The sequence below is a fragment of the Labrus mixtus genome, chromosome 16, assembly GCF_963584025.1.
Source record: "Labrus mixtus chromosome 16, fLabMix1.1, whole genome shotgun sequence".
NCBI lineage: Eukaryota > Metazoa > Chordata > Actinopteri > Labriformes > Labridae > Labrus > Labrus mixtus.
Genome location: NC_083627.1, coordinates 22,402,497 through 22,546,675, shown reverse-complemented (window position 1 = coordinate 22,546,675; position 144,179 = coordinate 22,402,497). Strand labels below are relative to the sequence as shown.

The window sequence follows — 144,179 nt, the reverse complement described above, 5'->3', positions numbered from 1 at the left end:
CAGACAGGCCGGTTTCTCCATAGAACCTACAAATAACATGCTAGCAACTTATTTCAGCATTTTATCACATATTCTTTGCATTTTGTCTCATGTTCATTGTTGTGCTTAGATTGTGCAAAGACTACATGTCTTTGTACATGTTAATGTAACATCAATAGAAGGATGGTTGGACATGATGGGCCATATTGCAGTTCTCAATCTAACTTTAAAACAGAGCTCATTGAACATATGAAATCCTGTAAATTCAGTGGTGGGCACAGTTAATAAAAAAATTGTGATTCATTAACCGTTAAAGTTGATAACTTCAAAGGCAGTTTATCAGTTAATTTAGGTAATAATCAACTGAAGTTTACACTAACGTTAACGTTAAAGGCTATTATTAAAAAATAATAATAATCATGCAACGTCAGATCCAAGTTCTTAACAGACACGATGACTTTGAAAACTTAAAATAACAAGTGTCTGTATTGAAAATCTACATATCATAGAAACTTTTCTGATACTTCACCACTGTCTTCACTCTAGTGGCACTCTGGAAGTATATTCATGTAGGTCAAGCAACACTTCACAATAACTGATATTTTGTCTCGTTATTCTATAAGCTTCTACGGTGGCTGGGAAGTGCAAAGCAAAATTACAAAGTGTTAAACACTTTTACAAAATGTGAGACAAATTTACATTTTGAAAAACATTTTTACATTTTATGAAACAAAATTACAAAACCAAAAACACTTACCAAGGACAAAACAAATTTACAAGATGTGAAACACTTTTACAATCGCTGAGTCAAATTTACAAGAGGCAGAATCTTGACGGAAAGGGAATGTACCGCGACAAAACAAAACAAACAACATGACCCCTCACTCGATCACTTCCTACCGGGTCACTTCCGACATTTGGTACATTCCGATTTTGTCAAGGTTCTGTCGTTTGTAAATTTGTTTGGGGATTGTAAAAGTGTTTCACATCTTGTAAATTTGTTTTATAAGATGTAAATGTATTTTTTTCTTGGTATAAGTGTTTTGGTTTTGTAATTTTGTTTTCTAAAAATGTAAAAAGGTTTTTCAAAATGTAAATTTGTCTCACATTTGTAATTTTGCTTTGCACTTATCAGCCACCGTAGATTTCTAAACTACAGGGGGCAGTATATATATACTCTTTCTTAGGTTCTCTGCAATCTCTCTTACCATGTAAGAACAGGATTTGGACGCTAACAGAAACCGCAGTAAACTGAAGTAAAAGGTTTTGATAATCTCTTAATCAAATGAACGTCCATGTAAACAATTCATTTTTAAGATTAGCTGTGATAATTAACTACACAGACTACACACCTGTGTCCAGCTCTGTGTTAGTTACATGTTTCCTTTATTCTTTTGTATAAGGTGTTGACCTCCCTGTGGCAAATAGTAGCTACTATTCTTGTAATCTTATGTCAAGTGAACACTAACATGCCCTAAACAAGCTTTTCAAGCTAAGGTGTTTCAAATGCAGTCTTAACCAGCTTGCACTGAACCTTATGGCCTTAATGATTATATTATAAATATGGAAAATGTATGAAAAATAAGATCATAGAGTATATATACTTACATTTTGTAGGAAAGTGACTCATATTTTTGGCAAGTAATAGATGAATGAAAGCCTGATTCTGAAAGAGGCCCAGCTGACTCTTCCTCCATCTTCTGCTGTCATTAGTTTACATTATTAGCGACAAAGAGTGGTTTATATCAACACTGCTAACATGTAATTATTCTCTACTTACACTGCAGAGACAATGACTCAGTGTGAAAGACTTCTGTCCTGTAATGATGCCTGATGCCTTTTCTTCTATGTGTATGCTAGTTACATTAATTTAAGAGGCTCCCATGATCCACACACACACATACACACATACATACTGTACACACACTTAAACTCACAAGCTCTTGTGTTATCCAGCACAGGAAGTGACATCTTTAACTACTGGCCAAAATACAGGAAGTATGACGACTGCTTGTGAAGGACATGAGGGACACATCAGCTCTGTCATCCACCAGCTGCTGATCCCCCACACCCATAAACACACACATCCAAACATAATCACACACGTAGAGGAACTACAACAAATCAAACACAGTGTACTTCAAAATGACATTTCATGAATCATATTTAATTTCTGTCTCCGGGTCAAATACTCCTTAATGGCCAAATGCCATTGTGAGTACTTGATTGTGGGAAATTGTGGGAAAGTGATTGCTCTCTGCATCTGCATGTGAGCAGGGACACACTCGACCTTAAGGCATAAAGGGTTTTGATAGTGTAGCCCAGAACAAATCCCTGAATATATATATATATCTTGCAAGACGTAAGATTTTATGCCTTTGTGGAAAGCATATATTACCTGTACAGTATCAACAAGTTACAGCTTGTTGGACACATTGAGAATTTGATAATCAACATTTCCTACTATTTTATAAAAACAATCCGGCCTGCAGTATGTTTCCTACAAGAAGTTTTGGGTTACAGTTTACACTTTGAGGTGATAGAGCCCAAGGTTTCCTGCTGTTATGTTTTTAACTTCATGTTCACTTCAAGTTTCCACTGGATCCGGTTGCAGGCACACACACACAAAACATCAACACTTGCAGATACCGTTCTCTGTCTTCTTGCATTGCCTCCCACAGAAATACAAAGTCTTCCTTTCCATAGTTCTTATTTGCTAAAAGGCTGCCGGCTCTCTTCTTCTTTTTTTTTTCTGTCTCAATGTCTTTCTCGCTCCTCTCTGTCTCGCTCCCACACTCTGGACACACACAACAAACACTAACCACCACCCTCTTAACTTCTGCACGTTCCTCAGAAGAAGCATGCATCAATAACCACAACAATGCTTGCTCACACACACCACACTCACGCAAACATACACAGAGGAAAAAAAAGAAAGAAACCCACAGTGGCCCAAACAACATGATCCCAAATATTCATGAGTATAAGCTACAAAGCAAATATGTGCGGTCAACACCAACATAAAATCTGGAACCATGCAAGGATGTCACAACTTTGATTTTCATTGAGCCTCATCCTGTCAAGTGTCTTTTGAATTTATATCTTTCTTTGTTTTTTTTAAGAAGTCTCTCATTAAAATCCCTCTGAATGCATACAGCAATGAAGAAGATACAAACGCCTGCAGCGACGGCTCTGAGTTCCTCTGTATCCAACAAAGCCTTTCCTTTGCCTGTGGAACTAAAGACTCTATTTCCATCTGCAGGCATAACAAACAGAGCGTGAAGCGCCCAATACAAACATAAACACGGGAAATATTCCTGAGTCCGCTGCATGTTTTCTCATGGCATGTCCGAAATACCGTGAGGCCTTTGATAAATAACCAAAACAGCAAAGTTACTGCAACCAAAAACATCTCCAGAAAGGAAATCCATACTCTATAGAGGGATACGTAACCAATCTGTTTGTCTTCTTAGGAAATGTGTGAAAGACAAAACAGTTTAACACAACATGATTTCTCCTTTGATAAATCTCTGCATCTGTTGAAAAGAAGGACAAATCAAGTTTGGTTACACCAAAGTGGCTGCCCATTGCTTCCTGTTGAGACTGTGCTCTTGTTTGCTGTTAGCTATGAACAATTTCCTGGTGACAGAGAGCTCCCTCACTCTTTTCCGACATTTTCTCAAGAGCTATTGACACGATGTGGTACAAATGGACAAGATATCTCTTGAGAATGATTGTCCAAAACAAGAAAAGAATCCTCACATCTAATCAATAAGTATACCTTTAGACAATAAAAGTTTTGGATCTACATTGTCTACGTTTATTGTTCACTTTGGTATGGTGGCCCCAGAGAGCTGAACACACTGCATCCAGAGAAAAAAAGTGCAAATAGACAAAATAAGAAACACATGTGCGGCATTTAGACAAAAAAGCTTCAAAGTGAAATAAACATCAAAATATAAAAGAAATGTTTGTCGTCCCACTTCAATGACTTCTTGAGTCACGAATTCTGGCAACAGCGTGTCCCCGCCGTGGTCATCACTTTTTGTGTTTCTTTTGAAACCGTTTCCATTTTTGCCTCCATCAATCAGCGCTTTGGTGTTTTGTTGCACTTTTGCATGGAAAAGAAATCAGCAAAATGGCGTGGAAATCTGTTTAGACGGCGGTATTTGCTAATGGAAAAAACAGAAATTTGACAGCAGCAGGGGCGTCTGTGGCACAGTGGTTAGTTTTCGCGCCCCATGTATGGAGGCTATAGTCTTCTAAGCGGGCGGCCCAGGTTCGAATCCAGCTTGTGGCTCCTTCCCCACATGTCATTCCCCACTCTCTCTCGCCCTGATTTCAGACTCTATCCACTGTTCTATCTCTACAATAAAGGCACAAAAAGCCCCAAAATAAGTCTTTAGAAATTTGACAGCAGTGATTTGATAATTATATCGCACAAGTTAGACGATATTGCTGCATCAACCCTTAAAGTATATACAAGTTGAATTCCAATCAAAAGAGATTTTTCTGGCATTTTTGATTGACAGCTGATTGAAATAAAAGGACGCCACTGGCTCTTCCTGCCCTGCGTCCCATGTGATAGTGTCTGCAGAGATCCCACATTTTGCAAACCTGAGTTCAACTGACAAAGTGAAATGTTATCAGGCAGACATGGGAGTAAGTCACACATGACACAAGTCACAAGCAAGTCTCAAGTCTCAACCTTCATGTCTCAAGTCTCAACCTCCAAAGTGTCAAATCTCAACCTTCATGTCTCAAGTCTCAACCTTCAAATCTCAACCTTCATGTCTCAAGTCTCAACCTTCAAGTCTCAACCTTCATGTCTCAAGTCTCAACCTTCATGTCTCAAGTCTCAACCTTCATGTCTCAAGTCTCAACCTTCAAGTCTCAACCTTCATGTCTCAAGTCTCAACCTTCATGTCTCAAGTCTCAACCTTCAAGTCTCAACCTTCAAGTCTCAACCTTCGTGTCAAAACCTTCAAGTCTCAAGTCTCAACCTCCAAGTGTCAAGTCTCAACCTTCAAGTTCTAAGCAAGTCTCAAATCTCAACCTTCAAGTCTCAAATCTCAACCTTCGAGTCTCAACCTTCAAGTCTCAACCTTCAAGTCTCAAATCTCAACCTTCAAGTCTCAAGTCTCAACCTTCGAGTCACAACCTTCAAGTCTCAAGTCTCAACCTTCAAGTCTCAAGCAAGTCGCAAGTCACTGCGGTCAGAATCAAGCAAGTCAAGTCACAAAATTCCCAGTTTCCACCTGACGTCAGTTAAGACAGCGGTCATCTTTAAGTTGTTTTTATGAATATTATCAGGTGATAACCACAAAGATGATCAGGCTCAGTAAGAGGAGTTTTCAATACAACCTGTTTGTCCATGTGCGTGTATGAAGACACAAACTTGCATGTGTGTTTGCTGGTGTGTGCGCGTGTTGTGCATGTGTAATCCTTTCCAGCCGCTTCGCCCCCCCTTTCCTTTCTCTCTCCGTCACAGGCCTGGGAAGCAGTCGTGGGGGGGATCTCTCACAGGCGCTCAGTGTGTGTGTTTGTGTGTGACAGTGTGTCTCGCAGACAGCTGTGTGGACGGCCGGGAGCAGCCGTTACAGCAGGGACACACACACCCACACCCACAGCCGTCCCATCCCAACATCCTATACCCAGCCCTGTTCCTCCCCCGGTAGTCTCATCACTGCCTCTTCATTAAGGGAGATGTCAGCTGTGTGTGTGTGTGTGTGTGTGTGTGTGTGTGTGTGTGTGTGTGTGTGTGTGTGTGTAAGGTGAAGAGACAGACACAGAAGCCCTGCGCTTAAGACAGCAGAGGTTATTATATCATTATGTGTGACTGTGTGAGTGTGTGTGTGAGTGAGTGTGTCCAGCGTGTATGGGTGTGTGTGTATGTGTGTGTGTGTGTGTGCGTGTGTATGTGTGTGTGTCTGTGTGTGTGTGAGTGAGTGTGTCCAGCGTGTATGGGTGTGTGTGTCTGTGTGTGTGTGAGTGAGTGTGTCCAGCGTGTATGGGTGTGTGTGTGTGTGTGGGGGGGGGTTTGACAACCAGATGGCAAAGCGCTGACCTCTTTACTAGTGTGTGTGTGTGTGTGTGTGTGTGTGTGTGTGTGTGTGTGTGTGTGTGTGTGTGTGTGTGTGTGTGTGTGTGTGTTGGTCAAGACACAGTCACATTACATGGTTGACTAAGTGTTCATGTACCATATACCATACTGAGCATGTCAGCATGTGTCTGTGTGTATTTGTCTTAGATCATGTGTGTGTGTGTGTGTGTGTGTGTGTGTGTGTGTGTGTGTGTGTGTGTGTGTGTGCGTGCGTGTGTGTGTGTGTGTGTGTGTGTGTGTGCAGAGAGCTCAATCCTGTAAAGCAAGGACCACACCACAACAGTATTAGTTAGAACATTTAATGTGAATTGTAAGATATATTGACAGATGTATGTGTATGAGAGGGGTGGAGGTGTGAGATGTCGTCTTTCAGGCCGGTTGATCGGGCAAGCGAGAGACTCAGAGTGGGGGGTTCGGTCTCGGGTATGGATCCACCCGAACTGATTACGGCCCCAGACTGTACCTGAAATGAGAGAGACGAGGGAGGGGTGTGTGCCGAGTTGGATGGGAAGGGATGAGGAAGGAGGGAAGGGATGAGGAAGGAGGGAAGGTGTAAGGAAGGAGGGAAGGGATGAGGAAGGAGGGAAGGGGTGAGGAAGGAGGGAAGGGGTAAGGAAGGAGGGAAGGGGTAAGGAAGGAGGGAAGGGATGAGGATGGAGGGAAGGGGTAAGGAAGGAGGGAAGGGGTGAGGAAGGAGGGAAGGGATGAGGAAGGAGGGAAGGGGTGAGGAAGGAGGGAAGGGATGAGGAAGGAGGGAAGGGGTGAGGAAGGAGGGAAGGGGTGAGGAAGGAGGGAAGGGGTAAGGAAGGAGGGAAGGGGTGAGGAAGGAGGGAAGGGGTAAGGAAGGAGGGAAGGGATGAGGAAGGAGGGAAGGGATAAGGAAGGAGGGAAGGGATGAGGAAGGAGGGTGAATGAATGAGAAGGGTGGGAAAAAGGATCTGAGACAAACGGGGTGTGGTGAGGTGACCAGGTGTTACGTAGGCTGTCAGGTAATTGGAGGTGTGGCTTTAGGCGTGGTCCTGCTCCCGAACCTAAGTTAATACATTAACTCCATGTAAAGATGATTCACAGCTTTCGTAGAAATATCAGTCAGAAAATCTTAAACTAAATATATGCAGTATTCAAAAATAACTAGACAAGAAAGTTAATGCCACTCCATCCTTTTTCTGTACAACACTATGAGCTCACAGCTAGCACCTAGTTAGCAAACAGCTAGTCTACCTTGTATTTCTTTGTGTAGGTGTAATGTTTTTAACTTTGGAAGTACTTGTACTGGTAATGTAGATATTATGTTCAGAACCAGGCTAGTTTTTTCCTAGTTTCCATTCTTAGACCTAATCTAAGATAACTTGTGCTTTGATATTACAGGCGTAGGTTTCTGTTAAATATTGGGACAGAGCAACAAATATGGTGGAAAGAAATTTGTATAGTCCATTCAGCCATCCATTTTCTTAAGCTTATCCGAGGTTGGGCAAGCGCAATAAGTCAACTCAGACTTGCTTCACCCAAGCAACGTTTTCCAGCTCCTCCTGGGGAATTCAGAGGCATTCCCAGGGGAGACGAGATATATAGTCCCTCCAGCGAACTGTGGGTCTACCCATGGGGTCTCCTCCTAGTTGGACGTTCCCGAAAAACCTCCAGAGGGAGAGTCCCTGGTGGCACCCTAATCAGATGCCTGAACCACCTCAACTGGCTCCTTTAGATGTGTAGTAGCAGTGGCTTTACTCTGATCAATGCCAAATGTCTGAGCTCTTCACCCTATCTCTAAAGCTTAACCACCCTACTGAGGAAACTCATTTCGGCCAATTGTACTGGCGATTTCATTCTTCCGGTCACTACCCATCATAGCTCATGACCATAGGGTGAGGGCTTGGAACAATGATAGACCAGTAAATCGAGAGCTTTGCCTTCAGGCTCAGCTCCATCTTCACCACAACGGTCCAGTACAATGCCTGCATTTCTGCCCACACTAAGCCAATCCACTTGTCAATCTGAGGGGCCATCTTACCCTGACTCATGAACAAGACCCCGGGATACTTAAACTCCTTCACTTGGGGCAAGGACTTACTCCCCACTGTTTCCTGTCAGAGAACCATTGCCTCAGACTTACAGGTGCTGACCATCATCCCAATGCCTGTTGTAGGTCCCAGCTTGAGGAAGCAAACAAAACCACATCAATTGCCAAAGGCAGAGTTGAGATTTTGAACCCCCCAAAACTGAAAACCCTCTTGGATGCGGACACAGCTCCCACTTTCTCATACAGGGACTGGATGGCTCGTAGGAACAGCCCCGGGACCCCTTATTGCCCCACAGTACCCCCCACATGATCCCCCGAGGGACACGGTCATAAGCCTTCTCCAAGTCCACAAAACACTTGCAGACTGAATGAGCAACATGCTCCCCCCCCCCCCCCAAGAAGCCCTGCGAGAGTAAAGAGCTGGTCCCATGTTCCACAGCCACATTGTTCCTCCTATCCATGGTTCGAAAATCGGTCAGAGAGTCCTTTCCAGCCCCCTAGAGTAGACTTTCCCTGCGAGTCTGATGCTGATAATTAGAGCACACCCTCCAGTCCCCCTTTTTAAAGATGGGAACCACCACCCCGGTCTGCCACTCCACAGGTCAGTCAGCCAAGACAGCCCTACATTGTCCAGAGCCTTTAGCATCTCAGGACTCATCCACACCTGGTGCCTTGCCACTGAGGAGCTTTCTAACTGCCTATGTGACCTCTGCCAAGGTTAGTGGTAAGGCTACCCCCGGATCTTCAGACTTTGCCTCCCCTTCCGAGGACGTGCTGGTTGGGTTCAGGAGTTCCTCAAAGTATTCCTTCCACCGCCCAACAATGTCCCCAGTCCGTGTTAGCAGTTCTCCACCCCTGCTGATAACAGCCTGGGGCAAACCCTGCTTTCCCTTCCTGGGGCGGCGGACAGTTTGCCAGAACTTCCTTGAGGCCAACCGAAAGTCCTTCTCCATAGCCTCCCGAACTCCCCCCACACCCGGGTTTCTTGCTTCCGCAACCACTGAAGCCACAGCTCACTGAGCCAATTTGTATTGTCTGTCCATAGAATATAGTAAAACTTTAACGATTTATTTGGTGGAAATGTAAAAACAAACACAAAATGAATGAAAAAATTAACTTAATAAAATGTGTGGACTTCATGTGTTCAAACTCACAATTAAAACATGCTAAGGTTAAAAGTAAATCAATGAATCTAAATGTATTAGATTTCAGTTTTCTGACTACAATATTGCTGAGGACCATTCAGTGGTTGGTGGATATTTGTATGTCCCAACTGCTGTTATCCAATTTAAATGCCTTTGCTGCATTCTATCTGTGCCAAATAAGTACTCCCTTAAAGCTTGTCTTACAATGATTGGCTTCAGTATGTCACGTTCACACTGTGATTCAGCTTGATATACTTTTTGAAAGTACGTTTTTCTCAGTATTTTAATACCTTGTAAGTATTATGATTTACTGTATCTTATTTCAAAGCACAGACAGGAAGCTCGATGTAGGAGTCTCAGGGTGCAGGGGACAGAGGGAAGAGCGCGACCTCGCTGTTTGTGTTGGTATGGCCGCAGGAGCCCAATAAAAACAGAGCTGTCACTACTACTCCTGACTGCTAGGCTCTGTGTCAGCCCACAGACCAAATAAACAGCAATCAGCCCTGCACTAACCACTGTGACAAGACACACACACACACACACACCAAAGCCAACACTTGATGAACAAAACCAAACTCAAATCACAGCAGAGGAGCATGCATATAGTGCGCACACACACACCCACACACCCACACACACACAAAAACACACAAACATTCATGCACACAAATGCATACACACGTCACTCACAAGTCCAAAAGCAAACAAGCGGGGAAGTCTGTTTAATTAATGTTTTCAATTCGCCCTCTTAGTGATGTAATGACAACATGAAAGTAATTTTCTCTCAGCCTTGTAAGTGCGTGACTTCCCGCATATGGAATGGATGTGTGTGGGCACAAAGCGCCACCCTGCACACTATATTTTAACTATTTAAAAAAAAAAAATCTTTTTAGCTACATTTCATCAAGCAATCTAGTCCAGTATAGTTGAAGATGTTGTATATGCGTCAATGGCCAATTAATCCTTTGATAAAACAAAGTAAGTTTCAGTACGTCCATCTAATTAATCTAACCTTGATAATAATGGTGGTGGTGTTACCATGGTAGCTTATATTTGTGAGCTAAGGAGTCTATTATTGGTTGGTAGTTGGTAATCAAGAGGAAGTTTTAAATCTCTAATAATTAGGAGTTGTTGTCAAATAGTTTAAACGTATCTTGTTATAATCACTTCTTTGCACATAACTTCAACTCTCTATTTCATAGTAACAAAATATTTAAGATTTTTCATTATTATTGTGCACTCACCATGGGGATATTTTTATTAAAAAGGCAGAATTATTAAGGTAGTTTTTCTTTTACAGCCAAAAATAATAAACAATGCTATTTACTAAGCTTGAGTTGTAAATAATGTACAAAAAGTATTACAGAAAAAAAGTTGTCCACAAATAATCCACTAATTTCCCCCTGCAGATTAATCACAATTGATCAAACCAAGAATCTAAAGGGAGAAAGTTAGTGTTAAATATCCTGTCATGCTGTCCCGCAGACAAAATGTAGCTTGTAACTAGACGAAGGAAAAAGGTTTAAGGGCAGATTTAGTGACTTCATTTCTTAAACTCACATATTCTACTGAGTGTATTGCATTACAATTTGTGACTAATAATTTCTTAAATAATGCAGTATGCAAGTCTTCTCCAGTCGGTCCATTTTATTTGACATCTACTCTTGACACCCTCGTCCTTCACATCATAACACAGAGGATATCCATACATAAAAACATAACTGGCATTACTTCAAAGATATGTTCACTCTGACTGGATTCATGATACTTTTTTCTCTCTCTGTTATTTCAGCAAAACCTCAAGAATTTCTGAGGCGGGTGTTCCGCATTTCCACGTCAGTCCCCGTCTACAGCAGAGGGATCAGACATCACAAGTCCTGACTAATAGATACGATTGTTTCCCTAAAGCCTCTGAGAGGGCGCAGACAGACAGAAAAAAAAGCTCCCAAGATCCCTCGGTGATTGAATAAGCATAAGGAGGAATTGGTTTCGTAGCGGCCACAGAACCAGCCCGCAGATATGACTTAAGTGGTCACATTCAAAACAGTCACAGCAGACAGACAGAGGAGAGGCATGACTGAGAGCCTTAAGAGGAATAACAGATGCTGGAGATGAAAGAGCAGCCAGGCCTTCACAGGAGGGCTCTGTCTCACAGATACCAACACACCCTCAAAAAACAACACCTCTCGTGTCTGTTAAATATTTAACATGAACTTTTATAAACTCATTTTAAAGGCTAAAATACTGTATTTTTTTCACACAGCTAAGAATAAGAATATATATGACAATATTTATGCTTAAGTAGCCCTATTCAGACTGCTGTTTCAATGCGGGATATTAACACCGCTGTGACCTGTGATTTCACCTTTAATCTGGATGTCGCAAAGGCGTAATGGGGGGGTGTGGGGTGCAAATTGATCCCCCCTCTGTAACCATCTTCTGATTTAGTAACAGAGGTGTGACAGGGGTGAGAGTAGATCATTTGAGCCTGCAGGGGAGTGCAGCGCCGTGTGTTAGTGCATGTCTGACTGTGCGTGTATGTGGAGCTCCAGCTGTGCTCTGTTTCCGCAACGCCGGAAAAATGTGAATACATAGACTGGGACAAGAATATCACGCCCTTATGACTTCACAAAGACATAATGATGGCAGAGAAGAAGTTTAAGAATATCTGGTAAAAACAAGCCGAAGATAGCTAGATTAGTTCAGTCCAAAACAGCCATTAAGTATCTATATCAAGAAAAAGTCAGGACAAGTATCTTGTGTTAAACCACAACTAGTGGTTTTAACACTTCTATAGCAGCTACATTTAGATTGAAGACTGAATGACAAAGGTAGAACCAGGCTGGGCCTTTAGTTTTCCCTGTGTCCAGTCTTTATGCTAAGCTATGCTAGCTAGTTTCTGGCCTAAACTACAGTACATACTTTCATTAAAAACATTTAAGTATCCATCATTTGTCTCATTGTTTTTCTCTCTAAAATAACTAACTATTATCTCCTTCTCTGTTAAATGTTTAATAAAGACAGCCATGTGAGGCATTCGGTTATTTCTAAAGTGAAACATGCATGTGTCTCGCTCTCTTTCACAGAAGCGCTACCGAGTAACGTCGTCTGAGCTTGAGCTTTTCCCTCCACTGTCATCCAGTCATCCTCGCTCTAGACAGGCAGGCAGACAGGGCACCCTGGTCACGGCACGGCGGGAATAACCACTGGGATCTACCATTTCCGTTGGTGCGTCTCCCCTGCTGTCGCGGTCGCTCCCCTCCTACACACACTCATACACACACACACACACTCATACACACACACACACACAACCACCACATATAAAAAATAAACACACCACAACTGGTCCCCCCTCTGGAGGGATCAATTTCACGGGATCACACGGCGAGCTCTTGGTTCCCAGGCGCTCCTCACGCGCTCTGCAGACATAGACGGTTCCCTCGAACAACCTGACTCCTGACCCTCCGTCATTACCCGGGTCAGAGGAGCGGCAACCCCTCACTGCAGCAGGAGTTGGGGGGGGTCTCTCTCCCAAGACTGCAAAGACATTGAAAGGAGGCTCATTTCGCTCTCTCTCTTTTTCTTGAGGCCAAATGTCAAACGTTAAAACATGTTTCAACTGTTCGGCCTTGTTATCGAATTAGGGAGTGAGGATTGGTGATTAGAAGTTAGGAAAGTGTGTCTGGTGTGTGTGTGTGTGTGTGTGTGTGTGTGTGTGTGTTTGACAAATGCGTGAAACCAATGTTGTTTTTCGCGTCACATTTGGACATGCCTTCAAGTCAGGCATGGAGATCACAAACGCAGCCATATCAAAGGATCAATTTTGGAGCAATGTGAGCCAAAGCGTGAACTTCTCATGCCACTCGTGACTTCTATCGCATGCCTGCAGGTTTTTCTTCTTGAAACTCTACTGCCACTCTTACTCAGATATATAGTTATATATTTTTTTTTACAACTTTGTGTTTATTGGGCAATGCAAACATAGTTCATTTATCCAAACATAGTACATTTCTTACATCATAATTCTTTTTTTTTATATAATGTTATACAAAACAATAATAGAATGCAGAAGAAGAAAACAAAATGCTCATCATAATATCTTGGTTTGCCCAATTTTTTTTGTAATAGAGAAAAATAAAACAACAAAAAACAAGCAACCCACATGAAAAAAAAAACCCACACACACATCACCAATGACATAACCATGATTTCATTTCAGTTTTGGCAACCACAATAGTGTTTCCATACATCCCCTATTCAGTATATATTTTAATAAATTAAGACATCACCACATTTTCCCTTGCCAACCTGATATTTGAAATGTCAAAACAGTACAAAATTCACAGATTTGAAAACTGTACAAGGCCAATTAGAAAGTGTGACTGGGTCAAACAGAAGGAGAATAATCACCTCGAGCTGAGATGAAAGTTAAAATTCTCCCTTTGTTCTTTAACTCTCTCACTTTCTCCTCACAGTGACCACCCACCAGGAGTTTCACCGACTGTAGACAAGAGTCACACCCAAAACCCCCCCACTCCCCCCCTCACCAGCCGCTCTGCTTCCCACTTTAACCCCGTCGAGTCAGACAGCTGATTATTACTGCATCCTGTAAATAATCACCTCCAGGTATACGCCCGTCTTCTTGATTGGGTTTGACAGAATGCAACAAATGGGGAGGCGAATACTGAGCTCTGCCTTTCCACCCACCTGTTGAATTTAGATCCCACATGTACCAGACTGAGGATTAGAGGCCCGTTCAGAAGATCAGAGAATTGCAGATGAAGGGGTGGTGAGGGTGCTCAGGTCGTCTGAGTTTTCTGTAGCCATGAGAAAAAAAAAGAATTGCAGACATGATCCCTGAAACATATGTCCATCAAGTCTGCTGTCTGGGAAATGCTACAGGTGCCCCAGAGTCCTTGCATCCAGGAGCAAGAGCAGATTTATTACCCAATCTGATCGGCTTGTAGTTACACTAATGTCAATAGCATTGCTTGTATGTTGAAAGTTAACTATTCTATAGAAAAAGTTTTCATGAGTTTGCTGGATAACTGAATTTGTTGTATCCAAAGTTTGCTGAAGGTTATTCTAATTATTCTGCCCAAAATACTCTTAAATTATTACAAACAAATCAACGAGACAAAATGTAAATGTGTTCCCTTACTACATACTAAAACGTGTTAATTATTGGCTTGAGATGCTCATTGCAGCTACCAAAAGGCTGTGGAACTGAAATACCATTCTGGGAATAATAAAGTTTTCTGAGGACGCACTTACACTAGACAAAGTTGTCCAGTACCGTGCTTATCACGATTGTCCCCCCTCCCCTGGCCTGCACTCACACTGCTCCAGGACTAACTGGGCCTTAGCATGGTTACCTCTTGTACTAATACAATACTTGCATGGCTTTACATCATGTTGAATCTTGCTCAGTTTACAAGATTCAGAAATAAAAAGTAAAAGGGACGCGTGGTTGACGTCCGCACATCCGAGAAGGGTTAGGGTTAAAATGAATGGTGCACCAATATGTCTTTTAATAAACAAAGTACCTATTTTATTTGTAGGTATATTTAATGTTTTTTTTTACCTTGTGTCTTACTGTACCAATATTAGTGTACTTTCCATCAGAGAAACATAGACAGATTCAACAACACCAACAATACAGAGTGAATGCAACGACTAAACTTATGACTTAGATCCTTGATTTATGATTTAGGCCTCACAAGAAACATGAAAATTACAATGTGATGTGATGTAACAGTCAAACATCAGCAGACAAAGAAAAAGAAATGGGTTAAAAAAAGAACAGAAAAAAATCCCATTTTCAAAAATGGTGTCAATAAAAATAATAAACTCTTAGAAGCAGTAAAATGATACACATGTAAAGAAATCACTCAGAGCAAAAGGGGAGAAAAAGTGCATCCATTATATTTAAATGATTTTGCATCTTTAAAGCAAACATTTATTTTATGTCTCTCTCACTGTGATTCTGAGTGTGTGACCGAGAGAGGCCTGGGACACTTCCTATGGAGGGACAAGACAAGAGACAAGTGTCAGTGGGTCAACTCTGACACATCCTTCACTTCCTCACTCACTGAGGAACATGTTCTGTGTCAAAGTGAAGGAGTGGACCCCGCTCACAAAACTCACAGGGGAACTGTCAGCGTCTGACGAGGACAAACAATGAGTCCGCATTCAAAACCCAACCCACCTTTAGGACAATACTCACCCCTGCCTCACAAACAGCCCTCCCTCCTCAAGACACACATTCATAAACAATGTCTCTCTCTCTCTCTCTGAGGCACAATGGTCGGGTGTCACACATGTCTGGAGCAGAATTAGCCGTCGCTTCCTCTCCCTGTCAGGGGAAACAAAGATGGCCTTCCTCAGCGCTGCACACAGCTCTATTTATAAACAATAACAAGGCTCGCCCTCTGCAGGGTTTCACCAGAGAGCCACTCGGAGTATTGTCTTCAGGCCAACAAACATCTGTCTGTGGCTAACCTGCAGACGCCGCAGCTCTCAGTGACTCACTGAGGGTCACACCTTCCAAAAACGGTGGAGTTTTACTGAAGCAAATATTTCAAGTCCCCCTCCACTTGTGCTTTAGGTAGGAAGGTTCAACTCAAGCCTGATTTATACGCCTGCATGGAATCCCTGCTGGGATGCTACTCTGTCATGAGCATCACATACTTGTGCGTTGGTGTGTCTACATAGCTCTGTGATTCTCCGCCTAACAAGCGCTAGTTGGCAGTGCCAATTATATGTTAGATGAATCATTCGTTTCTGGCTCTGCTTATTTGTGTACAGGAAACCATGGTGACTGGGACCAAGTTTTATGTTGAAGTTGGAACTGATAAATATTGGACAGCCGTCAATTATACAGCAGACTGACAGTGACACCGGAAATAAGGAAATACAATATACCTAGCGGACCAATCACAGGGCTTGTGGTCAGCCTATAGATTCAGACTTCAGACTGTGGGCATAAGTTTCTAGGTACAGAGCAGTCAGCATAGATTTAACACAGAAATATAAATCAGACTTTACACTGTGCTGGATGATTATATGCTAGAAAGCTGTTTCTCTCAGCTCACCTTAAATCTGAAGGAGCCAGTCGATGAAGTCCGGTGTCCAAAAGTTGAACTTTACAAATTGAAATAGCCTACATTCTTTGATTTGGAGTATTTTCATTGCAACGTTTTTTGATACAGTTGCTGTGGTCAGCATGAACTCATCACATGAACTGTATCAAACTGTTTTGAGGAAGTTTGACGCAGGGTTAGAAATTACAGACTTAAACCAAAAGACACCACACTAGCCTATTCCATTAAATATATGTCAGTCGTCAGCTGAGTTGGTCAGGCTGTGATTCATTAAAACAAAGGAGGAAATGTTCATCAGATTTAACTGATACTTTAAATTCAGATTGTTCTTCACGTGTTGTACGGCTGTTTTTTTCTGATTCTCAAACACAATGCCATGACCAAACATATTCCCTCTGAACAGTTTCCCCACATCCGACTGAGGCGAGCAACATAATCAGCATGCATTCTTTGAAAGAGAATCTCTAAAATGACACAAAAACGTGAAATGTGATTTTGAAGTCATTCCCCATGAAGGAAACACCACCGAGGGTAGTTAAAGTGCCCGACAGTTTAGCGTTACTTTGTTTATTCAAGGAGTAACTGAGAGTTCCTGAACATGATATCAACATCGTTCATCAATGTCACTCTGTCAGCAGTACAGCCGAGCTTCATTTACACTCCCTGAAGTCATGTAGATCCGCAGGAAATCAAATCTAAACAGACTGATGCAGCTAAACACCTGATGACATGTTGAACACTGTGTAAATATATACAGCACATGTAATTACACCTAATGCAAAAACGATGGACTGTGCACGCCAATGAATGGAAGTTATTGGCCAAGTCTGCATTTAGTACTTTAAAGCCTAAGTGTGCAAACTGATCCTCATTTTTCTTTAGGCTGGATTCAATTCATCTTTAAAGGCTTTATATGTGATTTTTTGATCCAGCAGATGTCACCCTTGAGCACCAGCATGAAACCAAAACAACTCACGCTGCATTGTTGTGTTAGCATGCTAATGCTAGTGATCTTTATTATGCTCGTATCTTCACACTGCATGTAAATTTACCTGAAATGAACGTGATCTAGAAACACAGTTAATCAGTGAGTACAGTATGTTATTCTTCTTTTCTCTAGTCCCTCAATTAAACAACTTTTATACACGAGGGGAGGAGTCAGCCGGCCGTCCTGGCGATGTAAACAAACTGAAGATAGGACTCTGAAAACTCTGAAAACATCACAGACAGTGGGACTCGGGTGTTACACCCAGTGTAGACAGTCATGACTCACAGAGTTATTTTCAGAGGATATACTTGATTTCTATTACATTTAAGTGTGAAAAATCAAAATCCTTTAATGTGATGATATGATAAATAGTTAAAAATATACACCAGTGGCCGACTATTGGACAGAAATTCAAAACCCCTTTTGAGTCTGCAGTGCAAGTGGGCAGAAGACGTATTCATTGTCCTGCTAAAACTTCTGCACATTGCTACATTTGACTTCTTAATTATTCCTCTTTTGAAGTCTGCAGTTTCTCTGTCATCCACCTCTCCTCCTAGAAGCTTCTTCAGTTCTGAAAAAGCTTCCAGTTGCCTTTGAATCAAGCTTTTCGAACTCCTAATTTGAGCCGACCCTCGTCCATGTGTATCGATAATTAGCATTTTGCAGCTTCAGAGAGGGTTTAGAGAGAGAAAATGACCTTTGAGTTAAAACTCAAAATGCAAAGAAATAATTGCAATAGAGGGAAGATCAAACAAGAAACATGTTAAAAGGAAAGAACAGAAAAAAAATGTGCAAACAGAAAATAAGACATGAAAAGAAAAGGAGAATTGAATACAAGCGCAGAGGAGAGCAGTGGAGGTGAACCGGCACTGCAAACCCTGATTATTATTTTGTCCCAGCATTCGAGTCAGTTTTGGTGGCCTGATTTGCAGCGGGAGAGAAGAGGCGGAGGAGGGTGGAGGGTTTGATGATGTCGTGTTGCGGACCCTCACCTTCAAAGGGCGGCCCCTGAAAGGCCCTACTAATCACAACATGTGATGAGACCGGTAGAACAAAGACAGCAGTGCAGAAAATAACAGCGTGGGAACTCTGGTTGAACTTGAAATACAACAAGAGAGGGCTCACCCCCTCTCCTCATCCTCCTCCTCCTCCCCATCCCATCCCCTCCTCTCCCTCTCCCCCCTGGTTACACACACACACACACACACACACACACACACACACACACACACACACACACACACACACACACACACACACACACATTCTCAAAGTCGGTATAATGTGGATGCACACCTGTGTTTATTGTAACTAAGGCTTCAGGTTATATGTAACTGAACGTAGATCCAACAAAAAATCCCTTACAAGCATACACACAAACACACACACACACACACACACACACACACTAATAATGAGTTTGCTGAATGAATGGAGTGCATCTGTGTGTCTGTCCTGCTTTAAGCATAGCCTTGTACAACAACAATAAGATGAAAACAGCCCTAAGTGCTTCCTCTCATTCATAAGAAGCAAACAAGGCAGCCTCCTCTCTCTGTGATGACTATAGCACCGTTGGTAGCTTCCCACTGATAAAGATCACCAAATACAATATTACTACGTGTGTGTGTGTGTGTGTGTGTGTGTGTGTGTGTGTGTGTGTGCGTGTGTAGGCCAGCAATGACTTCTCTATAATTCATTGTTTTCTGTTGCTCTTTATTAGAACAACAAATCTAAAACAGTACTTTCCCTCAGAGAGTAATGGTGGTGTGTCTCCTTTATAATGCATTATTGTTTGAATTTCTAATGAAACATGGTTTTATGTTTCCTCACTCAGTGTTCAAGATGCAGTTTCCCCTTGAACTCCAGTCAAGTCTTTTCTTTTGATCTATTTTAGCTTTATCCATAAATGTATGATTTAATCTTGTTGTTTTCACTAAAGGTAGTAGTGTTACATGGTCACATGAAGTCTGCATGATACTTGAATACAAATTGCACTAACTTTGAGATATAGTGCAATGCAATAATGTATTAGAAAATTATGATTAAAGGCTTTCATGTGGAGATTAGATGACATGATTGACTGGTAAGGACTGGTTCTAAAACCAACGTGTGGAAAGCTTAGCTTAGCATACAGACTTATAAAAACAGGTGGAAACAGTTAGCATGCCCTTTCCAACAAAAACAAAAGGGGGGGGGGGGGGGGGGTAACAGCACATGTAAATCTCAGTCAAATCTTAGGACTGGACTATTGCCTGGCTTGCATACTTCCTTGAGTCTGCACTGGCTGTTAGCAACTGAACGGAGGCAAGAAATAAACAATAGCTCACCTGAGACAATAAATAATCATTTTCACAATAGTTTATTTTTCACATTTGAATTAAACATAATGTGTTAATAAGTGAAATGTAGCCTATTGTGTATGGAAAAATGTATGTTAACGTAGCAGGGCTAGCTTCTCTCTAAAGCCGTTTTTACACATGCAACTATCTATAATCTCCTTCGTAAAAATGTGGCTATTTGCGTTCACACATGCAGCTCCTCTGGCAAATATCAGGAGTTTTTTTTACAAGTGTCAATGGCCTTTAAAACAAACAACTGCCTTGTGTAGCTTGATTCTACAATTCTACAATTCACTTAGAGAGTCAGAGAGTAAGTACAACACAAGCAAGGATCTAGAAAAAAGGGAACAATGTCAGTAAGAGCAAACGATCAGCTTTGAGTCTGATTGGACACACAGGTGCTGACAGGAAGTGACCAGAGGCAAAGCACAACATTGAGGGCAGTTCTTGAGAGCTCTAATCAGTATAGAAACCATCTTATAAGTCATCGTTATCAAACAAAAACCATCGTCATTACCATCATCATCATCAATGATATTGAGACCATCATCATTAAGTTAGTAGGTATTCATGAAAGAGCTGGGTCTTTAGCTTTTTCTTACAGGTGCAGAGGGACTCTGCAGATCGAATGGAGTCTGGAAGTTCATTCCCTAAAGCTAGCTTGATAGCTAGTTATAGGAGTTAGGGTTCTTCCAAATTTCTGTAAGAAAGTGAAAACAAGTTGCAGAAATGCCAAACTCTTCCTTTTGAAATGTTGGACTATTTCTTCTATTTACAGGGTTAAGAAAAGTCAAATTCCTTGTGTGAGAATACCTGGCTAATAAAGCTGATTCTGATGGCTGTCATTAGTGTCTGTTAAGTCATGACAAAGCTAGTCTCAATGTATCGCTCTTTACCATTGGCTGTCATGGTAGGCCTATTTGAAATGTGCTTACAATCCGGGGCCCTGCAGGAGACCCTCCACTGAAGAGCTCTGTCTCCACATGCAGTAACAAGAACCCACCATGTATACAAACACACACCAGCAGATCTGTCAAATTATTTGTGGAGTGTGTGGAGTGTGTGTTTGTGTGCGTGTGTGTGTGTGTGTGTGTGTGTGTGTGTGTGTGTGTGTGTGTGTGTGTGTGTGTGTGTGTGTGACCATTATAGGAGCCACCAGTCTTGTGGTGGTGATGATGTGGAAACTCCGCAGGGGAAAAAGAGGAGGACGGCTTTGATTGCATTCTGCTCTTTTGTTTGGTACTTTGAGACAGACCTTGAAGTCCCCACAGCGTCTTTACCGTGCACGAGGTCTCTCAGTGGGGTAAGATTAGACTTTGGTGGCTTCCTCTGGTTGCGGCAGTGCTCCCTGTCTCTCCTCCGGGCTGAGTTAGTATTGGATTACAGGTTCACACGCTCGCTCGCAGACCGCCCGTCGCCCCGACCAATTGCTCCATTCATTCCAGCGCCGGAGACGGCCGCCGGCCTCTGATTGGTTATCAGCGCCGGTTAGGGAACTTTCCCACGGCCAGCGCGTGCTGACAGCCGGCCAGCCACTCCTCATCACCACCGGGACACACACGAGGAGGAGGTGGGAGGGGGGAGGGGGGGAGGGGGGGCAAGTCACGGACCGAAAGTCCATTGGACCGCTGTCAAAGTTTCTCCAAAGATCTTCTATGCATTGAAAGATGACTCACTCCAGCGGCTAGTGCGTAGACTGTAAAAAGAGTGTCACAAACATGATCTTAACTTTGCAGGAAAAGGCCTGACTGGCACATGGGAGGATTGAATTGTCTTTAAAAGGCTAATGAATCAAAAAATTTAGACATAGTTTTTGCCAATAAAATAGGCCTACTTGACATAAGCAATGAAGATGTCTTCAATCTTTGGTTTATGTGCAGGATGTCTACATGGTCTTTTCGGGGTGTCAATTCATCTTAGATGAGCATAAGTAATCTTTGTGTTGTCTTGAAAGATTATGCTATGTTTGAGTTAGAAAGTGTTAATAAAAAAAGAGCCTTATCGGGAAATAATTACAAAGATGTTGATCTGAAAAAGCCAATTTAAATGTCACTATCGATAGAGTGGGTTAATCTCCAAATTTTTCTTGAACTTGGATGAAGAATCAAGCCACTAAGCTTGAGCTCCTCTGAGAAAATGCTCTGAATCTTTTAAACATATCACACATCTGTTAAAAAAAAAATAGACCAGAATCTCAAATTGGAAACAAGCACCATGCTGGTTTGAGAAAAAATGGAAATACAAACATTTTAAATGTAATGACATAGGATCAACATTTCTCTTGAAAAAGGTCACAGAATGTAATAGAAATACATCCAGGACAGCCACAGGGTGGACAAAGTGTTTACTTAAAGCTTTTAAACTTTTGCAAAAAAACAAGTGGAGAAAGTGCAAAGTAAATATGAGCATTCGTAGGATCTATTCATAAAACCTGGACAACTTTTCAAAACATTTATTTCCTGGTAAGAGTAAATGAAAGTGTTTTCAAAGTTAGATAGAAGACTTCTGATCTCTCTGGCAGTCATCCTTCTGTAGTGAGAGGTCTTACCTTTTTGTTTCCTCCCTGAATTTGTCCAAGCGCACTGATGTGTGTTTGGGCCAACTGCACTGTCACTCAAACTCGCTCCCGCTTTGTGATTGGCTGCATTGCCGAGAGTCTCCGCCTCTCCTGGCTGGCTCCACAGTTGAAATGACACCGTGGGAAAGCTGAGCGCTTCAAACAGAGAGACGCTCCGGGCAAACCTGGGCAGACGCACTTCAGACGCAGACACAACAGGTTCTCTGAAGGACTATTGTGGACTCAATCAAAAATGAAACGGAATCACGACTTTAGCTCCTCGGACAGCGAGCTGGATGAGACTATTGAGGTGGAGAAAGAAAGCGCGGATGAGAATGGGTGAGTTATTTTAGCCCTAACGTGATAGCTATGCTTGACTCTTTGTAGATTTAATATAAACGAAACACATGGGAAAGTTCATTTTGATGAAGTCTCACTGTTTCATCTCTTTCAGGAATATCAGCTCTCCCCTGGGTTCAATGTCTCCCACTACATCCACTCAGGTGCAGGCAAGGAAAAGACGTCGAGGAGTAAGTAGCCTACATTAAATGAAAAAAAAAAAAAAAAAAAAACGTGTTTGAGTTTGAGCATGTTGCAAAGTTTGGATGAAACTAATCAAATAATGTTTTTCTTCACTTCAGATAATTGAGAAACGTCGCCGTGACAGGATCAACAACAGCCTCAGCGAGCTCCGCAGGCTCGTTCCCAGCGCTTTCGAAAAACAGGTGAGCAACAGCCCACCATCTCGACTTCATTATCAACTTCTCAGAATCCATTTAAAGCCCCAAAATATGGCACCACTTCTCCTTTTGTATGCAATTATTTTACATCTTAATTGTCTCCTCCTCACTTGAAGGGCTCAGCCAAACTGGAAAAGGCAGAGATTTTGCAGATGACTGTTGACCATCTGAAGATGCTTCACGCTGCTGGAGGCAAAGGTATGTCTGGGATCCATTAGGTGTTTAAGGTGTTGAAGAATCGTGTGGGAAAAAAAAGAAAGAAAAAAATGAAAAGAGGGGGAAATCTGGAGTAGATAACTTTGTGCCTAATTTCCCATTCTGTAATTTAAAAGGATGAATAATGAAAAGGAGAGGCCAGCTAGTCTGGCAGGTTTTAATTAATAATAATAATAATAATAATAATAATAATTATTTCAACAAAGCTTGTTTTCTAGTGTGCAGTTGAGGTGACTCATTTGCTGTCCTCCTGTCCTCTCACCAGGTTATTTTGATGCCCATGCCCTGGCGATGGACTACCGGGGTCTTGGTTTTCGGGAGTGTTTGGCTGAGACGGCTCGCTACCTGAGCATCATCGAAGGCTTAGATGGCACAGACCCTCTGCGGCTCCGCCTGGTCTCCCACCTGAACAACTACGCCAGCCAGAGGGAGGCTCACTCCGGCCTGAGCCACCTAGCGTGGGGCTCCGCGTTCGGGTCCCCTCCCGCCCACCTCACGCACCCCCTCCTCCTGCAGCACCAACAAGGGGCCACTTTGGCAGCTTTACCCCGCAGTGCCACCAGCAGCCCTCAAACTCCTCTGTCAACAACATCCACTTCATCCACCTCCTCCTCCTCTTCTTCTTCTTCATCATCATCGTTGGTTGCAGAGACTCACGTCCCGGGAAGGCGCAGCGGCAGCGCCACCCCCCACTCAGATCAAGGCCCACTCCGGGTTCCCCACACCACTGCTGGTTCGGCCTCTGTCTCACACCCTGCTCTGGTCCCCTCAACCTCCAAGCTCTCCCCTCCTCTCCTGTCCTCCCTCTCGGCGTTCCCCTTCCCCTTCAGCGCCTTCCCCCTCCTCTCCCCTGCTACCGCCATCAGCCCTCCAGCTCCGACCTCCAGCGTTGGGAAACCGTACAGACCGTGGGGGATGGAGATAGGAGCGTTCTGACTAAGGTGAAAACCTTCCACGACTTCTGCATAAAGACTCACTTTACTCCCCGGCTGAGCTGGACTTTTAAACGGACAAGACTTTATATTTTTCTCAGCTAAGAAAGTTCTATTTTTTCTATGATGTTGACATCCCAAATAGCTATAGGATTTTTATTTTCTTGCTAATGTATTGTGTTTTGTATAGACGGAAAAAAAAAAAAGCGAGGAGGGAGACCACGACTAAAAAAAGCAACAATGATTTATTGTGATTGATCTGAGTTCCTGCCCACCCCTCTAGAAGTTTCACCCACTGTTCTCAGCCTATCAGGATCACAGCTTTTCCAGATGGTCAAGCACTCCTCGCCCATCAAGTTCCTGGGTGAAACTTCTCCCCCTCTTTATTGTTTTCCCCTCTAAGTTGAAACAGCCAGTGTTAGTGCCCTGGTTACATACAGAGTTGGAGGGGGGGGGGGGGGGGGGGGGGGGGAGTGAAAGGAGGGCCTGAGGTGGTCGAGAGTCACCCCCTTTTTAAAGCATTTTATGGGCTGGAATAACCGAAACCAGCTGTTTGTTTGACTCAATACTGGGAACAGAAGTTAGCTACCAGCTTGCTTGAAATAAACATAACCATGATTTACACAAAGCCTCATATGGTGCGTTGTTTAAGCTTCATTCCTTAGGTTTCCTCTGTACTGTAAATGTCTTCCTTTACAAATGGGGCTTCATATGTGTTTTTTTTTAACACCAATTTCAAGCAGCCTTCCACATTTCTCATGTAACAGGTGTTTGCATTGTTTTAAATCATCCTGTCTGTAAGTTGTTTTCTTGTACAAGTTTAAAGTAGCAGCGTCAGTAATCATCAAAAAAATAACTTTTATTTTTTTTTAGGCTTCACATCAGTTAAACAAGGCAATAGAGCTCCTTTTAAAAACACTAACTCCTGCTTACCCTCTGATTCTTTGGTTTCTACTGGTAATCCTCACTTTACGTTTGTATATTTGATGGTTGTAAAAAAGCTCAAGCAAGCACATACGAATCAGATTGTTCAGCCTTTTTTTTTTAAAGCTGTTGCTTGTGGTGATGACATCATCCCTGTAATAAAAGAGTTCAGATAAATCACTTGTGGCTTTTATGGCATCTTTTGTACGTGTGCATTTGCATGTCTGTTTGAGCTTGATTGACAGTGTGCATATGGTTAAAAATAATTTTTATTTGCATGTTTGCATCTATATTTATATCTGTGAGTGTGTGTGAGTGTGTGTGTGTGTGTGTGTGTGTGCGTGTGTGTGTGTGTGTGTGTGTGGGTGTGTGTGTGTGTATGTGTGTGTGGGTGCACTGGCAGTATGTGTCAATGCATTGGTATCAGATGAGGCTGCTTGTTTCTCTCAGCGGCCCTCTTGTGTGTGCACAGGAAACCATTAACAAGGAGGGGATATCCTGGACAATAGCAGCCCGGCTGGCCCCATGCACCGCGTGGGAACTAAAGGAGGAGGAAAGAAGGAGTGAGGGATGGTTGGAAGAGGATGAAGAAGGAGAGGAAGAAGGGAGGGATGTGGAGCACAGAGTAGAAAAATGGAGCAGGAGAGGGGGAAGAAAAGAACGGGACAAGGGGGATCAAAAGGAGAGAGAGGGGGACGGGAAAAAAAACGGTGAGAAAGGAAGTGTGCACAGAACACTTTTGTCCCTTTGCCATCGTTTCAGCTCGCACCAGCTGCACCCTCTGTTCTCAACTCCTACACGCCGTCCCCTCTTCTTCTTCTAATCCGAAACACTCCAGCCAAAATATCCCTCTCTCTTTCATCTTTCTCTAAAAACGTACACTCCCCTCTTTCCCTTTTGTCGTCTTGCGTCATTTCTCCTTAACCTTGTTCCTCTAGTACTAAAGCTGAGGAAGGGCCAGGTAGTGATGTAAGCTTCACTGCAGCCAAAAAAATGACAAGGTCAATGAGATTTTAGAGCTGAGACAACTTATCTTTTGTCTCCCCCTGCTGGTCATAAGTGGTACTTCATGTACAGGGATCCTAAAAATATGGACACTTTGGAAGGGCCGAGGAAGGTGTTAGGAGACGTGCTTAGATTTATTTACTGAATTAAAAGTAACCAAAGCAAAAATTTAACAATATTCTGTTAAGTAGAAAGTAGTTAACTTCATAAAATGCACTGTTTCCGCCTTTTATTTATTAAGTAGCCTGTGTTCATGTTTCTAGCCATATAATTATTATATTGATCTTTATACATTTTAAAAACTAAACATTCGTCTACTTTCACATATAGTAATTTAGCATTGTCCTAGTGTTATCTTTGCTTTATATAAATTCAAATCTTAACATTATTGTATTGTCTTTTTTATCCAACTATGTATTAATTTTAATATCTTATTGCTTTTGTGTCATATTTTCTTTTTTCATTTTTATATATATATTTTTTTTAATTCTTATTGGTGTGCGTTAGTCTCTCAATGATTTTATAAACTACTTTTTCGTCAATAACTTTTCTGCACTCTTGTAAAGCACTTTGAATTGCAATTTAATTTGTCTGAAAGGTACTATATAAATAAAGTTTGATTGATTCATTGATCTTGCAACACTGCACGTCTCACACTGCTTTGTGTCGTCTTGACTTCTTGATGGAAGCAACAATTTGGGATGCGGTTTTATTTAATTGAAGCAGAAATGTGAACCAGGATGACGGTTGATATTGAATCTAGATTTTATAGAGCAGGCTTTTTTAGACTTTGCTGATTGTAAAGCCAATGGATACAAGCGGTGATTCTAAGCATTACAAAAATGAAAAAACATAAATTGAAAGATACATTTTTAAACTCAGTCCCTGAAGAGTAATGATGGCATTTTCTCCTGTTTACTTATTTAAAGAGACAGCACAGATTAATTATTCATTGTAAAGATTGTAGCCTAATTAACAAAGAAAACAACATTTAGTTGATTCCCTGATGATACATGCTCTGGTATCTGAAAGAAGTCACACTCAAAAGGCAGTTTCATTCACTGAACCCCAAACCTTTATTAACCACTGCTTGCTCACAAAGATATACGTGGAGAGGGGGAAACACACAGATGGACAGAGGAGAGAGAGAGAAAGAGAGAGAGAGAGAGAGGCAGGTAGGATGACCACTGTCTGTGATGATCTTTTGACAGTTTTTTTACACACTGTAATGGTTTACACTTCACCTGATCAATATCAACATGGCACATACATTCTTTTATCTATCCGCCCTCTCTGAAATACACACACACACACACTCACACACTTCTATGGGCCTTTACCGTGCGTGCGTGTCACCGACAGGCTTCAGCAACCCCTGCTTACAAACTTTTTTGGATACTTTAATACACTCATATACACCTTTACAGATGGAAATACTGTTCTCATGGATCATCGTTGCAGCGATACCTGTTATGGCTTCAATATCTTTCTTGTGCCAACTTTGCAGCGGACGTTTACAGTGGAGTGAAGTGCAATGATTCCAGTCAGTGCTGCTGATGTTGAGCACTACTCTAGCCTTTTATGAAACGGAGCAAGATTGATTTATTTGTTTTTTTTTCTCCCTATTAGATTCACAGTAACAAGTTTGATATTGGGTGAAAGTTTTTATGCATTCCAGCGTTCCTTAATCCTAGTTGTGTTTTTATTACAGTAACATGTGGTTGAGTTGTGATTGGATGCTTGTTTCAGAGGAATATAAGAGGGCACTGGTCGGGGATGTTCTGTGAGCTTTTTTCCAGTGCCAGATGGACAGAATTTAGCAAGCTCCAAACTGAGCTCTGTGCTATGATTGGCTAAACGCCTGCCCATGTGGAGAGCGTGTGAGTGAGTGATTCTACAGTATGTATGTGATGAGATGAAGAGGTTGCAGACGGAGGGGAAGATGGAGGGAAGGATGGGCTCATTAAATGCTATAGTGTTCTCCTCATCTACTTCAGAGGATTGGATGTGCAGTGATGGCCTGCAGTCCCCACAGGAAGCAAACTGTCCCCTTTTCTTCTGCCAATTTTCCTGCACTGGTCCCTCACTAATTGGAACATTGGCAAAAAAAAACGGATGGAAAATCACTCGGACCAAGCAGGGATCTGATTTTTGTTTCCGAAAACCGCAGGGTCAAATGAGTGAGTAGCCACTAGAAGGGATTTTAGGGAACGGAGCCAGGATACAGGGGGCCTTGTGAGGACTCAGCCAATCACAACAAACATCAGCTAGCTGGCAAACTCACAACAAACACCTAGGCCTGAAAAGATCATCAGGCTGAAATGAAGGAACCAATAAAAACATGAAAATGAACAAATAATTACATCCATATATATGCAAGGAGAGGAAACTTATATAGAAAAAAATGGCACACTGCAATCAATACTTTTGCTGCTTGTATCGTACTGTATATAACAAAAAAAGAAGTATTTACAAAAACCAATACCCACTGTCGCTTCTCAATTTGATTTTTCTTTTCTTGTCATTCGAAACGGAGCAAAAACATTCTTTTTTTGGAAGAGTGGGTGGGAGACATTAATTTTTCCTTCCCTTTTTTTTAAAATGATTTTTTTGCTTTTTTTTTTCCCACCCCCAACCTCATTTGAACCTCCCACTGTCTCGGGGTGGCGTCTCAGGCGGTGGTAGTTTCCTAGAATTATGGGGGAGTATGGCAGGGGGGGGGTTTGAGAGGTGGGTATATGCTGGATAAGGTGGGGAGAGAGAGAGGGGTGTTCTTCAGGGTCGGGGAAGTGGCTGTGGGTTGGTGGGTGGGGTTTGGGGGTTGGGATGTTGAACCTGTTGGGGCTTCTCACGCTGTCACTTCTTCTCTCAACTCCTTGTTCTTGCGCACCTCCTGAGCGTGCCTCTCCTGAAAGAAAAACACAAATTGAATTTCTACTCTCAGCGCTTTTCTGACAACATTTCTCTTATTTGACCTTTGCAGTGACAAGCTACTTAATTTTCCGTTCCTGCCTCCAGTCCTCCTCTCTCCCACTCACATTATTCTTTATCTCCCACCCTTCAAGCACAAGATTGTATCTTTGTCAGCCTCCTCTATGCTTTCTTTTTACAGCGGTCAAGCAGGTGTACCAGCCTTTCTTACCCTCTGTTTCTTTCCTAGATGTGCCTAATCTTACTTATCTTCTCCCCTTTTCCCACTCTGCACACAGAGCCAGCTGCACAAGCACAACCTTAGCTTAGACTTGACCTAACAAACATATTAGTGTGAAGTATGTGAAGATCTATACATTTTATTTGAATTAAAAACTGGTTGTATCACACTGTTTAGCTTACCTAGAGTAACTCAAACAAAGCCATCTGAAGAAACTGACAATGCTAAAGTTAGCTTGCTAACTTTCAGACTGAACGAGTTAGCTAAAGGAATACACTCACATATCTATGCATAAACATGATAATAATACTGCTAAATATGTTACCTGTGAAGATGTGCATTTTCATACCTACATTACTGAACATAAAACGTTTCGAGTAGATTAGCATCAGTTAGCAACATCTACGTCTAACTCCTTATGTACAGTAGGTCTATTGTAAAAACATGTAGCATTAATGTTGTAGCTTGTGAGGCATTTGACTTGACCTCTCTGAATATTGTATTCTAGCTACCAGGCTAGGCTTGTAGACATTTTACTGGTACAACAGAAGCACATTAAGTGCTTTATTTACTACATAAGACACTATGCCAAGAAATAAATATATGAATAGTTTAATGGAAATTTGAATAACTAACACTGTGTTGAAGACTTGAGAGAGCATTTAGAACTAACTTTTATTAATTCCACTGTACTGGCAATAAAACAGATAGTGATCTTAATAAAACACAGTTAAATTCCAGATTATTTGAATAACTGTGAGAAGGGTTTTGAGATTTTTGACCTAGGAGTAGACTATCGATGTTTCTAGCTTCTCACCCTCTCCTGCAGGCGGTCCATCATGGCCGCCAGGTAAGCCAGCCGATTCTCCTCGTTCTGCTCCATCTTCATCTGGAGCTTCTCCTCGGCCATGCGGCTGAAGTTGCTGTTCTCCTCCATGGCCTTCAGCAGCACATCGCGCTCATGCTCCCGCTTCTCAGCCAGGGCCTGGAGTACCTGCGCCTCCTGGGACTGCGGGAGGGAGGGTGAGGAGAAACGGGCGGCAGATAGAATGAGCCGGAGGGTAAAGGTCGATAGCGGGACACTGATTTACAGAAAACCAATTATTGATTTTTCTTTAGAATTAAGCAGGAGTCAGAGCAGCTGCAACTAAACAGAATAATACATTAATGATAAGCATGAGATGGCTTCTTATCTTGCCACCTTCATCAGCTTCTGGTATGTAAAACACTTATATTGTTCACATATGTCTGACTTACAGTATTGTTTAAAAAAAAGCCGTCAAACTGTGTTATTGATCATGTGATTGATTCGTTGGTGGGTTAATGGATTTGTCAGCTGCCTTACTGACTTATGAACATTCAAATCAATGAGTTGCAGGAATTAGCCGGTGTCAGAGTAGATTTTTTCCGGCAGTTTTGTGGCTGCAGTAAAGCACAAATGAACCAAACGACCAGCAATTTAATCACATAGATGACAAGGAAATAAGTCATCACAGCATACCAGTGATAGTTTGTTACATTTCTCTGATTTGGTTCAGAAACTGTTTAGTTTTCAGTGTACATAAAGCTATTATTGGCTTTTTATTTGTTGTTTAGACAAAGTCAGACATGGCAGCTGGGTGCAGTGAAATTGATTGGAAGCATCCTTACTCTCCTCCGGTCCTCAGCTGCCTCCAGTTTCTTCTGGATGTCCTCCAGGGAAACGTCCCTCTTTGGGGGGGTGGTGACGCAGTGGGTGACATCAGACACGGGGGAGGACGGCTTTAAGATCACCTCAAAGGCCTGGCCTGAGGCTCGCTTGTTAATGGGCTTGATGTCCAGGTCTGCTTGTGTGCGTGGACATTTACAAGGAACACAGACGGAGAGAGAGAAAAGAAAGAAAATCCCTTTGATGCCTCCGTTTGACTTTTGTAATTAAGTTTGATTAATAAGGAAGAAAATTATTAAATATGTGATTACCTTCGAAGTCACCCATGATGTTTTTACGGGTCTCGGGGTACAGACAAGAGCAGATGAGTGAGAGAACTGAAATCTCCTTCATCTTCTCTTTGTAAGCTGTGAAGGCAAATAAAAGAAAACAAATGTTTGTTACTGTCACGTCTTTATACACACTGATGAAACACACATAGAACATAGAGGACATATTATTAACCTACTAACACACAAACAAAAAGATGAAGCATCATTAACCCACTTCCACCTCCACAGGAGGCCCTTGATGTATGTAACCAGATTTTTTTTGGCCCATGATTATTCATCAGATCCACCAAAAGAGAAAGTCATCAAAGGCAGTGTCTGCAGCTGAAGCATTCTGGGTTTTTCGAGGCATTTCGCAGCCTTTGTTTCCTCAGTGAGGCGAGCAGGATGGATGTGTCCTTGTTTGGCCTAATTTTCCCAAACACCCAAGATGCTGCCTTTCCCCACAGGATTCTCCACACATCATTAGCAATGCATTTCATTTTGGTCTATTATTTATTAACGTCGCCAGACCAACGCCCTATTATTGTCCTAAAGCAAGCTCTGCAGCTAACACCAAAAAAAAAACCCAACACTGATTTATTTTTTGCTTTTGAGGAAATTAGGAAGGTTGAGAAGCCTGGATTTGCGATGGATTTGGGGGATTCTCTGAGTTTTTCTTATCTTTGTTGTTTTGGCTTTTGGAGAGAAAGCTATAAGCCAAAGATTTAGCTTATCAGCAAAATACAGCGATATGACTTTCCTTCCCCTGGTGCATTAATGGCCCATAAAGTAAACAACAGTGATGCAAAGTCGGCATCATATTATACTTGCTGTATCTGGCAACCTGCATTAAGCTCAATATGTAGGAACAAAGTGCTCCAAAGGGCAGACGGGCAAAAAAAGGAAAGAAAAGAAAAAGGAAAGGAAAGAATAACCTATCTTGTCTAACCTTGATTTTTCATTCTTGTGTTTTTTTTGGCACCTGCTACTTGGTAATATGAGCCCAGAGTTCAGCAGTAGTCCCTGCAGGGAGAACGGCAAAAAATATCTGCAACTCACTGCAGGTAGTGAAATACTCTGCTTGTCCTGAAAAGGTGCACTGCCTCATAGAAGAGATTTGCATGCCTACTGTCATAAAAAGGTACTATCCATCACCTATAGCACATGCCTGCGGGGCTCAAATGTGCCACATTGATTCATGATTCGCAGCACGCTACAGTAGCAAAGCCAGAAATGAGATTTAGTTTGGAAAAGCTTCTCCATGGTGGAGTTCAGTGTACAGTATGATTAATCCAAATCCTCCCCCGTACTCATTTTCCCTTCACTCGTCTTTTTCTCTCTCTCTGTGTCTCGCTTTCTGCCCTGCAGACTGGCAGACGCCACGGTAATGTGATCAACTCTCAGATGTAGCTCTCACTACTCTCTGATGGCCTTGTTAACCCTTTCCCTGAGGAGGAAGTGAGAGAGGGTGTGAGCGTCGAAGCGGGTGAAAAAAAAAAGTGGAAGAAGATTAAGGTGGAGTTTGGCAGAGAAGCAGAAAATATTAAGATTTCTCTCAGATGAAAAGAAAAAAGTAGATGGACGAAGATGGAGAAAAAAGATTGCGGCAACTTTCTGAAATTCACAGACAGGAGGGAGGATTTAAAAAAATAAAAAATAAAAATCAGCAAAACGGGACAGCTCCCAGTGGGATTCACAGCCACCATAAACGCCCCCAGGACCGCCTAATGGAAGCCACCGCCTCAGGTGGATGCTGCTTTAGTTTGTAATTAGCCGACCATACCATTTCTACTGACGAGAGGGGAGGGGGGGCCATTTGGGGGCTTGTCATAGTCTCATTAAGTGTGTGTGTACATGTCAAGACCACAGCAGCCATTTTCTCCCACTCACAGCCCCACTTGACAGCTGAAGACTCAAACAGTTAACAATCCAGTGGAGCAGCTAATTTACTTGAAGTGCTTATGGAGCAGATCAGCAGAGATTGTTGTTTAGTGGCTGCCAGGCTCTGGGTGGAGCCTTTTTCTGTGTTCAATAATGGCATCAAACTGATGATTTACAGATTGATTTCTAGTCTAAGGCGACACCTATTCTTATTGCTTCTTGATCTTTTCTACTTATTAGTTAATTGTTAAGATAGAACTTCAGAAATACAGTCTAAACTCCAATATGGTTATTCCCGACCCCTAAGCTCGGACTTCCTGATTAAAAATGACTTTAAGTCGTAGGTCCTGATTGTCAATTTGTAATCGATAGATTGACAAGTTGTTCCAGTTGTTTTCTACTTTGCGTCGTCATATTCCAGAAGAATAAACTTGGTTTTTACTATTTGACCTGTATCAGAGTACGTTCTTTTCCATCCTGGATGATAAGCGTTCCTGTAAATTGAGACTGCGATCTAACGCTGAGCCATGGAGTTTTTCTTTTATATCCCTAATCAAAAATATATGAGATTCTCTGCTGAGCAAAAAAATAAAAATCTTGAAATTGTAGCTGTATTTCTCCTGAGAGGACCAATCTCCTCCTCCTGTAACTGCTGTAGTAATAAGCTCATTCCCAGCGGATCAGCCGCATAAAAAAAAAAAAAAAAAAAAAAGACAAATGATCCTGATTGAATTTCAAAGCAGAAAGAGCCCAGAGACGATTATCAGTTCAAACACTCTGGCTGGAATTCAGATTCTTATATATCAACCTGAGGTGAGACAAATGGAGACAGAGATGTCACCACTTTTGATGATTCCACTACACTCCTTTGCAGGCTGGTTTGAAGACGACAGAGAGAGCTGCTCCTCCGGCCCTGACCACAGACACACAGCCAGCAACCTGCATCCTTCCTCTTTCAATCAATCAGCCAGAGAGCACAGATCATCAATAACGACCTATTCCTCCTCCTCCCCCGCCGCAAGCATCCCCTGCACCTCCTGCACCCCCCCCCCCCCCATCTCTTCTGTTGCTGATGCTTTCTCCCTCTCAAACCCTGTGCTCTCTCTCTCTCTCCATTTTCTCCCACTCTCTCTGCATCTCCTGGGATCATAAATTCGGCGTTAGCACAAAACCACCACACTTCTGTTTCCTACTTTTCTTCCTTTTTTTTGTCTCACTCCCTGTGAACCTATTTTCTCTTCATCTCTGAAAAGGGCCCAACCCCCACTGCAGGCACTGAAACAGAAAATTGAGAAAATGTGCTATGTGAAAAAAAAATCCCAAAGATACTGTAGACGAGGCTGGGAGCAAAGTGCCCCGTGTATCACAATGTTTTCTGCCCTCCTGGGTGCCATAGCAAAGCCGCAGTATTGGCTTGGCATCTGTGTTCAGCACATACTGGCACTTTACGGCATGGCCACCCGGCAACAGCAAAAATTGGCTATTAAAGGAAACATTATGGCACCCAGATGATCGGGGGGCAGGTCCAGTCATTTAATGTAGGAGGGATGAGCCGGTGGCAAATCCCTGAACCACACCCTGAGTCTGTCTGAGGAGATCAGAGTCTAGGGCTGGAACTAAAGATCATCTTTAATCCATACATCTTTTCATTAAAACATTGATCAATCATTTTGAAAATCGAAAATCTTAAAATGACTTGTTTATTAAAGGCAAAAATCCTAACATTTAAGAAGCTGCAATAAGAGATTTTGTTCGACCTAAATTGCTGTCTTTCTACCAAAATAGCATTATTAAGATGCTGTTTTGATACAATTCATGAGTCATCCAAATGTCTCAGCTCAGAACATCGTATTACAAGTGCAGAGTGATAGCATCAAACACAGTGTGGCAGGAGGAAATAGGTTTCTGACAATTTTCTTTTTAAAAGTAAGGGTGTGAAATTCCCGGAGTTTGCTGGTTATAGCACCTGAGGATGCCATCTGCCAAACGAGGACTCGAGCTGTCATTAACTGACGTTATAGTTTTCAAAAGTGACGAACAGATGGCATAGCATCACTGCTGGATTGATGTCACCTCTTCCTTTAAGAGCAGCGGTCATCTGAACCAGGAATGGGAGTGTGCTGCATTGATCGATGGGGATCCGGGGGATAAATCAGGATGAATAATGAGTCGGGGGGAGAGCTGTGAGCTTTACGCACATGATATGAGCTTTTGCAGTGGTAGTGATGCGTATGATAAGTTGAGGAGATACAGCAGCATTTGTCATTCTTGCAAATGGTGGTATGATAATTTCCTAAGAGGCTTGTGTCTCTGTACACAAAGGAATTGATTTTAGGGCGAAGGAGCTGAGTGACCACACCTTATTGGATGAGTCAAGAGTGCATGATAAGGATCAGTAAAAGGGCTCTAAGGTCTAATGCATACAGGAGTGAGTCTTATAATACATACAGGGGGCTATTGTGCTGTTTTATCACCCTTCCACGCAGCAGTAAACTTTTAATGAAGCATATTACTTTGGAATCAAACTCCACATGCGATTTTAAATATTAAGAGCCCACATGAACTCAGTGAACCTGCAGCGTGCTGACTGCTTTCTCCCCCGAGTGTCTGCTCCCGTCCTATTCTGCCTGTCCACAGCTCACATCACCGAGAAGAGAGAAGAAGAGGAGGAGGAGGAAGAGGAGGAGGAGGAGGAAGAGGGGGGAAATAACTATGACAGTCAGGGTTTAGTAGCTGTGTGTCCCTCGGCACAGACACCAGGCACCTTATTGCTGTCTGTCTGCATGGCCCTCCATCAATCAAGAGTGTAGTCGAGCAGAAAACAAACACCGTCTCCCAGACTGGACACACATACATTAGACTTGTCGGTATGTAAACGCACAATCTTAAAAGTGTGTCCACTTTCCTTGATGTTATAAATGTCAAAAGGCTCCATATTGATTTAGTCTGCAGGTCAAATAGACCCAAGACCGCCCAGATAGTGATGAATTGAAATAATCAAATTCCTACAAATATAATCAATATATATCAAGCATGGATATCTGACACCAGGCCTGGCCTCTTCCATGACATGCAATCATATTTTATTTTTCTTCCATATCTCAATCAAATACTGACACATTCTGCTATTTTGGCCCATCATCATCTAAAATGGCCCACATTCACAGTCTGTAACCTCCCTAATAAAATTGGAGTCTGATATTTGATTTTCATCCCCAGTCTTAAATTATTCCTTCGACTGCAAAGCAATTCTGCAAAGGGATGTTTTTTTTCTCCTCCCTTTTCTCTCTCTTTCATTCATGCCTTTTGCGGTCACACCACACAGAATTTGGGGGAGCAAGCTTTACAACAACAGCAACACACAAGGATGGCCCAGTTTTCATAAGGAGATTTGATACAGTTAAATGTTTCACACCCTACCGAGAGAAAGAGCGAGAAAAGAAAAGGAGACAGAGAGAGAGAGAGCGAGAGAGCGAGAGAGAGAGAGAGAGAGAGAGAGAGAGAGAGAGAGAGAGGCTGGCTCGCTTTGAAGGGACCGGAGATGTTGGGTGGGGTCGCTGGCGCTGCATTATGCTGCACGGCTCTGAGTCAGGCAATAAGGGGGCAGGTGCGGCACGCAGACATCGACTAAATGCTGCTGTGTGATGGTAAATAGCCCCACCTGTCTCACCTTCATTCTGCTCAATAAGACAGTTAGATTGATTTTTTTTTTTTTTTAAATGCGTCACAAAAATGGCAAACTGAATCCAAACTGACTCACATTGATCGACACTCATTTTGGATTTAGCACCAGTCATTCTCCACATAAATATCCTGTATTCATTTTAGCAAAGAAAAAAAAAAAAACAAAGATTGAAAAATATGAAAATGCAGTTAAGAAACTTAATTCTTGGAGAAGTGACTTGCAGAGGAGTTTGGCCGCTCCCTCTCACCCATCCTCAGCATCCTTTTGTGCCATGGGTGTCGCCACAGCCTCTCAGCATCCTTCAAACCTGCGAAGGCGTTGGTAAATTCCCTAAAAAACATGTAGCCTAATGGAGGAAAGTGTTCAACTCACCGATAGCGGTCTTAGCCATGTCTGTACGGTGAAGCCGGGGCTGGTGGACCGGAGCAGAGTGCGTCAGTAGCTGGGTGCTGTATCTCGGGGTGAAGGGACTGCTGGTAAGGCACTGAGTCAGCAGAGACAGGGGCTGCCGGTGCGCCTGGTGGTCTGTTTTGAGCAAGTCAGTGGTAAAAAACCCAGGGCAGAGCCGGAAGTAAGAAAACTAGCCTTCAGAATAAAAGTCGTAAACAAATACACGTAGAATCCGGATGACTGATTATTTATGATATACAACTTTAAAATTTAGAAAATGTATAGATTATTTAATTGAATATGAATAAGCAACTGTTTTGATGAATGACTAACAGTTACAGTCTTTTTTTTCATACAGAAAAGCCAAACTCTTGATACAAGCTTCTATTTGTAGTCACAGGCCTTATCAAAATTACATGTTGAGATGGTTCAGGTGTCTGGTTAGGATGCCTCCTTTAAAGGTCTTCTGGGCAGGTCCAGCTGGTGGGAGATCCTGGGGTACACCCAGAATGCGCTTGGAGGTAGGGGGGCGATGATATATCCCTTCAGGCCTGGGAACGCCTCAAATAGCCCAAGAAGGAGCTAGAAAAGCTGCTGGTGATAGAGATGTCGGGAAGAACTTCTTGTCTGCTGCCACTACAAACCAGCTCCGGATAAGTGGGAGAAAGTGGATGTATGGATGGCTGGATGAAATTATACTGTCCTGAGAATTAATCACCTCAAGCTGTAATTAATTATAATGGACTTTTACACAGTGTTTGACCTAACAATTGGGTTAATGAGAAAAATAATAACTAGATTGATTATGATTATCTTAATATGCTCCACAAGGGATTTTTGGACAAAGTTAAACATAGAAACCAACTTACAGTAAAGTTTAATTGTTGTTTTAACCTATTTTTGGCCTATGATATGAATTTCTTTGGCAGTGTTGTTGTATTGTTGAGTTTAGGTATTCATCAAATAACTGATCTTGGGGAAACAATGGTTTGGCTTACAGTAACATTCACTTTTCTATAAGTAGAATCTTTTGAGTTTATCTTATTCAATATTTTTTATTTAAAAAAAAAAAAAAAAAGAGCTGTGTTGGAATCACTGGACTTGAGCACCTCTACCTCCTTGCAGATTTTTTTTGCCACCTAACAAACTGTATCATCCCCCACAAACACACCCACACATTGCGTGAACCTGCACCACATTTATTTTGAAATGCAAGACAGGAAGTCTCAACATGCAATCTGATTGGCTTGACGGTGGGTCAGTAATAAGCGTTTATGTGCCTCCTACAGCATATTGGCTACCTCTCCTAACCAAAGCCCTGACAAATCAAATGTCCCCTCGTCAGGGAGAGTTCAGGCCCCTCAGCAGTGTGGGTGTTTCCCTCTTTGTTTCTGTGCTGATTAGTCTCTGTCCATGGTGCTGAGAGCTGGGGCATGACACTTGAAATTATAACATTAAGATTTGAGATACTTTTTTCTTCTTCAAATGTTCGTTAAATATAGGATTGAGGTAGAGTTCTCATTTTTAAGCCGAACCATGACTGTTGATGCCATTTTTTGGAAAAAACAAACAAACAAATAAAGAAGGATTTCAAACTGTAGCCAAGGCTGCATGTTGCTCGATAGTGAGTTAGTGAAAACCAATGCATAAAACATATAAATATAAATCATTTAACAGTCAATCTGCCCTATCATACCAGTCATTGCCTCTTTGTAGCTGCAGGAAATACTATTCTGTCAAGTCAATCCTTCAGAGTATGCATGGAGTAGCCTACAACAATCACGAGGTGGTAGCAGAGCTCAGGTTATGCGCTTGACTGCATTGACGGTTTACTGCGGACCATTTACAACATTTAGCCTTGTAACACTGAATCAGTCTTTATTTAGCAGGTCGATCAAGCTGCATTCAAAACATGCAGCGTGTTAGAACTGCATTTCTTAACCGATTAATCTACATATAATTCCCTAACCTACTCTAAACAGTAAGTAGGATATGACCACAGCTCAAAGTCATTCACCATGTTCCTTATCATAAAGCTTCTGTTTGTAGAGCTCAGATAAAGCAGAAACGTTGCTGCTGGTTATTTAAATCAATGGATAGCCTACGTCAAATTGCAGTGTGATCCTATAAATGGTCACTGATTAACCAGAACAAGTTTTAGTTTAGCCTAATGCTGAAGATATTGGCCTGCTTACAAAGGTAGGCTATATTATTTTGAGGTTGTTAGTGTTGCACCCATGAAAAAAACAGGACTCTGTCTTCCTTTTGGCAACTTTATTCTTCCCGGTGCTGTATTTTTTTATGATTATCTTTCTTAAGAAGCATCGGGCCCTCACAACAAAAACAGCATACATGCAACATTCATCTCTTGACCACGACCCCAACTATTTACGTCACCTCTGCACGCAGGCCGATGACGTCATATATCAAACCCTAAAATTAAGAGTTAATAGCAACTTTTTTAATTTCTGTGTAAACTGACATGACATTACAGTACGTGTATGTTTTTTTTAATTAACAAATTAAACAAATGTGAAATAATATTATATACAGTACTATCTAACTTATAGTGTAGTGTGCTTTCTTCTGTCAAATTGAATTGCATACACATATTTCTAGGTCGCAACACCAGGGTAAAGTAGAAATATAGATAATAAAGCCTTAAATGTAAAAAATATAAAATTAAAAAATAAAAAAAAAGCCTACGTCTGCTGAGTGATAGTAGCAACACTTCGATCACTGCTATCGTTACTATGAGGGACAAAAAAATGACTAAAGTATAAATAAATAAATAAATGTTGGGAGAAATGCATACAATAATAAACAACAATTAATGTAGAAATAAATAAATAATTAAATAAATGCATCAATAAATATATAAATAAATACATAAAGAAATATATTCATATATTTCTTTATGTATTTCTGTTAAATAAATACAGGTGTTTTTTGGCGGTTACTCGGTGGGTCAGTGGGAGGGGTCGGGACCCTCATGTGTCGGTTGAGGATGAGGATGAGGAGGAGGAGGAGGAGGAGGAGGAGGAGGAGCCGAAAAGCTAGTTTTAGTGCAGATGTCTAGATACCGCATGTAAATTAGCCAAAGTTGGTGTTCCAAACCCGACACAGGCACATGTCAGGCTGCTTCCCACACTGGAGGAAACATTCAAGGAAAGGTAACTATTGTCTGTGGGGTTTTTTTACACTGTGCACTTCATGAACTATGAAATGATTTAACGATGTACATCTGACGTTAACCGGTATTTGTTTTATCAATAGCATCATATATGTTTGTGACTGAGCTAGCTTTGTTAGCATCCCTGCGGAAGTCAGAAAGATACAGGCTGTATCCGAATGACCAAGTACCTACTCAATCTGTCAGTAGGCAGTACCTACTATCCGTGCTGCATACTGTTAGTACCTACTATTCAGTATGCAGATATTTGTTCTTACTTCATCTGATTCATTCAGTCTGGAAGTGACGTCATTTACGTTACCCGAACCGCATTCACCCGTTTTTTTGTTGTTGTTTTTTTGTTTAGCTTTATTCCCGGAAGTTAGTATCCATACTGAAATGTTCTGTATGCTGAGGTGGACCCAAAAAATGCATACTGAATGACCACGAAAGTTCAGTATACTGAAACTCCCTACTGAATAGTACTGCCTACTGAACTGTGAATATTCGGAAAGGGTAACAGTTTAAATAGACGCCAGCTGGTGTCGGCTACTTAATTAAAGTGTTGTGAAACGCGCTTTGATTGGTCCTTCTCTTTCCTCCTTGATAACATGAGCTATCAATATATCCGGCGCTAATCATGAACAGCGAGCAGCATGTTTGAATAACAGAAAGAGGATGCTTTGGTTACCATGAATCAAACTGTGGGTTGTTTAACCATGATAGTGAAGTTGAGAATTGAAGTTACACCCATTTAGCGAACGTAGAGACATATTTTAGTCGGTGTCCACGTCTTCATCCTGACTGCAGCATGTGAAGTTTTAAAAGTAGAAACTTTGCGCATACATTTGTCAGGACGCTGTTTCTTCAGTGGAAAAAATATTAATCACTTAATAACTTAACAGCAGTAGCTTAACTGGACGTCTATGTTCCCACATGTGCAGAAAATGTAGTTGCGAGTAGTCTCGCAGTGTTTTTTTTTTTTTTTTTTAGCTCAGTGCTGAACAGAGGAATTTTATTGCAGCAGCCATGTTGGCTCAAACTGACAGAGCAGATGTTAAATCTCATTGGAGTAGTAGTAGGACGCACGGTGACTGTCCTTCATAGGCAAGGCAAGTTTATTTATGTCGCACATTTCAACAACAAGGCAATTCAAATTGCTTCACACAAGACATCAAAAGCATCATGACTGAGGAAAGAAAAGAAACATTAAAATATAACATTTAAAAATCACTGAAATTATTCATAGACGCATTATGTTTTTCTAAGAAATATTGGACCATGTGCTGATTTTTGTTCTGTGTCCATAATACAAGTGAACTGTCATAAGATAATGTAATGAAAAAGACATTGCCAGATACAGATAGCATTGTTTCCCCCACATGGTTGGCAGTAATGAGCACATTGTGTTACACACAAATGATGATGCTGTTAATAGTTCAGCTCTTCGACTTAATGGCATGTGTTGTGCAATATCTGGCTCCTTGTGTGTTTGATTGCATGTCCTCTGTTCAGACTACTGCGCCTTATTTGTACAGCTGTTTCCAAGAAAGACAAGTTTTGTTAGTTGTGGCTAAATTTGGATCCATTGGCTACAGGATGAATGAGGCCCTTAAGAACTGAATCATCAAGGTAGATGAGTTCAGGATGGTTTGCTCTAAATTTTAAATGAAATAGAGCGTCAGTCAAGACAGCTTTGTAAGGCAAATGTTGCCTTAGTTGACATGTGTATTTTGAATGGATAAATTGAGCTGACTTATTGGCAGCTCAATTGATTGGACTCATATTGGTTGGACTAAATATTCCTTTTTCCATTTCCCATCTGCACAGCTGTCCCAAGAGTCAGCCTCTAGTTGGACACTTTAATGATAACCTCAATTATTTAAATTTAAATTGCACCTTTAACGTTTGCACTGACTGTTATTTAATGTGTGTTTTTTGATCATTTTATTCTTTTTAAACATTGCTAAAAAAAAGATTAATCTAGGGGTATTCTTAAATCTTTTTTTGGGGTTAATATATATGTATGGGAGCGGGGGGGGGGGGGGGGGTGTCGTCTTTGTGGTTAATTTGTAACAAATGTTTCATGTCATGTACGTCTTTGTAACCTGCTACTGGCTGCTTTGAATTTCCTTCGGGATCAATAAAGTATCTATTTATTTATCTATCTATCTATTGTGAATGTTTATATATTGAATATTTTAAAATATTGTATCCATCATACATGCTCTGTGTTGAAAGTTCTCATGCCAGCAGTCACATCTGTGTATGGGAACCAGAGAAGGGTTATAAAGCGCTCAAATGAACTTCTGCTCAGACACAAAATGGAGACTTGAAAACACTGCTGCAGGCTTTTTGAAAAAGGTCACATTGCATATTCACGGTTGCATGCGTTACTGGCACCTTTATACATCTGAAAAGGAGTTCATTTAATCCATTCAGTAACTCAATCAGTCATTCAGTTTCTTTTTAAGCGTTTACTAGGCTTTCCAGCTTCTAAAAAGAAGCCTAATTGCTGACATTGTGCTTGCTCTGACTCGGGTTTCACTTCACTTCACTGCGGTTGTTTTTAAAAATACTTTTTGATCAGTAACTTTATTACTTCTTAACTTTTCTAAAACAGCAGGTCCTGTTGACAACTATTATCTGTCAATCATTTTTAGCAAAGTGTCATTTGCTCAGGGATATCCTTTAAACGTTTAATGTAAGCTTCTGTTTTGAAGCAGTGGATACGAGTTGAAGTTTTTTTTTTCTGGTGTAATTATGTTATATGATCTGTGCAAAGACTATTCACTCGTCAGTAACCTATTCAGGGTTTTGAGGCTGAATCCAAGTGATTTCCATAATGTTACAACTAGTCAGAAGAAATCCTGAAATGTGTGAAGCCCTTCTGTGACACTGTATTTACTTGTTTTTCTGACAGATTATCCCAGTGAAGGATTAATCCTCGGATTCCACAATGGCGGTTTGAGACCTACAAACTCTTAGCCTCCTGGTGACACGCCCACCTCCTTCTCTCTTGTCCTGGTTTCCCCCAAACTGCTTCTCATTCATCCAGTATTTATCCCTTTTTCCTTGTTTTGGTGCCTGGTGCTGCCTGGAATCAGTCTGTCCTCATTATCGTTCCACATCACTCCCCTGATACCTCCTCTCTGCGCCCGGGCTGAGAGTAAATCCCTCAGAATGGTGGCCGAGGCAGACTCGGTGTCTCAGGGCAGCGGTGTGCGGCTGAAGCAGGAGATTTCCCTCCTCCATGGCGTCTGTCTCATCGTAGGAAACATGATAGGCTCTGGCATCTTCGTCTCACCTAAGGTAAAATTGTCTTCTCTGTTCAGCCAGTTGTATTTGTTTCCTGGATTGAACTGTATTTTCTTGTTAAATGATAGAGTTCACTCAACTGTAAAAGAAATGTTGAAGTGTTCATTTTTTCAATCTTTTGTTATCCTGCAGGGAGTTCTAATGTACACGGGCTCATTCGGCCTATCCCTTGTAGTGTGGGCCATTGGAGGGATATTTTCTGTGTTTGGAGCATTATGCTATGCTGAGCTGGGCACCACCATCCGTAAATCTGGAGCGTCCTACGCCTACATCCTTGAGGCCTTTGGAGGATTCTTAGCTTTTATTAGGTATGTGTGATTTAATTTTTGTGTCAGCTGGCACAGTTTCTCGACAGTTTATTCAAACATTTTTCAAGTGATATTGATGCTAGCAAGTACATTTCGTTATACAATGTGTATATAAAATCAGGAAAAAAGGAGAATTTATTTGAGCACACTGTTGTCCTTTCACTTGTTTAACTGGTCTTTGACAGTTATTATTATTATTAAGGCTCTTTATATTGTTTAGATTAACTCTGTGCATATGTCTCTTTCATGGTAACATTAAAGGTCACATATTATGATAAATACACTTTAACAGGTTTTTTTAACACTAATATGTGTCCCTAGCCCAGGGGTGGGCAAACTTTTTGACTCGCGGGCCACAATGGGTTCTAAAATTTGACAGAGGGGCCGGGCCAGGAACAGATGGATGGAGTGTTTGTGTGAACTAATATAAATGACATGTAAAAGCCATTACATGAAAGGATTTGGCCTTTAACAGGTAGCAAAGCATGAATATGCAAGGCTCATTGTACAAATTGATTTCCAAATGCATTCATTTAATTCCACTCATTCATGTGTGAAAATATGTCCACAGCAAATGCAAAGTCACAAAGCCAGTTCTTGTCGCTTAGCTCAGGAAATTCGTCGGATTTCCCCATTAACTCCAAAAATGCGCTGATCTCCTCTTTCAGCTCCCACACTCGTTGAAACACTTTGCCCAAACTTAACCAGCGGACACGAGAGTGGTACAATAAGTCCTGAGTCAGTTTCCTCCAGGAACATAATAAACTGACGATGCTGAAGTCCCCTTGCTCATATAAAGTTAACAAGTTTTACAACTGGATTCACGACATGATTAAGCTGCAATACAGACTTACACAGAGATTCCTGATGGATGATGCAATGAAGGAAAATAACATCCAGGTCAGGGTTTTCCTCTTTCACTTTATCCTGGATTCTTTTCAGCAGACCAACATGTTTTCCAGTTAAATTTGGCGATCCATCCGTTGTGACATTGACAAGTTTACTCCAAGGTAGCTTCATTCTCTCGATGACAGCAGACACCTGGTTATACAAGTCCTCTCCTCGTGTTTTTCCTTTCAGGGACTCCATGGTCAAAAACTCCTCCGTTATCTCAAAACTGTCATTAATCCCTCGGATAAAAGTGAGGAGCTGAGCAGTGTCTTTTACGTCATTACTTTCATCCAGCGCTAGTGAATATAACTTAAAGGACTCAGCCTTTTTGTTTAATTCGCTGGCTATATCTTCGTCAATCAGTTCCACACGGCGAGTCACAGTCCTGTGTGATAAACTGATTTTTTCAATCTGGCCTTGACTCTCCGGACACAAGAGACCTGCTGTCTCTACCATGCATTCTTTTAAAAACTCGCCTTCGGAGAAAGGCTTGCTAGCCTTTGCTAATTTGAATGCCAGCAAAAAAACTTGCCTTGGTAGTTGACTCTTGAATCGCAGTTTGTTGGTGAAAAAAATGTTGCTGAGTCTGTAAATTATCCTTCAACCTCTGAGTTGTAGCCACCCGTTCTTGCGTGGACTGCTTGCTAGCGTAGTTAGCATGCTTCGTTGCAGTGACGGCTGATATTGTACTCTTTGAAAACTGCGACAGTTTCTTGGCATATCAGGCATACAGCCTTTGATCGGACTTCAGTGAAAAAATATTTAGTTGTCCACTCCGTATTAAACACTCGGCATTCACTGTCCACTTTTCTTTTCTTTGGTCTGCTCATTTTTACAGAAGGGCTCATACGGGTTCATAGGGCAAAGTGAAGAAGGGAATAATACACCACACTCTGAAGTGCGCCATCTATTGGGGAAACGCGGGCATTACAGGGGAAAACCAACAAGGTTTAATTATAATGAAATTGTATTTAATAATAATATAATTTGGACAAGTTCGGCGGGCCGGATTAAATGGCCCGCGGGCCGTAGTTTGCCCATGCCTGCCCTAGCCTGTCAACAAACCCCCCAGTTACGAGAAAAGTCCATCCTCCGTCTTTTTCATGCTCTATTTTTCTGCGAAAGTGTGCTCAAACAGACCATTTGGAGATCTTCCCTTTGTGACATCACAAAGGGACGTAACCCCATCCCCAGGTGGTTAGACACCAAGCCACCCAAGCCCTTCCAGAGTGGCTCGGTCGAACACAGCTCACTTTCATTTAAAGCTACAGACACAGAAACCTGACAGAGCCTGTTCTGAGCAGAGCTGAAATAGAAGAGTTTATAGACTTCCTAAAATACAGGACCAGAATGGATTTTAGTAAGAAGCTTCACAGACAGGCTTTGGGGACCTCTGAGATTTATCAGTTAAAAAAAGATCATTATTTGTGACCTTTAATAGTTGGTGTGTGTTACCACAATCACAACATTCAATGACTAGAGATCATTATATTCAGAACTGAAATTAAAAAGGAAGTCTTTGATGAGCCATTGATATTTGTGAAATTATCATAAAAATGATGATAATCCTACCTTCTTATAATTAACATTTAAGGTGAACTGGTAGATCGATGGGTAACTGGAATGGGATTTTTTACAGCCTGTTCAGCCCAGACTGGTGTTCTGCTGGTCTTAATAAATGTAGGCAATTTTGTGCTGATCTCAGACTCACACACACACAAGCTGTTTCAAACACTGACGAACAGCCACACACACAACAACAAGCTAACATGTCTGAAGTGTAGACATTAGATACAGAGTAAAAAATAAGGTAAAGTACCTCTCTGCCCAGGGCTGATCCAGGAGTCTGCGCTCCCTATATGTGCGCACTCCAGCTGCCTGTCTGTCTCTTTCAATCTGAGTCGTGGGTTGGTGGAGTGCAGCATGTTAAAATATTATTTATCACTTTGCAAAAAATATTATTGATGAATATTGATAATTAACGGATATAAAAACGACAACAACTTTTTGCGACCACAAATACTGTTTACAGAGGCAGAGAGAAACGGACCAGTAAGAGATCAGTTCTTCAGGAACCAGGGAGCTGAAGAGAGTGAATAAACAGTTGGCAGTCAGTGTTTTATTAGGAGCATCAAATTAATTTTTATTAAAGAAAAGTTCCAAAAATCTTTTTTGTTGCTGTCAATTATAGATCGTTAAAGAAAGTAAATAAGTATTGGCTGAAAATCGGTATCTGTGCAAGTCTGTGCATCTCTAATCAACGTGATAATTTTCCTGTAGACTGTGGACGTCGTTGTTGATAGTGGAGCCAGCCTGTCAGGCGGTGATAGCTCTGACCTTCTCCAACTACCTGGTCCAGCCTTTCTACCCCACCTGCTCCGCCCCCTATATCGCTGTCCGCCTCATTGCTGCCGCCATCATATGTAAGACTCTCCCTATACTAAACACACTTTCATGCCCTTCTTCACCTTCTGTGTGTGTGTTTACATTAGTGGTGAAGGGGCATGGACGACTAAGGTGTGTGTGTGTGTGTGTGTGTGTGTGTGTGTGTTTTCTATTCAGTATGTACCCATCGTCAGAGACATGGTGGAGCTGTACTTGCAGGAAGGTTTAACCAGAGCGTTCAAAATACTGATCTTTAACTGTACATTAAATTAACAGTTTTGTTACAAGTCACTTAGCAGACGCTTTTTATCCAAAGCGATGTACATCAGAGAGTAAGTACAACACTAATCCATTCATACACCACCGAAGCCACGGGAGCAATGCGGGGTTAAGTGTCTTGACCAAGGACACATCGGACATGTTGCTCAGCTGGGGAAACAGACATTACACATACATTACTGTGTATGAAACCTGGAGTTTCAATAATACTTTTTTTTTGCTTTATTCAAAGTGTCAGCTGCTCTGCGGTTGACCTGAAACTAGTTTAAACTAGTCTGAAATGGCATGCAGCTTTGTGAACCACTTGGGTTCCTAGAGAAATGAACAACTTAAATATTTAGTTAGTAATTTCAGACCTGTTTATGTACTGAAAATGTCTGACTGTGTCGTATTTGTGCTGTATGTTCAGTACAGTCGGTATTGAAGACATGATCAAATGAAATCAATCACAGTAAATTTGTTCAGCTCTTATACACACTGGGGAGCCAACATGCTTTTGTCTCTCTGAAAAGCTGCACTGTGGTATTTTATCTAATTTGAAGTTTCTCGGCTGTTTGTCCACGTTGACCTTCAAATCTTCTCCTGTTAAGTCAACAGCAGACTGTTTGAGGAAGTGTGCCGAGGGAGTTCACACAATAGCTGAAAGGGAAAGCCATAAACGACTATATCCACGTCTACTTAGACAGACAGTGTTTAAAAAGTCAGTGAAGTTTATTGTTGGCAGCACTCCTGGTGCACTTCTATGCATGCATTCTCATTTTAAAGATTAAACATGTTTCTTTGTGGCATTGTGATAAAGATAAAAAATAAACTTTATTGAACCCCCATGGGGGAAATTATTTTGTCACAACAGCTCAAGAAACAGGAATATAATTATCAAAAATAACAAGAAGTTAAAAATCAAACATATGTACATCAGTTAAATAAAGGGAGAAAAAATACAATCATAGAATAATACAAGGTATGTACACCTCCACTTGTGGAAAGAGTTATTATTATTAAAAACACACAGTGTGAAGCATTGTTGATATGAGACACATGATCGTTCTAAACACAGAGTCCGCCTGCTGGTTCCAGGGGTTAAAATCCCTCTAAGTGTGCTTAAAGCCTCAGATATATGACACCACTGATCAGCAGAGTTTGTCCTCTTTCCACATGTAAACACTTTCCATGTTTATAAATAAATGAACCCCTGCTCCCATCCCGCCTCTATTTTTTCACTCTATCAAAAGGTCAGTGTAACTTTTATTTATCATATCCTGTTTTCATTTAGTTCATGACAGAAAAAAGAGTTATCTCTCACTCTGTAATCCCTGCTCAGCCTCTCCTTTCTGTGTTCATCATTCAGTGGAAATGCATTACATTTAACACTGGCTGACTCCTTACTCTCTCCATCAGGTCTGCTGACCTGTGTGAACTGTATGAAGGTCAAATGGGGGGCCATTCTTCAGGTCATCTCCACGTTTGCCAAAGTGCTGGCTCTAATCGTCATCATTATTACTGGTCTTATTAAGCTGGGACAAGGTAGGACATGCAGAAAAATGTTTTGTCAACTATACTAGTCCAACACTTTACATAGCTGAGAATTGATGTGATTACATGCTTTTATGATTATCTGGTATATCTGTTGTTAAACAAGACATGGTCTTATGAGGGCATACTCGTTTTGTAAAGATTAAAAAAGATGCAAATTCAGTGTCCTCCAAATTGAATATTCAAAGAAATATTTAGCCCAGGATGTTAAAAGCAAGGACAGCCCTTGTTCCTGTACTGTGTTCATGTGGGTTCTATGTTTGTGCAGGTTTTGACCAGAACTTTGAGGACTCCTTCAAAGGGTCCAAGCTGAACCCTGGTGACATGGCCCTGGCTCTTTACTCAGCTCTGTATTCCTACTCCGGCTGGGACACACTCAACTTCATCACTGAGGAGATCAAAAACCCAGAGAGGTTACAAAGTTTCTTCATTTTCATTCCAGATTCTCTCTTTACTCAATAAAAGTAACCTCACTGCTGTGAAACCGGTAACACTGGAGTTTCAGTAAGTCAGAGATTTAAACTTTGCATCTTCTTTGTCATCTCACCAAGTATGAATGGTATGCAACACAGCTACACATTAACTGTGGAAGTATGTACTGCCCAAGCTTTTATTACAAAATGTTTCATCAGCTCTTAATAAGAAAGACACCCGATATCTTTACTGATTAAAAAAATGAAGACCACTTTTCTACTTTCCTTTTAGGAACCTGCCCTTGTCCATCGCTATCTCCATGCCCATTGTCACAGTGATTTACATCTTGACTAACGTGGCTTACTACGTCGTCATGGATGCAGACAAAGTGCTGACCAGTGACGCCGTCGCTGTGGTGAGTTTTTTTAAAGAAGCTAAATATGTAGCAGTGTGACTTTGTGCATACTTTTGTTCAACTCTTATCAGTGCATCACAGGAGCAGCTGGGTTTGATCTCTCCTATCTCCTGCTGTCTTCTCTTTCAGCCCCATGCACAAAGCGTCTGCTTCATTACTTGCTTTGTTATCTGTGACTGTAGGGGTCCAGATGATGACAGGAACATCATTTAGCTAAAGAGGTTAGCGTCCCACACAGGAACATAGGGAAGCTGATGATGTGATTAGTGCGTTAGCGGAGGGAGAATTGTACTCAGGCATGTTGACAGTGGTATCAGTGTGTTCATTCAGACAGTTCACTAATCCTACAAGCCATGGGGCTGTGTTGTCTTGAATACATGATGAGAGAAGAAGTAATTAGTTTGCATGACTGGGTTGAGATTGTAATCTCATTATACTTGTCACTCCAGCACCGCAAAGGTTAAAATAGCTTAACTTAAATTAAAACAGGGCTGTAACAAATGTGTTATTTATTATTTAGATGAATCTCCTGCTTATTGGTTGTTTGATCTTTAAAATGAGTCTCCAGAAATCCAAGACGCCGCCCTAGAATAAATGAAAATCAGAGAATCTCACTTTTCTTTTTCTTCTTTATTTTACAGGTACGGTGCATGTCAATAAACATTTCTGTAAATACGCCAGAGTTAGCCAAAAGTCCTCTCTCTGTGCTTTAAAATTAAGAGTCATTGATCTTACCGTTGAACTTGTGTGAGAATTAAGCATTTTGTTGAATCTCTCCTCAGACTTTTGCAGACGAAGCGCTGGGCTGGGCTCGATGGCTGATCCCTCTGTCTGTGGCCATTTCTTGTTATGGAGGTCTAAACTCCTCTATCATCGCTGCCTCCAGGTCCGTATATACAAGAACGTCTGAAGCTGCGCCACATTTTAATTTTTTTTAATTCCAGGAAAACAATGTGCTAACATGGCAATGTCTAAAAAAAAAAAAAAAGTAAAATGTTCCTTTCTCTCCTGCAGGTTATTTTTTGTTGGTTCAAGAGAAGGGCACTTACCAAATGTCCTGTGCATGATCCACATAAAGCGTTTCACCCCGATTCCTGCTCTGCTTTTCAATGTAAGTATGCTTAACTTTTACTGTTCTGAAAAAAAGAACCAGAGTGTTTATTCCGTCTTACTGATGTTTCTTTGTGTGTGTTTTGTGTTCTGTTTTTCAGGGTGGTATGTCTCTGATCTACCTGTCTGTGCCTGACGTTTTCCAGTTGATCAACTACTTCAGTTTTAACTACTGGTTGTTCATCGGCTTGTCGATAGCCAGCCTGATCTACCTTCGCATTACAGCTCCAAATATGCACAGACCTGTAAAGGTAAAGACTAATGCAGCTTAAACATGCATGATGAGCAGGGACAATAGGGACTCTGCCTTCAGGACAAACGTTAGTACCGTATCTCTGGGTGTTATGAAACAAGCAGAGACATGAAATCAAGTGTCAAGAGTGATATATATCAATGTTATGTATGACGTTTCTGTGGGAAATTGGGACTGCTTGAAAGTTCTCTATCAAACTCAAACCAGCTACAGTTTGTAAGAAACTTAAACCAGACCCAATTATGCATTTAATTTCTAACTACTTTTATGATAGCTGTATTTTCAACTTTTTTCTGTCAACTGCAAGTCTTCACTTCTTACTTTTTATTAAGCAGTTTATGTTTTTTAGGCTGTGACAAATCCAAGATGACCCAAATCGCTTCTTTGCTATACAGACGGCTAACAAAGGAAAGGCATTGTGGTTTTGAGTGATTTTAATCACCTGGCCTTACCTAACACTCTTCATACAGTAGTTGTCAAAACTTTCTGTTAGCTTGTCTGACCCTAAAAAAAAGTAGAAATAAATATGTACTTTATGCTTGCACTAACTATTCTGAATATTTTCAGAAAGTATATTTTGCCTTTTAGCTGCAAAGGCTCAAGTCACTTGTAAACCAATAATACAGTGTGTCCTTTTCCCATGTCCTCACCCCGTCAGAGGGCCAAAGGGCCTTATTATGAAAAACCTCAAGCCCCGGGGATTTCTCGTCATGAAACTGACTGTCTGCCTCAGCTCCAATTCAATGCTTGTGCTGGAAAGAAAATAATTTGAACACTAAATGAAAGAAACTACGTTGATCATAGCTGATTTTTTTCCACTTGACAACTCAGGTCGGATAGATACTGTGCTGTCCATTCACTATTGCGTGTATGACTTTTTCTCTTCAGTCCCTGTCTTGTTGACCTGACTCCTCTCAGTGATGTCTTTACTTATGAGTTCTGATTTTGTTAAAAGTTCTTGATGTTGATTTAATTCTCCTACCATTAAAGTGAGTACATGCTCTGCAAACTGGCCGAGCAACTCAAGGGCTATTAGAGTCCAAATCTAATCATCAGGGTCATGGTTTAACTTAATTCAATACTATTGTATTTCTTGATGCAATTGTTTTACATTTGATTCTAAAAAAAAAAATGTCCCTTTTTCTCCTCCTCCCACCTGTCCCCTGCAGCTCTCTCTGTTCTTCCCCATCGTTTACTGCTTGTGCAGCATCTTTCTGGTAGTGGTTCCCCTCTACAGTGACACCATCAACTCTCTGGTAGGCATTGCTGTGGCGCTGTCTGGTGTGCCAGTCTACTTCATTTGCATCCACCTGCCAGCCAGCTCCAGACCAGCCTTCCTCGGTCGAATGCTCGGTAAGTGGGGGGCAACCCACTTTTTACTCAATTATATAATTATTTAAGCCATTATACCATAGCTACTGTAAAATCATCTTTTTATATTTAAAGGTTCACATTCAACAACTCGGCATTGTAAAACAAGGACACTACATTTCACCTTCTTGGCAGTCCTCATTTTGTAGTTTTAAAAATACTTTATTTATTTATTCTGGGAAACAGTTTGTGCAACAACTTGATTTCCTGTTACCTTAAGCTCACTTTGGCATCCAGTTATGTCTGCAAGCATTTCTCAGGACCCAATAACATAGCGTCCAAGTCCTGTGACATACAGTAAGCTCTAAATGAATGTGTTTGTGGGATGTTATTAAGAGTAACTCCTGAAAGTAGCTTACTAGTCTTATCCTTCTACCATAATGTGCATAAAAAAAACACCTTTTTAGTGTAAAGCTTAAGAGTGTTGAGATTATGGTTTCAAAGTTCAGTGTGCTTAATGCCCACTTTATTCCTTCATTGTATTTACTCAGGGCTAGACTGTTTGTCCTAGACTAACACCAGTATCTGTTAAAATCAACCACCATTGTTCTTCTGTCACTGCAGATAATCTGTCTCTTAACACCCAAAAACTGTGCATGTGTTGTGTGGCCTCGCCTGATACCGACCTGGACAACATAGACCCAGAAAAGACTGAATGAGGTAACAAAAAGCACACGTTTGAAGAGTGTTATGCAGGAGAGTGAAGAGTGAACACTTAAGGAATCCGTGTGATGCAAACAATCAGGATTTACATATGTGAAGCTTGATGGAGTTAACGAGGACATAAAGGAGAGCTAAGCTCAACACTTCTACTCCTACTCATCTCCTACGTGAGCCATATTTTTAAAGGAGAAAGAATGACACATGATCACCGTCCTACAAACCGCACTGTACAGACAATATCAGTGTGGCATGTGCACACTCACATGCTATTGCACACTGCAGTGTTGGCTGTGCGATTCCCTCCTTTCCATGTCCAAATAAACTACAACTCACTCACACCAATAAGCTGCCATAAAGCCTTAAGGTAGCGCTGCAGTTAAACAACAGCCTGATCCAGGAGGAATGGACTCTGCAAAATGCCTGCAGGATTAAGGCACAAGCAGAAAGTTATTCCAGAAAATCAAAAGTGGAGTTACACGTGTTCATTGTATGCCTCACATGTGTTGTGTCATGTTTCTCATGTCAAGCTCTTGAACTTGAACCAGTTTCATCATCTTATTAGAACATTACATAAGAATATCTTAAGAAGTAAAAGAAAAAGTAATTTTTAATCTCATTACCTGTGATCTCTTAAATACAAAAGTGACCCAATTAGATGGTTCCTGACTTCAAGGTCCCTAGACTGTCAGATTTAAAATTTAAAAAGTCCAGTTTTTTGGGGGCGGTGTTTGTGGTCCTCATAAATGTTATCCAGTTGGAAATAATCCTGAATTTAGATTTTAAGCATTGACTATACAGGCATCCTTCGATGTTCTTTAACTTGCAAACAGACCTCTGTAACCTTCATATGGCAAATTTCAATCACAATTTCAGTTTGCCACATAAATACCTTGTGAGCTCTAATCAGATTTGTCACTGAACTCAAGGACAAAGCAGACAATTGTTGATGGTCTCTTATTATAATATAGTGTAGGAGGATGGCACTATTTTCAATGAGTTTGAATGAGCTCATAAGAATGCATCCGTTGACTTTGAATGTTTTTTTTTTTTTTAATGATTTTTCAGGTGGTAGTTCTCATAGGAATATGATCAGAACATTTGTCACCATGTTCCATGCTGCTGTAGTTAAGGTAATCCATAAGAAATATTTAATAAGGACCGTGAATGCATAATCAGGGCATTTTTTTGGTTTCTGGTGCCTCCTAGTGGAAGCTAAAAGGTACAAGTTTTACTTTAAGGGTGCATCAGCAACTTGTGTTTTTTGACGCTGTATAGTTTCACTTTGTGACCTTGTTCTTCTTTTAGCCAGGTGGATTGTGACTGAGTATAAACACATAAGTCAAATACAAGTACCTCTAAACTGTGCTGATGTACAGTACTTGATTGATTGCACATAGTTGCTTTCCGCAACTGGTGGTTGTGTACACACTTGCATGATGTTCCAACTCTTAACACATTTCTAATGCAGCCTAAGTGTTATGGAAAAGGTTTTACAAGTTTTAATTCAAATGTGTTTGTTTTCCTGATAAAAACAAACGTATGTGCCGACTCCTCTGGGTCTTGATTTTCTTCTGAATGGGTTCTTTATAGATCCAAACCTCAGGATCCACACTGCTAATGTGCTCACTTGATGATATTTATTATCTCTCTTTCTTTTTTTTTTGCACAAACATGTCACAAGACTTTGACTCAGTAATGGGATATTGAATATAATGTTGCCTTTTGAATATATCGCACACTGACCGTTTATTCACATATAACCAAAGGTCTTTAACAGGCTGTTACATTGTTCTGCTCAGAGTGCAGAGAGCTCTTAGTAAAGTGTCTCTGCTTTCTAGTGAGAGCATTCTAGGTGTAGTTTGTTGAACCACAGGTAGAACCAGTCAAACTTCTGTGTTTGTATTGTAATGTGCTCTTTCTCAGCTGTATGTGCCTTCTGTGAGTGTGGTCCACCAAACAACTTGTCTATTTTTATATTGTAACAAGATGTTTTGTGTACAGTGTCTAAAGCCAAATAGAATTTACATAAAGCTGTAGGGTTTGCCAGATGTTATTCAGGTCTTTTTGAAAGTCTTTAGATCATCACTAAACCAACGGAGCAGCTTCATGTTTTGTAGTTCAGGTCAGTCTAAAACGTTTAGGTCTTACATAGACCATGTTTTGTGTCATCCCGAAGTACAACACCAGCCAACGGTATATTTGTTTAATGTTGGTTGCTCTGGATTGTGTCACTGTAACCACAATATGTCTGAAGTAAACTATGAATATATTCAATGTATTTTTCACATATGAAGTTATTATATATTCTGGAAACTTGAATGTTGCAGTATAACGAGCATAGGGTACCAAATGTGTTTTTTTCTGTTCCTGTTTTGTGTATTTGTAGAATTTTGTTAACTGTTTTGGACAAACAAAAGTTGCAAAAACTGTTGGTTTTTTTTCAAGTGCGTTTTATTTCAATAAAGTAAATAATAAAATGTGCGTTTCTGTGAATTCAATTTAATTTTTTTATGTAGCTACTGGCTTCTTTTGTTATTTTCAAGAATAACTGAGAATTTTATTCTTTATCAGAATAAATATGTTATTTTAAATAGTCAACCAGCCCTCTTAGAAAATGTTGAAAGTTCTCTTTTGACAGTAACTACTGCTGAGCTTTGACATTTGATAACGTGTAGAGAAGGTGAAAATACTTGTTGAATGTTGTTGAAAACAATTGTAGATAAGTACCTCCCAGAGACCAGAATTCCTATCCCAAAGGTGTTTTGCACTCAAATTCTGTATAACAATAAAATGAAAAGAAAATTTCTCACTTATCTGTAACTTTCCTGATCAGTCATGTTAAAAAAAGAAAACCATGGTGGCAGTGATTTTAAACCTTACATAGCTTTAATAAGTGAAATATTCCCTCAAAGTGGGATGACTGTTCTTGAAAAACTTTACTTTTTAAAATAAATTAAAACTTTGTGTCTGCTTGCTTCTTCACTTTATAATACATTTGTGTACACTGATTCTGTATGTTACACACACGGATACACACAAATATTACCAAGTGAGGACTATCATTTTACACACATGGATACACGCAAATATTACCAAGTGAGGACTTTCATTTTACACCAACCAAGTGAGGACCATGTTTAATTGTAGAGTGATTGTACAAGTATACGTATAACAATTGATTTGACTTATTGTGCTTATAAGTGCTTCTTTACCTTGTTATGAACACTTGCTCAATCTGTTTGCTGCAAACACACACAAATACAATCACACTTATATAACCAACCAAGTGAGGAGCGTTTTATTGGGATGTGCATCAAATCACAAATTACAATCCTGTAACTGTAGATGTATGAGTTTATAGTAAACAAAAAATTGCTTCAATAACGAGTGCTTTTGAAAACTTTTGATACATTTAATATTTTTTCTGAGCAATAAAACAATTTAATCTAGTTAAAAAAATTAACAAGTCATATTCAAGACTCAGTGGGTCCTCATCTTGGCTTCATAAAAAAAGTCGCTAGAGGGGACTTCTACAGTGACCCTTGTTGGATTGTTGGTCCACTGTTGGGAATTATGTAATGATGCCATGGTGTACTGTTGGAAACACAAAGTAGCATAACCTTTGAGTAGGAAAGACTGAGAACGCAGAACCCTAATGTGAGTTGGGCCGACAGAGATACTGGAATGATTAGCTGTGAATCTAGGGAGGGGCTGGTGTTTAACACCAACATAAAGGACCAAAAATGTGTTCTTAACCAGTGCACAGACACACTGCCCATGCCTTTGTCCCTCTGACTAACCGCCTTCCTTCCATCCTCCTCAGGTGACTGGCCTCCATCCATCTTGCGTTCTGGGGGGATTGTTGCAGAGGCATCACATTTCAGCCGGTTGTGCACTTTTTGCTTCATTTGCTGCCCTGCTGATAGGTGCTCATTCTTGGAGGGAGGCCTGACTAACTCCCTAACCAGGACTTCAGGAGTTGGGTTCCACTGACTCATGCATAAAAGATACAGCAGTGGAGGGGAGATGTAGCCGAGCACGATAACAGCTACAGTAACAGCTCTTTTGCTGCAGAGTGCAGGACAGGCTTCAGACACAGTAAGATATTAACCCTAAACAGCCTGTGCTGCTAAGGTGGATCTTGATGCTCCAGAGGGGGTATCTGTCCTGGGGATGGACAAAAGCACCAGGGTGCTGCTCTTTGATGGGTGAGTGGCCCTCGCACAGTGGCACCAGCTTGTCATCATGGAGCTGCCACGACGCCTGAACTGGATAAGAAACCGACCCTGGAGGCCTCATGTCTGCCGCAGGGAGTTCAACCGTAAGTGTTTCTCTTTTCATTTCTGTTGATAGCTAAAAAAAAAAAAATGCATTGAAATAATCTGAAGCCCTGCAGTTCTGCTCAACATTTATTTGGCTTTTCTCTTTCTGCTCTGATATTCTGCACTTTCTTGTGGACGTTTTGTTTCCACATTTCATATTCTAAGTGCTGCTGTGAACCTGAGAAGCCCCTAGTGAAGTCATTTCTGTCACGTCAGGCCAAATGTTGTTACTGACTCTTTACACTGTGTGCTGCTGCTGCTGCTGCTGCTGCTCTGAGAGAATCTGTATGTGCTTCCTCATGTGGATCGTAGACACTGTTATCTATTGTTTTTAATGGTTTAAAATGTAGCCTATTTAAATACAGCCAGTTATCCAGGTTTTGTGAATTACTAATGTGACTCAGATAGTGGATTACACCAAGCAGGAACAACATCCCCCAGAGTGGACTAGGTGTCACTTAAGATTGATGTTTAGCCTAATAACCAACCGTCACTGTGAATATACATATATGTATATATATATTATTTAATTTAAATGATCAATCTACACACACTTATTTATGTAAATACTGTAATTGACATCTTAATTGACCCATCTGTCACATAACTGCATTTTACTTATCATGTTACTTCAGCATCTTTTGCACTATTCACCACTGCACTGTTTCATATTTAGTCATGTAAATATTAGTCTTTTCTTATTATGTTTATTGTTGATATTTAATGTTGTACCTGTTCATAAGAGAGCACAGTTCACTGAAGTTAAATTCCTTGTGTGTGTAAGCATACCTGGACAATAAATCTGATTCTGATAATGTAAGCAATGTCTCAATTTGAAGTAAAATTATACACCAGGCTGAACATGACATTCACTCTTTCTAATATCTTCTGTCAGCATTAATCATGAAAACTGGACCAATAAACCTTGTTTTTTCATCACAACACATCACACCCCATTTGTGGAAGTGTTTCCATGTGAAATCCTTAATTAAAAAATAATCTGATATCCCCGCTAGAGTAGAATAGAATTACTTTATTGATCCCAAACTGGGAAATTGTGGCGTTACAACAGCAGGTTGTCCAAACACACAATATTAGCAAAAACACAATATTAGCAAATTTAAACACAATATAATATTAAATACAAAGTAAATAAGCACTAAAAATATCAAAACTAAGAATGGGAATATATACAACCAGGATTTAATTTAGCAATTAATTAAGAAAAGATTAAATACAACATACTCTGCTGGAGGTACATGTAAATGTCCAAATGTAAATATTTTACTGATGGATGATAATTTCCTTACTCTTACATGTTAAAGAAGCTTTTATTGTGAAATCCTCGTGGTACATCCACACAGACGTTGGTCAGTTGACTCTGAGGTGATCAATGAATGTTTTATTGCTTCTGTGCTGATTTTGTCGGATCAGATTGTAGGCAGAAGGGATTACAGCACTCAGGTAGCTGTGCCTAGTGGGTCTAGTGTTTTGTAATTTGGATCTGGTGTTGCTTACCAACAGCACACTTTCTTTGCTTTTTTTAAGTGGATACTTACACACAGGAAGAATGTGTGTGTTAAGTGCGTACTACCGTTGTGCGTTAGGAGAATGGATCGATTGAAACTAAGTGCTCACTGGCTGCTGTCGTCTTAATGTTGCTGAGTTTAAAGGCTCTTGTTGCTAAAGCTTCTACCTTGAACCAAATGCAGTTCTGTCCACATCCTGTCAGCCTATTTTATATTTTATGAGAATGTTTGAGGTTAAGATGCTGAGGAGGAAACGAGTGAAAGCAAAATGTTTTCTTAGCATACTGAAGCATTTCAGATCCTCTGTGGGGAAGAAAATGTTTTTTTTTGTTTTCATAAAGCATTAAAACCTTTGACATTGACAAAGACATTGTTTCAGTCTGTTGGGGATGGGGAGCACATGCTGCCTTTGAACAATTAAGTGGTAATGACTGGGACAAGACTTAAAATGCTGACGCTTTTAAGAGAGCATGATCTGCGTAACAATGCTTTTGATTGATTGTGTAATAGAGGCTGTAAAAGCCGTTAAACTTTCACAGGTAGTGGAAGGGGGTACTACTTTCCTAAATGGAAAACATTGTAAATGGATCAGAAATTATGTTAAAATTCCATTGAAATGAAATGTGATAAACACAGATGTGTCTTCACTGCTGCTAATTGCTGTGCTCATGATGGATTAACGATAGGTCTTTGTAATACAGCATTGAGTAAGGTCCTTTCCCCTACTCTTTTGTAATATTAAATAACAGAGTGAGGGCTTTTACCTGCTTTTAGAAAGTAATAGATATATAAAGATGATTGACTCATTTATTGATTCGCTTCAGTCTGTACTATAAATATTCATAACATTTCCTTCCTGTTTTCAGTCAAATTTTTAAAACATATTCCTGCAAACATGTTAGGCTTTCCCCTTTGTAATGTCTAGTGGAAAGAAAAACAGAACTAAAAACTACAGGCAAGCAAAATCCTTCCCCCACATTAAGGGAGCGTTTCCCTTTTAACTTCTTTAATTTTGACGGCACTTCTTAACAAAACTCTAAATGCTTTGAAGCTGAAACAGGAAGTTTTAAAGAAGCCACAGAGGAAAGTTGTCCTTTTTAATGGTACCCAGAAAACCCCTTCATGGAACCCTAACCTGTTTACTGGGAGCAATAATGTTCCTCAAAATGTTTTTGGGCTGGTATTTACCAGCTTTCATAAAAAACCTTTTAGCTGTGCTTGTGCAAAAAGAAAAACACCCTGACCTACTCAGGGGTGATGTTAATGTTTCATTTTTAGTTTCTACTGTTATCCCCCCTGTCTCACCTGCAGGTTTGATAACGTAAAACACCTTTTACCTTTGAGTTTGATTAAACCTGAGTGAGTCTGTTTTTATTTTCCACACAGGACATATAACTCTTCACAGTTTATGGCAATCCTCTGTGGATGTGCGGTGTTTTCTCTCTCCCATGTTTCTGAAGCCATGGATATTAAATTAGTCTGTTAACTTGTTCATGTGTTATCAGTGTAGTTACTCTCAAATGTTCCAGTTTTCACTTTAGTCACTTGCATCAGTATAGAAATGGTCTTGATGGGTATCAAAAACCAGTGTCCAAATATATCTTTCTGTGATGTTCCCCTTTATTGTAGAACAATAGACAGAAAATGATTGTATAAATCCAGATTGTAATTTGCTGTTCTCTTGACGCGTTAGTGTTTGTGTTCCTGTGTTGTGTGTTGTGGTAAGTACTGTGGTATGTTTTCCCTCCACATGCCCTTTGCCCAACTAACTTTCTATTCAACTGTGGCCTATATACAGCTTCCCCGATTGCCTGCCCAATAACCACACAATAGCCTCCCGCCACCTCCACAATCTACTCCACCAAGTGACTAAATCAATAAACACAAAAACTTTTTAGACATTAGAAACCTAACACAAACAAAATTGGCTCATACAAACAATTTAGTTTGACTTTGGAAGCATTAGTAACTATAGCAACAACTCACATTCAAGTTCCTCATATAAAGTCACAGATGTTCCTCAGTTTGTCCACCCACATGTATTTTATCATCACCTACTGCGCTATTTGTACTTTGGTTATTGTTTCTCTGGATAATGATATACACTGTCTCTCAGTGTTTACAGCATGAAATGTAAGTATCAGGTCATACTCTATTTTGTTTATGGACTAGTAGTTAAAACATATTGTGTGTGTTTTTTTTGAAAGCAAGACATTTTATCAGAATCCTTTTTTTATTGCCAAGTACATTGACACATACAAAGAATTTGTCTGGGTGTATTGGTGCAAAAACAGTTAACAAAGGAAATAAGGCAAAATAGCAAGAACTTAAATAGAATAAAATAGAAGAAGTATTTACAAATATTTATAATAAATATTTTTTATACGAGTATATTTAAGAGTATAAAAAGTGTACAAAAGGTGCAGACAATGTGTAGGTAGTTTACCTGTGTACATTAGTTCTGATATCTTGCCATGCACTTTTTGCAACAATGTTTTTTAGTGACAAAAACCAAAGGGTCGCTCAGCAGTGGTTAAAAAATGAAACATTCAATGACAATGTGTCTTAAATATATGTAATATATGATCTATTATCTTGAATATACAGTATACATATATATATATATATATATATATATATATATATATATATGTATAGATTGACATTCATTGAGTGAATTTGTTGTTATTCATTTTTTAATTCCTGTCTCTTAAAATTTAGTCAATGTCACTTAGACATTGATGATTCTCATGAAACATTTTTGTTGCCACGATTCACCACTAGGGGGCCTCCTGAGTTTAATAATGTAATGACAGATGTCTGAATGCACCACAAACATACAGGGCACATAGATACTGGATGTTCCTCCACTTAGCTCTGAGGGAAGTGAACCAACACCCAAAAATTGCACTTCTGCTCTGATCCACAATTTTGTAGTACATGTGCGAAACATGATGAAAAGTGCTCTCTTCCTTTGCTTAAGATTGCAATGTATTGTCCCCGTTTTTTGGCACCAGCTGAGGACAAATTGCTACTCCAAAGGATCATCAGTCTGAATTCATGAATAATGCAGAGGCTGAAAAGAGAGACACTTGCTTTCTTGTTAAATGATGAACAAAAACACACGTACAAGCAGAGCTATCTCTAGTTAATTATCTGGCATTATGTTGTTTTTACCTTTAAATGAGACGAAGACATAAAGGATGTGAATGAAGTCTAACACTTTACCTAACTGTTTTATTCTGTTTATGACCTGCCTGACTGTGCCACATTTTTCTTCTCCTTTATTCTGTTGATGTCACCCCTTTCTTTCCTGCACCTCTGTGCCCTTCACCTCTGCCCTCCATGCATTTGCTTTATTGCTTTCTTTCTTCCTCATCTATCCTCTCCCGTCCCCTCACTTATCGTCCTTGTGCCCCCCGCGACCTCCCTCTCTCCAAGCCATCCCAATTTCACTCCCCCACCCCCCCCCTCTCCAGATCTTTATTATCCCCCTACCTCTCCTCGTCTCTCCTCTCTGTTCTCTGCAGCCAGATTTGTAATGGTGCTCTCTTTCTGCAAATCTTCCCACTCCATAGCAACGCGCCTCCTCACTACTCTGCTGCCACTGATGCAGGAGGCGGCGTTTGGGATGTGAAACTACATCAGAGGAGATTACATATTGCCTCGGCTCATTCTCCACTTGTCAGCTGTAGCTTGAAATGATTTCTCTCTGTATTGTCTCATGGCTCACTCACACCTTCTTTTTTTTCTCTCCCATCTCTTAAAACCCTTTACAAACATCTTTCTTCTTTCTCTCCGGCTTTTCTTTTCGGTTTGTCTGTCCATCTCTTATCCTGAAAAGTATTCAATTCACAAGCTCTCACTGTACATGTGAGTGTGAAGTCATGTTGCCTCTTTCTCTGTAATTTAACACAATAAAGTCAACAAGCAGGGCTGCTGCGTGGGCTGCTTGTGCACACAGATAGAAAGACTAATGGAAAAGATGAGGAGAGAGTGAGAGACAGGGGGAGGAGAGAATACGATAAAACACAGCCCTATATTCCCAGAGAAGAAGAGCACGTGTTGTTGTTAGTGTGTGTCAGTTCAAACAGTCACTGAAGCTGATGCATATGTGATATTATACTGCAGTCAAATGTACAAGGAGGGCCCTGCGTTAGCTCAGTTGGTGATGTAGGTACCCCGTGCTCATAGGCTACAGTCGACATCACACTGGGAGCAAGATTGACCCCTCGGTGTTGACGCCATTTAGTGCATCTCTCACTCTCCCCCCATTTCCTGTCTCTCTATATCAAATAAGGGCAAACATCCACAAACAAACTAAAACATTAACCGGAAACTTTAACTGGCTCACCGTTCAAAAACATTATTTTCTGACATAGTTTTGGTTTAAATGAAAGTTATTTGAATTGAATCCAGATTCATTTGCACAGGTTGTGATATACCCATGTACGATTTTTTTTTCTCCAATTTATGGCAAATGGCAAAAACATAAAGGAATCCAAATGGCTACATAAAACCAATCAAGCTATGTGAAAAACCACATTTGTCTCTGCATGTTTTTTGCCTCTTGGCTGTACTGAAAACATGCTAAATATGCAACACTGATGTAGTTGACATGGCATCTTTCTCAGCCCACTTTTGCCTGTTTACACATAAAAAAACCTTTTTCACATACACAGTGATGTTCTTCATTGCAAATATAGAAATGTCAGATCTTCTTTAAGGTGCTCAGCATGTGCACAATTTTTTAAATACACAAGGGAAAAAAACATAATTCTCTAAATTTACCATTGATGTTTTGGAAATCAGTTGCTCAAGCAAGCTAAGGCGGTGTTGGGACAAACTGACACAGACTTCTTGTTGATTTAAATGGAGCCGTTCCAATGTCAGAGAAGCAGATAAACCGCAAAAAAGCCTCACCATCCAGCCTCCAGGGTGGTGCACTGTAGCCAAGCCTGACAGCCGAACTCTCTGGATGATAGAAAGAGCAAATAGGATGTTGTTGTTTCTGTCACAATCCAGACGTAATTAAAGAAAAGTTCAGGACTCAAGAGGGACAACGCTTTAAAGAAAACCCACATTTATGATGAAAACACAGCCAATGCAAGGACCCTAAGATACGCTCTTATCGACGCATGTAAGCATCTACAATAAGCAGAAGAGGTTTTTACTGTCCTTCAGCAGCAGGACAAAGTACTTGGACTGGACAAATCTCCTCTTTGTTTTCTTGTTATCTGTTGTCTCTGTCTACTTTTCTTTTCAATGTGTGTCTATATTTTTGGCAGGTCTTCAAAAATGCTGCAATCAAACTCCAAACATACTGCAATGACACAAAACAGCACCCCATGTCTACTTAGTTGAATAGGATAAGGCTGACTGATCACACTTTATGCAAGTTTCAGGGTCTCAAGGCCAAGGCTGAGAGATTTGGCATCCTCTGAGTATATGGCAAAAGTAGCTCATGAGCTCATGGTTCCCATGTCTCTGGGTTTGCACTGGGTTGCCAGTTTGTTCTTTGTGCTTCTCAGTAGAACTCCTGGGTTTTTCATGGTGGTCAGGATGTGGCTTTATTGAGTGTCCATTCCCCCACAGAAGGATGCCAGACCAGCATCATTGTGTGAGTGTGTGTTCTTGCGTGCAAGAGAGCGAGATGCTGGCCTTGGTTTAAGTCATGCTGGCATCTCAGATGAGAAGAAACATTCAGATGCTGATGAACCGGAAAGAAGGTCTCGATGTGACCCGCTAATGCTGTGGCAGAGTGTCAGCAAACACACAGCAAATGTCATCAGTGGCTCAGGAGGAGTTGTCTAAAATCTGACAAAACATCCCTGATGATTTCTTGTGATGCCATGATTTAAGTCACAACTTCTCTTGGGTATCCTCATTCTTGTCCAACGTTGGCCAATTCTGGCTCCCAAAATGATATTAAGGCAACATAAAAAAGGATTTTTTTTTCTCCACAAACCGATATGGGGATGATATAACAGCTATGTTAAATTCTGACTAGTGATGGGTACGAGCACTTGTAGAAATGATTTGAGTAACATTTCAGAACTTGTGCACCCATGTTGTTGTAAGCTACAGCAATTCAACTTAATTAGCATATATGTGTGACCGAGCTTTCTTGGTTGCTCTTACTGAATTAGAAAGAAAATAATTAACGTTACATAGAGGTGTAACTTCTTCAACTTCATCAACTTTAGCTTTATCCAACATACACACATGTATAGTGTGCCAGATTACAGAAACAACAACTGCTTTACGGCAGCTATGTAGTAACTCTCTCGGGCAGTATCCCAATCTTTTTTTCCCCATTTTGGCAAATTTTAATATTTTTAAGCCCCCGCACCCAGCCCATCATACACATGGAGACATAAATATACAACGATACACACTAATCACACTGTCAGTCACGACCTTTGCTAACCCTACCCTACCCTAACTTGTGAAAATAGGGCAAGCAGCTTTTACAGAGGAATCAATTAAAAGTTATGCTGCAACATGAAACTTCCACATTTTTAACATGTAACAACAGTCACTCTGAAGATAGACAACTCCCCTAAAAATAAATGTTTTGTGCTACAGATCTTTTCAGGTCCGAGACTTCCTGAATCAGTTTTCAGTGTCCAGCTATGATCTGTATTTTGTGTTTATTGAGGCAACTGCAGAAAAACTTCTCATGCAGGTAGGATGTGGCAAAAGGAAGGAGTTTTGTTTGTTGTACAGGTAAAACCGAGGGCAAGATATGACATGTTATATTTCCTTGTCTTTGTTTTTGTAGATTCATTGTTAGCTTTTCTTTTACCTGCTTACCATGCTTTGCTGGCAGTGCAACACGCTGTGCATTGTTTTTATTAGGCTTGCTAAAGGGACACACATTACTTGAAAAAGGTCTTTACAATAAAACAAAGGGTGACGATAAAGTGCAGAGCAATATAAATTGCGTTAAATTTGCACATCATAGAAATACTTGTTCCATGTTTAATGATATTAACCACATGAGGTTAAAGCAGAATGAGAAACAAGTGGAGTAAGACAACAGGCAGTCTCACTTCACATCATTTGCTAGCCCTGTTAGCACAGGTCTTTGTGATGATACCAGAGCGAGAAGATGAGCCTTATGTCCAGGTGAAGGCTTCCGCGAGCTGATTGCGTTTGTCGAGCCGGAGTACTAGCCACCATGACGGCGAACAACAGCTACGGGAGTGAAAGAGATGTATGAGGAAAGCATAGAGAATTGTTCAGAACAGCAAAGTGTCACCATCACTTGTCGTTTCATTCAGAACTGGGATTTTAAAAACTGCTGTCCTACACACACACACACAGTACTGATGAGCCACACATGGCAGAAAATCTGTGGCTGACTTTCCTTTTTTTTTTTTTTAACGGTGAAAAATAAATAATCACCATGTATTTGAGTAATCGTTTAAAAGGTAATGCGGGTACTCTGTAAAGGCCTATCCCTACTTTTGATAGTCAGTCTAGGGTTTTAAAATATTCAGAATGACTCACAGCCTGAGTGTAAAACAAGGTAATCATCAGCATATAACATGTACAATCATTTGTTGATTTATGTTCATATATATATATATATATATATATATATATATATATATATATATATATAGATAAACATCTCACAAAAAGTAAAGAAATTTGTGTTTGGTAGATTATTTCTTTGTTGTAACAATTCTTCTTGGCAATAAATCCTATACCGCTGGAAAGCTTGTTTAATTCACTTTTAAATTGTGCCACATTTGTAAGAAACATGCATTTGTGGGATAAGCAGCAGAGCTGAGTATGTGGGTTGTGCCCATGAAAAACTTGCCAATCTTCTCTGCCAGTGCCAAACAACTTATTCTGCTGTTGCTATTGGCACAACACAAATTTCCTTACTTTTTGTGCGATGTTTATAAATATATATATATATATGTATACATCATTATTTTAGGTAAGGATTTTTTGTTAAACATTAAATAAATTCACTATTTGAAGTTGGCCAAAACTGTTTGAGGAACAAACTGCTAATTGGCAAAAATGTTGATGTATGTAGGTCAGATATAGTTGGTTTAACGAGTGCATCATGCTCATACTCCAGGGAGAAGGACAGATGTGTAGTCACGGCAGATGTCATCACTCTGGAGGGACTTGATACAAAGCCAGGCAGAGCGACAAACACACTTACTTACTTGCTCACACACATGGAGAGTTTCTTTTTTTCTTTTTTTTGTATGCCCTCATGCGTGATGATGAACTGTCACCACAGTTTTCCAACCCAGCGCCCACTGCCCCTGTTTCTCTGACCACCGGGGCAGGAAGGCTACATGTGTAACACTTTCTCTGACCAGTTCTGTCATTCTCCGACCCTAAACTACTCCCACACCCACTTCCTAACTGTGACACTCTTTATAGCTGCACATGTGCACTCTGTTGTACTGCAATAGGCACTTGATGTTATTTTACACACTATTGCCCAACCATTCCTTCCTTGTCCACACCCTGTTTCTCAGAAGCTGTGTTGTGATATTCTCTCTTCCTGTTCGCTTGGTAGAATTTTTAATAAATCTACAAAAGCATCCGAGCTCTTCCTGAACGCTGTACTTTATAAATCCCTGTTTGTGGTCGATTGCAGGTGTGTGTGAACGCCTGTCAAGCACAGAATTATGCAATATACACACCATCGGTTTCACAGCTGAAACAATATAAGCAAGGGTCATAACTGTGGGTTAATTCTGCCCATAAGATGACATTGCATCAGCTTCTTTCTAGTTTTGAAAGTTAACTTCCCGTTTCTGCGCTAGCAGGTGTGGAAGTAATGTATTCAGGATGTGCTGGGCGAGCGTGGGAGAGGAAATTGTGGTTTTTCAGAGCTCTTGCCCCACCCTGTGCCACCCTCCTCATCTTGCTTTGGATCTCCCTACCAGAAAGATGTCTCTCTGTCAAAAAATTTGAATATATTATACAATTCACAATGAACAGCTTGGGGGCAGTTTGAAGATATTAACTATCGGAGATCTGCTCGACAATAGCAACATGGTTTGACAGCTGCAGCATGTAAATGAGGGTACTTTCATTATCTGCAACTTCTATAGATAAGCACATTTTCAATTTAGCATTTCCTCTTATTGACCTTTAGCTAAGCCCTGTCCCCAGTGGTTTCTGTTGCCACACCTGTTTTTTTGTTAATGAAGCACACACACTTGGATAATGATGGCAGATTCACCTCTGTCTCTGCCTGACTTAAAGGCTTTTTATGCGATTTTTCACACTTAAATATAATAGAAATCAAGTATATCCTCTGAAAATAACTCTGTGAGTCATGACTGTCTACAATGGGTGTAACACCCGAGTCCCACTGTCTGTGATGTTTTCAGAGTCCTATCTTCAGTTTGTTTACATCGCCAGGACGGCCGGCTGACTCCTCCCCTCACGTATAAAAGTTGTTTAATTGAGGGACTAGAGAAAAGAAGAATAACATACTGTACTCACTGCTTAACTGTGTTTCTAGATCACGCTCATTTCAGGTAAATTTACATGCAGTGTGAAGATACGAGCATAATAAAGATCGCTAGCATTAGCATGCTAACACAACAATGCAGCGCGAGTTGTTTTGGTTTCATGCTGGTGCTCAAGGGCGACATCTGCTGGATCAAAAAATCACATAAAGCCTTTAAAGATGTGTCAAGCTGTCAGGTTTAAAATCAATATCAATAGCAAAGGGATGACTTCTCATCTGCTTCTGAACAACAATACAATACTTTATTGTCCCCCAGCGGGAAATTTGTTGTCACAGCTTTGCACAGTTGGTATACAAGTACAACACTTCCTTTGAGGCTATAGGATGACTCTTATCTCAAGGTAAACATTATTAAAGCCCCCATAGGTAGCACAGAGAACACTTGATATAAACTTGTTGTTATCTTTTAGCTCACCCTCCAGATTGTCTGATGAACAACCGCTAAAACTTGATGTTGAAGGTCAGAGACAAATGGATGGATAAAACTGTGGTCTGCTGCTTCATTTGCTTGAGTGCATCGACAGCATATTATCTTTTCCCTCCAGGTGTACCCGACAGCAGCATCAGGGCAAAAACATTGGCACTGCCGTCTCTGTGGTGCCAGTCTGCACAGCTGGCGTTGCAAGCGGCTGTATTGCTGCCATTGTCTGATGCCCTCTGTGCACTCTGGGAAGGAGACAGAAAGGCAAAGAGTAAATGAGTGAGAGAAAGGGATCCGATTGTGGAAGACAAAATACAATAGGGACAGGGAGAGACGGGGAGAGGGCATAAAAATAGAAATTGGTGACAGCTCAAAGGGAGTTCTGGGCTTCACACTGACAAGAAGGCGTCCACCGGGATTTCATATAATGTACCGCCGAGTCAGGACATACAACCATATAAAGATGAAGCGATACCGATATTCTTACAGTAGGTATATCTACAAGTTCTTCTCACCACTTAACTTTTTTGCATTTTCATTCACATAACTCATCTCCCCTTGCGCCCTGATGCAAACTAAAACCAAACAGAATATTCAAACAATTAAAGGCCGTGTGTTCGTCCGGGTGGTGATTGGATGCCGCTGAAAAAAACTGACAAGTTTAGTCTAAAAATAATTTGAAATTCGGGAACTCATTTGCAAGTTCATTCATTGTGATGCCCTCATGTTTGCACGGACTAATTTTCTGCTTAAATAACTCCAGGTATTCATGAGGTGTTTTAATCAGAGGTTCACTTTGATTGCTGCATGTTTTATGCAGCGGTGTTCAGTTTCAATCGTCTTATTTTTTGCCTGTTGTTTGGAATTATTCTGTTTTCAGCTGTTTTTTATTCATGCTTTGATTTAACGCTGACTGTTCTGTGCTGTAACTTGTTGTTTGAGCCGCAGTCATGATCCACTCTCTGATCTCCAGTTTGAAGAAAAGCTGGCAAGAAAAGAGACCTAGAAAAAAAGACGTGTGCGCCCGTGTGTGTCTACATTTCATGATTCTATGCAAGCTGGGCTGTAGGACGGTTCATTATGGTTGTGTCCTCCACTACTACCATGAAGCTGTAGTGCATCACACATTAACTCACACACACACACACACACACACACACACACACACACACACACACACACACACACACACACACACACACACACACACACACACACACACACACACACACACACACACACATGTGCACCTCAAATGAGTCAGAGAGTTCCATGGCAAATTGGATTTACCATGCAATGCCCTCATTATTGTTACCAGGGTAACCAGGCGCCCCTTCACAATCATCCCATTTTGTCATCCTTCTATGAGGGAGAAAAGAGCCCGGGTGGAGGGAACAGAGAAAGAAAAAAAACGAGGGAAAGAAGAGAGAAGATGTCTCTTTTTAAACATCTTCCTCTCTGGCATTAGTCTGAATTATCTAAGTTAAGTTGAACTCAACACTCCTGTAAAAAATTACATTACTAATGGCTCTTTCACATCTGACCCCATGTCTCTCTGCCGTGGTTTGAGAGATGAAGTCAGGCTGGTATAAAAACTTTTCTCCCATCTGTCTCTGTCCTAAACCTGTCAACCTACTCTTGTCATTCTGTTGCAACACACATTTGCTTAAGTTCCCTGTACACGGAAATCCAGTTTCCTAAGGCTTTGTGAAATTGTTTTTTGTTAAGCAACAGTTTCCTGTTGAGTGATCGGTGCATTTTCCACGCTTCATTCAAACTATCTCATTGTTTCATTTGAGTTCATTTATTTTTTTAAATATGTCTTCATTATCTGCAGTCCTTTATAAAATATGGGTGCAACATTTTGTTATGGTCAGCAAGTATTATCCCATGGTTTAAAATGCCTTCATGAAATTGTATGTTGTGATGCAGTTGATAGTGAAATCTTTCGATACACCTGATACTCAAAGTTTTTCAGAGCATTTTTTTTTTCAACTTCTCTTTTTTCTTTTTTTCAAATACAGATAAATTAAAAAAAAAAAAAACAATCTGAGACATGATTATTCATACCTCAAACCAACACAAAAATCTAAATAAATAAATAAAAACATAAGATATAAAAAACATAAGTAAAAAACAAGTATAATACCAAAATAATAAGATAAAAAGATTTAAATAGTAATAATAATACAACTTGGAGGATGTCTAGTGCTCTGGATTTTACTAAATTATCATTTTTTCATGGTGTTGTTTTTGTTTTAGTAGTCTATAAATGGCTGCCATATTGAGTAAAACATATTTATCTTTCCTCTCAGGGTAAATTTTATTTTTTCTAACTGCAAATGCTTCATTACATCATTCATTAAAGCTTGATAAACTGGAGGTTTTTTTTGTTTCCAGTTCAGCAGAATTCTTCTTGCTAACAGTGTTACAAAGCATATCACATTCTTCTGGTTGTTTGATAAAGAGAGCTCCATAGCAGCTGACCCAACCCCAAACATTGCAAGAACTGGGTCTGGACTGATGTAAGATGTTTCTGGAAAATCTCAGACAAACTCTGGAATATCTTGATCCAGTAGTTGGCGATGCTTGGACAAGTCCAGAACATATGTGCCAGTGAGGCCGGTACCTGTCCACAACGATCACAGAGCAGGGAACATTTTCAAAAGTTTCAACTTTGATAGATGAAGCCTGTGTAAAATTTTGAATTGTATCAGTCCATGAGTTTTTCAGAACATTTTTGTCTGATATCAAAGTTCTGTGCAAGAGGCTGCATACATGTAAATTAGCCTGCAACATACATGCTAATGAGTCGCTGCTTCCATGCTAATAACCGATATTTTAGTCCAAAGTAACATGCGGCGCACTGATGCATATTGTCAAGGCCGGAGCAGTGAGTGTGTAGGAGGCTGAAGCCGCCTATTCAGCCTCCTAGGACACTCATCATCTGGCTCGATTCAGACGCCAAAGAGCTCCATTGTTTGACCCCATTCAAACAACGCCATTGTACCAGGCGGGTCCGATTGTGCTCTCTCTTTGCAGTGCAGGAGTAACAACTGTGTGTTGTCTGCTGGGTGTTTTTTGGCATTGTGTGTGTGAGTATTACTATACAGACGTGTGTGTGTATCTGTGTGTGTGTGTGTGTGTGTGTGTGTGTGTGTGTGTGTGTGTGTGTGTGTGTGTGTGTGTGTGTGTGTGTGTGTGGTATTGTGTCTTTGCATCCCTGCAGCATGCGTTTGCATTTCCCGGAGCAGGGGGTTTTCTCTGCTGGTGACAACAATGTATCCAGTCATTGAAATGCAGAAGGGCAAATGCAGCCCAAACATGACCCTGTTTCCCTGCCTGTGAAGACAAATGTTTAGAAGCTGCTACTGAGGGAAAGAGAGACAAAAGTGAAGTTGTTTAAATTTGTTTGAAAGCTCGGATTTGGATCTTTCAATACCTGCATGCATCATTTTTTTTTTTTTTTAATTGAACTCTCTTTGTTTAATGTCTGTTTTGGTGCATTAATCATGATACAGTCACCAGAACCTGTGATGGTTGTACAGTGAACAGATGGCAGTGGGATGAATCTGCATAAGATAGTGGGCTTTGCTTTGCATTTGTCAGTGTTTTGTCTTTGTTCCTGTTGCAGACGACAAGTGATTCAAGTTTCTAGGATCAGAGCACCAAGTCCAAATGTCCCTGCCGTCTGCTGAGAAACAAAATTACGGGCAGAGAACATAATATTTGGACAGTTTAAATAAATAATCACTTAACACACCGACACAGAAGTTGTTATGGCACCTTGCTGAATAGAAGATTATTCTCCAGCTTTGGTGGAAATATAAATATGATTTTATTTACAGTTCTGGTTTGTTCTGATTTAAAGTTGTTGTTTTTTTTATCACTTTCTGTAATGTCTTGCTGCTGTTGAACATTCATATACTTGCATTATACCCTGAACATCCTTTATTTTCCATACTGTCAACAGTGAGTTTCAACATGCAGCCTGCCCAATACTCACTGAGTGAAACACAGGCTAAAAGGCTGTGTCTGTGTGAACATGTGTTTTGCATTAGGCTCGCATCTATCAAATACTGAACTTTTTGTAAGGTGTAACGGTCCAAAAACTATTCAGTCACAGCTAAAAAGAGTCAGGAAAGTATACAATGTAATACAGTAGGAAATCAAACAAGCTACTTCTGGGGCATTTTTACATTTTAAAAAGCTACAATAGAAAAGAATAGTTGATTGAATAGTCTGCAGTTAGTTTACTTTCTTGTGGTTTGTTTTTAAAGGATAATTTGCAGGAGTGTCTGGGCTGAGGTCAGAGTCCCAGTCAATGCTTCCCGTTTTAGCCTCTGTCACAGTTTTGGTTCCTGGTTCAGACTAGCGGATAGCAAACAACAGTGTTCACCACATACTACCATATAACTATTGTCTAATTCCCACAACATCTGCCTCAGTTACATCAGACATAAAAGCCAATCTTCTCATCCTATGAATTTTTAAACATAGCTTTTTTTAACCAACATCCCTCCTCCTCCTTTACAGTTTCTGAAGTGTCTGGACTAGCCTCAATGAAAATGAGTTTGCCTCCAGGTTCATTCCCTTGAGCTTTGGCCTTAAAGGGAGGCAGCGTCAGAGGAGAGGAAGTGTGCGGGAAAAGTGATAATGAATTGACATGAGGCCTAGTTTCTATTCTGGTTGAGATGGTGCTGCGTAGATGGGATGTGACTCAGAGAAGACAAATGAAGACATGATGTAAGATAGAGAATGAAATACTGTGTCTGTCTTCAAGTTAGAGTTTTTTTTTTCAATCTTAGAGTAAATTAAGATTTTAAAAAAAAGAAGACTTCATATTGGGAACTTGGGGGCTTGAAGTGATGAACGGCATCTGTAAGGGGCCTCTTGGGGATGGTGCAAAACTTTAAAAAGTCTGGATTACTATTTCCCATGAAAAGTTGGAAAGTTTTTCATTTCCCATTACAAAACTTTGAAGCTGTTACATGCACCCAAAATGTCTCAGTGGCCGAGCTACAAGATATACTGTGTTCCTCAGTAAGGCTGCAACATGTCTCGAGTGATGGAACTGTCAGGCACATTTGGTTGTGCTGAAACATATTTTATGGATTTTTCTGGAAATTTGAACAACCATTCATTGATTAAAATGAATTTTTTTTCATCCAAGGCATTTGTTTGTAGCCTACTTCAAAAGGAGAGATACCATATTCTAATCAGCCTCGTGTGTATTGTTTTTGTGTTAATTTGCTAATTAGTAGAACCTGCTCAGTGGGTTAACATTGTTGGCTATTAGCTTTCAGCTAAAGTCAAACATTGTATTGCCTGATTGAGTGGTTAGCGTGATAGTAGGCTCTTACTTTTCTTTTTATTCATGTAGGAACATAGCAGCAGTTTGCCTCTCAACAATAGACATACATGTAAGCTAGCGTATTGTATATGACATGTTCAAAACATCACACTTCTTAAAAGCAGTGTGTTAGCATTGTCGGCTATACACTTTGAGCTACAGCCCACTACAGTCTAATAGAGTTGCTAGCATAAAACGTGTGTTTTTATTCTCATTGAGAATTATGGCTGTTTTATAGATTTAAAAGACTGTTGTTGCATTTTAAAGAGAATACATGAAAAATAATCAGAACCCCATCTACTGTTCTGCAACTTCAATGTCAACATACAACCTTTCTCAGGATAATATTATTGAAAGCTTGAATAATCGAAGAAACAAATTTGACATGCAGTTTATGAAACCCATTACAAATCTACTTTTATGTGCAGTAGGAGGAATATTTTTCAGGAAGAATTCTGGAAATGTCTTTCAAACAGCAACAAGTGTTTTCCAACAGCCTGTGAACTTGATCATGATTGGGGGCCATAGTTCTATTTTTAAAACAAAAGGTGTCAACTTTTGTCCCTAATGTAAAAGCCTGTGATAATAAGAGAGAGTAAACAAAGCCTCCCACAGTGTCCATGGAGAGTTTCATCTGCAGCACCAGACCTTATAAGCACTGTGGAAAAAATAGAGGGAGCAATCAGCGTGCTCCCATGATTCATAGCGAGCTGTGAAGGAATGACAAGTATAGCTAGCCTCACACCCCACATGCCATGTCACAAACACACAGACACACACACAGACACACACACACACATTTGTTCACACCCTTTTTTTTATGTCCATGCTGGCTCAAAATACTGAATCTATTTATTTCTGTTTATCACCAGCCTCTCAAGCTGACTCATGTAGAGAGCCATACTGTGCATATGGACACCCACACACGCATGTACAGATGTCTGACCCTCCCCGAACACACACACACACACACACACACGCACACACACACAAGCACACTTGTTTCATACAAGTGCTCTCCAAACTGCACACTTTCACTTCAGCATTGCACAGGATGTTACGAAATCAGTCCTGTTGCTGAAACTTAGCGAAGGTTGATGGGAGTCCTCTCTCGCCCACGCAGACACACACTTCACCTGGCACTTACACACACACCCTCCTGCGGAGAAGCTCAGTCCCAGTCCTCTGCTATACTCGAGCGAGGAGCCTGCCCAGTGATCGGACTGTCGCCCTGAAGCGAAGAGGCCGATCCGGCAGTTGATTCGATTTTACAGCCCAGTCACCTCCCTGGAAGCTCGCATTAGTTAGCCAAGGGAGAGAAGAAGAAAAACAAGAAGAGGAGGAGTATAGTGATGGCTGTGACCGACATTGCAGAGGATGACCTGGATGAGATGATGCGCGAGGAAGCGGAGGATGTCTTCACTGACGACGGTAGGTTTGCCAAGGGGTCAGTTTAAGAGTGTGAAGGCAGGCATGGAGTTTACTGGTGGGCTGGCTGCTGGAGGAGTGCAGCGAGGTCACACTAGGTGGTGTTACACTTGTGGTTGTGATCAGGGTTAAGAAGAGGTTAAAAGTGATGGCTGAAGTGTGGCCCAGAGGGATCTGTTCAGCTGTGTAGGTGTGGTTGTGTTCTGCATTTTTCGAGTAGGCTCTGCTACAAAGTGATGTTAAAAAACAACCACAGAAATTGATTTATCTAAGAAGTGGAGAGGGAGAAAACGCTTCAGTGTGCCACTTTCAGTCATGTTCATGCAACATTTGTGGTAATGAGTCAGTGTAATGAATGCATGACTAACGAGACCTTCTTGTCTCAGTTGTCTCCTTTTGCCGTAGCTTTCTGCAGAGAGTTTGTTTATTGATTTTTCGACTTTTACCCTTTTTTTAGAAAGCTGAGAGGATCCATGCCCTCTGCCGTGTGGGCGGTCTTGTGTAACAGGCAGATGTTTTAAAACCAAGCAGTGTGCCGCACGAGAAAATAGTTTCAACATTGAACTTTGTGTAAGTTTTTATTTAATAAAAAAACAAAAACCCGGCTGCAACAATAACCTACGTTTAGCTGGAAGGAAGACGAGCAGTTGTTTTACAGACTGATGAGAAACTAGGGAATAATGCTGCCAGGTTGCACAACAATTGACTATTGTTCTTTTTTGCTGTAATTTTGAAGGTTATCGCTGAAAAGATTGTGTCTAAAAGAGTACATTTTTCACTTAATAAACATTGATGGAGTCACAGTGGACATGCAGTAACTAAGATAATGTATTTTTTTCATGAAAATAAATTGAACATTTTCATGAAAAAAAATCGGTTAAGTTGGTAAGAGGGCTTTTGTGCTTCTGGACTGGTGTCTCCGAAGTGGGTCATAATTATTCATCAGAGGAGTTCATAGAAACGCCCCCTTTTGTGGTTCTAAGGAGCCTCATATTTTCAGAATGGTTTTCAGAATTGTGACGCATTCGCTGAAATTAACCGAAATTGCAGAAGCCATGAAAGTTCACTTTTTGATTTTTTTTTGTCATTTCATATATTGTAGTTGTGGTGTTATAGATGTTTTTTAAGTGTTCTGAGGAGTCATTGTACTTTCACATTACCTGGACTACAGTTTGTTAGCCAATCTTTTGGCAACGTTGGCATTTCCCATTAGCGGTGTTCTAGCGTTAACCACTTTAACGGCAAACATCCGAGGCAAGAAACCCCCCATATCAGCCTTCATAAGCTAAAGCTTTACATTTCAGGGTAACACTAAATGTTCTAATATCGCCTCAAGCAGAAACACACTGCTGTCTGTAGCTTCATAATGAATAGAGAGATGAGAGTGGTTTCAAGTTTCTCACGTAGCACTTCAAAAAATCATATTTTCCAAAATGTCAAACTGTGAACAACCCCTCCCCCCCGGGCAACACACACACACACACACACACACACACACACACACACACACACACACACACACACACACACACACACACACACACACACACACACACACAAACACACACACACACATGCCTGGGGCTCCTCGTGCACAGCCATGTGTATGTGCTGAAGATTTTCTTTCAACCCGACAGAGTTCATTGTACAGATTAACACATTTGTATTTATACATTTAAAGACGTTGTTTAGCTCCACACAGATCGCTCTGCAGCAGCTTCAGTGATGACGAGTGGACAGTGAAGAGGATATTCCCACATATTGCATCATTTGGTGTGTAATGTATGTTAATGCATCCACTGACCCACTTCTGACTGAGATATACCGATGGTAATGTGACGTTCCCTTTGAACATCACAGCCAGAAGGTATGCCAACAGAGGACTCTCTTGCAACAAACCGGCCAATCACAGTGCGCGGATTCAAGCGGAGGTTGGCCATAAGGCATTGGTGTGTTTATTCACAGACACAGCTGAAGGTTGCAGAATATAGATCACTTATATTTTCTGTTCTAATTAGCTCTTTGGATTAGTCATGGAAATTATACTGTGTGTTTTGTGTTTAGTATTCAAGTGTTTCATTCGTATTGGCCCTGAATGCAAATCTACTAACATTGGCCTATTTCCTTTTTAAATCATTAGTTGTATTATTAGCAGTGGATTTGCAAATCTTTGAGCATTTCTACCACAAACTAGAAATCGGTGTTGAACTAGCTTGGCTGAACGGAGTCTAAGATTAGTGGCATTGCTTCTGATAAAGTCTTTAAGGGGGGGACTGAAACCAAACAAGGGGCCAAAGTATGAATATTTTCATCATTTTTTCCCATTATTGCATATTATTTCTTACAAATTACTGGATTACTCTGTATTTTAAGGCATTTAAAACATTCAGAGGTATGTGTACTGTAAAGCTGAAAACAATCTCACAAAGTACATTCAATCTTTCATTGAACTGAACTGCTTGCAGTCAGCGGACATGCAATCTGGTCAAGCAGTCATTAGATGGATTAAAAATAGATCAGATGTGTAATTATTTTGTACAGAACCGAAGTATTTTCATTCATTGAAATTTTTACCCAATAACATGAATGTCTAAGAAAGCTTATATAAGTCCATCCAACGCTAACTATCAAATAACTCTGATATTTCAGTTTAGACAAATCTGAAGTTGCGGCTAACATTATCATTCAGGCAGAGAAACACTGCTTGTGACTGAAAGGTAAGGCAAGTTTATTCATATAGCACATTTCAGCAACAAGGCAATTCAATTCAGGGAAAAAGAAACAGAAAACTTTAAAATCCCTAAACAAACCATTGACAATCACAGAGAAGAAGAGAGCCACTGATGTTAAATCAAGCACAACACATCCTCTGGCCAGAAGAGCGGAACAGGTAGATTGTCAGTGACTTCAAAAATAACCAACCAGTATATAAGACTTTTTCAAAATAAAATACTACCAGCAATAGGCACTCTGGAAAAGCATGTGTCACATGTGGTTAATGTGTGAGATGGTAACGGGTGCTGACATCTTGCCCTTGAGAGGTCATTTGGAGCCAGTAGGGATAGGCTGATGGAGATGCGATATTTATATTTTTTTTACCAATCTTGCAGCCAGTCAGTAGGCTGACATTTACCTGCTCTAAATGTATTCAATCTTCTTCTTTGTTTTTGTTTTTTTAGAGTTTTCATGCCTTCTATGTTTATATACAGGCTATATGTTTAATACATGCATAAGTCTGAAGCTTTAAGTCTTGTCTCCTTAATGAAAATCTTGTGTTTCACCAATTTCTCCGTCCTACCCTTCCCCATAGGCGTATTTTCTTGGTTTTTTTTAACAACATAAACTGACTCCTTCCTCAACAGCCATCATAAGGCCGCCGCCTAACATGCACTTTAAAATGTGTCACCTAGGGCCACTTGCACAGATAACCTAAGGGCCATATTTGGTCTAGTCATGCAATAATTTTAGATGGTGTTGTCAGTGTAGGAATAGCTTTTTAATGCACCAAATAAATTATGAATTGAATGATAAAGACTGTACAGCAAGAAGAGAGGAATCTTACTTTTTAAACCTGTGAGCAAAATCTAATGTGACTCTAATAATATTGCAATAATGAGGAATTGTTTCACATGTCTTTGCTATTATCTATGCACTCCCAGAGACAATAGGTTGTATTTGGCATTGCTACTCTTGTATGTTATTCTTGTGCTGCTGTGCTGCTGAATTATGACTAAAGGAGCGCTACTTTTAGCCCGTCGGCATTAATGACAAAGTGCTTTACAGAGCAGTTACATGGTCACAAGCTCACTATCTCCCTCCCCGATGTTCTGTCTCTCTTCCTCTCTCAGACTCTCAGCAAGTCCTCTTCAGGTTATATGAATTAGCAAAAAGCCTTGGTTAGCTTTACTCAGTGGTGTTAATGTGTTTTAGGCGCAGCCCTGCATCAGTCAAAGCACATGGGCCTACTTAGGAGAAAAATAAAATGGGACTGAAAGGAAGCAGAGTGCTCTTTTGGAGCCATGAAATTGGGATACTTGTTGACAGGAAGTTACCCTGTGTATTGAGAAATGTGTTTCCCCACCTACATTTACTGATTTCAACACAAAGTTCTTTGTTCCTGATGCAGTATGCGGTATGGTTAGGATTTAATTTATATATTTTTTCAGCATCTGGTAAGAGATTTGTACATAGTGAGGTAGTTTGATTATCTCCAACATATTGTCAGTTGCTGTGAGCTTTATAAACTACATTTACCTTCACTGTTGTGAAGAGGTTCAAGACCTCTGAAAAGGTTGCCAAATCAGAGATCTGGCTGACTGACATCTGTCTTTGCTTATTGGGAAAAACAGTCACGCAGACAGATTTGAAGGTGCAGGATTGTGATTCGAGATGTCATATTCCCTCAAGGCAAGAGAGTTAAACGGAGCTACATCCATGAAGATTATGGATGGAGAAAACAACAACATGTGATTAATGCAACTGTACAAGTGTTAACAGATTACTGATGTTACTGACTGTTACATATCACATCAAAAACGACATCTTAGTTTATTTTCTTTAATACATTAAATACTTGAGAGTCATCTGCATATCATTGTAGTTTTTACATTTTGGTCATGGCAAATTTTCATGATGCCCCATCCCGTGAAAGTGGCAGTCTCAATTAAATAATCGAAATATAATAACAGCTCAGTCTGGAAGCAGACATCTTTAACACACAACCGACAATCTATATGGAAGGAATTCTATTCTGTAAAAAACAAAGGAGAAAATTTGTCTTTTTGTCCTTGTAATTGACTCTCTATGGATGTGGATGAATATTTAAACCTCTTTCATGTGTAAGATGAAAACTTTGGATTGATTTTTCAGACCTTATAAAGGCAGCTTTGTTCCTCATTTGACCATTGGAAATCAATGCGCTTATACAGTTTTTTCTTTGTGTTTAAAGTTTTCCACAAGCTCAGAGGTCATAGACCTGTCTCAACAACCTTGCAAGTTACAAACATCTTAGATAGTTTGATACTCTAATACTTAACATACTTAACAGTCTCAGCTCGGCCCTGATGAACCCCTGCCAGATCCCCTCAGCACATACACCCACCTGACCCTATAACCACTCTTTTCAGATCTTAGAGAAAAAAAAACACTTAAATTGTTTTGTGAATATCAACGCAAACAAAACTCTGCTTTCTTCTCCTGTTAGCACACTTTACCACACATGTATAGTCCCCCTTTCCTGAAACATCTGAAGAAAATGGCTCAACTAAACCACACAAGGACTTCAGTAAAAGTGCACAGCGGCTTCATTGAGTCCAAAATCAACTCAATGGGTTCTTAACTCCTGCTTCCTCCTTTTAAGTAATTTAAAGGGCTTGAGTTTGCTTTGCTGGTCTACTTACGGCGTTGGCAGAGTAGCAAACAGAATGCAAAAGAAAAGCACAAGTGTTTAGCGTATCCTGAAGGAAAGCCACAGTAGTGGGGATTTAATAACAGTAAAAATAAAGTTATATATAAGTCCTTTGTTGGTATGAAGCGATGGTGTTTGGTGTCTAAATAAACCTGTGTTTGACTAACTGGGTCAGGTCAGAAACTTCACAGAGCTGCTTTCAGTCAAAAGTAAGTGGTCCTTGAAGGAGGCCTTGAAGCACCCTCGAATACATTTGTACTCAAGAGCTACATAGGAAATAACTCTTCCTTTGGCATGCTACATTTACTGCATGTGTTGAACTGAACCTAATCCTTGTCATTAAACACAGGGGTAGTGCTAGTTTTAGAAAAGTCGATCTATTCTGATGCAGGATTGTTGTGTAATGTGTTGTGCAATAGGATGTATATCAACTCCACCCGGACTACCAATTAGAAGACAAACCACTAATTGCAGGGCTCAACCTCTATTGTCTGGCTGTTTTTCTTCTTCTTCTAGTTTGTTTTTTCAAAACTCCTTCGGCACAAAGACATGTCAATCACTGAGATTTTATGGTAGGTTTCCATTCAGCCAATGTCCCTCAACAGATTTAGAGAATGTAAATACATTCCCAGGGGGATGGGAGTACCTAAAGGTGTGATGTGACAATGGCAACTGAATGGGGTTCCAGCTTTAATGTTGTGTTTTTCACCTGCGCTCCTTAACTCTTTACTCCAGACTTTGCCAGAGAGCTTTTCTTTCCTTTTCTCAGCTAAACACACTGAGATTTAAGAAGCGATCAAATAAGCCAGAATTAAGGCATGCCAAAACATGCAATCTTATTTTCAAGGGGGCCTGTCAAACACATGTTAAATGTAGGTGTTTTTTTTGCAAGGGTCCAGGAGTGTTTCCTGGAACAAGTGATAACAGAGGGGCAACATTCCTCTGGTAATCTAAGAAACGAGGAATTCTTGGAAGAGTCAAAAACCTAAACCATAAATTGAGTTTTGTTGACCTCTGGCTAAAAGCAGGATTATGTTTAAGCAGCATTAGCAGATTAAATTATTTTCTGTAACTGTGTAAAATGTTACAAATTAGTACAAAACAAGCAATAACCGGATCCAGATTTGCCTGAATGTCTACTGTTGTCAACATATGGCTAACTTTCTTTAAATGAAATATATTTTATGTTAACTGACGGATACTCTGCAACAGTTTCTTTCTATTTATTCTTAAGCTGTTTAGTAACCCACCTGGTTTACAGAAATACTAAATATTAGGTTTACACATGCTATAGTGAATAATGTAAGAAAAGAAGTTAAACACTGAGTTTTGCTAGCTTGCCAAAATAGCTGAAAATTGTATACATAGCTCGTTCCTTAAAATATATTTTACTGAAACTGAGAGATACTTCTGGAGTGTTTCGTTTAAAGCTATCCTAGTGCTGCAAACTCGCTTATTTTAACTGTGTCAGTATTGCGGGGAAAATGTCAGTTGACGTTAGCTTGGAGCTAAATGCTTTGCTAACCTTTATACTGTAACCTTGAGTCCTGCTCTTATTGATACACTGGAGCACAAGTCCTCAAGATAAAATTCTCTGACAAATGAAACACAAGCTGCAAAATTAGTTTTACATTAGGGTCCGAAGGTTGTATAGCCACGCGACAACATCTTGATTTAATTTTATGGATTTTTAATTGTGTTATAATCAAATCAGGATTTCATATGATACAAGCTCTGTGTAGAGCGCTCATTGAATTATCTTGCTGATGACATGAAATCTATCTCACTTCTACAGTACACGCTTTCAGCTGTTGCCCGCAGGGTGAGATAGGGAAGCACCCCCACCACATACATACATACATACACACACACACACACACACACACACACACACACACACACACACACACACACACACACACACACACACACACACACACATAGGGCATTAACATGATATACAGAGCTCATGGAGAAGACTGCAAGACAAGAAACCAGGTCACATTTCACAAATCCATTCCTCTCTCCCTCTCCTGTCTGGACTTGCCTTGTGTGGTAAACCTAATGAAACTGTATCCTCCTCTGAGCTAACATGATGAACAACAAGGCTCAGGATCACAGTGAGCAGAGTCCTGATACAAAAGTCGGGGGGAGGCTTTCATAACTATCAAACTGCAGCATCAAATTCTCCTTGTTTGGATTTTGGACAAAGGAAAAACAATTCCAATTTGGGCCAAAAGTTTAATTTCCCCCTCATGATTTTATTTATGTTTATTTTTTTGCATCTCTTCTCTTGATTCTTTTTGTAGCTAGAAGTTGCTCTGAACTTTTTCTATAGACTTTAAGCCAGCTAGTGCAACTCATTCAAGATGAGGTACTATACAAATAGTGTAAAGCATGGCAACCTTATGGCAATGATATTTTTTAGCAACTTGATGAGCAACTCCCAGGATGGAGACCCCATTAAATCCACATGTGGGAAACAGATGTAGAAACTAAATTTTGTACCTTGTGGGTCATTTTGCCATACCCTGAAGCGTGTCTTGTAAAGACAGCTTTAAAACTCCTCAAAACAGGAAATCAAATATTTCTGGGAAAAATAGAGTCTTAGCCTTTTCCTGACAATGAAGGATGATTTGGTAATTTCATGTTTTTTATTGGTTTTTGGTCAAGAAACTTACTTTCCAGACTTGAGGGTTAAAAGGAAGCATGGTGTTTTGGATTTTCACTCAGATTTTGGAATCAATACCTTTGAACCAAAATGATTTACCTGATCCACACATGACTCTACTTGTTCTTTATGTGGACTATATTGGCTCCAGTTCAAATTGTTGGCATTATAAAAGTTGACATAATGAACCCTCCCTGCAGCAGAGCAGTGATCATATTTTAACAAATGCAGAAGTTTATTTGAATGTGACAAAAAAAGTAACGCCCACCTCTTAAAGCTGTCACACTTTTTTTTAAATGGATTTGAATCATTTTATGAGTGATATGATGATTTAGTGAAATATCTTATTCAGTATCAGATCTGCAGTGACATACATGACAGGTCAGTTTAGAGGCAAAGAGGGCGCTGCTCGAGGTTGGAAGATGATCTAAAACTGACTTGATCTACTTGCCCTACTGTAAAACACACACACATGCATGCACACATACACACACATGCAATGACCCACTCCTTTGCAATCTACTCTACATATAAGCGGTGGCTGCCAGCCACACACTCTGACAGTCCTCCCACACATACACCTCCGCTGTCTGGCCACAGATGTCGTCTCTGTCAGCAGTGATACAACGATCAGAGATCAGGACAGTACTGTAGTTTGTGTGTTTGTTGGGAGAGGCTCTGACCTGAGGGGACCTACTGGAGCTGGAATATTACCACTCTGCATCTCCCTCTTCCTGCTTCTGACAGTTGGCTCCACTGACCTACTTTTGCCAAAACACTCAAACTATTAATGTAATGCTGTTAAAGAAGGAGAGAAACAGTAAAACAAAGCCGTACAGAGAGGGAAACACATTGCAGTGATTTGGGACTTCAGGTGTGTTGTGTAATGCTGCAACATCCAGTAAGCCAGATGATCCAAGAGTCAAAATTCTTATTTTGCAGATCAGTCGTAGCTGTGAGTGTAAACTCCTCTCAGTTGATGTTTGAATTTTAACTTATATTTAAGATAATAGCTGCAATGTCCTGCTAACCTTGCCTTTACTGTTCCCGTTTGGTTACCATGACGATCTGTGCTGTGGGCAACACTGGGCGTGCAGGGTTTACACTCAGCGGTTTGGAACGTCTCTCACAATGAAGTAATCTGTTTAAAACATTAAAACCTTTCTAGACCACCCGTGAGTGTTCAAAAAGTGTAACATGAAGTTTTGATCCTCAGCGGGTTGCAGCTTCCAAGTGTATTCATGATATTAACAAGTTAGAAGCAAACTAACAGTTAGGGTTGCCTCCTCTGTGTTGGACAATGAGGCCACAAGTGGAGTTTCTGAAAGGTTTTAGTTGCTCAAAGTCATTGCCTGCTAACAGAAGGGTTAAAAGGAAGTAAAGCTTGCAGGCAGAACAACCAAAACATTGAGATAAGGGAGCAGCTCTGGGCAGCCTTACCGCAATGTTTTATGTAATTTCTCTTTCAAGAAGTTTGTCATTTTCAGTTTTTTGAAAATTTTTTAGCAAATACAAAATTTGTCTGTGCAACTTTGATCTTTCAGAAACAATACCTGAAGGACATTACACATCCCCTATCTCATGTCTTCGCTTTGTGTGGTCACCATATGACGCCAGGTGATCTGATATTGTTGGCACACACCTGCAGTCTGCTGCCAGTCTATGACGTGTCTCGGAGCCCCTCGGGGGAGAGACACTCTACCTGCAAAAAAGCATCCTGTCATTACAGACTGAAGGAGCCACAGCATGGAGCTGAGCCCACCGGGCAGCACAGAGCCTGTAATGATTCACTTCTGTGGAGACACACTGACTAATGTGTAACTTTGTACAGACATGGAAGATACTTTGTTGTGTAGGAATCTGCAGGATGTTAATCAGGAAATCAAATGCCAATATCAAAATGTACCTTGTGTCTAGGTGCAGGGCTATAGTCCAACAATGAGTCAACCGAAAACAGGGCTAGTAACCCGAGAAGCATTCAGCATTTTCTACTGACATTTACGTGCCACACACTCTCACTCCCACACACACACACCATCAGCTGTGCCTGTACATCCTTTCGCCTTGACCCCTCCTGCCCTCCCGCCATGTTGCCTTTCTGATTCATCCTGGTTTAGCTGTCAGACATTTGTCAGGCAGAGATGTGGAACATACAGGAATGAATGACACTGAATGAATGTAACAAAGGCTGGACTAAATGAACCAGAGAAGAAGTGGATGTAAAGAGAACCAGAGGTGTTTCAATGCCTCGCTACATGCCGAGTAGGAGGTCAATTGACGGGACGTTCGGCAGTCGCTACAAAAGGAGAAGAACGACTCTGCTTGGAGGTCAGTGAGGCTCTGGTTTCACTCATACTTTCTGTGTGAATGGGCTGAAGACTGGGGACAGCTAGCTCTATAAACACTGTTTATATAAACCCAGTCACCTACAGTTATGGTTTATGTTGTAATAACAGAGCTAACTGGGTTACTTGGGTGTCTCTTATAGAAGATTATTCTCCTGGAAAAATACTGTTCTGGCCTCAAAACAATAGAATCACATTTGTTAAGATGACCCTGAAAAAGAAAACAAAGCAAACTATAGCATGCTATTCATTTAGAAGACTATACAGAACATCTCACATACATGCGCACCTTGGTACCCTGATTACAGGAAACAAACATCACTTTATTACATGCTAACAAGGAAGGGGTTGTGCATTTGTTCATGGTAATAAAATCTCTGCAAAACGTACAAATTGATCTATAATTTCAAGAGGTCTTGCAACCAAAATAGGTCTTGTTTTCATCCGGTAAAGGGATGGTTTAAATGCAGAATGAATCAGAGAAAGATTGTTCTGAATTCGGTGGGTCCACGGGAGAGTTGCGCGTCGAAAGCACTGACGGCCGCTGCAAATTTGTTGAAGCAATCGTCTTTGAAATTATCAAGAAAAAAATAGGGAACTTGAAGTGGGGGATGGGGGTGTTACATTAGGTATTGAGGAGGAGTAGTTGCAATTGGTTTGAGATCAGACATAATAGGCGAGTGCAGTCGATGTTTCATGATGATAAGAATAAAGAGTTCTGAGCTTTATAGTTTTTGCCCAATTATTGTTTCTTCAAAAGAAAGTAAATAAATTCATGTTTTAGGCATATCTTTGATTAAAATATTACTATTTCAGTACCAGTTTCAACAAGAAAGATCTGACATCAAAGTTTTGCCGCTGACCAAATACAATTGACTGTCTTTTATTTGTTCTGTTATTCTCACTGTAAATGAGCCAGAGATGAATTTGTACTTCCTGAGAAAAGTCTTGAGCCGATTCGAGCTGATGACACAGACTAAATGTTAAAGGACCTGTTGCTGTGATTTGATTTGCAAAACCTTTAGATAGCTCGTAAGTATCTGAGTGCATGTGTGAGTGCATGAAGTGATAAGTGTGAGTGTAAGGTGCTTTCTTTGTGTGTGTGTGTGTGTGTGTGTGTGAGAGAGAGATAGTGTGAGATAGAGTGTTGTAGTGCGCTGGTTCTTCAGTAAATATAGCCGCTAGTCAGAGGCTGCTGATGACAGCCATAATTACAGGCTGAGCTGTGCAGCAGCTGAGAGTCTCAGAAGAAGAGGGGTGTGTCTGAGCGTGCACACAAGCGTGTGTGTACATGTGTACATGTGTGTGTGTGTGTGTGTGTGTGTGTGTGCCTCAGCTAAAGGGCTAATGGAAACCTTGAATGTGTCTTTTTCAATCATTTCATAGTGATATGTGCAGAGGGGAGCAGAATGAAACTCACATGTTTGACGTACAGTTGTAGTAAGACTCCTGAAAGAAGGTTTAATAGTGATCCAATCAAAGTCACAGTAAGAAAAAGAACTGGCATGTATAACTTCAAGGCATAACAAAGGAAGGATAATGTTTTCAAATGGGATTTTTTTTAGTTGCCTTTGGTTTGACCTTTTGCATTATATGAGGAAACCAATGACACTTCTCCGTCTTTTCTCAATGTGAGGCTGAATTTGGCAGCCAGTCGACTCAGTGATGCGTAAATATAAAAAAAAACTGGAGAAGAAACAGCTAACATTTCTCTGTTCTTATAGGTGACACAATCCACTTCCCAGCTCGTCTAAAGCTCAGTTTGAAACAACATATATCTAGCTTGTGTATTTCAGGCAAGGAAGAGTCTATTTTAGACATATTACGGACGGATAGAAAAACATTATCGACATTATCGTGGCCTGACACACACAGTGACTTCCTGGAGTCATCCCTCATCTTTCATTCTTTTTCCTCTCCAATGCTCTTGCGCCTTTACTCTGAATCTGTCGTTTGATAATTATTTACTTCCTTATGATTAAAACAGCCTCTTTCTCTCTATCTAATGATTTTTTTTTGTTAACTCTTGCCTTCTTTACATCACTTATAGTTCAAACACCATGGTTGAATTCCCAGCATGGCGCCCATTTAACATTGACGGCAGCATACTATAAATATCGACGGCCAGCTGGCAGCTCTGGCCTTTTTTTTCCTCTTGACAAAGCATGGAAGTTCATATTTAAATCTGGAGTTTGTACTTTGAATAACAGACACACTTGTATATCCAGAACATGTCACCACTGTTTATCTAATGGGATGGAGTTTCTTTAGTGGTCATCATTGTGAGGCAAATTCTTGACTCCTTACATCCTTCTGGTACAGTATCTCATAACAGCTATATTCCCAGCTTTAGAGCAATATAAGCCCATTTTAGTAGCTTTTATGTAGGCTATACGTTTAGTGCTTTTTAAAGCAATTTCAACCCGATAACCCACTTAGGTATGCTTTCTCATTGCTGTATATTGTTTTTTTTGTGGAAAGCTATCATTATCCTCCTTTTGGCACTTTGTCAACTAAATTGATTTCGCCCCAATTTTCTCGCCAAAGCTGTTCTCACACTCACAAGAAGAACCAGACATGAAGAAACCCTGAACCTATACGCTTTAAGGTGAATCATATCAGTGAGTCATTATGAAATCCCTTCCTCTTACTTACATGCTAACTGATGGATTAAAAGGGACAAGCCATTTTCTGCTCCCTTCGCTTCTTGGAAGGGCGAGTGTGAATTGGATTTGTATGGACTCAGTGGAGGAGCGTATCCACTTATGGAGGCCGATCAAGCTGGCTGAGGCACTTCAAGACGAGTCACTCTGCATTATACCGACTTTTCCGAAAAGAAAAGTATTTTCTCCAGCACCTATGTGTTTCACCCTGTTTTGTAGCTTTACTGCAGATTGGGGTGTTTTGTTTTTGTCTTGATGCTTTTCCGTTTAATTCAATTTGTGTGCCACTTGCTGTCCAGGGGAAAGCAATCAATGTAAACCTTGAACCCACTCGATGCGAACGGATTGGAAAGGCAATTTTGAGACGAGCTTCTGTTGTTATAGCTGTGTAATCACAGATAATCACACCGTCGTTTTCACAACCTATCGATACATTTTATGAGGACAAATGACACTTATTTCATGTGCTGCAGAATGAGACAGTTTGTACTGTACCGCTTGAAAAGAAGCTTCAACGGCTAACTAAGTGAACATCAAAAGGTCTAAATTTAAAACCAGGAGGTATCAGCTCTCCCTCCTAAAAATGGCCCTGCTGCTGCCGTCCAGAGTCCAAGAGCAGAGAGAAATGTTCGAGACAGTTCAGAAGGTGACAGCTGGATAAATCTGGTGCTCAGACGTAGATTCACCCTGCAGGCTGGAGTGGTGTGCCAAGGCAAGTAGAGAGACATGGCTGATGTCTGAAGCCATAAAACATGAATGTAAATTCTTCTCTGTAGAAAATAATAATTATATCATACAGGCCCAATCATAATTGTTGTTCAAAATAGTGTTTTCCCTGAACCACAGTTATCATTTATTATCACCAACCATTGACAACTTATCTGCATTCATCTGACGATTGTAAGATAAAACAAACATATTTAATCTAAACAGGGATGCTGTGTACTGTATTCCAAAGCAATGGCCTTGTTGAAACAGTGTCAAGTAATTGATGTTGCCCTCTTATTAATCATCTCACGCTTTGCCTTGCCTCCCAGACTACTATTAGGTACGTCTGCACACAGCAGACAGCACATGGAAGCGTGTGGTCATTTATACAGTAACACGTTGGCCCTCTATAAAACAGGCCTGGGAGAAAATGGTAAAAAGTCTTCTTTGATTTCATACTTTTGTAGGGAGAATATCTTTTAAATTTGAACTTAAATAATCAAAAACACAGACATCTACTGACACAAAGTAAACACTGGAAGCTTGGGTTAAAGGGGTAATTAACATCGCCTGGTTGATAATACATTTGTCTCCGAATTAATTAAAGAACCTTAAAAGACTGCTTTCATTCAAACTCACCATCCAGTAGTCTGTATGCCCATGTTGTGTGAAAAGGTGTTTGTTTGAATGTCAAAGATGCTGCTGTTTTATTTTACAAGTATTATTAAAAAAAATTTATGAAATATGAAAGTGAATTACAGTAACATAATGTATACCTTATCTTTGGCAGTACTGGCATCCTTTACGTCAGTCAGACCAATAAAGCTCCGTTGATTTGATGCTATGATGAGACACACAAAAGAGAAACACACACAGGGCATACCCCGAGCTTTATACACAGGCCAGCTTTGGGGCTTTGGGGGCCACGAAACAGAGTGGCCCCGCCCTCCCCGTGACATCCCCGGTATCTTATTGGCTCTCCGTTGTTCGGGAGGAGCGCTGCAAACACAAACTGGAATGTGTATGAAGAGGGCTCAGTGTTTGCTCTGCGCGGCCGCTGCACCGATCCTCACCGGGAAAGAAAAAAAAAAAACGACGACTATACCTCGCTCACCCGGCCGGGCTGCTTCTTCTTTTTTTTTTTTTTTTTTAAATGGGAATCAGAGAGATGTACTTTTAATTTCCAGTGCGACCAGCAGTAACACATCTGCGCCTCAAAGCGAAAGCGCACTATAAGTTCAATTTACGCATGGACGTAGGGGCGCAGGTAGACGGGCAGAGACGCCACTGAGGAGCCCATCGTGAAGTTTTGCAGAGGTAAGAAGCATAGTTGAACTCTACAGGGCTAGATCATCAATCATTTGAACTTAAAAACATGTAGGCTTATTTCTCCCGGTGGTGAGAGAAATCGTGTACTCCGGGGGCAGTGGGTTAGTGGATCACACAGCTCACCGAGGATGAATCTGATTGGAGGATAAACCCACATAAACACGCGATAATCCCAATTTTTAATCGCATTTTCACGACATGAATTTGTGGCTGGTGCACTTAAAATGAGATGTATTATAGTGTGGCTTACGTGTCTTGTTTTGGGGATGATTCTCTGAAAATATTGTTGAAATAGACGTCATGTTTGAATGCTCCATATTGGTCAAGTTATTGAGCCGCAATTTGGAAAAAAGTGACCTATAGAAACTAGGATTGTGTAAAGCGGCTAAAAATGTGGTTTTGTGAATTGTTTGTCCACTGAATAGATGATGTTGTGTGCGTCATGTCTTGCCTTGAGGTCGCTTTTTGTTGTGATGCTAGTTTAAATTGAGAAACATGTTGTTGTGGAGTCACAGTGTTTATCTGTATGCATGTGGGTGTTCACTTTTACACATGCATCCTGATGCACATGTGAAACTGTATAGGGAATCAGGTCAGTGATTTTAAAAATGCCCCTCCAGGTTTTTTTTTGTGTTGGATGGAGGTCAAAGAGCATCAGTCTTTTGTCATGACTCTCACACTGACACCACCCACAGTGGATCTCCCAGCTGAACCACAGCAGATAAACACAGAAGTAAAGATGGTGTGTGTGCAGAGTGAGCAGACTTGACTGTTCTGTCAGGAGAATGTTTGCAGATTTCTACCTGCCAGATGGTTAACAAATCACTCCCTTTTCTGCTTAGAGGCTTTTAAAACACTAGAGAGAAGTGTCAATTCTTTGATATTTCAATATCAGCTCTTTTTTTAAAAGCCTGCCAACTGCGTTCTGATCTCAGCTGCATGTCCTACAAGCTGATCAAAAGAACACATTTTATCAAGCTATCCCAAGTCCTCACGCTCAAAAGTGAAATCAAAACAACAGGAAAGTCATTTGCCCAAATATGCATACAGCTTGCAGCGATGCTTTTCCCTGGCTGCTCATGCTGTTTCTAAGAAAAGGAGACTTTTTTTTTCAGGGCTTTCAGTTCTTTGATATAGTTAAGTGGAAGTGCTTTGCTTCCCTGCCAGCCAGTTTGGGCCCTGGTTGAGCTGTTTGAAGGGGGTCTTGAGACGAGGGGGTAAGGTGTTTGTGCCAAGACGAGAGCGGGCTGCAGGGATGCAGGAGCAGCGTCTGTTCCCAGGCACTCTCTCTCTCTCTCTCTCTCTCTCTCTCTCTCTCTCTCTTTCACACACACACCAGCTCCCTCACCTTCTCTCTACTTTACCCCAGCCGGCCTTTCATTCCCTGCATCTGCTCCCTCAGCCCTCTTTCTTTCCCTGCTCTCTGTTTCAGTCTTTCTCATGCAGGGACAAGTGCACACACACACACACACACACACACACACACACACACACATTTGCTCATTTCCTCCTCTTTCTCTCCAAAGTCTCATTAAAGGAATTATGACTGTGTGGTTTGGAGGAGATTCAGACGCTCTTGTTGTTCTGTTGGGTTTTCCCCAAGAACTACTAAAACACAACACTGTAATGTTGGTGTCAACTCAACGGGATTTAAAGAGATGTTAGCCGGAAAAGTATCTCATTGCTGGAACTACAAATCACTTTCATTTTTGAATAATCTGCCAGTTTTCTTTATCTGCTGACTTAAGTTGAACAAAATGATGACAAATGAGAACAAAGGGGAAATCTCTAGATTTATTGTCCAGCTAGAAACCCCAAATATATTATTTTTACTATCAGATGAGGAAAAAAAACATAAAAAAGCCTGAGCCTTTTTTCCAATTTGGCATTAAAGGCTTTATATGCGATTTTTTTTGATGAAACCAAAACAACTTGCGCTGCATTGTTGTGTTAGCATGTTAATGCTAGCGATCTTTATTATGCTCGTATCTTCACACTGCATGTAAATTTACCTGAAATGAGCGTGATCTAGAAACACAGTTAAGCAGTGAGTACAGTATGTTATTCTTCTTTTCTCTAGTCCCTCAATTAAACAACTTTTATACACGAGGGGAGGAGTCAGCCGGCTGTCCTGTCGATGTAAACAAACTGAAGATAGGACTCTGAAAACATCACAGACAGTGGGACTCGGGTGTTACACCCATTGTAGACAGTCATGACTCACAGAGTTATTTTCAGAGGATATACTTGATTTATATTATATTTAAGTGTGAAAAATCACATAGAAAGACTTTAAGGCTAAGAATAATTGAAAAGGTTAAATGACTGTATCAGGACTTTCACAAACATTTCTGACTTTGATTTAGTTCCAGATCAGTTGACGTTCTGGGTCTAATCATATCATGTCTGAACTTTTCATAAACTGGCACATGATCCACCAATGAAACTCAATCAATTCATAAACTGCTCAGCTTTTAGCTCATGGGACTTTGTTGGCCTTTAGCCTATATGAACAACATAGACAAGCATCTTTAAATCCAGCAGGCGTTTCTTGTCTAACCAGTCAGCTTTCAAACCCATGTAAAGACAATGTAAATGTTGAATGATTTGGTTAAACTGATTAGCATTTTGTTGTTGTGTGGCTTAAATCTTTCCTTTTCAGACTGTAATGTAGTTTCACGCTCAGTTTCACAGAAACATTTTCAAGAACTTTGAACCCATGCTAGTCAGATGATCGCTCTAAATGTATGCAGAGACATTATTTACTCCAGCATGAACCATATTGACTTTGTTGATTCCCTAAGCTACCAGCAGATCAACGTTTTCACATGTTCAGTAACTGTCTGTTGGATGGACTGATTTGAGATTTGTATAGATATATATATTTAAGGATGACGAATCCTAATGACAGTGGTGAGCCTCAGAATCCTTCTCATTGGAATATCTCCTCAATTGAACTCTGTATTGACGTGAAATTTGGCAAAAACTTTCTTAATTCTCAGAGGATATTTTGTGAAAACCTTTAATTATGTATCTTCACGTTGCACACAAATATCACATTGCAATCTCACTTTGTACAAGCTATGGTTGCCCGTAAAATAAATGTAATTTGTTAAAAACTCTGAATTTGTTTGTGCCGTGTGTTTGGGGCCTCTTAGCAAATGTCAACTGTTTGCTAACATGCTAAACTAAGCAGCTCAGCACCAAATACACACAATCATAACATGCTAGCATTTATGGTTTAGCATTTGCCGCACAGCGCTCCATGCACTACATGTTTTTTTTTTTCTGAGCTGAACTCCTCAATAATTCTGTCAAGTTTAAGATTTTCTGGAGACACAAAGATGTTGCTGGCTTTCATTTAATATTTTAATACAGAAGATTTGTTTTTAAAAATAATTGATTTATCAACTAACTTTTCCTTCTCCAATTCTATGGCTGAGTTCATTTGAAATGCTACGTAACAAGTGAACCAGAAGGAGTAATATAACATGTCGGTACATAGTGTGAGCGGCCTTAATGGAGACTGTAGTGCTTTATAGTCCATCAACGTCTCACACTCAGAGCACTTGACCTTTTCCTTTCCTCGAGCCCTCTCACTCGCTTGTCTTGGAAATGTCTCCTCCCTCTGTGCGAGCTGTGTCTATGTGTTTCATGCACATACATATGTTTTTCCATCTGTGAGCATATGTGTGGGTTTCTTTTTTCTTTTTTGGGGGGGCCGGCTCTTACATTCTTACAGGAGGAGTGCCTCCTTAAAGTTTTTACAGCTGATAGTTATTTGATAAGGCGTGTAAGCTGCAGAAAGTCAAAGTGCTCCACGGGGACGGGGAGAGAGGAATGATTGAACTTTAGCTGCTGAGCTCGCGCTGTGAGAGCTAAATGAGAAACATTATTCACCAACAGTAAAGTTAAATCTCTTGCTGAAGATCCGGACTTCTAAAATATAACTCGACCCTTGATCTCTGTCTTGACAGGCTGCTTTTATTCAACTAAAAACTGGCAAAAGTTGATTTGGTTCTGTGATTTGTTTTTGATGAAACTTTAATGCTCCCTGCGGGGAAATTGGGTCATTGAGTTCACAGATATAGACAACAGTTTGTTTTGATATGTCTGTCGCAGAGCCTACAAACTGGTGTTATTTTAAGAAAAAGCATTTAGTTCTTCACTTTTCACACCTCTTATTGTTGTAAGGAAAGTCTGTTTAGATAAAGTGATTCAGAGTCAACAGTAGGAAACCTTCATTTAGATTGTGGTTGGGTGACATGATGCCGTCCCGTCTGCTCTCTGAGTCACAGTTTATCTGCTCTCCAGATGATGATGATGGTGGTGGTCTGGTTCTCCTCGCCTGTCCCAGCATGTCTTACAATCACGCCCTTCCTCAGTGAGGAGGTGGGAGGTGTTTTATGGGTGTTGGGAATTTTTTTGGTGTCAAGGAGGTGGGTTGTGGTTGTTACACTGGGGTTAAGTGGTATGTGGAGGGGAGGGGCAGAGGCAGGGAGTGGAGGGAGGACTGGGACAGTTGGAGACGACCAGTATGAAGGAATGAGGAGTGGAGGGGATGGGAGGAGGTGTCTTTGGGGAGGGGAAGCGAGACAGAACTAAGGAAGGGGAAAAAAAGAGGTTTATAGACATGCAGTTCCACTCCATGAAATGTTCATCCACCCCTTCTCTCATGACCATCATGGTCCTCAGAGTATGATTCCTGGCATTCTCAGTCATCACTTGACTTTTCCTGCAGTCTCATCTGAAAAATGACAGATTTTGTTTTAAGTCAAATATCTTTAAAGTTATCAATATGGCTTCATTAACAATGTATTAAATGGAACGGGAGATCTTGCAGAGGTTTATCATCTCGATCTACATCTCCCCTTGGCTTTACAGACCGCTCTCAGCATGTTTAAACTAGTTGTTTAGCTGATGTGGTTCACTGTCATCGCTCCCGTGGTGCAGTTTATCACATAAAACTTCCAAAACTTGGGTTGCTGGTTGCCTAGTGTTAAGTGCAAGCGCCACAGTCCTCTGTGCATGTCGGTACATACAGGAGTTCTGCAGCTCATTATCTATCACGTGAAAGTCAACATATCCAGACACACATACACTCACACTTTCTACAAGTGTGCATTTGTGTGCTTAAGTGTGTCTGTGTGTGTTTTTCTGCCTTTGCAGACCGCATGAGTAAGAAGCAGTGAAGTATGAAAAATGATAACCGGAACAATTATGTGTAGCTAATGGACTAATGAGTGCCCAGCTCTATGTGTGGGGGAGGGGTCTTAAAAGTGAATGGTTAGTGGTCTACCCTTGAGTTTTCCATCTTTTAAGATTATTATTTTTTCTCATCACTCGCCCCTCCCTCCATCCATCCTGTTCTGTTTCTTACTCCAGTCCCATCCCATCTGTCTAGCCCCCCCACCCCCTCCTTCACTTTCTTCCTGGATACAGACAGAGAATTTACGAGGGGGGGATTGAACCCATTTTGACCCCTCCCCTGTTGTCTCTGAGCAGATCAGCACTGCATTCTTGATGTGTGTGTGTGTGTGTGTGTGTGTGTGTGTGTGTGTGTGTGTGTGTGTGTGTGTGTGTGTGTGTGTGTGTGTGTGTGTGTGTGTGTGTGTGTGTGTGTGTGTGTGTGTGTGTGTGTGTGTGTGTGTGTGTGTGTGTGTGTGTGTGTGTGAGAGGTGTTCCCTATAATCCTCTCCTCCAACTGGGTGACCATGCTATGCCCCCACACAACACATGCTCTTGCACTGTATGTCATCTGTGACACATGATATTTGTCACACTGGCACACACACATATTTACACACACACACCTCTCGCGGGGCAGCTCGGAGCTGCAGCAGCGTTACGATAGCCATAAGCGTTTTAGGGTCCTAAGCTGATAAGCTGTCTGTTTTGCTATTTGGTGCGCTCTCTCTCTGCAGCTGGAGGAGAAACTATTGGTTCACGTCTCTTTGTGTCATGAAGGTTTAGATCTGTGTTTTACTTTGCCTGCATGGGAAAAACATGCAGGTATGATTCTGTGTGTGACATCCTGTGCAGCCATGACAGTTTAAAGGTAGCAGTTTCTGTCAAAGTTATCTCTTATATCTCAAGTAACCACCACTGCTGCTTTGTTTCTCCCCTCCCCTCTCTGCTGTCCCTGCTTTGTTGTTATTTCTCTTTTCTCTTGCTGTTACCTTTTGTTGTTTGTGCAAAAAAACATTTTTGATTCTTCACTTTTCCCAACAATATTTTGTGATGAATTTCAGCGCTACGTTCACATTCAGTCCCAGACCACCTTTGCAGCCTTTTTTTTTTTTTCTCTCGAGGAGACTATTTACACCTTTTGTGTTTTTGGATTCTTCTCTCACAAAGTTGAGTTTTGTAGAAGCAACGGATGTGGCTTTCCCATTACCCAGCTGCCTTGGGCTGGCCATGACACACAGCTGTGTGATGACAGAAGAGTTAAAGGGGAAGGGTAGTGGGGAGTGGAGGGGGGAGTCGTTGCCTGGATGACCGATCACTCTTTGAACTGAGCTTCTCCTCCTGCAAAATAAATGTTTTTAAAGGTCACAGCTGCCCAGAGTGAGGATTTTGTTTTCTGGAACCATCATAAAGCAAGCTTGATAAAAGCTGAAAAAGGAAGAGGATATTTTTCAGCGCATTTTCTGATGGATCACAAGAAGATTAGTTTCCCTAATTATGAATGATCAATTCTTTCTTTTAAATGACCCACTGCACTATTCCAGAAGGGCTGAAAATAAAGACTATTATAGAAAGTCTGAGGTCAGTCTTTTTATTAACGTTTGCATTTACAAGTTAACACTAAGAAGTATCAAACTTTTAAGGTTGATCAATTCAAAGGCCAAGTCACTTCAGGTTATTAAATACAAAACTGTTTACATTTTTTTTATCTGGAAAAAAAAATTGGCTGACAAAACCTAAAACAATGTGTAAATTCCACCACCAGGGAGCTCTCTATCAAAAGAAAAGGCTGAGGCTGGCGGGGAATCATGGGAGTGATCGTCTCTGCTACTCCACCCCCGATCAAAACAAACTGAGTTGACAGAAGTCAAGACGAACGTTCAAAACAGACCTGAGAAAGAGAATATGTTTACAGACGAGCTAATGTATTCAAGTATAATTTACATTCACAGCAGAACATTCAGCAACAGTACAGCAGCTTTCAGTAGCATCTCCCGCTTCCTTGTGAAGCAGTCTTTGTCAAGACTGCGTCACATGTCAATACTCGACAAATTAAAAACAGTGTTTGTAAGATATTTTAATGAAAACATTCTAAATATTGTAATTTGAAAGGACTTGTGATGGGCGTTTGAAATGGAATAATCCGCTTCTTCTCATAGATAATGAAAAAAAACAAAAAAGGATTAGCTGCCCCCACAGTAGCTGTGGTGCTGCAGGATAAATGTCAGATCAGAGTGGACATTTTTGTCTTTCTTTACCAGTGTTGTAAAAAGGAAAGGTCAACCTAGATTTAAATTCAGTCGTTCATGCAAACAGCTTTAAGATTGGAGCTGTCACTTCTAACCATGAGTGAGTTAGGCTTTGTAGCTGCATGTCCATTTTCAATCTTAATATTTTGAGCAAGAAGTTAGAACAACAAAGAAACGCTCCCGTAGATGAGAATTAAGGACTCTTATGTTTCATCTGAGCTCTAAGAAATATGCAGATGAGTGTTTTTTTTATTTATTTTTTCATCTGAAAAGATAAATGAAACCACTGCACACCTATAATAACCACTTGTGTTGAATTTCAGTTATTTCATCAGATAATAATTCACATTGAATAAACTGATATGCTCAGGAGGCTGCAGCTCTCTGTGTTGTGTTTATATCTGAGTGGCTCTTGACCCCTTTTTCAGCATGTCCTGCCCTCTCTGCCTCTCGTCTTTTCTGCCTGTCACGATCTGACACTGCTGATAAAAACCGACAGTAAAATGGCAGGCGGTGATCCATAGAGACACACACCACGGGGTCAGATATGTGCTTATGGTGTTTGTGAACAGATGTGTGTGACGAGAGGCTGGATTAGTAACCATGCAGTTGAATGAGTTCATGTAATGGCCTGCTTTTTTTACACAGCACAATCAGATGACGGTTTATCAGTATGTGTTTATCTGCTTATCTGTAGCGTCCTCCACACATACAGAGACCTGCTTTTTCTCTCCACAAAATTATCAAAATCCAGAACCGTTCTCATCCTCACTTGCGTAAATCAGTGAACAGAGAACCCAAAGTACTTGGTCTTTTTCGATTCTCTGATTTTTTTTTTTTAATTTTCAAAATCCAAAACAATTCTCATCCTCACTTTGTCGTTGTGTTCCGACTCTGTCGCTCTCCCTTTCACTGTTGCCTGGTTTTTTTTGCTGTGTCATTTTCTCTTTGTGCATCATGACTCTCTAACTGAACAACACCCACTTCCACAGTCTAAATAATTCACACTAATTGCTTGAACTTTTGAGTTCAACTTTCTTGTATTTCTAATTCCCTGTCTGTTGCTCCATAAGCGGCCACAGCAAGGCCTCCAAATGCACTTTGAATCTCCTCTTTTTTCTCATTCCTTGTCGAGTCTTTACCCCAAACTGTTTGATAATCTCTCCACACTTAGTTGAAATATTAAACTGTGAAACCGCAGTGAAGAACAAGGAAGAGCAATCGTCCTCTCTGGAGTATTTCTCCACCAGAGAGAGCTCATTTCAGAGTGTCTTTTTTGCCCTTTTCCTTTCTAGCTTTAGAATTTTCTTCTCCCGCTGTGGGTTTTTCTTTTTGTGCGGCCGCTTAGAAAATAGCTATTCTGCTGGTAACATTATGGTAATGGCTTAGTCAAGGCTTCAGAAGCATGAGTGGGACAGAAATCCACCGTGACTTCTGTTTGTAAATGACACCCGCAGTGGGGTAATGCGCTGCTCGTGAGGGAGAGTGTGCATTCACTGCTCCACTATGTGATAAATATAACCTGAACGCATTAAGACATAAAGACATTCAGCACTTGGACCATGGATGTAGATCATAGTATGTATGTTTGGCTGCTGTCCTAGAAAAATCACACAAAATTGTAGCATCAATTCTTGTTTATTGAATTCAGTGAGGACGTTAAAGCATCTTTACATTCATTTTGTTCAAATAAAACCTTTTTGAATCTCTTAAAAAATATACAACTTTGTCTTTATTTCTGCAAATCATGGCCCCTTTGTTCTGAAGCCCAAACCTCAAAGTGCTGCCACCCTCCAAGTCGATACGACACAGTTATGATTTGTGACAATAGCTGGCTGCTTTCCCATGGTCGCCTGATTCACACATAGCCCTACAACACAGTGAGCATGTGTTATCACAGTAGCAGCTATCAGTGAAAAGAATGTGGTCCTTTTACTCCTAAAAATAACAAATGGAGCTGAAATAACTGGGAAAATCCTGTTTGTACGCTAACCGCATTCCAGCGCCGCAGCATAGGTGGCCACTCTCAATCACTGTCCAACTTACAAATGGACAAATCAAAGAAGTGGAGCCAGTGAGAAAATTGTTCTTATGAAGGCCCAAATGTGAGATAGTGGAGATAGAGTGAGGGAGATTTAAGAGGAAATCGTTTCACTTTTTGAAAGATTTCCAGCCTGAAGAACTCGAACAGTTGATGCTTTTTAAGGCTCTTTTTAATTTATTTTCTTCAAAAGCCATGTTGACATACAGTAAGTCCTAGCCCTGCTTCGAGATGTTTGAATCTGGAAAATGGCCCATTTTCTTGCTTTCATTTATAGATAACATTGCTTACCTTCATCATTGATAAAACACAAAATACATAGCAGTGAGCTGAAATCAAGGGACTCACTATCTGTACTGAAAGTTTCAAATGTGTTTGACTTCAGTCTGGTTGCACCTGTAATCACACCAAAAAGTGATTTCCAGAGATGCAAGTACATCTGTACAGAAGCTTAGAAGTTCATCTAGGAAGCCAGAAACGTGAATATTATTGATGGGGTTTAAAAAAGTTAAACCTACCTATAATCAGCCTATAAGATGTAAAGGGTACAGTGGAGCCCATTGGAAAAAAAAAAAAAAAAATCAATCAATGCACATCCTCAAAATAGAGACACATGTGGCCTCTGATTTGCTCGCATAATAATAACCAACTATGAAAGGAGGGAGTGAGTTTTAACTTCTCTGTCTATTCCTACCTCTGTTCTTCGCTCAATTTTTCAAGGCTTTAGGTAATGACAAGTTTTTTCAAAGATGTTGGTTGCAAGTGATTAATTGGCAAATGTTGTCAACCATCGTATGTTGCTTTGTATGACTACTATCTCTCCTGTCTCAGAAAAGGTGCAGGATTCTCAAACTTTTCTTAGAACTGTAAGTAGTATTCATCATCTCCTAAACAGACTATGTTGTGTGCTAACAATGTTTAGTTTCTCTCCAGGTGAGGGTCGATAAAGGCCAGATACCATTATATAAGAGTGAGTAGAAGACTTTTAACAAGTTCAGTTAGACCACCTCTGCAGCTTTAGATGTCCCTTAAAGTCATGCAGAACAAGCTTCAGAGAAGTGGGATCCATGTCTTCTAGAAATCTCTGCCACATGAAAGGTGCATTGAAAAGCAGCATGCTGTGTATTGGTGACAACGGAATCAGTTCTACTTTGGAAAAACAAATCTTTCAAATATTAACAGAAATCTGGACACCAGTGTATTTGATTAACAAGCTTTTTAAAATATATTTGTTATTTTTTGTATAAACCTGTATTGATGACGCATGTATCATCCTGTTGTCTGTGACTGTGCAGCAGTTTCAGCGCTGCAGGCGATGATGTTGTCATGGGACAGCTCTATCTGGCTGCAGCATTTAATGACTTTGTTGTCAGTGTGTTGAACTCAAGTAAGCAGGAGACACATCATGTGCCTGTGGCTTAAGCTCCTGTCTCCCAGCTGCTGATTTCTACTGTACTGTCTGCTAATGTATTTAATGCCATAAAAATGATCTTACAGTCCATTAATGTGGATTGTACATTTACTGGTGTGGCTTACAGTTCTCACAAGTGATTACACGCTGCTGTGCTCTCTTCTGAAATGTCAGCAGCAGCTGTCTGAGTGTTTGCTGCAGTCCAGACACGTCTCACTTAATCTGGTCATCTGTACATTTAAATGCGTCTTCATATCCTGGCTTTTATGTTCCCCTCGTGCACGGCTCCACGAGGACACCGATGACCTATAATTAGAACTGAGTGAGTTTGATGGCAACATAATGATATGTGAGGGAAATGTGAACATACTTACACACACTGTAAAGAGCAGAAGGTGTGTTTGAGCAGCGGTTAAATGTCACAGAGGTGCAGAGGAACAAACGGTGGTTCTTAAATACTGTGGACTATAGGCTGGGATCGCAGGGTAACTCAAATATCACAATACAGTGATTTTGCAATAATTTCTTTATCATGACAGTTATATAATTATTCATCACGGTATCTGATCAACTGAAGAGGACTGAAGTTTTGGTGTTCATATCACCTCTCTCCTTCAACTTCTTCCTACTTTATGACATTATCCTGTTCTCTTCTTATTTGGCCAACAAATTTCCCTCAAATGCTGCTTTTTAGTATTGATGAGGTGAGTCAGGTTGGCAGGGGAATTTGTTTAAAGTGGCAAAATATACATTTTTGGCACCAGCTATACGATAATAGTCATAATCACCCAAGTCACTATATTGCTGTATCAATATTTTTTCCCAGCCTTACTGTGGATTATAGGAAGAATACAAACAACACTTGTTTTAAGTATTTATAAATAAGATCAGACCAATTTACTCCATCCATGTCTGACAGTTAAATGTCAGATATATCGTTATTTTGGATTTTTGTTACTGGTTGGCACTGGTCTGACCTGTGTCGAGTGTCATGTGATCGATCTAGCACAAGCCTCCTTTAACACTCACACACACACACACACACACACACACACAGAAATCAAAGACAGACTCTGTTCGATTCTCATGATTTGGCACTCGCAAACAGTCACGCCCCCTCTACTACCACGTCAGATGACTGAGGAGACCATCAGCTGATTCTGGTTGATATTATTTATAGCGGCTAACCAAGTTCAATGTTGACCTGATAAAGTCTTGGTTGTTTTTTAGTAAATGATTCCCCATGTGACGACGTCCCATGTCTCAGAAGAGACTGATTATTTGTGTCAGCGCTTCAGGCAGCTTGGTTATTTTTGGGTTAGAAAAGGACCTGATGGTCAGGGTGAAACATAAATTAACAAAAAGTCTTTCAACCTGTATTTTAGGAACATCTTATTTTCTTTCTGCCCAAAAGGTAAATATGACTGACCGAGTCATATCATCATACATGTTAGCCAGCTGCTAGTTAGGAGCCAGCTAGTTTAGCTGAATGAAAGTACTGTAAACAGGTGGCTTCTACAAATTAGATATAACATGTTAGATAGTGAGTCTAAGGGGGTAATTTATTTCCCTCCCTTCTCAGTCTTTGAGTTAGGCTAAGCTAACAGCCTGCTAGCTGGAGCTACATAACAATACTGAAATGAGTGCTTTGTCTACTCAACCTATCTTTGGCAGGAAAGCAAATTTGTCAAACTATTCCCTTATCTCAGTGTAGTGATTATATAGAAAAAGTGAAAATGAAATTCTGCCAGTTAGCTTGTTGTTTGGGCTAACACTGGCTGATTTATGAAATGGTCACCACTTGTTTTGTCTTTGCTGTCTAACAATTTACTCAAATGTTTGAGTTCCTTCAGGAATTTTCCACCATTATGACCATTCAGAATGACTGTTACAAAGAGTCTTTGTTCACGTCTGTAGAGCTCACCGTTGACCACACGATTGTTTCTTTTTGTACCTGAGGTGTCATCTCTGCATACCTGCATCACTCAGGACGTGTTGACACTTCTGCACTGCTCATTGATTCCTGTGTGTGTGTGTGTGTGTGTGTGTGTGTGTGTGTGTGTGTGTGTGTGTGTGTGTGTGTGTGTGTGTGTGTGTGTGTGTGTGGGGTCGTGGAACATCGAGATGTTGACTGTCAGTCTTTAGTCAGAGCATAAGAATGTTATTCATCATCCTACAAGTGATTGAGTAAAGATGACCACAGCCATAAAGTGGTGTCTGTTCTCAAGTTCAAAGGTAATGGTGAATTCTTGACTGTCACTTGGTCGACTAGTTTACAACGCCTTCTTTGAGGTGACCAACTGTTTTCTGGATTCTGTGTCGATTGTTCACATGTTTACTGACACGCTATAGGCCTTCTTTTATTGCTTTAGAGTTTCAACAAAAAAATGATCTCTAAAGCTTGTTTATAAGCTAAATATTTTTTTGTGTGGCGTTCATGGGACGGAATAACAAACTGAAAACACAGCATCTGACATATTACATTTCGGGTTGTGTGGCTGAAATGCTAGCATGCTGTTGCCTATTGACACATCAGCAGAAATGGATCAACATATTTTTTCATCCAGTGAAGCGCAATACTTACTCTCTTTGGCAAACTTTTTTTTAAATAAAAAGTGGATCTTTAGCCTTTAAATGCTATAATATCTTAGCTAGCAGGCCACTAACTGACTTGCTAGCTGAGCAGGAAGCATTGAGATTATCTTTTAGAAAATGACACTGATTATGGTGAACTAAAACTGTTACATTCAGTCAGAAAATCAAAACAATGATCTGAAGATGCCAAAAAGCTCCATAGAGCTAAAGTGAACTGCAGAGGGGGGAGATAACTGTGTGTGGGTTCCTCATCAGAAGCACTAATGTCATTGACATCACAGCTGCCCTCTAAGGCCCCTGGTTTAGTTCATCTTTTCTGTGTTGCCGTCTTTCAGAACCTTCCTCATATTAAAGGTGTATTGGTTCAGCATGTTTCTTCACAGCACTGCCTTCCTATGACCATTTCCTGCCTCTTTTTCTTTTCCTGTAAGTTCTGCATCTTCAAGAAGCATTTTAGAATATCTTTTTCATCTAGATAAACTTGTATGTTTTCCTCAACACTGAGGATATGAAGCTCTCTTTCCTGGAGTCTTTTCGCCTCATAAATATCCATAAGGGAGTAAAATCTCGACTTCAGCTTAGAAAGCAACATCATCGTGCTGCAGTGTAATTCTGAATCAAAATTTGCATGTGCGCCGTTCTGCTGTCACCTTTTGTAAACATGACTGCGCTTCTGACTGTGAGCCTGTGTGTGTGTGTGTGTGTGTGTGTGTGTGTGTGTGTGTGTGTGTGTGTGTGTGTGTGTGTGTGTGTGTGTGTGTGTGTGTGTGTGTGTGTGTGTGTGTGTGTGTGTGTGTGTGTGTGTGTGTGTGTGTGTGTGTGTGTGTGTGTGTGTGTGTGTGTGTGTGTGTGTGTGTGTGTGTGTGTGTGTGTGTGTGTGTGTGTGTGTGTGTGTGTGTGTGTGTGTGTGTGTGTGTGTGTGTGTGTGTGTGTGTGTGTGTGTGTGTGTGTGATCTGCAGGGGAAGATTAGTGAGAGTCACACACTTTACCTGCATGGAATTTAGGATTTAAAAGATGTTCGTTCCAAAAATGGGCACAAGGGCTAAGGGGACGTGTGATGAGAGTGGGATTAAAGCATGCTGCCTTTCGCCTGAAAATGTAACACATGCTCTTCATGCATACATGGAATTAAGCAGGAAGTCGTCAGGGTGTTGGACTGAACATTTCACATCTTTCAGGGGTTTTAAATGGAACTTCTCTGTCCACATACTTGTTTTTGTTGTTCAATATAAGATGCTGTAGTTTCCTTTTGATTGGTCCATTACAACACAACACAGCAGTAAAACAAAATCAAGTTGTATTGAGAATATAATTGCTTGGAACATGACTGCTATAAAAGAAACATCCAGAAATAGAAAAAAGAAATACTACTGTACGATTTGGCTCAGTGATGGATTCCAGCAGGCAGTTTTCCTCTAGTTTGGAGCTGCACCAGCAGTTTCTCTTCTCACTGAACCAGTTCACACAAACATGTTTTCAGTGTAACATAAGGGACAACTGAGCAGCTTTCAGGCACGCGCTCGCAAACCTGCAGGGTTTGTTGGAACATGTTGGTCCGTTTCCATCACATATGTAGACAGAATATAGCACCAGTTTTATCTCTTCTTCTTTTTTTTTTTAAATCTGTGTCAGCTGAAACCTGATTGTTTGTGTTGTGTAACCAATCTGCTGCGTCTTTTATACCATTTCCCCTTCCACATCCCTCATCATCTCCACGCTTCTTTATTCTTTAATATGCACCTATTTTTATCTGCAACTCCCGTCACATTACATTACAGAAGTTACAATTTGAGGAGAGGAGGGGAGAATGACAAAAAAAGGCTAAAGGGCGCTAATGATTAAGTTGTGTTAATCTATTCAAAATCTTGACATGAAAACACTTTATTATGAAGGATTGGTGCTTTAAAAGCCATTGGCCCTGTAACGGCAGGCTGTGTGTGTGTGTGTGTGTGTGTGTGTCCTACTTCTTGGCAGTTGGCTCATAACCGTTGTTTTACGTAACACACTTCATCCCATTTTGTCTGCTGTTGCCATGGTGAGGCTAATTTATACAGGCATTAAGAATTAGGCTCCTGTTGTTAACATGCACAGCGGGCTGATGCTGGTTCTTACACATAAAAACACACACACACACTCTCATGAAAAATGGGCACACACACACACACACACACACCCTCAGAGGATTATTCCAGAGTGAACTGTGAGTATGTTTCTGTTTGTGTTTACCTGTGCAGCTGTTTGGTGAGTTTTGGCGTGACTCCATGTGTTTCAACAGGACAAGGAAGTGGGTTCATTAACAATAAGTGTGTTTCCTGCAGCAGAGGAGAAGCTGAGGATGGTTGTTTTGTTTATTATTACAAAGAGGCTGCAAAGTTTGTGTCCAACAATTGATTATTAAAAATATTAGATATATATATTTTACAAGTTGCAGCCTGTTTGGTATGCTTGTGTTGTCAAATGATCTGAAAACTTTGATTCAAACTGGCCTGGTTTCCTCATCCCTGTATCTGACTTAGTTTGCTGCTGCAGACTTTTTCTTAGAAGAAAAAGTTCCTATTATTGCAAAGATCCACTGAGAACGCTCCTGAATAAATCAGCTGAGCTTGTAAAGGTCAGTGAGTTAGAGAAAGTAAGGATGAGAGTAAGAAGTGGAGTCATTAAGGTAAATAAACAAACAGACTAAAAAGGAAACAGAAAATGAGTCACTTCTGTCATTCAAGACTAGATAGGAGGAGACCTTTTGTGGGAGTGGGAGAAATGTTTCAAACATCTGACTCACCTCAGGAACAAGTGGATGAAGGATTCAGAGAAGGACAAAAACAGTTGATGTATGTGTTTGTTTGGCTGATGTTCCAGTGTCTCTGTGGTTTATTTGACTGACAAAAAACAGCCAGAAGCATCATTTCCAGGAGCCTTGCTAGCTTCTCTCATTGTACAAACCTGTGAAAAGCACACAAGATAAGCGTTGTCAAAAGTTGCAAAGACATGCAGATTCTATCAATCAACCTGCTGTGTTTCTTGCATCTTTAACGGCCATGTGTTATTGTACTGTACGCATTTGCCCATCCACAATGTACATTCACAGACTACATCTTTAACATTATTTGTTGCCCCCTCCCCCTTTCCAACTGGTCATATGCTATTTCTGAGGACAGTCTTATGTGACATTTTGTAATTGACAGTTTTGTCTGATTTGGTGCAGGTGTGCATGGCTTTATCTCACCATGGTACATGAAGATGCTTTCTCATGCCTCATTTTCTTAAAGTGTCTGCTCAGACCCCCCAGGACTAACACACACACACACACACACACACACACACACACACACACACACACACACACACACACACTGCAGGGTGGGACTAATGCATTAATGCACTTGGGCTTTTGAGAGACAAAAGCAATATGAGATTACATCAGGTGTCCTGCTTTCTTATGCTCCCCCTTTAATAGTGTGTGTGTGTGTGTCTGTGTGTCTGTGTGTCTGTGTGTGTCCAAGTTACTGCTCAGCATCATGATCAGTCTAACACACACACCTCGTCGAGGGCGTTTAAGGCTGTTCAGTGTGAGAGCTGCAGAGAAGAAGGAGCTGTGAATGGACTGAGTGGCAGCTGAATTCAACACGCTGAACTGCTGGCACTGAACCAGAGCGCAATGTTGTTCTGCTTCTGAAAGAGTCTTTACACGACACCAACGGTGACACTAAGTGGTGCAGAGGAAAGGTTTTTATGATGCAGTGGCTGAACTCAAGCCTTTGTCTTTGTGTGTGTGTGTGTGTGTGTGTGTGTGTGTGTGTGTGTGTCTTTATACTATGGAAACACTGATTCAAATGAGTGTGTTTTGAAGGGGCTTGCTGAGGCTGGGAAAGGTTTTGGGAAAATCCACAAGCCTGGATGTGAGAGTACGTTCAGCATTGTTCTCTTGCCAAAATGTGTACTTCAAAAAGACAACAACAGAGTGAAGTCATTAGGGCTGTCAGAATAAACTAGTTAATCGCAACTAATTATGGTTTGAAATTAACGTATATATATTTTTAAATCACGATCAATCGCATGCTGTTTTGTCCCTTTAGGCGCACCCTGTGTCTCCCTGTAGACACAGTGATGGAAAGAACGACACTGTCAAAAATCAGAAGTTTTGTCAGACTTTTATTTCAAAACATTTTAACAGGTGACTATTGCACATGTATTTTATATGTGTGGTGTTTATATGACAAACATATTTTGAAACCTGAAATATTTGGCTCAAATTTCAACATCGTCCGGTCAAATCTGCAGGAAGCAAACTGCTGGTGTGACAACAGTTGTTTTGCAACTGAAGAAAAGGAAGAGACTCGATGATTATCTTTTGAGAAAGTGGCACATTTATCCAGCAGTGGTTATGACAAGTCCATGATAACACTGAGTGAATTCAAAACAGTCCTCCTTGTTGTGACTTTTTAGTGAGCTCACTGTTTTTCTCCGAGGTAAATGATGCAGAGCTTATTTTCCTGCTTTGAGTTCTGTCAGTGTTACTATTTCACATTTAACTTCCTGCGTTTACCTCTTAGGAAGATCAGAGCAAGGGGCTTAAAACTGAAAAGCTTGAACGTCTTATGTCATTGCGCTCACAATATTTTTTCAATTCTGTGAAAAATCATCCTGCCCTTTTTTAATTATCATCATTCACTTTTTTTTTTTTCTTTTTTTTTTCACATCTACAGGAAATTGTCAGGAAGTGCTGAAGTGCAGAGTCCAGCCTGTTCTGTTAGTTAGAGCATTATTACATAACAAAATGTAGCGTCATCTTCCACCCACCACTCTTCTTTAAGAGAGTGAGTCAGACGGGCGAGAGACAAAATACTGAGGCAGAAAACTGAGCTGTTGTTGAGCGTCCAGAGAGCAAAATGGAGCATTGTGGGAGAGTTGCTGTTCTGCTGAAATGTCTTTCACCTGCTTTATACGGCACAGGGGGATAATGTAATCTTACTGATAATATCTCAGCATTATTCCATGGTGATAAGAGCATGTCACCTGGAAATCTCCTGATGTTCAAATTAAACTTATTTAATGTTTAGCTTGCTCAGAATCAGTCATCAGAGGTCTGATAACTGTGCATTAAATCCTCTCCACAGCCTTCACACATTTCCTTACTAACTCCTTTTTATTCTGTCCTCTTAGCCTCTTTCACGTGACACCAGCTTTACAAGACAACATTTCCATGTGATAAGCAAAGTCTGTTTACTTCATTTTGCTGACATTTTGTTTTTTTGGATATCATGTCAAGGCTGTTACTATAAATAGGCCGAATCACATCAACTGAGCCTGTTAAGAGAGATTTTGTTAACTTTATGCTGCAAACGCATGTCATGACTGTAATCGTCTTTTGAGATTTCACTCCTGTCATGGATTTTCTCTCTCTCTCTCTCTCTCTCTCTCTCTCTCTCTCTCTGTGAATCGGTGTCCATGCAGGGCAGCGAGATGGAGTAGTTTGAATTTGCATTGGAAATGCTGTCCTTGATTTAATTTGAAATTGCCAGCAAAGTCTCAATCATTTTTGAAACTCTGTAAGCAAGGCAGACAAAAGGTACAGATACATCAAGACACCTTGCAAACAGGATGATGATTAGCAATTTAATAAGGTTTTAAGTCAAATATGTACTCGTCCAGCCAAGACGGAGTAGCATTAGCATCTCTGATTGTCTTCACATGGCCAGGTATGGTGCTAGCTGTAGTTGGCTTACAATCCAAAATCCAAAGATTTAGTTGCATATATTTTCACATCCAAAATCATTACTCTGTAGAACCAAACAAGATCTTTTTTTAGCAACATCAAATCAAACAAACAAACAGACAAACAGAAAGGTGTTCCAGACCAAATTATAACCATCCGCTATCAGTGATTCATGTAGTGAGTCACTGCCATCAGAGTCCTTGGTGTTAAATTGAGCTCGCTGCTATAAATAGCCTGAACAGTATCAGTGTCACCGGCCTATTGTCCCCCCCATCACAAAACAACACTCAAGTCTTTCCTTGGGCCCCATGTCAGGTCTTTGTTTGGCTCCCTGTCCATCACACAGAGCAGAGGCCGAGGTATCAGGTTGCTAGCTTAATCTTATGTAGCATTGTTTGTGGACGAGGTTTTGACGACACAAGCTCGGCCTCGCCCCCTGAAACAAAGGTTGGCACCCCTCTTAATGCAGAAATATGGACGGAAAAGAGCGGGGGGGGGGGGGGGGGGGGGGGGGAATAGTGCATGTACAGTCAGAGGGGAACACGCAAAGAGAAACAAAAATGCTATATTTTGCTTTTCACCTGCAATGTTGTATAACTGGTGACATTGGGATTGCTGCGTCCTGTTTATGTGAGAAAGAGAAGCACAGCTGAATACTTCACAGGCTGATTCCTCTGCTTGTTAGTGGAGTTTAATTTGTTTTGACAAATCTGTCTCTCTCTCCTCCTCCAGGCATTTCTGTGTCCACCAAACTTTACTTTCAGCTCAGCAGTGAAGTGATACAGATTAACGAGGCAGAGAAGACACTTGGACTTCTTCACTTCAGTTTTTAAAAGTCGTCAGACTATTTATGCTGAGTTCAGAGTGTTGGTCAGTTAAGCTAAAGTTTCTGTCTTGTTTTGATTTCCTTCTGCTTTTTTGCTCAGTTAACATAATATACAACCTATATAGGTTATATAACTGTTGGCTTTGGATTTGATGGGTACATGTTTGATTTGAAAGAGAGAGTGCTGGTATGACTCAAACTATTATGACACAATTATCCTTTTTTAAGTGTTTTTTTTTTAATCAATGCTTTTGTTAAGACTGCTTACATTAAAGTCTGAGACCAATTTGTTTTAGGTAATCATAAAGTATATATTTTCATATGGTATTGTATCATTAAACAATATTTAGCAACAGCTGCAGGCAAAGTGAATTTTCATTCCCCCCCAGTTAATATCTCCAATGGGAGGTCTTAAATTGTCTTCAATTGTTAATTTTGAACTAAGTGTTCATCACCTGGAGATATGCATTTAAAAAATCAGGATCATCTATTTTGGTCAGGTTTGTGTGCACATTAAAGGAGCTCATTACTCTCTGTGTACAAGCAGCAAACATCATGTTTGAGAAATTAGAAATACCTGGAATTTGCTAGAAATGGATTCCAATTATTAATTGTTGATCCACACAGGATTACAAGTTATTTGACCCATTGTTTTCCCCCATACAAATATAAGTCAGTATAATATACTGCAGTGGATTGGTGCATCACTGCTATGTTTGTAATCACAATCAGAGCTTCTAAGTTTAGTTTAAATGGTGCCCTGATGCCATTAGCTCCATGATCTTAAAAAAAACAAAACTCTGCTAGTTAAAACCATCATTCATTCATCTCAATGCAGTCTTCCCTGTGGACACCTCATCCTCGCTACATGATCATCTGACAGCTTTACGTGATGTTTAAGCGTCTATTTTCAGCTCATTCCCAAAGCGCCCACCAAAGTCATTTCACATCTCCAGCTTTAAAAAAAGGTTCAAAATCTGACAGGCTGCTAAATATAGACACGGCGATAAAAGACACTTGAACTATTTGAGAAGCTGATTAGATAACTCCACCATCACTGGACTGGTTTTTGATTGGCTTATTTAGGATTTATTTGCCCTATTTTATATCACAAACATGGCCTTTTTAAAGCTGCAGCAGCTCTGTGGTCCGGTCCTCTCTGAAAGAAGCAGAAGAGGATCGAGCAGAAGCCTCAAACATACCAAACAGCTGTCAATCTGATGAATTGCATGTTCAGAGGAGTAAACCTCTTCAGGTGAAAAACATGCTCTGAGTAAACGGCGCACTGAATGGAAAGTGACAGGACTCGTGTTTTTGTGATGGCTGCCTGTGGAGGGAAAACATGAGACTGTAACAGTTGAGTGGTGACAGCAGGACAGAGGAGTCCAGACGTGTCAGCACTGGCTCTGAATGCTGCTCGTCCACATCGTGATGCAAGCTTCACAGACAGAGCATACTTTGTTCTATTTTATTAATACATCTTTTTTTTTTTATCCTTTATTAACTTATTTCTATTTCTTTTCCTGCTCTTACCTTCTTATTGCTGTTCTCTTTTGATTTGCTTTGAGCTCTTTTACTTTCTTACATCTTTTTAAATCTTTGGTCCTCTTGGTCTCAGCTCGTGTTGTTGGGTTCTTGTGTTTCCTGGGTTCTTATGATGGTTCTTGTAATGGTTCTTATGATGGTTCTTATGATGGTTCTTGTGATGGTCGGGTTATATATGTCTGTTGGGTATCGTGCACTATGAGTTCTTTTCTGTTGAATTGTATTTAATTATTTTTAGTATTTTGCATTTGTTTGTTCTTGCTGTTGTTTCTGTTCTTCTGTGTTTGGTTTAGTTTGTTCTTGTTTTTGCTGTTTGTCAAAGCACTTTGTAAACCTGTGTTTTTAAAAGGTGCTATATAAATAAAGTTATTATTATTATTATTATTCTACACGGCATAAGGCTCCCTGCACTCCAGCTAACCTCTCTGTTGACATGGTCAGGTTTTAATTGGGTTCAAAGGATGCTTTTGTTCGACCCATGATGTTCTGTGGACCCTGATCCTGACTTCTTCAGTGTTCGACTTTTATCACTAGATTTTTACATGACATATTTATGTGTCTTTTGTTTTTTCTTCCTCCAGGAGTGTCGTCCCGCGTCCCAGAGATCATGGCGGCCGGCACCCACTCCCCTGGAGGGCCCAATGGCATAATCCGGAGTCAGTCCTTTGCAGGTTTCAGCACGCTACAAGAGAGACGCTCTCGGTAAGCAGAAATGTCAAGAGCTGTTAATCTATGGTCAGATGTTGGCACTCATTTTCAAAATGACTATCAGGGTCAAGAAGTTAGTTCAAGTTTTATGGATGCATCATTTCATTAGGGGCTGTATTGATTTGAAGGTGAATTATTATGATCTTTATTTTACTTTAGTGTACGGCCCTGATTCAAATCCAGCCTGTGGTTCCTTTCCTGCATGTCATTCCCCACTCTCTCTCTCTCTCTCTCTCTCTCTCTCTCTCTCTCTCCCTGATTTCCTCCTCCAGAAGCACACCCTCTGTCATTTGCCAAAAGTAAAAAGAGTAAAGACTAACCCTCTAAAACAACACATGACCTCATAGACACTAGGATTTGTCTAATGCTAACAGCTTATTACATTTCAGAATTTGCTGGCTTCACTCAGGGCTTACTTTTGGTACTGGCCTTGTTAATATAGTCTTTTTTTCAAATGCACTTCCTGTCAGTTGTTAGGCTTAAGTTTTGTTGATCAGACTTTTCTCATTCTGCCTGTTTTTTTTACACATGGATTGTATACGGTTTGAAAATCAGACTGAGCCATTCTCATCTTTCTGTTACGCTCGACTCGTCCTCAGATGACATCTCAAATCTTCTTAATTTAAAGCAGTAACCATGGTAATTTCATTCACTGAAATTCTTCATACAGTACCTTGTGAACCACTGATGGGAAGGACGAAACCGGAAAAAGAAATCTGTTCATCCTTTCTTCAACACAACCCTTTTGAGTGTTTTGCCTTAGAAGTTAGAATATGTTAAATCCCCTGCAGGTAGCGGTCATTGAATCTGAAATTGTTGGCAATTGGCATCAAAACAACTTTTAGATTTCAGAAAGTCCTATAAAGCCTTCTTCCTTTGCTCGCCTGCTTGAAGCTGCAGCTCTGATATCAGACATAGATTCAGCATCACTCGCACAGAAGGAGGGGAATTAACCGCTTCAGTAATCTGGAGCAAAACTTCATGACACTCATCGCGCCACAGCCAGTCTCTAGATCCCCATCAGGGAAGTAGTTCTTAAGCTGTGACCATCACTGGGTTGCATAACCATTCAGCTCAGTCGTGTTTTTTTTTTTTTTGTTAGTTAAGACATGTTTTAAATGGATTAATTTCTTGAGAGATCAGAGTTCTATCGATGAGACAAAGCTGGCTCAAATCTCAGAAACATCAGAAATATGTTTGATCTTTCTTCTTTTGACGGCTGGTCATCATCATCAGCCCTGGCCCTTCTTAGAAACTTTTTTTTTTTTTTTTTTTTTTAAGAACACTGTTCTCCCTCTTTTCTCCCCGCTCAGACAGCGAACAGGGTAATTGGCTGGAATGACTCGGATGTGTGGGCGACTGACAGCGACTGACAAGTTCCCATTCTCATAATGAGCGCGGTGGAAAGCTTCAGAGCTCCAGCTCGTGTTAGTGAACGTGGCTTTCATGTGTGTGTGTACCCATGTGTGTGTTCAGTGTCCATTTACGCATACTGCACACTTTGCAGATCAGAACTCGATGCTGCTTTAGCATCTATGCATATGTGTGTGCTTTCCTGCCAAGAGACCCCTAATACACTACTTGCTCGTGTGACCCCCAAGGCTACGCTGCGCTCTCATTCAGCGCTGCCCTACATTTGTGTGGCAGCTTTAGTTTTACTTGTGCTGGCGCGCAGCAAGACGTGGCACGTTCCCACTTGTCGAGCGCTGGAATCGTTTGTCGCCCTCGTCGCTGCGATGACTCCCTGATCATTTCACTGAGTCGGAGGAAATGACTTTTGTCAGCTTAATCTGTAATGCTTTGAAAAATCTGAAATGTTCATGAGTGGGAGGAGTGAGTGTGACTTCTAAATGGATTGATTTGTGAAGAAGAGGGGGCGGCTTTTCTTTAGTTGAACGGAGAGACTGGGCTAAGACGTGGAGCTGAAACCAATAATGGAATTCTCAATAAGCACTTTTGGTAATCTGCTAATCTTTTTTTGATGTGATATATATATATATATATATATATATGTGTGTGTGTGTGTATATATATATATGTATGAGGCATAATTGATGTGTAGCTTCTTAAAGGCCAAGACTCCATTTGATCTGCAGAGTCCCTCTGCACCTTTAAGAAAAAGCTAAAGACCCAGCTCTTTCATGAATACCTACTAACTTAATGATGATGGTCTCCATATTATTGATGATGATGATGGTAATGACGATGGTTTTTGTTTGATAACGATGACTTATAAGATGGTTTCTATACTGATTAGAGCTCTCAAGAACTGCCCTCAATGTTGTGCTTTGCCTCTGGTCACTTCCTGTCAGCACCTGTGTGTCCAATCACACTCAAAGCTGATCGTTTGCTCTTTTCTGACATTGTTTTTTTTAGATCCTTGCTTGTGTTGTACTTACTCTTTGATGTACGTCGCTTTGGATAAAAGTGTCTGCGAAGTGAATTGTAGAAGATGTACAGCAGGATTTTGCCATCTTTGTCAGGCTGAACCATCAATTTAAGAGTTTGCCTTTTAGTCTTAAGAATGATGAGGGACATTTTTAACTCTTGGACTTTGGGACTTGTGGTTTAAAATAAAACTGACTGATAAATCAATGGTAAAGTAACCATAGGTTGTAGCCTGTCAAATATCAGGCTATTGAGAAATGGTCATCATGTCCCTCAGGTTTGAACATGTAGAGATGAAACATTGAGTCCCTTAATCCAGGGGTTCTCAAAGTATTTTAGACCATGGACCCCTTTCAGGTGAGACATTTTTCCAAGGACCCCCTCATTATCTTAACGTTGATAAGCATATATTAATACTATGTAATAATGTACTATGTAGTACTTTGCAACGATAGAATTAGGCTACATTTATACTTTCCAAGTAATTCATTTTATAAACTTTGAGAAAATGTTGGCTCGGAGGAGTTTTTTGTTTTTATTTTTTTATTTTTTTATAGTTGCACACTATGAAGTGACAGACATGTCACGATCATATCAGAATTGAACTAATGGTACTAAACTAAAGTGGGCGGGAGTATTGGACAAAATAGATTATTTTATTGATGCAAGAGGTCCCAGTTTGTAGATATGCTTTTTCAATGATATAGCACACTTTTACAATTGTATGTAAATTATTCCGCGGACCCCCAAGCTATGGTTCGCGGACCCCTGGGGGTCCTGGGACCCCACTTTGAGAATCACTGCTTTAATCAATATGTTAATCAAGTAATATTATTTTACAAATAAAGAAGGAATACTTTTATAATGTTCCCTTTTTAATCATTCTAGGTTTTTATATGCGTCTTAAAACAAGACATTATAACCTGACCTGGGAAGTTTAGATGTGCTACAGTCCAGCCATTACTAAATAAATCCAAAAATAAACCGATTATTTGTATTGAAATTTATCTTTATTTGCAGCTTTACCCTTTTCTTCTTATGACACCATTTCAATAAGCCTGTGTCACTTTGTTTTATACGAACATGTCAACTAATGAACCCTGATTATTATACTGCATATTTGTTGGCTTCCACCCATAAATCCGTCACCCCGATGCTGCTTTACTGCAGGAGGACTGCAGGACAAAATAATTAGGGGAACACTTGAATGTCATTGATTGCTGGGAGTCAGATTTTGCCTCAAGTTGTATTTGTACGTTCACTCCAGCAGAAGAGAAATGGTCAACATACACGGGTCAAACTGAGGGTGCAGTATATGAATCACATGTTTGCACTTGTTTGCTCGCATATATGTGTGCATACTTGTGATTCAGCACAGCCATGTGATCGATGTAGAGGTTAACTGCGGAGGTTGTGTGGTTACTTTTTTTGAGTGCTGTGTGCTAGTTTGACAGGTTTCTGCTGGTTTGAATGATATGCAGGTTACATGTGTCAGTCTTGTGTGATTGAGTTATCATTGTGTGAATTGACCCGGCAAAGCCCACTCAGCCTGACAAATGAGATGAATTAATGCAGAGGCTGAGCCGAGGACATGCTCCCAGTGGTATAAATTAATACATAAATGTCTTCTGATGCTGCCCATTCAACATTTCTATTAGATGTGTCTGTGTGTGTTTTACTGGGAATTTGGGGTTTTAAAGTCTGATCTGCATCTGTGGATTTATTTGCAATTTGCCTCAAAAATTGGATGTCCAAGTCTAAAATAGTTATCCACTTTGTTTATTCAGGTTTAACTGAGTTAGAACTCCAGGAAGTAGTACACATTTTGATTCAAATGTACACGTATACTGCTGCTCTTCAACTCCCATTTTTTTCCAGAAGGTTGGTTTTGAACTGTTTTCAGTCAAATAGATGTATATACCTCAGAAGTGGAAATGTCCCGCTCACAACGGACCCTCCATTGCCTTTTCTGAATGTGTTGTGCTTGTGTGTTCATAATGCGTGTGCAGGTGTAACTCCTTCATGGGGAACTCTGCGGTGCAGAAGAAGCCCCAGTCCAAGCCAAAGAAGCCCCACCTGTCGGGACACAAGGGGGGCAGCAGCTCCAGAGACCCACAGCCCAAAAGACTGGAGGAGGTTTACAATGCACTCAAACAAGGCCTCGAGTGAGTAACACACACATACTGATGTATTCTTAAAGTGTGAATACACTGCTCCTTCTGACCTTTTATTTTTTTTATTTTCTGCCAGGGAGTTAATGGTTTAAGTCCAGATGTAACTAATCTCCTCCTTAATGTATACATCCACAGTCAATTAATACAAACCGTTTTCTTGCAGTGTGCTATTATAATTATAAAGTATTCATTTCCCTCACAGAAATTTCCAACGTTTAATCTCTTTGAATTTGTTTTGTCCCGTAGTGAGTATCTGGAAGTTCATCAAACAGAGCTGGACAAACTTATGTCTCTGATGAAGGACATGAAGAGGAACTCTCGCCTGGTGAGACCCCTCCCATCAGCTAACACACAAATATACATTTAAACACAGTTTAGTCCTGCCTCACCAACATCTTGATACAATTATTTACACTTTCTTGTGTGAAACAGGCAGTTTTCCTCTTGTCTTTTAATGAGAATTGCTACTCAAATCTTGAAATGAATTTCCTGTAGGCTGCATTATGTATGTTTACTGTTGCTTAATTCTATGTCAGCCGCCAAAATGTTTGTTGTTGACCCTGTAATCACTTTATAGATCTCAGCTCACATACATTTTAGCATCACAGATTCAAACATGGCAACCCTATTTCAATATATTCCACACAATCACTCACACATAAAACACAAATACTGAGACAAGGCTGCCTCTGGAAGGTTTTATGTAATAGGATGTATTATTGATGCCAGACACTTACAGTCTGCTTAGCTTTACTTAAGCAGCCTCAGCTGTGCTTTCCATCTGTACTAACACTCTATGTGTGTGTGTGTTTTTTATTTTCTTTCTAGGGAGTGCTGTACGATCTTGACAAGGTGAGTTGATGGAGGGGAGGGTCCAGCGTTCAAAGTTTGATGTGTGTTGAGGAAATCTTTGATGTAAAAGAAGCTGAAAGGGAGAGAAGTAAAAACAGCTTAAGGCAGAAAAATGAGACGGGAAGGACAGAGTGGAGGAGTTAGGGGCTAAAGAATAATACAAAATGAGTTGGTAGGACAGAAGAAATTACTTGAATTATAACGTTTAATTGAACATTAATGTCACTCATGCTCAGACTTGGAAGCTGTGCCTCATTATATTCAGCAGTATTGACATGTTCAGAGCGTTATCCCCAGGTAATTTATTGTGCTGTATTTCTTTCTGCAGCAAATCAAAACCATTGAGAGGTACATGCGACGTCTGGAGTTTCACATGAGCAAGGTAAGACTGATGGATATGTTATCAGCCAAAGCTTATCTTTCTTGTCCGTGTGGATTTTAATCATTTATTTATAGATCTGTTCTGACTCTTTGGGCTAGTTTGTTTGCTGCAGTTTGAAATTGTCCATTGCGTGCTATTAAAGTCACATCTAAATGCCTCCTTATACACATATCCCCTCTCCACATTCCTCCAGGGTTTCTTTGAAACCAAAAGTTTAAGAATGGACTTGTTTGCTTCTTTTGCCAAGAGTATAAAGAGAAGATTGATACCACTCTCACATCTGTCCGTCACATGTGAAACTACAGTGAGGCTAGCAGCCTGTGTTAGCTAAGAATAACTGTACAAGACTGAAACAGTGATTTTCTAAACTTTGACAGAACAAGGCTGAACTGTTACATCTTATTTCTCTAAAACCTGAAGTGTAAAAATGAATGTTAATTTGAAGTGCAGAAGTGCAGTGACATAGCGACTTAGTAGCACACCAGGCTATTAGCTTAACATGAACACAGGGAACAGGGAGACATTAAAAAGTAACCTACTAGCCCCTCTAAGGTTTGTACCTCGACTAACTTAATAAAATGTTTAAATGTGAGCTTTGAGCTAGAGATGCTGTGATTTGTGTTTGGATAGAGCCTCTTGAGCTGTTCCCCTCTGTTTTCTGCGCTTCCAGTTAAGCTAACTGCTAGCTATAGCTTCTTATGATGTAAATCTTCCTACTCAAGAAAGGAAACCAGTTTATTTTCCAATATCGCAAACTGTAACTTTAAAGTCTGAAAACTGATAAGCAAAGGTTAATATTTTTTCTTCCTCTGACTTCCTGCTGTGGTTTTGTGTTGAGTTTTTGGATAAAGTTTCAGTGTTACTCCTCGCCCTACTAATTTTGCCAAATTGGCTTCAGGGACGATTTTGGTTGCCATGCAGGGCGGTGTTCCTGCTCGCCCATGGTTCCCGTGTTGATGTGTTAGGGATGTTTCCAGCAGTTTTGATGCCAGGTAGAGAAACTTTTTTCCTCTGTCCTCTTTTGTTGCCGGTTGGAAACATTAATCCCCTGCAAGGCCACAGCTGAGTGACTTTTCTTCCTCGTCCCCTTTTGTAGCCCTCGTGCTGTGCGTCAAATCAAACGTGACAGCAGGCAATCAGAACACACGCACCCAAACAACAGCGCGGCTACAAAGGTAACCATAGTAACCCCAACATGGAGCCCTTTGAAGTCCCTTGAAGGAGCTCAGAGGAGGCATGTATAGGGGGACGTTAACCCTTTATGTCCACATACTTCCTGAGAGGAAATAAAAAACTCACCTTCAGACGTCTCAGAACAATAAGACACACTACACAGTGACACAGTCTGTGGATCTCGTCTGGAGGGTTTAAGGAAACAGTGAATCTAGGTCAGGCCAGTTTTTCAGGACTCATCAGCAACTGGCAGGGTCCTTTAAAGATGAAAAAATGAGGAGAGATGGAGGGAACAAAAAAAGAAAAGACCGTCTGATGAGAGTCAGCTGAAAATAGGCGAGGTTGTCTTAGAAACTCACATGTCTCTGCCTGCGTACTCTGATTTAACTTGGTTACAAAGAAAAAAGAAACACAAGCAGATCCAAAGTTTATTCTGTCGTGTGATGTTGTACAGGATGCAGTTAAAACAAACACGCACTCAACGCCTTTTTTACTCAACATCCAACACGAGCTGCTTCTGTTCTTTCAGCCCCGCGTAAAAATAGACTTGAATGCTCTTGTAAATATTTGAAGGAGTGACTGATTTATCATTCAGGCAGGTAAAAAGCCTGAAAAGTCGAAGCGTAGCTAAAAAGTAAGTTAAATGTAGCACTCTGTGTGCTCTTTGCATCTAAAAATACCTCGTCTTTCTATTGGATGTCTAACTGTTTGCAGGTTATTGGCTCAACACTAAATGATTAAGTCAAATTTGAAGTCTTGATTTTGTTTCTTCCTGATATATCTGTTGAATTAAACCTCTATTCACAGGTTCTACATAAACATGTAGGACCTGCAGGTGCTGGCCTGGAATTTATGTTCTGGTTTCTGTTTGCAGTACGTTTGTAGTGTAAGTTGTATTGACCAATCATGTGACAGCAGGCTTTGGTGTATGCAGGAAAAACCGTCCCTATAGAGAGCACATCCTGACTCCCATCAGTGTTTCTCTGAATACATTTTATTTACCTCGATTAACACATATCTGCATGCAAGTCCAGCTATCAGTTTATTGTAGATCAAAATTTTGAACTTGAGCGACAAATCTGCTTGGCGCTGTTAAAAGCCAATCAGTGTTTACATTTCCTGACTCCCTTGAATGCATCAAAATGACCGATCCAACCGCCATGAAAAAAAGTTAGATGAAAGTTCTTGTCTTTAATGTCAACCTTATTTTTCCTTTTTGCAATAGTTTTAGGATTCATGTTTTGTTTAAAGTGTTAAAAATGTGTGTTACAGTCATTCAAAGATAAGGACTAATAGTTCATAAATAAAACTTTTGCCAGTGCCAAGTCAACTAGCAGCTCTTTGTGCCACCCACCCTGCCCCATAACAGCTATTAGCTTTACAGGCACACACACACACACACACACACACACACACACACACACACACACACACACACACAACAGACTCACACAAATGGGGCAGGTCCATCTTCCAAACCTCGGTATCAGCAGATAGCTGCTGAGTGAGATCAGCTGTTGAGCATCCAGCTAAGAGAATCAGCCAACCACAAAAGCCTCAAGGCCAGGACATTAAATCACACACACACACACACACACACACACACACACACACACACACACACACACAGAGCTGCCCCACCCTTGAATGAGAGATTGCCTCTATTGTGAACTGATGCTTTGAGCTCAGGTTGGTAATTAGCCTTTAACTCAAACACTAAAATCATGTGTTTGTGTTGGGATGTCAGTGGAGGCCATTTAAAAAGAGTGTCTCTGCTTGTCTTGCAACAATGAGTAGATTTATCAGCTTGGAAATGTCGTGTCCAGTATATATTGTGGTTATCGTTATGCAAGTTCAAGTTTAAAAAGAGCTCGCTTAAAGTTTGGTTAACACACATTAATATGAACTAGTTCATGTTCATAGTCCACAATTCAAATGAACCAAGTTCACAGTAAGGTAGGGTGAGTTCTTTTGGACTGCATTTCAGTGTGTGTGTGTCTTTTTGTGCAAGACAGCTGCCGTGAGGGATGACTTAACAATCATCAATCAGCAGCTTCTTAGTATGTGTGTGTGTTTCTCGTGTATGTGTTTTGTGTTGTGACTCACATCAGCCCTGTCTTTTGTTCGTGTTCGTGCTGCCGGCTGCCTGCAGATGTCCGAACAGTAATTGGCACACGTGGAGGGAGCAGGTGGCACAACACAACCCCTAACATGTCCTGTACGGGATGGGATCTGTGGTGTGTGTGTGTGTGTGTGTGTGTGTGTGTGTGTGTGTGTGTGTGTGTGTGTGTGTGTGTGTGTGTGTGTGTGTGTGTGTGTGTGTGTGTGTGTGTGTGTGTGTGTGTGTGTGTGTGTGTGTGTGTGTGTGTGTGTGTGTGTGTGTGTGTGTGTGTGTGTGTGTGTGTGTGTGTGTGTGTGTGTGTGTGTGTGTGTGTGTGTGTGTGTGTGTGTGTGTGTGTGTGTGTGTGTGTGTGTGTGTGTGTGTGTGTGTGTGTGTGTGTGTGTGTGTGTGTGTGTGTGTGTGTGTGTGTGTGTGTGTGTGTGTGTGTGTGTGTGTGTGTGTGTGTGTGTGTGTGTGTGTGTGTGTGTGTGTGTGAGCAGGGCATCATTACAGAGACGAGTGACAGAGATTGAAGGTGAGGTGAGCGGCTGCCAGGCCCCTCCCCTTCCTCCCCAGAGAGAGATAGTGTGTTAAATGTGTGCCAAAGTCAATCCAGAATGAGTATGACTACTTAGCATATGATTATTCCAATATAGGGCCTTTTTGCTTTCCCTTCTTCCCTTGAATGGTAGTGATGCCACCAACAGACACACACACACACAGAACGCCCACACACACACACACACACACACACAAACAGACACACTTCCCCAGAGAGGGTCTTGTGTGTTTGATGCTGTTTGATGTGGCCCGCCTGTTTTAATCTGCTTATAATCATTCAACCCCCTGGCAGAAAGTGTGTGTGTGTGTGTGTGTGTGTGTGTGTGTTTGTAAAGAAGCCAGTGTGTGTGTGTGTGTGTGTGTCATTATCCTACAATCCAGGATAATGGCCATATCTTAAGAGGATTCCTGCCATATCCTTAAGATTCTCCGCTCATATTTCAAATCCCAGAGTTTAAAGTCAGATATAAATCAGATACAGACACAATCCTTTAAAACTCTCAGTAATTCCTCATTTAAAAAAAAAAAAGCACAAATTGTACCTCTGACAGCACAAAACACAAAAACATGTGTTATTATTTCATATTTGTGGAGGATTAGTTTACAAAGGACTTAAAAAAAAAAAAAAAAACAGGCGCTGAAACAGATATTTTAGCCTTAATAGATGTAAACACAATGTTATCCCCACCCAGGGCATAATTGATTCTCCAATAAAGATTCTCCCTTAATCCCTCACTGGCTGTCTGAGCCGTGCAGGTTTTGTCATCCACTGAGCTGTAATTAATACTGAGACTGTCCATTAGAGGACTCAATTTGAAATATATTTAAATGTAATATCTCTTAACAGCTGCCTGCTCTTAATTACGAGGGTCCAGATGCTTTTTTTTTTTAACGGGATGAATATGAAATAAGGTATTTCGTTTTCTGTGATGAAATGGCTCGTTAAATGAGAACACTGGTGTCATTTTCTTATAATTGGTTTTAGGAAACTGATGCAATTGTTTGAGAAAGAAAGCCTAATTTAACTCAGGACAGTTGTGGAAATGTTATAAATAGACCCATGATTTGTCGTAGTGTTAACGTTTATTTTTATTTTTATTATTTTTTTTTTTTCACATTTTATCCATCTGCCAGTATTTGAAATTCTGCCATTTCTTTGTTTTGCCTTTTTTTCACATTCTTCTTTTTTTGGGGGGTTAAAAGTGCCCGAGGCAGAGCAATATGCTCGCGGCCGTCCTCTGGAGGGCGGCTTGGCTGACCTTCAAGAGGACATCTCCGAGAAGGCAGAAAGAGGCGATTGTAATTGGGGTTGAAATAATTAGCTGATAATGATATGATTACTGATTGCATATGAAGAATGACGGCTATTCATCAGCCCTGGTTAGTGACGGCCTGATTCTGTTACAGAGCCACATCATTTCTTCCAAATCACTTTGAACTTAATATTCTTGTATTTCTTGACCTGATCAGTGTAAAAGTTCATTTGGAAACATTTGTGTTTCTTTAGACTTTAGCTCAACTTCATCAACAGTCAAAAATGGAGTTCATCACTCATGTTTCTCCTTATTTGGCTGTAAACAAACGTGTTCTAAAGCTGTCAGTGTTTGGCTCTGAAACAGATCGGTACCAATCACAGAGCTGGGACTAATAGTTGTGGTTGGAGGGTATTTAATAGTTGGCTCTGCTCAGCTGCTGAGGCCCCGCCACATAAACCACATACCACAGACAGACAGACAGACGGGGCTGGGTCCCAGTCAGAGGGGGTGTGGGTGGTTAATTTTGAAGGGGGTTGGTGTTTTTGTGTGTATTTGTGCCAAGACAAGTCATGATAACATCTCCAGACTATATTACCCATCCTCTAAAACAAAAAACATCCCCACAACACACCACTTTAACTTTTTACTCTGAGTATGTTCCCCACCCACCAAATGGAAACCAGTCCACATACACAGTGTCTGAGACTCCTATCATGAACGTGTTATCAGGAGATGATGCAGACATAAAGATACACAAACAAACACCCCAGGAAAAGCTGTCAAGACGGCAGGAGCCAGAGTGGCCCATTTTCTCCCTCTTCTCCCTAATGAGAGCCATAAAGAGCGTGAGGCATCAATATTTCAGCGCTCGCGTCAGGCAGGCAGGCAGCAATACTTCCCTTTGATGAGGCTCACCAGAGGTGTTTTGTTTTTCGCCTGGCTGCCACTTAGGTAATACGTGATTTTCAAGAAGCCAAAGCTTTGGACTGCAAAATTTGTTGTAAGATTGTGGTTTCTTGGAGAAAATACTTTGAGTGACAGCTAGAGTTTTTTTTTCACTGTTTTAGAAGAATTGGTGGACTTTTCACTTCAGTTATAGGAGTTAGCTCTATTTTGATTACAACTTGGGCCTAATTTGCACTTATTTTTAGCCAAGCTTGCGGCATAACTTATGGGCTAGTGCTGTCTGTTGGTCCGGTTGGTAACCCTAACGCTACCACCAAACGTTATCACATCTCGCTCATCATTATTTAGTATTTAGTTACTGTAAGCATGCATGAGTGTTAGCATAACTAAATAGTGTACTGACAAACATCCTACCTCTTCCAGAATCTGTATGTCTGCTTTGAGATTGTTAGCAAGTTAGCGTGCTAACATTAGCACTAGTGCTTTCTAATTAAAACCTTAAAGAGCAGCTAGCAAGATGTGATTTTTCCCTGCAGCACAACAACAAAATATATTTAAGACTTTGCCTTACAAGCTCTTGAAACAGCACATTATATGTCACAGAGATGTAATGGTATAAATGGTACTCACACGGGCCTTACAAAACAATATTAGAGTGAAACAACGCGCTGTAAGGTTACTGGAAAGTGACTTTATTCACTACTTTACTCCCTCTATTCAAACACAACCTAATGTCATTTTATATTCTAATGAAATGTAACTTTGAGTCAAAAATGACACCGTTACATTAAAACTATTTAGTCATTACCTTCTATCTAAATTAAGGATGTCATGACATCTGTCAGGATCTTGGTGGTAGCTCTTAAACAGTGTTAGATGAAATCAGATAATGTGTAAAGTTAGAGATTAGAAGTCATTTAAAGATAAATATATAAGTAAAAAGCATCTTATTTCATCAGAATAGGTATTTGAAAACCCCTAAAGATTTCTGACCACACATACCAGCTAATCATCGCCGTGGTTACAACACTGTCTTGTCCTGATCATTTCATTTCCAGTTTGAAACTCGTACATTTCCAGCTCACAGTAAGGCAGCAGGATGTTGATGGAGTACTTCCCTCGTCTCCCTGTGGGGTTTTGGGTTAGATCAGTCTGCTGCTGCAAACCGAAGCTGGGCAGACGTCTCTAAATGAGCTCTAAACGCCGTCTGTTGTTACCCCGCTTTGGGAGTGTCCCACTGGGGTCGCTTACTGGAACAGCATGGGCGTCTGCTACTGGAGTCTACAGTTGCACTGATGCATACCGGCTGTATCTGCTCGTCATTTACACTGTTTTTGGTAGAAATCTTTCTTAAAACTGTGCATTATTGCTCTGGTTGAAGTTCTGGTGATGGAAGTGGTGGACTTCTTCAGGAAGCTTAAAGCTGTGTTGGGCATCCTCGGATGAATCCCGGTGAGATGTGAGCACATCCAGAATAATTTAGATGGCCGTTGGAAGTTTTTCAGGACTTTTCTTCCTGCCCAGGGATGTTTTGATGAAGGGCTTCAAACTTCAAAGACTCACTTCGTTTCATAAGTGCAAGACACAAGTGCGAGAGTGCTAATGACCGGGAAAGTTTGCCTGTGCACACTTGTCCTTGTGGAGCATTTATTAAAGATGTGTGTGTGTGTGTGTGTGTGTGTGTGTGTGTGCTTTCAGGTGGACGAGCTGTATGAGGCCTTTTGCATCCAGAGCCGTCTGAGGGAAGGTGCCAGTCGGATGAAGCAGGCTTTTTCATCCTCTCCTTCCACTAAAGGCACAAAGGAGAGCATTGCAGAGGTCAACCGCCGCTACAAGGAATACACTGAGGTACAAGCATAGTGGTAATCCATAGTTTTTACAGAATATAAAGAACAAAGTCAGACAGAAAAACAAACAAAAAAACAAAACAGGGCTTACATTGCAGGACATTATGCTACATTGCATCACTAGCACAATATTTCTGAAGACAAACGTTTAAAGAGAGGTAAGCTGTGAGCAGTAAAATCAGTTATTGTCCGGGAACTCTGTCCAGTCGGGGAAAGATAATCAAAAAAAGGCTGCCAGGTGCTGAAACATTTGGTAATATTGCCCATCATGCCATACCGGATTTTCTCCATGTGCAGTACACAGGTGAGGTCAGTTAGCCACGTCTTGAACTGGGGCACAGTGTAGGCATAGATTTTATAGATATTTATGAAATAGTAGAGAGAATTTGTTTTGGTTTTTCAGGGAAGATATTCAGGATCATACGTGTTCACATTGTCATACAAAGTGAACCTCTTTACACAGTTTTTCTGCATTATGCAAGATTATACATTAAACAATGGACACAGGTTTAGATCAGTGCTAATGATGTCATTCATAAACACTGACATGTGTTGTCACATCTCAGGGAGAAAAAAAAGCCCTATAATCCCAACAACACAAACAAACTGTCATCACCTTTCTTAAGCGCTTATACCAACCATCACGCCTCTTTTCGAGTGCAGTGTTGACATACTTTGTCAGAGTCCCTCATGATAAACTCGATCACTGATGTTTTTCCTGTCTTGTGCAACAAAGAGCTGCTCATGCAATCAGTCTGATCTCTTGTTTGTCTCCAGAACATGGGCACGTTCGAGAGCGAGCTGGAGAACTTGCTCGGGGAATTTCACATCAAAATGAAAGGTGAGATAAGAGTGAATCCATTCAGAAAGATAATCCTGGACCGAGTGGGAAACGCTGTACCATGTTACAGAGTTTCCCTACATTTGATCCAGACAAGGGAAATATATTTATTAAAAGTCATTAAATTAATGATCCTGTGGGGTTTTCAGTAACACAATATATACTTATTATTTATCAGTGTCCTGTCCAATCAATGTCCTCTCTCTGACAGGTTTGGCAGGCTTTGCTAGGCTCTGTCCTGGAGACCAATATGAGGTAAGTTTATTTCTTATAAAACAGGGCTGCTAGAATCTTAACTTTCAAATTTGAATTTCATATCATGCAGTTTTGCATAATGAAATATTTAATGTGAATATTTGTGACAGGATATTTTTATATGTTATTCTACAAATAAGTGTCATTATATTTACATTTTCATCATTTTTACACTTGCTTCCTTCCTTCAGATCTTCATCGGTGGAAGCTGAAGGGAAGGATTGAAGTGAACTCCAGGCAGAGTTGGGATGGAGAGGAGATGGTCTTCATGCCTCTCATCACAGACCTTATTAACATCAAGGTGATGGAAAAACTCCAGATAAAACTATCTTTAATGCCTATAATGTTATACTTAAGTCGATGAATGCAGCGCAGGGTGAAGAAAGGAACGATATAAGCAATAAGCAATCTTTTGTCCACACTCAGGTGACTGAGCTGAAGGGTCTGGCCACTCACATGCTGGTAGGCAGTGTGATCTGTGAGACCAAGGAGCTGTTCACCGCCATGCCTCAGGTGGTGGCGGTGGACGTCAACGACCTTGGGACCATCAAACTCAATCTGGAGGTCACCTGGTAGTAAGTAGACATTTATACATACATGGAGCGCTCACTTTTTTTTATTATCATGCTTCTGTGAAACTTTAGACCGTCTCATTATTTATTTTGTACTCAAGTCTTAGTCACATTATCGGTTGTGTTCTGCCCTCTGGTGGTGAAACATGGTCATTACAAGTTCTAAAAGTTAACTTCATCGTATTTATTTATTATGTTAAACCGTGTGAGTGATGTCCCCTGTGGAGGACAAGGAGGTCGACAGACAGCGGTCACAAATGTGCCTTTTTAAAAAAAATTCTCCCCTCTCCAGTCCTTTTGATGTCGAGGACCTGACTCTTTCATCTGGGAACGTGAGCAAAGCTACTGCGCTCCAGAGACGAGTGTCTGTCTACAGCCAGGGCACACCGGAGACCCCCACCTTCCAGGACACCTCCTTCTTTGTGAGTCCAACACACTGAACACCTTGAGCTTAAACTAGTTTTTGTTCATCTCAACCTCGGCTACACAGATACCCACATTTATGTTTTTTTTTTATGTTTATAAAAGGGTTAAATAGAGGTGAAAGACATTTTGCACACATCTTAAGTCCATGCACACTAACCTGAATATGCTCCCTGCTACATGATTTTACCTACATTTTTTTTTGTTGCTGATACACCATGCTTATATGAGCAACGCTAGTGCTGCCCCTAAACTAACCCCCACCCATTTCCCCTGCTATCCTCACTCTCCTTTTGCATCTCCACTTCAACTCCCCCGTACCCACACTCTGTCCCACTTTGCTTGTTTATCCATCCCCTCCTGTCTCTCACTCACTTTGCCCTCACTCACTCAAATACCCCAACACCTCGTCCCCACTTGCCTGCGTGCATTGTGTAAAGAAGTGGCGGCCATATCCCGTGGAGCACCAGCGCCCCTCCTTCCTGCACATGCTCCGCGACACCCTGCTTGAGAAGCTGAGGCGCAGTCGCTCGTTTGGTGACCTGGCCTCTCTGCGGCCAAGGCCCAAATCCAGTCTGGAGGTCTATGTGAGTCTGGAGGTCTATGTGAGTGTGTTGTGGCCCCCCCCCCCCCCCCCCCGACTCCTCCTTACCTGACTTTTGTGTGCCCCCCGGATGGACTCTCCTGTGGGTGCTGACACGTTTGTCCCATTGAGTGGGCTGCAGAAACACTTTTGTGGCTCTTTGCATGTTTTATTTGCATGACAGGCTTCAAGCTGTTGGTGTTCCTTTTTTTAAATCTTATTTTCAGTTTTATCTTGTGGTGATTTATATCTCAGCTGAACAGATCCAGTCACAAGAATTAAGAGAGAAACGTGGAGTTAGATTGTTTTTTTGTGAGGCATGTCTGTCTTCTCTTGTTCCAATTTTTTTCTCTTTTTAACTTTCCATGCACTGATTTCAAACTATCCAGTGCCTCGCATAAGCATTCACCCCTCCTTGGACTTTTTCACATTTGCAGAAAAAAAAGGAAATTTGTTTTAATTGTTGTGCTGTTTGATTAAAGACAAGTGCAGTCCAAAAAGAAAAAAATCAGTCAGATGTGCACATTAACATAAGGCAGTTGGTTTCAGGGGCTTGTCTACACATTTTTGAACGGGGGCCCCAACTGGGGTTCTTGAATTATGCGGTGGTGGCATAAAGGGCACACACACATGTCCTAAAAGCATTCTGTCCCCACAAATTATGTAATCTTTAACTGCTAACATTAAGGTAAAATGCATTTTTATTAATTGCTCTTTTTTTTTTTAATTCTACAAAAAAAAGTGGCAACAAATATCCCTTTAATGCTTCATTTCTAAGACCTCAAAAGAAGATGCATTTCCAAATCTGGTAAAGTCAAAACCACCAAAAAGAGGAAATGGCTAAATTTGCAATGTCCCAAAAGCTACATCCTGTTACAACACAGCCTGGTGAGTTTGTATTAACTTCTGGCCTGCCTCTGATCAGGAAGCTTGTAATCATAGTTTAAATTTAGTTAGCACTTGGAGGGCTGATCATATTTCAGTGGTCCCATAAACCTCAAGCCAACCCCCGGATATGCCCCTTAAGTTTTTTAAGGAGTCCACATTGTAGCACAAATAGCCTTACATATTCTATATATTTTTTATTGAATACTCCTTATACTAACTCCCCCTCCCAATGAAAGACTATTTTGTGTTAGTCCAGCACATGCAACCCTGTTCTTTGTGCCGATGTAACATGACAACTTTTAGGAAGATGAGTCGGGTGAATACTTTTGCCATGCACTTTCTCTTCGTTTTCATTTTCCAACTCTTTAGTCACACATATTCATCCTCCTGTCTCTCCTTTAAGGCCACTTTACCAGACGACGTCTTTGAGAACGGTGGCTGCGGGGTGGCCGAGTGCAAGCGTCTCTCCTTCACCTTCTCCGACACCTCTGGTTCCACGCCCAGCCCGAGCCCCGCCCCCAGTTCCCACTCCCAAAGCCAGTCCAACCCCGAGATCACGGTCACTCCTCCAGAAACAGAGGCACTTTCTTCACATATTCTCCCAACGAGGGAAGACTCTATCGCAGAGGAGCATTTAGAGGAGGAAGATGAGGAGGAGGAGGAGGAGGAGGAGGGGGGGTATGAGGAGGAGGATGGGGAGACAGGGAGTAGAGGAAGTAGGGGCACAAGCGGCAGCCTTGCCAGCAATGAAGCCGAGGCGGCGGAGGACTCGGAGTGGGAGAGAACAGAGTCACAGAGAAACTCTGGGTCTAACTGTGGATCGGCTGCTCCGTCGTCGCTCTGCTCCGACAGTCACCTCTCCACCGTGGCTCCCGAGGACGTTTTCTTTGACCACGTCGATGAACTCAAACCCGTGGAGTTGGACACAGAGGAGGCAGGGAGTCTGACCCGGCAGCTCGTGAAGAGGCTGACCTCTTCAGAGATCGTGTCGTCGAGCGGGAGCTCTACGGAGGGAGGAGGAGGAGGGAGTCTGAGCTGGGCCGGAGAGGGGAGCAGGGCCTTCCTGGAGAGCAGCTTGGAGGAGGCCATCCACAGCCTGTTAATGAGACTCGAGTCACTGACCCACCGCTGCAGCGAGCTGCAGGACCTGGAGCAGGAAGTGATGCGTCTGGAGGACCTGCTCAAGGTGACTGACCCCCCCTCTGTCCTTTTTTTTCTAATGACTTTGAGTAAAAAAAATGCTTAAATAGGACAGGTAAACAAAACTTTTAAAGTTGTTTTAGAAACTACACATACGAGCATGTATTGTGTACTACTTAGTTATTTTATGACTACTTTCAAGTTAAAGGCTTTTTATGTGATTTTTCACACTTAAATATAATAGAAATCAAGTATATCCTCTGAAAATAACTCTGTGAGTCATGACTGTCTACAATGGGTGTAACACCCGAGTCCCACTGTCTGTGATGTTTTCAGAGTTTTCAGAGTCCTATCTTCAGTTTGTTTACATCGCCGGGACGGCCGGCTGACTCCTCCCCTCGTGTATAAAAGTTGTTTAATTGAGGGACTAGAGAAAAGAAGAATAACATACTGTACTCACTGCTTAACTGTGTTTCTAGATCACGCTCATTTCAGGTAAATTTACATGCAGTGTGAAGATACGAGCATAATAAAGATCACTAGCATTAGCATGCTAACACAACAATGCAGCGCGAGTTGTTTTGGTTTCATGCTGGTGCTCAAGGGCGACATCTGCTGGATCAAAAAATCACATATAAAGCCTTTAATCAACAGAACTACAACTATAAAGGGTGAGGGCTAAACATAAGGTTGTTTTTTCTGTCAACAAATGTTTGTTTTTGTCTCTTTTTATTTGATAAAATATGCTATTTAAAATCATTGTACATTTTTATTTGTTATTGGAAGGCATCTCCCCGACCCCCACTTTGGGGAACCACTGTTGTAGACAGAGTTAGTTTAATTTCCTCCTGGATTTCCAAAATGAGTCGTTTTTTAATCCATCGTCTCTTCTTCCCACCGCCCTTTCCTCCTCAAAGTGCCGTCTCCCGGGTCACAGGAGCCGCTCCTCCAGCCTCAGTCTGACGGTGGAGAGCGCCCTGGAGAGCTTTGACTTCCTCAACACGTCCGACTTCGATGACGAGGACACTGGAGACGACAACGCCATCCTCTGCCTCCCACAGAGGTCGCCACTTTTTGATACAGACGGGGAAAGAATCGGGTGAGTGGACGACAGAAAACCATGCCGTGTGTCGGCAGACATTGGCACCAAGTAAACTTTGTTAATGTGCTATTGAGGTTGCTGCTATTTAGAAGCCTCTAAACTGACAATGGAAATAAAATAGTGTTAAGTGTTGGTAGGGAAATGTGTGCTTTGTTTTAAAGTCAATAAATGTTCAGATCTTCATTCATGAAAGCACTGGTTTTCAAGTACTGTATGTGCTATTAAAACACTAGACAGACAGAGAGAGAGAGCGATGTGTTATTCTGCCCCCCTGTGGTGAATCTGGGTATTTCTCTCTCTCTCAGTGGGCAGCATCCAGAAGCCAGAGGACACCTGAGTGAAGCCTTGACAGAGGACACAGGAGTGGGAAACAGCGTGGCAGGAAGTCCCCTGCCGCTTACCACGGGGAACGAGAACCTGGATGTAGCTATTGTCATCCACCTCCAGTACTGCAATCACATCATACAGGTGAAGCTCACATCTTACATCATGCTTTTTAGTTAGTAAGTTATATACTGTGTTAATGGTTATAAATGACATGTATTCATGTTTTTATAACAAGTGAGAAGCCTACAGAAGAATAAAACATTTCTTTTGTTTCTCTTGTGATTGCAGTTGTTGAGCGGTGGGGTGAGTGTGTGGCAGCGTCGCAGTCTCCTCCTCAAACTCTCTGCACAGACTCAGCTGTTAGAGGAGCTGGCAGAGATCAGTGTGGACAGACTGGGAGCGATCACATCTGCTGCTGACGGTAGGTGGAAACCAGGAAGCTGTATGGCTGTTTTTCTACAAGTTGTGGCTCTAAAGCAGTCTGTGTTTCATATAGCTGTGTATTTAGATTAATAACATGCAATAAAAAAACAACTTTCTGCTCTGAGGGTTTTGTAGCGTCTGACCTTGTCTTCTGTCCTCGTCCTTCCCCAGTCCTCCCGGGCCTGGCTGAGCGCCCGCAGCTGATGACTCTGTGGTCAGAGTGCAGCGGGTCTGCAGGACTTTTCCACACCACGCTGGACCGAGTGTTCAAACATATGAACCAGCACTACACAGCACTGCTGCAGGACAGACACCCACACAGTGCTCACACAGGTTGGATCATGTTTTCTTTCTACAAACAAGCCAGAGGGTTCACTTAAAATAACAGCTTTTTTTTTTATTGCCAACATAGTCTTGTCTGTGTGTTTGAATAACTGTTAGATTCAGAGAAACTGATTTGGTTTGTAAATCATTTTTAAAAAACTGTGCCTGAGGGGAAATGAGATCATTGTAGTTACTAAGAATAGAATGTGGTTACAAGGAATAAACACTCGACTGGTTAAGTGAAAGGGACTGTGTAGCCAAAGCTATTTTAAGTCTTGTCAGTGGGAGTACATTTTACAGTAGAGCTGGACTTTTATAAAAACGACTGAAATGAGGAAAGAAAACCCTTCAGATGGAAACGTTGCCCTGTTTAAAATAAAGTTGCTCATCAGGAGCTGAACGATGTGAGGACCTTCTCCATCTGCAGACGTTTTGTCCCTCTGAATGCTGGTCCATAAAAGTATCATCTAGTATCCACATTAAATGGCATGTCACAATCGCTGTTAACAATTGCTCATCTTTTTAGTTTTAGTTGTATTTGTTGTCTCTTTTAAAGCCTGCAGACTCAAACCGCTGATCAGTGCAATGCAGGCTGAAGAACATGTATGTGCTGGGTTGAAGTAGTGCAGAGTAGTACCAAGTGGCTTGCTGAAACTAAAATATAGTGCAAAAAGATTTCTTGATTTAGTGTACACTTACATGGTTATTGATATTAAGGTCGGTTATTCCTCAAATTTCCTTAGTACGTGGTACAAAATGTCCCTGTATCTATTTGTGTACAGCCTGGCCTCCATGCTGACACTATGAGCAACTTTATTTTAAAACAGGGCAACGTTTTCATCTGAAGGATTTTCTTTCCTCAATTCAGTTGTTTTTATAAAAATTAAGCTCTGTAGTAAATGTACTTGGATATTTTCCACCACTGACAGTAAGGCTATTATGCAAGACTGAAGCTTGTATTCATTCTTGTTAAAGTAAATGAATGCAGTTTGTACCTGAGTCTCTAAAATGTATTATATTAAAGAATAGTTACAGACTACATACACTACTTACACACTACTACATACACTACTGAACAAAATTACACAAATAGAAGGTTTGTGAAATCAGAAGCTGGATGTCATCTGTCTTACTTTGGACAAATTAAAACATGTATTAAATTTCTCTTTTTATGTAAGTTGTCCAGATATTTATAAAACATATAAAAACTGATTTCTTTTTGTGTTCCCCAGTGATTGGTATCGTGGTGGGCGAGATGGTGGACAGGAGCGACCTGGTGTCGGCACAAAGTCCTCCAGCCGCCGCTCTCTCTCAGGACGTCCTGACCGTGTTTCAGTTCCACAGCTACATCCTCCAGCATGAAGTTCAGGACATGGAGACACACCTGCTGCACCTGGCCAGAGAGGGTAAGCTGCATAAGAATCTTTTCTGCTCAGATCTTTTTTTTATTCTGCTTTATGTGCCGATCTACACCTCTTTGCCACAGAGTTGTTTAAATCCAGCAGAAGGATCAAATCAGATTTCACTTTTATAATTAAGACCAATTGACATTAAATAGTTTTTTTTTTGCATCATAAATAACTCAAAAAATGCCACGTGCAGCTGAAATCTGTATTTGACTGTAACACAGGTGGTGGGATACAGGCAGAGTTTGAACTAGAAATAGCTGAACAATGGAGAACTTTACATACTGTATTTCCCTCACTGAGCAATTCCATTTTTCTCTTTTAAAAACAAACAAACTCAAAAGATATCAATTTGGGATAAAGTAGGTTAAGTTATGCAAAAAAGCTCCTGCATTAGATTCTCTGCACATCAGTTTCAAATGTTTCTGTGTTTGTGTCGCGTTCAGAGCTGTTTGCGGAGGCTCTACACAGTGGAGACTCTTCCTGCTGTCTAGCAGAGATGGAGGAGGTGCCCGTGTCCTCTCTGTGGCCGATCAGCAGCACCCTGAGGGCCCTGGCCTCCCTGCTCACAGCGGAGGACCCTCAGGTCAACACGGCAGCAGCCGACTACCTCTCTGCAGGAGCATCACGCAGCCACTTCAGGAACAGGGTGAGTGGTACTAAAGAGGGGGGAGGGGTGTTTGACAGATATGTGTGTGTTTGTTTGTTGAGGGGTAAAACATTTTAAATAGTTTTGACAGATGCCCATAGCCATGTCTGAATGTTTGTGTGTGTGTGTTTGCAGGCGGTGGAGTGCTACACTCAGGCGCTGTCGGAGGCTGGAGGTCAGAGCCAGAGGGCGGCCTGTTCAGCACTGAGCTGCTTGCAGGTCAGTGACCTCTAAAAGCAGCTATACTGTCTGAAACTGTGAAACTCGGAGCCGGTTTGAGGCTCAGTAAAGCCTCTTTTTTTTTTACATTGGGCATAACATGTCATGTCCATTTAAGGAGTTTACGCTTTTGTTATTCTCATGTTTTAGCGGCCATGAGACGTGTGACTCCAGTATAAATCTGTAGACTGTATAGAGAGTAGGGTGTAAACTATTATCCTTTCACTTTACATGTGGCATGAAGTGTGCATGTTCTATGAAGGTGGACCTGGAGTAGATTTCTGCTTTAAATTGATTAAAAAAACATGTCTAGCCGTTCAACACTGTGAAGTAATGTGAACTAGCAGCTAATGCCTAAATAATGTCATCATTCTAATTAAAATGTATTACACACGTTACTGTATTTTATGATTGTTCTATGATGATTTTAAAAATGAGACCCAAGAGTACAAATGACAAGGTCAAGGTATTTGTCAGGGCAGAGGACAAACTAATGTTTCCACTTTATCTGAATTGCTATCCTGCCAAACATGTTATATTATGTATGCCTAAAGAGCTATGTAATAGTTATAAAAATGATTTTCTGTATAAAAAAAGACACAATTACTTTAAATTAGCCAATGTGTGTCTTCTATCTACTTTGACAAGTAGCCTAGCCTTCTCACAGAGCTTTCTGTGTCTGTCTGTAGGCAGTAGAAAGCATCAGGGCGGTTGTAGCACTCTGTGACTCAGCTGATGAAGAGCTTCGCCATGTCGCCATAGAAACCCTGCTCACATTTGGTGAGTTACAAATGCATGAAAATCAAATCATCTTTTTTTTGTACCCCTTGAAAACCTGTACTTCTTTTGTTTATTCCTGAACTGTATTAATTATATAACTGCCATAAAGTTTACAAATACTGATATGATGTATTTAAATGTGATGTGTACAGCATCCCCAGACAAATTTGCTTTAGAATAGAATAATAGAATAGAATTACTTTATTGATCCCAAACTGGGAAATTGTGGTGTTACAGCAGCAGGTTGTCTAAACACACAATATTAGTAAATAAACATAATATAATATTAAATACAGAGTAAATAAGTACTAAAAATATAAAAACTAAGAATGTGAATATATACAACCAGGATTTAACTTAGCATTACTAGTCTTAAATAGGAAATTTAAATGTAAATGTGCAAGAACAGAGTCATAAATAGTTGTAAATGAAATATGGAAGATTAAATGTAAATGTACAAAAACAGAGTTATAAATGGACAGTATTGACATAAGTTAAAGTGCATGAGTGTAGACATATTATAAGCAGAAACTATAAATGTAACGGCGAGTAGACAGCCAAATAAAGTGAACATGAGTTAGTTTGTTTATTTTTAGTGTTGGTTATTCAAACCATATAACCCTCTATTGACAAAGTAAAAGTACAAAGGGGGGGGGCTAACATTTACAAAGCCCTGCACAGCTCAGGTAAGAAAAAAATCTGAAGCCATTTGTAAATCCATTCCTGCAGTTTACAAATCTGTGCGCACGGTTTATAATCTGTGCCCTCAGATTTGTAATCTGTGCCTAAAGATTTATAATCTATGACCACTTTTTTGCAATGCAAATATATGCTCACAGTCCATGAAAACCTGCCGACAATTTGCAAAACTGTCCACACACTTTAGAAAACTGTGCCCACAGATTGCAAATTTGTACGCATGGATTTGTAAACTGTGGTATTAAAAACAGCTTTTTAGTTTTACCTTACCAGAGCTTTCATTGGCTCATAAACATAAACTGATGAAGTTTTTAATGCTGTTAATTAATACAATGATGTGTTCCCATACCTAATCCACTTTTGTTCTGAAGCTGGACTATTTTTCAAGTGCATTTTGGCATATTGCTTTATGGCTAACAATTGTGTTGGTTGCAGGTGAGGAGGGGCGTCTGGCGTACGAGCAGCTGGACACAGTGCCGAGGGAGATTATCCGTCTGGGCATGCGGCGAGGAAACGCCGTCACCACTGCCTTCTGAGCCACTGTGCCACCAAAACACACAACAGATCTCATCTCAGCCCAGCCTCTGAGGACATCACTGCCCCTCGGCTTCACCTCCACACCGCACCGCACACCTCACAGGGCTGTTAACGACTGATCACTTTTTTTTCTTAATCTGTTGATTTTGGCACAGACTAAACAATCTCCACTATAAGATCACTGTTCTTACTTATACTGCTTCCTGATAGGAAATAACACCAAATAAACGATCTTAACCACAAAGACACACACAACCTATAACCCTCCTGCACACAAACACACACCCCTCATTCCCCATCTTCTCCATCCCCCTCCTCAACCTCTCCCTGCCTCCTGAGCCAGGCAGACCGCTCATGTTGAGTTTAACTGGATTACACGAGTTTGACTGGATGACAAAGCCGATGAAAGTCACTTCAAAGACTCTGGACACCAGAACTTGAGAAATGCATCTTCACATTACCTTTTCCAACGAGCTATCAACCACTGCACACAACACTTGTATCACTTACTCAGATTAATTATCATCTTGATTGTTACACAGTTGGTTGTGTCAGGCAGTATTCTAACTTTGATCTTTGTATAATCACTGTTTATCAAGTTTTAGTTTGTTGTTTTTTCGGCGCTTTCGAAAGATTTGCACTGTTGTAAAGCATGTAAATATGGCATATTTTACACCGCTGGTGTAATATATGTGCTTGTATTTAAAATACTTTTTTTAAGTTCTGTTTTCTAGTACGTTCCATTTTTGAGTTTCAGGGATTCTTGTATGGCTGAAGGATGTGTGTTTTGTGGCAAGGAGGACCATAAATATGTTGAGAATGGCTTTTTTAGGGGAAGTGGTGCAGTTTAAAAAATCCCCAGTTTACGCTTGGCTATGCTAAGCTAAGCTAGTTGAGGAAAAGATTAAAAACACTGGTGAAAGAGGTCAGCACAGTACCCTCAAAACTCAGCAGTTTATATCAGATTTTTCTCATACTTGCAGTTGAACAAGTGCAATTTTTTTGTACATACGTGACTCTTTTGCACCGAGTATTTGATAAAGTTAGCTTCGACCATCTGAGCCTTGATGTGGTTGAGCTGGCGGGCTCCACAAGTTCACCCTTTTTGTAAATGTGTTTTTTCCTAGCAGGTACAGAGCCAGTCGAGGGCAATAAATTCTGGTTGAGGATGATGAACTTTCTCACAGCTGTACAGAGAGTTTCAGAGTTGGTTGTGTTAGCCTAATTGCACATTCATTGAGTTTGTGAGCTAGTAGCAGGACAAGGTATTTTCTTTGAGAAGCAGCAGAATGAAGTTTTTTTGTTTGGTATGTCTTTGGTCTGTTTTAAATCCTCATATTCTAACTGTGATGTGGGAAAAACTGACCCGAGGTAAACGCCTAGTCCCAACTACTGAGTCTTGTGCTAGTGCACAGCGACAAAACTCACTTTTTGTTCACACGTTGTATTTATTATTCACTCCTTCTTAAAGCTAATATTTTTTTGGAGCTATACTGTAATAGTGCAGAAGGCATTGTTATGTAAATGAGTTGTGTATTTATGTTCATTTTGGAGCAGGTCTAGTATTTGAAATATTGTTTATTGTTGAGAAAAAAAAGGACTCCATGTTATTTCCTTGCAAATTATTTAATGCGTGACTTAAATCGGAGTTTATTTTGAATGGATTATAATAGATAAATTATTTTGGAGAATAGTCTGATGGTATGGTAGGTTTCTTATCCCATTAAAGGTCCCAAATTAATGAGACATTATATATTAGAAATGTTACTTTATTACTTAGAGGATTTACTATAACCAAAGGAAGATTTAATTTTTAAACTGGTCTTTTAAAAAAACGCTCATAATTCATTAAGGAGAATGTATTTTCAACACACTATTTGCATTTTTGGCCAGGATACTCAGACTTATCTTTAGAAGCACAACTTAATAAGACAAACCCATAACATAAGAACGTGTTACATTTGGTTCTAACTGCACAGTCCGAAAGCCATACTGATTAAAAACAAGTGGTAATATTTTTATGAAATGTATTTTTCTTTTGTATTATAACCTGTAAATGTGTGAAGTTGTTACTAAAAGCTGCAAATGTTTTGTTTTTTTTCCCTTACAGCCTTTTGAAAAACATGGTCCATATTTTAAATAATGAATTTTATTTCTTCCATAACGTGAATAGCATTAGAGTATTTTGGTTCAGTATCTATTTCATCCACTCATTCAGTGTTTCTTTCTTGAGTGAGCTACTTTCTTTTACAAACTTGCAGCAGATCAGTGTTAAGATAAGTTGACTTGTTGGCTGTTCAACACTGTTAACTAAGTTGTCAGAATGTGCACACAAACACATCTAGAGACTTAATTACTCTTTATACATTTGCAGAAATTGATCCTGTTCAATCTCAGGATCAATATATCAATAGCTTCTGTTTAGGTCTATTTAGTTGCATACTATTCTTATCTGCTGTCAGTATTTCCTCTGTTCATTAACAGCAGTTGCAATAAAGTTTATTTTTGCATAATTTAACCAGAAAGTGTCAAATGTCTTTCAACACCAAAGATTCTTTGGACTGTTTTTACTCTACATTTGGGGGACAAAGATCTTCACATAAGTGGTATACATTTCACTTTGAGGGAAGGCTTAAAGGTCCAATATGTATATTTACTAGTGATGTGTAGTTCGTGAAGGATTCGTTCAAAACGAACGAATCATCTGGGTGAACGAACTGAACTGAATCACTTACTGAAAAGAGTCGTTCATTTCTCAACTTCAGTTGCGCTCTCCTCTCTCCCGTCTCGTGTCTCTCTCTCTAGACCGTAAGAGTCACTCAAAGCCCGCCCTCCTCTCCTCAGTCAGTACAGTCAGTGTGTGTGTGTGTGTGTGTGTGTGTGTGTGTGTGCTCTCGTTCTCGTGTGTGAGCTCTCGTTCAGTTCCGCTCTTCCTCTTCCTTCACTGAACGAGAGCTCCGACATGAATCACGTTCACTGAACGAACTGAGAGGAAGGGCGGATCTCTCGTTCAGTGAACGTACTGAACGGAACGGTCGGGGAAAATTAATGTGATTGTTTTAGCAGCTTTCAGTTTGCAAACTGTAGCTTTATCCAACTAAATTCTCAGCTCATTGGTTTATTATTCACCACCGGCTGTTCTCAGTACGATCGCGAGCAGAACTAAGCGTTCGGCCGTGTTTCAGCTTATTAAATTCTGATTCACAGACAGAGCTGCGGAGAAGTACTGAACGATTCAGTGAACAAATCTTTTGAACGAATCACTTTACTGAACTGATTCAGTACACTGAAAAGAACTGCTTTTCACATCACTAATATTTACTAAATTAAATCATAAAATTGCCTTACTAAGTCAGACATTAAAGATAGATGCAATGTTGAAGTGCTGGCTTCTACTACGCAGCCGTCAGTCCTACTTAGTTTGGATTCCGGTGCGGGAAAGTTTGTTTTTGTTCTGACTAGCGCAGGCATCGTCAAGATGGTTTTTTGAAAATGCCAGACCAACAGGTGAAAGCAGGCAAGCAAACTGATTGAGAACCTATTCTACCTGACCTAATAAGCACCACAACCAGAATCCACTAGGATAAATGTTTGAGTCTCTTAAATGGAGAAAGGTCAGAACGCAGAGGTTTCAAGACCGACGCAAATCTGGCTAAACACTGAAGCTTTGTCTTAGTCACAGCAACGTGTGTGCTCATGACTCTAGGGAGGAGGGGGTGACAGCGTAACAATATTTTTTTAACTTTGACTGCAGGACCCATTTTAAATGTTGTGTCAGGTACATGTTGCTACTTGAAAATGAAAGGGGGGGGGGGGGATGTCTGATAATCAAATGTGTCAGGCTTTTTAACAAGATCATTCCAAGTGAGGCAGAGTGGAACATCAATCAGGTGTATTTTAGTCACCTTGTTGTTTGCTTTCAGACACCGCTTCAACATGTAGATCTAAAAAAGGGTTTATTTTACATGTTTTATGTACAGTGCAATAAAACGCACAAGTTCACATTGTAAACCAAAACACTTGACAGTTACACCCGACAGGAAAACTGTTTCAGGGCTCACATTGTTGTATTATAATACACAAGGCAGGGATATTAAATGATTAACAATGGCTATGACCAATTGCATTAGTCCCAGCTACAGTAACTGAAGGACCACATGCACAACACCAGGACCCTGGAACTTGATTGATTTTACTGAAACATTTCTTCTTCTGTGTCTCCAAAATAATCCCTCACCATCTTAGTTTGAACATCTTTTACTTCCACAATAACTAAAATCAGCTCCAATCAGTTTCCTTAAAAAATAAAATCAGCATCAATTCAGAGAATGTACCCGTGTCTCTGAAAAGTCAGTCAAGTAGATAGCCATGTTTTGCCAGTAGAGAACACTTCAGTTCAAATGTGCCAACGTATGCACGCAGTTCAAAGTCCCGTTATACACACACGACCAGTTTCAGTCAATCCTGATCTGAGGGGTCAAGTTGTTCATGGTCTGAGGGATCTTCTCTCTCCTCGTCGCTGTAATCCGAGTCTTCGTCCTCGCTCTGAGTTGCAACGTCCCCATTGTCCTCCTGCTCATCCTCGTCGTCATCATCATCTGCATCAAGGGCAATATCCCTCAATTCCTCCAGATTATCAGGGCTCTTTCCAGTCAGCCTCTAGAATGGGGAAAAAAAAAAACACATGACAATATTTCAATCTTAGTGACAAGTACACAGGTCCTTCTGCAGTCTAGACTGATCCATGTAAAGATAAGTACAGTTGTCCCCTGTCTGAATAGTCCCAATATTTATGTCCCAGGAAATTGTTTACCTCAATCATATCAGCCATGTACTGGACATGTTGTGCCAGCTCCTGCAGCTCTTCATTGTCACACTTTAGCTTTGTTATCTGTTCATCTTTGGCCTCTATGTCTTTGTGTAACTGGTAAAAGAATTAAACAAAAACAAGACAGCAGGCTTTAAAAAAAGGCAAAGAAAGCAGAATAACAAAACCATTTAAAAAATGTGAACTTTAAGCAGCCAAGAATCATTCAGAACTCTCGTGGGCCGCAAGGTGAAACTTTAGCTCTTCAAATATAAATGTACAGGTTTTATAATTACAGGATTTGCCATTAATTTGGTATTAGGTACGCTTCACCTCATGTTACTTCTAAATTCACTGCCACCTGGGCTCAGGCCAGCTAAGGCTGACTCAGTCAGTGGGAGCGTGGGAAAGGCTCAATTTACAGCTAAACATTAGCCGTCTCAGTGATTAGTAACTCACCTTCTCATTCTCCTGTAGAACATTGTACAAGGCTTTCCTCCGCTCCTCTGCTACTTCTTTCCAGTATGTGGAAGGTGGAGTTTCTACAACAACAACAACATTGATTTAGGATGTAAAGTCCAAGTAACTTTGGGGGTCAATTTAATGAAATCTCCACCTACCTTTGACCATAAGCTCATACGCTTCATTGGAAATGCCATCAGTTGAACACTGAGTTTCTTCAGTTTGTGTGGATTTGACTTCAACCTTCACCCTCTTTGGGCCTCTCGTTTGTTCTGCACTCCACTGTTTGCGTTTTGGATTGACTTTACCCATCTACAGAGAAAAACCTCATCAGTGCTCTTTGTTTGGAAACAATAAGACTCTGAGCCTTTGAGTTGGTCAGGTTATGCCATACTTCCCATGGTTTATAATAAGAAACTTTTTTTTTTTTTTAAATAGACATCATAGTCAGATGAAATTACTTCCAGCAAGAAGCTACTGCATACCTGAGCCGACCTTCCCAAGTCTTGGTTGACAGCGGAGAATTGGAGGACCTGCAGAGATTGCCTGGGCGGTCCCATTGCCTTCTGAGAAGGTGTGAAGAAGCTCTGCAAAACAAAAGCACAGAGTGAACTTTCAGTTGAGGAGAACACAAAATTACTGAATAAGAAGTAAAGAGGGTTTAACACCTTCCAAGATGAGCCTCGAGCTCACACGGAAACTACAACGACCTGTGATCTCGTTGGATGTCTAATCATTAGGGCTTAGCATCACTTTACTTTAGTTATACTGTTACCATGGGAGGGGTTATAGGTGAAGTGGGTAAACAACATTGCTGCCATGTGCAACAGGACCACAGGTGTATGAACAGGGGGAGGGCTTGGCTACTTAAACAGTCGTGGGAAAGTTTCTCGTCCAGGCT

General features: G+C 40.7%; 5 protein-coding genes across 6 annotated transcripts in view; 3 read left to right on the top strand and 2 right to left on the bottom strand.

Annotated features, from left to right (window-relative positions):
• Nucleotides 1–22,415: 22,415 nt before the first annotated feature.
• hey1 (hes-related family bHLH transcription factor with YRPW motif 1) lies at nt 22,416–25,226 on the top strand. Its single transcript, XM_061059022.1, has 5 exons — nt 22,416–22,573; nt 22,689–22,764; nt 22,876–22,959; nt 23,091–23,172; nt 23,456–25,226. The coding sequence occupies exons 1-5, from the start codon at nt 22,488–22,490 to the stop codon at nt 24,124–24,126; spliced, it is 999 nt and encodes a 332-aa protein (XP_060915005.1). The 5' UTR covers nt 22,416–22,487; the 3' UTR covers nt 24,127–25,226.
• Nucleotides 25,227–27,103: 1,877 nt separating this feature from the next.
• stmn2b (stathmin 2b) lies at nt 27,104–37,259 on the bottom strand. 2 transcript variants are annotated; one of them, XM_061059023.1, is made up of 5 exons: nt 37,100–37,259; nt 31,162–31,257; nt 30,853–31,028; nt 30,020–30,211; nt 27,104–28,959 (listed from the first exon to the last, which is right to left on the bottom strand). In XM_061059023.1, exons 1-5 carry the CDS (start codon nt 37,116–37,118, stop codon nt 28,900–28,902), a joined length of 543 nt encoding a protein of 180 aa, XP_060915006.1. In that variant the 5' UTR covers nt 37,119–37,259; the 3' UTR covers nt 27,104–28,899. The 2 variants fall into 2 exon arrangements, with proteins under 2 accessions (XP_060915006.1, XP_060915007.1); XM_061059024.1 differs by having other exon boundaries at nt 30,853–31,025.
• A 2,902-nt stretch (nt 37,260–40,161) lies between these two features.
• On the top strand, nt 40,162–55,710 carry si:dkeyp-120h9.1 (Y+L amino acid transporter 2-like). The gene is made up of 12 exons (XM_061059134.1): nt 40,162–40,290; nt 43,213–43,601; nt 43,740–43,915; nt 47,087–47,229; nt 48,869–48,994; nt 49,272–49,416; nt 49,709–49,832; nt 50,615–50,718; nt 50,847–50,943; nt 51,044–51,193; nt 52,365–52,548; nt 53,131–55,710. The coding sequence occupies exons 2-12, from the start codon at nt 43,473–43,475 to the stop codon at nt 53,223–53,225; spliced, it is 1,473 nt and encodes a 490-aa protein (XP_060915117.1). The 5' UTR covers nt 40,162–40,290; nt 43,213–43,472; the 3' UTR covers nt 53,226–55,710.
• Nucleotides 55,711–75,666: 19,956 nt separating this feature from the next.
• On the top strand, nt 75,667–140,527 carry ripor2 (RHO family interacting cell polarization regulator 2). Its single transcript, XM_061060142.1, has 23 exons — nt 75,667–75,805; nt 113,075–113,195; nt 117,599–117,754; nt 118,010–118,088; nt 118,592–118,615; nt 118,944–118,997; nt 126,693–126,842; nt 127,619–127,682; nt 127,894–127,941; nt 128,129–128,238; nt 128,364–128,512; nt 128,802–128,931; nt 129,376–129,519; nt 130,807–131,589; nt 132,461–132,642; nt 132,951–133,113; nt 133,261–133,393; nt 133,567–133,728; nt 134,952–135,125; nt 135,572–135,774; nt 135,910–135,993; nt 136,683–136,773; nt 137,908–140,527. Exons 1-23 carry the CDS (start codon nt 75,727–75,729, stop codon nt 138,006–138,008), a joined length of 3,384 nt encoding a protein of 1,127 aa, XP_060916125.1. The 5' UTR covers nt 75,667–75,726; the 3' UTR covers nt 138,009–140,527.
• A 1,432-nt stretch (nt 140,528–141,959) lies between these two features.
• gmnn (geminin DNA replication inhibitor) overlaps nt 141,960–144,179 on the bottom strand; it is a 2,941-nt gene continuing 721 nt past the window's right edge. Inside the window, exons 2-6 of the mRNA XM_061060351.1 lie at nt 143,764–143,865; nt 143,437–143,590; nt 143,276–143,358; nt 142,823–142,933; nt 141,960–142,668 (exon numbers count right to left, since the gene is read on the bottom strand). Coding sequence (XP_060916334.1) covers nt 142,468–142,668; nt 142,823–142,933; nt 143,276–143,358; nt 143,437–143,590; nt 143,764–143,865 — 651 coding nt within the window. The 3' untranslated portion in view covers nt 141,960–142,467. The remainder of the gene's footprint in view (nt 142,669–142,822; nt 142,934–143,275; nt 143,359–143,436; nt 143,591–143,763; nt 143,866–144,179) is intronic.

Excerpts from the sequence above, each read along its gene's own strand:
- hey1 (XM_061059022.1), top strand. The coding sequence starts at position 22,488 with ATGAAACGGAATCACGACTTTAGCTCCTCGGACAGCGAGCTGGATGAG. Across the intron at positions 22,574-22,688 it reads GAAAGCGCGGATGAGAATGG|GAATATCAGCTCTCCCCTGG; the intron begins GTGAGTTATTTT and ends CATCTCTTTCAG. Across the intron at positions 22,960-23,090 it reads CCAGCGCTTTCGAAAAACAG|GGCTCAGCCAAACTGGAAAA; the intron begins GTGAGCAACAGC and ends CCTCACTTGAAG.
- stmn2b (XM_061059023.1), bottom strand. Across the intron at positions 31,029-31,161 it reads CATCATGGGTGACTTCGAAG|CAGACCTGGACATCAAGCCC; the intron begins GTAATCACATAT and ends CACGCACACAAG. Across the intron at positions 30,212-30,852 it reads CAGCTGAGGACCGGAGGAGA|TCCCAGGAGGCGCAGGTACT; the intron begins GTAAGGATGCTT and ends TCCCTCCCGCAG.
- si:dkeyp-120h9.1 (XM_061059134.1), top strand. The coding sequence starts at position 43,473 with ATGGTGGCCGAGGCAGACTCGGTGTCTCAGGGCAGCGGTGTGCGGCTG. Across the intron at positions 49,417-49,708 it reads GAGATCAAAAACCCAGAGAG|GAACCTGCCCTTGTCCATCG; the intron begins GTTACAAAGTTT and ends CTTTCCTTTTAG. Across the intron at positions 49,833-50,614 it reads CCAGTGACGCCGTCGCTGTG|ACTTTTGCAGACGAAGCGCT; the intron begins GTGAGTTTTTTT and ends ATCTCTCCTCAG.
- ripor2 (XM_061060142.1), top strand. The coding sequence starts at position 75,727 with ATGGCTGTGACCGACATTGCAGAGGATGACCTGGATGAGATGATGCGC. Across the intron at positions 126,843-127,618 it reads GCTACAAGGAATACACTGAG|AACATGGGCACGTTCGAGAG; the intron begins GTACAAGCATAG and ends GTTTGTCTCCAG. Across the intron at positions 136,774-137,907 it reads AGAAACCCTGCTCACATTTG|GTGAGGAGGGGCGTCTGGCG; the intron begins GTGAGTTACAAA and ends TGTTGGTTGCAG.